The sequence below is a fragment of the Stegostoma tigrinum genome, chromosome 21 (genome assembly GCF_030684315.1).
Source record: "Stegostoma tigrinum isolate sSteTig4 chromosome 21, sSteTig4.hap1, whole genome shotgun sequence".
NCBI classification, from domain to species: domain Eukaryota; kingdom Metazoa; phylum Chordata; class Chondrichthyes; order Orectolobiformes; family Stegostomatidae; genus Stegostoma; species Stegostoma tigrinum.
The window spans coordinates 44935612-45079790 of record NC_081374.1 but is presented as its reverse complement, the minus strand read 5'-3'; the positions used below and the strand labels follow the sequence as shown (position 1 = coordinate 45079790).

The following is a 144179-nucleotide window of genomic DNA, read 5'->3' as shown; positions in this document are numbered from 1 at the left end:
GGTTCAATTGAATCATAATCAATATAAAGAATGCAGCAGTATTCTTTAGAAAGAAATCAGGAGAGCAAAGAGGGGATATGAGATAGCTTTGGCAGGTAAGGTTAAGGATGATCCAAAGAAAATCTACGGGTACATGATGAGTGAGAGGGCAACTACAGAGAGAAAGTAGGGCCCCTTAAAGATGAGGGAGGTCATCTTTGTGCTGAACCCAGGCATTACTAAATGAATAGTTTGTCCCTTTTTCTTAAGAAATGGACGCTGGAGAACACAGGGAAATAAATTTAAAATTAAAAAAAAACGTTCACATTACAGAAGAGGAAGTTATTGGTGGTCTTAGTGAAAAAAAAGGTGGATAAATCTCCAGAACCTGATCTCGTGTATCGCAGAACACTGTGGTAAGTTAGGGACGAAATTGTGATATCACTTGCTGAAATGTTTTCGTCAGGTTTAACTACAGGTGAGGTGTCTGATAACTGGAGCATGGTTAACATTGTAGCTTTGCTTGAGAAGCGTTGTGAGGAGAAACTGTCACATCTCAATGATGGTATTCTGACAATGCAGCTCTCTCCGAGCATTGCTCTAGGCTGTCAGCCTTGATAATGTACTCTAACCCTGTAGTAGGATTGTGATGCAGAAAAACAAACACAAACAGCTGAGTTACATCTGACAGGAATTGGGTGGGAGCTGATGGTCCTGTAGTATTGTCGCACAACGACTAGGCCTGAGATTTAAGTCATGATCTGTAGCAAACCAAAACAAGCGTGGATGCTGGAAATCAGAAACAAAAACTGAAATTGCTGGAAAATCTCAGCAGGTCTGGCAGCATCGGTGGAGAGAAATCAGGGTTAACATTTCGGATCCAGGGATCCTTCCTCAGGACTGGCAGTCTTCAGAGTGAAAGGAATTTTCGAACAGATTTCATTATATCCTCCTTTTTCATGCCTCATTCCCTTTTCTCTCCAGATGGAAAAGCCTGGAATTGATGTGGCTTCTGCCAAAAAGTATCTCCTCACTTTATATAGCAACATGGAAACAAAAGAAAAAGTGAATTTTTATGACTCTTGGGCTCAGGACTATGAGCAGTTAGGACCTGTCACTCTCTCGCTTTACTACCCACAGAACTGTATTTATCATTTCACATCAAATGTTAATGAGAAGATTTAGTTTGATTGTAGGTGAATTGTCACCCAAAGCAAATCTTTCTCCATTACATGGCATTTTCTTTTATTCCTTCATGGGACCAATTGTGGCTATTTTTGTGGAGTCATCACCCAGAGCAACCAGATAAATTTGCCCTCCATCATGTTGTAATTTTGCCTGAATTCATTTTACTTCAGTGGCAAAGTGGAAAGTTACGCTTTGCTGGAAGGCACCTGGACTATTTTCTCCAGATTATTTGATGAAATAATGAGTTTCCCATCTCAATGGTGATGGTGATTATTATACTGATGTAGCAGACGCTATTCTATAACCAGGAAAGAAAGATGTTAAAAACATCAAGAAAACATTCTCTTTCTGCTTTTGAATTGCACTTTCCACATTTGCTTTTGCACTCACGAAGCGTAACGCCATCATTTTATTTTGATGCTGCCCAGTGCAATGAGTAATCTTCCCCTCACTATCTACAATGTACAGTCAGTGATGTTACGAAAATGATTGCTCAATCCAAAACATCTCATGGGAATTTTTGTTTCAGATAATTGTCAGAGTTGGGCCAAACAACAGGATATTCTCCAGCTGTTGATTCAGTGAGTGAGATGTGAGACTGTTTATCTGCGCTGTTACAATAGATGCTTCTCCCAGTCGAACACCTGCTTCAGAGTAAAGTCCCAGTCACCCTGTCCTTCAAGATGCAGACAAGACAGACCGTCTTCAGTGGGCAGAGTGTATAACTGAAATCTCTTTCTACTCTTAGCACATGAGTGTGATGGAATACCAGGCTCCCAGGTTCGGTGTGGAGACTCTGGACTCTGTATACCTCGGAGATCGGGACAGTGCTCTGGTCCTGGATGTTCCTTGTGGGACGGGGCTAGTGACTGAAGGGGTAAGAGATGCTGCAAGTATAAGTGAATACCACAGAGATAAATGGAAAAAAAAACAGTTCAAACTGCTTTCACAATTCATCACTCTGTGCAACAGTGAAAAGTTTCCAGAATGTCTATGCTTCTTTTAGTGAACAGTGTTTCCGTTATTAGAAACCTCGCTGACGTGTTTCTATTTTAACTCTTTTGTCAATGATGGCTTGGGAGCTGTGAAATGTGAGCTGAAAATGACCTTTAAAATGTGAGAATAGCTTGGAAAAAAGGGGTAAATAAGGCCAGGCCTAGAATTTAATGGTTGGTTGATTCCTGATCAAAAGACTCCAAAGATTACTTGACATCAGAGCATTTTTCCTGCTCAGAAAGGTTGTCAACATGATTAAAGACCCAATAATGACCTCCTGCAACTTCTTCCATCAGGCAGAAGATACAGAAGCCTGATCACATGCATCAGCAGGTTCAGGAACAGCTTCTTCCTGGCAATTATCAGACTCTTTAGCCTGAAATGGCACTGACCTTGCTAACGTTAATCTCGCCTAATGCACGCCTTGTGCAATGTAACCTGTATGCCTCTGTCTAACTTTTTCTTCACAACCTTTGATCTGTACATCATTGCTTAATATGATCTGACTGCTCGTAAACAAAGCTTTTCATTGTACTTTGGTACACATGAGAATCAATCAATAAATCTATATTATTACTCACCTCTGCAGCAGGCAGGACTTCAACCTGGTCCTCCTAGTTCAGACGTAGTAACACTACCACTGTGTCACAAGTGTTCCTACTGCCAAAAGGGGAAAGCGTTATGTTTAAGCAGATGGCAGATGTGTGGCCAATACACAAATTGGTATCAGCAAGTCTAGGAGAGAACGTAATGGTCAAACAGAGGAAGGGGCTGGAGAGTTTGAACTCGTTTTTGAATTGTGTTTCTGGGAGGGTAAGTTTGGCTGTTGACTGCTGTAGCATGAAGTTTTGGAAGTACCCTGCCCGAACTCCCATTCTCAGCCATTGGAAGCCCAAAGAATAGAAACCATGTTCTCTGTATTGCTGAAATTTCTTCAGAGTCAACCGAAAAGGTAGTAATAATGTGTGCTTTCAGGAAATCAAACAAGAAACAATCACATATATGTGTGGAACAACAATGTGAAAACTGTTTAAGTAATCTGGCTCGTTCTGTTATTTTCTTCCATTTATCCATTATTTGTTTGTCTGTGAACTGTTTGCCTGAATGCGGTGGAAAACAAAGATTATTGGCTTTACATCATAGATATGAATTAGATTCCTTTGTTGTTCAATTTTACTCTGCTAATGTTACTGTATTGTTAATATAAGTTAAGACTTTTGTTCAAGCTACAAATCTGATAAGAATAAATTATTCACAAAATTTGATTAGTAATTCAAAAAGTCTGGTTAGGAACTATTGAGATTAATTTTGAGGAATTTTGAAGGATTTAATTTTACTGCATTGGGAAAACATAGGGCTATCCAAGTCAATATTGTAACATTATTGCCGCTGTGGGCAGAGGATGAGAAACTGACAAATGGTTGAAGATACTGACAACTTCTCCTCAAACATGTTAAAATATTCCAACAAAGGTCACAGTTTATTTCAGGACAAAATATCATTTGATCGGAGTTCTGTTTGGTGATTCTCCTGGCAATGGGTCAGGCTGAAGTAAGCTTTCCAAATTTACGCAAGTCAAAGAAATTTTTGTAACTCAGCCAAAATAAACCTGCAAAGTGTTAGCCACTCCTATGGGATATTTGTATTGGAATTAATTTGGCCCATCCCTTAGGCATTGACCACTAACACGATGGGGAGAATTTTCTGGTTTTGACCATAGGTACATCCTATCTGGAGACTGGTTAGCTCAGTGGGATGGTTAACTGGTTTCTGATACAGAGAACCACTAACAGAATGTGTCTAATCCCTGTATTGGCTGAGGCTACCATGAAGGACTGTTCTCCTCAACCTCTCCTCTTACCTGAGGCACACGACCCTCAACTTTAATCACCATTAGTCATCTCTCTATAATGAGAGAGTGGCACTATGATGAAGTTACCCCTCGTTTACTGCCCATCACCACGAGGGACAGAACAGATCAGAAAATCACTGAACCTAACACGATCAATGTACACCAGAAACTTAACTGACCTCACCACATTAATACAATGGCTACAAGGGCAAGTCAGAGGCTTTGAATCTTGCAACGAGTCACTCACCACCTGACTCCCCAAAACTTACCCACAATCTACAAGGTGCAAGTCAGAAATGTCATGGAATACTCCCAACTTGTCTAGATGAGCTCAGCTTCAACAACACTTAGAAAGCTTTCACCCTCCAGGTTAAAACAGCCAACTTGATTGGCACTACACCTAAAGGCATCCACTCTCTCTACCAGTATGTGCCATCTACGAGATGAACTTCAGAAATTCACCAAAAGATCCTTAGGCAACACCTTCCAAACCCACTACCACTTACAGCATGAAGGACAAAGGCAGCAGATACATGGAACACCACCTTTTGCAAGTTCTCCCCAAACTATTCACCATTCTGATTTGGAAATATACTGCTGTTACTTCACTGTTGCTGGGTCAAAATCCTAGTATTCCCTCCCTAAGGGCATTGTGGGTCATACCTACAGCAGATGGACTGCTGTAGTTCAAGTAGGCAGCAAACTGCCTCCTTCTTAATGGCAACTAGAAATCGGCAATGAATGCTGGCTAGCCAGCAATGCCAACTTCCCACCTGTAAATCAGAAATAAAGAGTATTTTCTTTATCTTTGTCATTTAAGAATATCAAATCAGCAAAGATAGCCATAAAGCAGAGTCATAGAAGAAATATTTTGTGATCCAAGTAGGGATCAGGATGGTATTTTGGATCTGGTCTTGTTAACGAGGCAGGCCTCATAAATGATCACCACATGAAATACATGAAAGAGAACAGATCATTAGGCCAGTTAGCTTGAAACCCGTCATCAGAAAATATTACAGTCTATTATAAAGGATGTAGCTGTACAGCGTTTAGAAATACTTACAATGATCAAGGAGAGTTGGCATGGTTTCATGAACAGAAATCATGCCTGACAAATTTATTAGAATTCTTTGGGAGAGTTAACAAACAGGATAGATAAAGGGGGAACCAGCAGATGTAATATATTTTGATTTGTAAAAAGCACTTGATAAAGTACCACATATTAGGATACTGAATGAGACAACAGCCCGCAGTGTTGGGAGCGTACATTAGTATGGAGAGAGGATTGCTGAACTAATAGAAAACAGACAGTTGGGTTAAGGAAGGGCATTTTTAGGATGATAACCAACTTGAAATATACTGTTTGTTAACATAGAAAATAGGTGCACAAGTAAGCCATTCGGCCCTTTGAGCCTGTACTGTCATTCAATCCGATTATGACTGATCATGCAATCTCTGTATTCCATTCCCGCCCTATCCCCATTCTCCTTGATCCTTTTAGCCACAAGGGCCACGTCCAGCTCCCTCCTGAATATATCTAATTAACCACCCCAACAGATTCCTGTGGAAGAGAATTACACAGGTTCACAACTCTCTGAGTGAAGAAATTCATCCTCATCTCAGTCCTGAATGGCTTATCCCTTATACTTAAACTGTGCCCCTAGTTCTGGACTAACCCCAACATTGGGAACATTCTTCCTGAATCTAGCCTGTTCAGTCCCATCAGGATTTTATATATTTCTATGAGATCTTCCGTTCAATCTTCTAAATTCCAGCAAATACAAACCCACACAATCCAGTTTGTCCTCATATGTCAGCCCTGCCTTCTCAGGAATCAGTCTGTTGAACCTTTGCTGGACTCCCTCAATAGCAAGAATGTTCTTCCTGAGACTACGAGACCAAAATTGCACATAATACTCCTAAACTGCCACCATTCAGATAATAATCTACATTCCAGTTTTGTGGCCAAAGTAGATAACTTCACGTTTATCCACATTATTTTGCATTTGCAAAGTATGTGCCCACGCAGCCAGCCTGTTCAAGTCACCCTGCATCCTCCTCACAGCACACACTGCCGCCCAGCTTTAGTGTCATCATCCAATTTGGAGAGATGGCATTCAATTTCTTCATCCAAATTGTTAATGTATATTGTGAACAGCTGGGGTCCCAGCACAGAACCCTATGGTGCCCCACTCGTCACTGCCTGCCATTCTGAAGAGGACCCATTTATTCAAACTCTCTGCTTCCTGTCTGCCAACCTGTTCTCTATCCACATTAATACATTATCTCTGATACAATGAGCTTCAGGTTTCCTTACTAATCTCCTGTGTGGAACCTTATCATAAGTACTGATTCGCCCTTGTTCACTCTACTGATCACATCCTGAAAAAATTCCAGAAGATTTGTAAGCTTGGTTTCCCTTTAATGAATCCATGCTGATTAGGACCGATTCTGTCACCACTATCTAAAATGCTCAGTTATTACACCCTTAATGATTGACTGCAGCATTTTCCAACCATTGATGTCAGGCTAACAGGCCTATAATTCCCCATTTTCTCTCTCCCTCCTTTTTTTAAAGAGTGGAGTTACAATAGGCACTCTCTAGTCCATTGCAACCCTTCCAAATTTGATATGATGCTAGAAAATGATCAATAATGCATTAGCTATTTCTAGGATCACCTCTTTAAGTACTGTGGGATGCAGAGCATCGGGTTCTGGGGATTTAATCGGATTTTAATCCTTTCAATTTCCCCAACACCATTTCCTGACTAATAAGGATTTCCTTCAGTTCCTCCTTCATACTAGACCTCTGTCCCCTGGCATTTCCTGAAGATTATTTATATCCTGCCTAGCGAAGACAGATCCAAAGTATCTGTTCAACAGGCCTGCCATCTCCTTGTTATCCATTACGAATTCACCTGATTCTAACTGCAAGGGGCCTTCATTTGTTTCCACCAATCTTTTGCTCTTCACATATCTATAGAAGCTTCTGCAGTCAGTTTCTTATGTTTTCTGCAAGCTTACTTTCATATTCTATTTTCCCTTTCTGAATTAAACACTTTGTCCTCCTCTGCTGAATTTTAAATTTCTTCCAGTCGTCAAGTTTGCTGTTTTTTTCTGGCCAATTTATATGACCCCTCTTTGACTTTAACGCTGGCCCTGATTTCCCTTGTTAGCCATGGTTGGGCCATCTTCCCTGTTTTATTCTTACGCTAGGCAGGGATGTAAAATTCACATGTTCTTTAAATGTCTGCCATTGCCTATCAACTGCCAATCCTATAAATCTCCTTGGTCAATTTATCCCAACCAATGCATGCCTTATGTCTTCAAAGTTAGCTCTTTTTTAAGCGCAGGGCCATAGTTTCAGATTTAGTTGTGTCAGTTTCCTTCTTAATGAAAATTCTGCCATATTACAGTCACTCTTCCCCAAAGGATATCACACCTCAATGTTGCTATTTAATCCTCTCTCATTACACAATACCCCGTCTAGGATTACTTGCTGCCTAGTTGGTTCTTTGACGTATTAGTTGAGGAAACCATCCCTCATACATTCCAGTAAAATTCTCCTCCATTGCATGCTATCATTTTGGTTAGTCCAATCACTATGTAGATTGAAGTTACCCATTGCAACTGCTGCACCCTTACTAATTCCCTGTTTGATACAGTCTGCAACATCACAATTACTGTTTGGTGGTCTGTACACAAGTTTCATGAGCATCTTTTTCGCCTTTAGTGTTCTGCAACTCCACCCATGCTGACTCCACATTGTCTTCCTTTACTATTGTGCTAATCGCCTCCTTACTCAGCAATGTTACCCCATGTCCCTTTGCTTTCTGTCTGTCTTTCCTATTGAATAACCTTGGATAACCCACTGCCAGTACAACCAGGTATCTGTAGTTACCATGTGTTGTGTCAGTCTCTGATATAGACCTCTGGATTCAGCTATTTGCAACGTTTGCTGGCTGCCTTCTATCCCAAGGAAATTTTTGAATCCCAGCTTCTGCAGCTGAAGAAAAGAGATTTTTCCACATTATTTGTAATCCCGCCAATGGCTGATAGTCTACTCTAGTTGTCCCCTGGGGATTTTATGAAGCTTGATTGTGAGGAGCCACCCAATGTGAGGCTCCATGGTGTGATTCGGAGATGGATTTTTAATGATGGGATCTGTTCTGTCTACTTAAAGATGTGTAAGTTAGGTTTTGGTTCTGCTGTAACAGAAGTTTAAAATGAGTTTAATTTAAAATTACAGATGTTAAAGAGTACACTGCGAAAAGGATTCTGGGAGGAGTCTTCTCGGTCACTGCCCAGGAGCGAATCAAAGGAAGGCAAGCTTTAGTGATAATGTGAGGCTGGATGAACACAGCAGGCCAAGCAGCATCTCAGGAGCACAAAAGCTGACGTTTCGGGCCTAGACCCTTCATCAGAGAGGGGGATGGGGGGAGGGAACTGGAATAAATAGGGAGAGAGGGGGAGGCGGACCGAAGATGGAGAGCAAAGAAGATAGGTGGAGAGGGTGTAGGTGGGGAGGTAGGGAGGGGATAGGTCAGTCCAGGGAAGACGGACAGGTCAAGGAGGTGGGATGAGGTTAGTAGGTAGCTGGGGGTGCGGCTGGGGGTGGGAGGAAGGGATGGGTGAGAGGAAGAACCGGTTAGGGAGGCAGAGACAGGTTGGACTGGTTTTGGGATGCAGTGGGTGGGGGGGAAGAGCTGGGCTGGTTGTGTGGTGCAGTGGGGGGAGGGGATGAACTGGGCTGGTTTAGGGATGCAGTGGGGGAAGGGGAGATTTTGAAACTGGTGAAGTCCACATTGATACCATATGGCTGCAGGGTTCCCAGGCGGAATATGAGTTGCTGTTCCTGCAACCTTCGGGTGGCATCATTGTGGCAGTGCAGGAGGCCCATGATGGACATGTCATCAAGAGAATGGGAGGGGGAGTGGAAATGGTTTGCGACTGGGAGGTGCAGTTGTTTGTTGCGAACTGAGCGGAGGTGTTCTGCAAAGCGGTCCCCAAGCCTCCGCTTGGTTTCCCCAATGTAGAGAAAGCCGCACCGGGTACAGTGGATGCAGTATACCACATTGGCAGATGTGCAGGTGAACCTCTGCTTAATGTGGAATGTCATCTTGGGGCCTGGGATGGGGGTGAGGGAGGAGGTGTGGGGACAAGTGTAGCATTTCCTGCGGTTGCAGGGGAAGGTGCCGGGTGTGGTGGGGTTGGAGGGCAGTGTGGAGCGAACAAGGGAGTCACGGAGAGAGTGGTCTCTCCGGAAAGCAGACAGGGGTGGGGATGGAAAAATGTCTTGGGTGGTGGGGTCGGATTGTAAATGGCGGAAGTGTCGGAGGATAATGCGTTGTATCCGGAGGTTGGTAGGGTGGTGTGTGAGAACGAGGGGGATCCTCTTGGGGCGGTTGTGGCGGGGGCGGGGTGTGAGGAATGTGTCGCGGGAAATGCGGGAGACGCGGTCAAGGGCGTTCTCAATCACCGTGGGGGGGAAGTTGCGGTCCTTAAAGAACTTGGACATCTGGGATGTGCGGGAGTGGAATGTCTTATCGTGGGAGCAGATGCGGCGGAGGCGGAGGAATTGGGAATAGGGGATGGAGTTTTTGCAGGAGGGTGGGTGGGAGGAGGTGTATTCTAGGTAGCTGTGGGAGTCGGTGGGCTTGAAATGGACATCAGTTACAAGCTGGTTGCCTGAGATGGAGACTGAGAGGTCCAGGAAGGTGAGGGATGTGCTGGAGATGGCCCAGGTGAACTGAAGGTTGGGGTGGAAGGTGTTGGTGAAGTGGATGAACTGTTCGAGCTCCTCTGGGGAGCAAGAGGCGGCGCCGATACAGTCATCAATGTACCGGAGGAAGAGGTGGGGTTTGGGGCCTGTGTAGGTGCGGAAGATGGACTGTTCCACGTAACCTACAAAGAGGCAGGCATAGCTGGGGCCCATGCGGGTGCCCATGGCCACCCCCTTAGTCTGTAGGAAGTGGGAGGAGTCAAAAGAGAAGTTGTTGAGTGTGAGGACGAGTTCCGCTAGGCGGATGAGAGTGTCGGTGGAGGGGGCCTGGTCGGGCCTGCGGGACAGGAAGAAGCGGAGGGCCTTGAGGCCATCTCCATGCGGAATGCAGGTGTACAGGGACTGGACGTCCATGGTGAATATGAGGTGTTGGGGGCCAGGGAATTGGAAGTCCTGGAGGAGGTGGAGGGCGTGGGTGGTGTCACGGACATAGGTGGGGAGTTCCTGGACCAAAGGGGAGAAAATGGAGTCCAGATAGGTGGAGATGAGTTCGGTGGGGCAGGAGCAGGCTGAGACGATGGGTCGACCAGGGCAGGCAGGTTTGTGGATTTTGGGAAGGAGATAGAAACGGGCCGTGCGGGGTTGGGGAACAATGAGGTTGGAGGCTGTGGGTGGGAGGTCCCCTGAGGTGATGAGGTCATGAATGGTGTTGGAGATGATGGTTTGGTGCTCGGGTGTGGGGTCATGATCGAGGAGGCGGTAGGAGGTGGTGTCGGAGAGTTGGCGTCTGGCCTCGGCGATGTAGAGGTCAGTACGCCATACTACCACTTGCGCCACCCTTGTCTGCGGGTTTGATGGTGAGGTTGGGGTTGGAGCGGAAGGAGCGGAGGGCTGCCCGTTCTGCGGGGGAGAGGTTGGAGTGGGTGAGAGGAGTGGAGAGGTTGAGGCGGTTAATGTCTCGACGGCAGTTGGAGATGAAGAGGTCGAGGGAGGGTAGGAGGCCTGGGGGTGGTGTCCAGGAGGAGGACTTGTGTTGGAAGCGGGTGAAGGGGTCAGTGGAAGGAGGGTTGGGTTCCCGGTTGAAGAAGTAGGCGTGGAGGCGAAGACGGCGGAAAAACTGCTCTGTGTCCGACCGTGACTGGTATTCGTTGATGTGTGGTTGTAGGGGGACAAAGGTGAGCCCCTTGCTCAGGACTGACCGTTAGTCCTCAGTCAGTGGGAGGTCTGGGGGGATGGTGAAGATTCGGCAGGGCTCAGGGTGGCTGTCTCCTCTGGGGTTGCAGGCTGTGGAGGTTGTGGGCGGAGCGATGATGCCGTCGGCCGTGGGCGGGGTTCCGTCGGCGTCGGCCGTGGGCGGGGTTCCGTCGGCGTCGGCCGTGGGCGGGGTTCCGTCGGCGTCGGCCGTGGGCGGGGTTCCGTCGGCGTCGGCGGGGTTCCGTCGGCGTCGGCCGTGGGCGGGGTTCCGTCGGCGTCGGCCGTGGGCGGGGTTCCGTCGGCGTCGGCCGTGGGCGGGGTTCCGTCAGCGGTGGGAGGATCGGGGTGGGCGGCAGCAGCTGAGGTGAGGGTGGTGTGTGGGCTGTAGTACCTGGACGTGGAGGTGGTGACTGCAGCAGCGGTTCCGGAAGTTCTGTGGCCGGCGGAGGCCGATGTGACGTCATCGGTGGGGTCTCCGGCCGTGTCCTCATGGTCAATGGCGGCGGGTGCATGGTGGGGGAGGGGCAGGGACAGAGTCGGGATTTGGGAGGCGCAGGAATCCTCTGGTGGGTGGCAGGGGCCAGTGAGTTTGTTGTACTTGCGATTTTTGGTGTCCAGTAAAGCTGAGTGGAACTGGGTGTTCAGTCTGTGGATCCTGCGGAGGATGAAAAACAGCAGAGGTCCTTTGCAGGTCTGGGAGAGGGAGGCTCTGAGCTGGGGCAGGCTGGATTGCAGTGCCTGGAGGTGCCGGCGCATGGCTGCAAGTGTCTGTTTCAGGACTCGCAGGGAGAACCGCTTCTGAAGGGTCTGAATATTCTGGGTGTAGAGGTGGTCACGGTTGGGGCCAAATTGGGAAGGCTGAAATGTGGACTGTAGTCCCTTGGGGATGATCTGGTTCCGTAGGCAGGTGCTGAGAAAGGTGATGTGGCTGTGGTACCTGGTTTGCTTCAGGACATGGTCGAGCAGTTTCAAGGCCGAAGAGATTACAAGAGAGTTGCAATGGGAGAGAGATTCCCTGAGGTTGGTCCGGAGGGAGGAGGGTAACTTCTTCAGGTTAGGCATCCCTGGAAGAGGCTTCGCAGTGAGGTTAAAATAGTATCAGAGATAATGGGAACTGCAGATGCTGGAGATTCCAAGATAATAAAATGTGAGGCTGGATGAACACAGCAGGCCAAGCAGCATCTCAGGAGCACAAAAGCTGACGTTTCGGGCCTAGACCCTTCATCAGAGAGGGGGATGGGGGGAGGGAACTGGAATAAATAGGGAGAGAGGGGGAGGCGGACCGAAGATGGAGAGCAAAGAAGATAGGTGGAGAGGGTGTAGGTGGGGAGGTAGGGAGGGGATAGGTCAGTCCAGGGAAGACGGACAGGTCAAGGAGGTGGGATGAGGTTAGTAGGTAGCTGGGGGTGCGGCTGGGGGTGGGAGGAAGGGATGGGTGAGAGGAAGAACCGGTTAGGGAGGCAGAGACAGGTTGGACTGGTTTTGGGATGCAGTGGGTGGGGGGGAAGAGCTGGGCTGGTTGTGTGGTGCAGTGGGGGGAGGGGATGAACTGGGCTGGTTTAGGGATGCAGTGGGGGAAGGGGAGATTTTGAAACTGGTGAAGTCCACATTGATACCATATGGCTGCAGGGTTCCCAGGCGGAATATGAGTTGCTGTTCCTGCAACCTTCGGGTGGCATCATTGTGGCAGTGCAGGAGGCCCATGATGGACATGTCATCAAGAGAATGGGAGGGGGAGTGGAAATGGTTTGCGACTGGGAGGTGCAGTTGTTTGTTGCGAACTGAGCGGAGGTGTTCTGCAAAGCGGTCCCCAAGCCTCCGCTTGGTTTCCCCAATGTAGAGAAAGCCGCACCGGGTACAGTGGATGCAGTATACCACATTGGCAGATGTGCAGGTGAACCTCTGCTTAATGTGGAATGTCATCTTGGGGCCTGGGATGGGGGTGAGGGAGGAGGTGTGGGGACAAGTGTAGCATTTCCTGCGGTTGCAGGGGAAGGTGCCGGGTGTGGTGGGGTTGGAGGGCAGTGTGGAGCGAACAAGGGAGTCACGGAGAGAGTGGTCTCTCCGGAAAGCAGACAGGGGTGGGGATGGAAAAATGTCTTGGGTGGTGGGGTCGGATTGTAAATGGCGGAAGTGTCGGAGGATAATGCGTTGTATCCGGAGGTTGGTAGGGTGGTGTGTGAGAACGAGGGGGATCCTCTTGGGGCGGTTGTGGCGGGGGCGGGGTGTGAGGGATGTGTCGCGGGAAATGCGGGAGATGCGGTCAAGGGCGTTCTCAATCACCGTGGGGGGGAAGTTGCGGTCCTTAAAGAACTTGGACATCTGGGATGTGCGGGAGTGGAATGTCTTATCGTGGGAGCAGATGCGGCGGAGGCGGAGGAATTGGGAATAGGGGATGGAGTTTTTGCAGGAGGGTGGGTGGGAGGAGGTGTATTCTAGGTAGCTGTGGGAGTCGGTGGGCTTGAAATGGACATCAGTTACAAGCTGGTTGCCTGAGATGGAGACTGAGAGGTCCAGGAAGGTGAGGGATGTGCTGGAGATGGCCCAGGTGAACTGAAGGTTGGGGTGGAAGGTGTTGGTGAAGTGGATGAACTGTTCGAGCTCCTCTGGGGAGCAAGAGGCGGCGCCGATACAGTCATCAATGTACCGGAGGAAGAGGTGGGGTTTGGGGCCTGTGTAGGTGCGGAAGATGGACTGTTCCACGTAACCTACAAAGAGGCAGGCATAGCTGGGGCCCATGCGGGTGCCCATGGCCACCCCCTTAGTCTGTAGGAAGTGGGAGGAGTCAAAAGAGAAGTTGTTGAGTGTGAGGACGAGTTCCGCTAGGCGGATGAGAGTGTCGGTGGAGGGGGCCTGGTCGGGCCTGCGGGACAGGAAGAAGCGGAGGGCCTTGAGGCCATCTCCATGCGGAATGCAGGTGTACAGGGACTGGACGTCCATGGTGAATATGAGGTGTTGGGGGCCAGGGAATTGGAAGTCCTGGAGGAGGTGGAGGGCGTGGGTGGTGTCACGGACATAGGTGGGGAGTTCCTGGACCAAAGGGGAGAAAATGGAGTCCAGATAGGTGGAGATGAGTTTGGTGGGGCAGGAGCAGGCTGAGACGATTGGTCGACCAGGGCAGGCAGGTTTGTGGATTTTGGGAAGGAGATAGAAACGGGCTGTGCGGGGTTGGGGAACAATGAGGTTGGAGGCTGTGGGTGGGAGGTCCCCTGAGGTGATGAGGTCATGAATGGTGTTGGAGATGATGGTTTGGTGCTCGGGTGTGGGGTCATGATCGAGGAGGCGGTAGGAGGTGGTGTCGGAGAGTTGGCGTCTGGCCTCGGCGATGTAGAGGTCAGTACGCCATACTACCACTGCGCCACCCTTGTCTGCGGGTTTGATGGTGAGGTTGGGGTTGGAGCGGAGGGCTGCCCGTTCTGCGGGGGAGAGGTTGGAGTGGGTGAGAGGGGTGGAGAGGTTGAGGCGGTTAATGTCTCGACGGCAGTTGGAGATGAAGAGGTCGAGGGAGGGTAGGAGGCCTGGGGGTGGTGTCCAGGAGGAGGACTTGTGTTGGAAGCGGGTGAAGGGGTCAGTGGAAGGAGGGTTGGGTTCCCGGTTGAAGAAGTAGGCATGCAGGCGAAGACGGCGGAAAAACTGCTCTATGTCCGACCGTGACTGGTATTCGTTGATGTGTGGTTGTAGGGGGACAAAGCTTTAGTGAAGTGGCTATTTTGTGAAGGGCAGCTTTGTGGTAGAAGTGCTGCTGGAGGTTTCGGTGTAGGGTTAAGTGAATCCCGGACTTTCGTGAGGAAGGCAAGCAGCAGCGAGGTAAGGCAGTTGGAGGAGGTACAAAGCTGCCTGTGTGGTGACAGTAAAGGAGAAATCAAATAAAGTTTAACCATGAAGTCACAGACAGCAGGTAACTGAGTGGCGGGTGACTGTTGAATACCTTTTCTTCCCTCTTAATTTCTCTGCTTTGCTGCTGTTGTTAACGTCAGGTTTAAGTCATGGCAGGAGATCCCAGAGCTGTGTCGTGCTCCTCGTGAGTGATGTGGGAATTCAGGGACCATTCCGATGTCCCTGACTCCGTCACGTACAGGAAGTGTGTCCAGCTGCAGCTCCTGCCTGACCGCTTGACAGCTCCAGATCTGCGGCTACAATCACTTCGAAGCATTCCTGAGGCTGAGGGAATCGTGGGTAGCGCGATCACTGAGTTGATCACACCGCGGATAAAAATTACTCAGGAAGTTAGGGAATAGGTGACCGACAGACAGAGGAAGAGAAGGAAGGTGGTTCAGGTGCAAATCATGTGTACCGTTTTGGATACTGTTGTGGGAGATGGCTCACGAGGGGAAGATGGCATCAGCTGGATTCAGGGCACTGTGACTGGCTTTGCTGCACAGGGGGCGAATGGGTAAAGAATGGCAGAGCTATAGAGGCAGGGAATTCAATTGTAAGGGGAATAGATAGGCATTTCTGCAGATGCAAGTGAGAGTCCAGGATGATATGTTACCTTCGTGGTGAAAGGGTCAAGGATGCCTCAGAGCGGCTGCAGGACATTCTGGGGAAGTTGGAGGGTGAACAGCCAGCTGGCATGGTGCAGACAGGCACCAGTGATAATGGTAAAAAATGGAATGTGGTCCTACAAGCTGAATTTAGGGAGTTAGGAGTTGAACTAAAAAGTAGGACCTCAAAGGTAGTAATCTCAGGATTGCTGCCAGTGCCATGTGCGAGTCAGAACAGGAATGGCAGGAATGTTAAAATGAATATATGGGTTGAAGGATGGTACAAGAGGGAGGGTTTCAAATTCCTGGGACATAGGAACTGGTTCTGGGGGAAATGGGACCAGTACAAACTGAACAGTCTGAACCTGGGCAGCACTGGAACCAATGTCATAGGAACAATCTTTGCTATTTTTTGGGAGGGTTTTAAACAATATGGCAGGGGGATGGGAATCAGTGCAGGGAGTCAGAGGGAAGTAAAGTGCAGACAGAAATAAAGGACAGTAAGGGGAAGAGTGGAAGTGAAAGACAGAGAAACCAAAAACAAAAATCAAAATGGGCCAAATTTCACAACAATTCTAAAAGGGCAATGAATATCAAAAAATGAGCCTGAAGGCTCTGGGTCTCAATGCAAGAAGCATTCGTAATAAGATGGATGTATTAACTGCATAAAGAGTTAATGATGGATATGGTATAGTTGGGATCAAGCAGACTTGGCTGCAGGGTGACCAATGATCGGAACTCAACATCCAAGGTTATTCAATAGGAAAGACAGACAGAAAGCAAAGGGACATGGGGTAACATTGCTGAGTAAGGAGGCGATTAGCACAATAGTAAAGGAAGACAATGTGGAGTCAGCGTGGGTGGAGTTGCAGAACACTAAAGGCGAAAAAGATGCTCATGAAACTTGTGTACAGACCACCAAACAGTAATTGTGATGTTGCAGACTGTATCAAACAGGGAATTAGTAAGGGTGCAGCAGTTGCAATGGGTAACTTCAATCTACATAGTGATTGGACTAACCAAAATGATAGCATGCAATGGAGGAGAATTTTACTGGAATGTATGAGGGATGGTTTCCTCAACTAATATGTCAAAGAACCAACTAGGCAGCAAGTAATCCTAGACTGGGTATTGTGTAATGAGAGAGGATTAAATAGCAACATTGAGGTGTGATATCCTTTGGGGAAGAGTGACTGTAAATGGCAGAATTTTCATTAAGAAGGAAACTGACACAACTAAATCTGAAACTATGGCCCTGCGCTTAAAAAAAAGCTAACTTTGAAGACATAAGGCATGCATTGGTTGGGATAAATTGACCAAGGAGATTTATAGGATTGGCAGTTGATAGGCAATGGCAGACATTTAAAGAACATGTGGATGAACTTCAACAATTTTACATCCCTGCCAAGCGTAAGAATAAAACAGGGAAGATGGCCCAACCATGGCTAACAAGGGAAATCAGGGCCAGCGTTAAAGTCAAAGAGGGGTCATATAAATTGGCCAGAAAAAAATAGCAAACTTGACGACTGGAAGAAATTTAAAATTCAGCAGAGGAGGACAAAGTGTTTAATTCAGAAAGGGAAAATAGAATATGAAAGTAAGCTTGCAGAAAACATAAAAAACTGACTGCAGAAGCTTCTATAGATATGTGAAGAGCAAAAGATTGGTGGAAACAAATGAAGGCCCCTTGCAGTTAGAATCAGGTGAATTCGTAATGGATAACAAGGAGATGGCAGACCTGTTGAACAGATACTTTGGATCTGTCTTCGCTAGGCAGGATATAAATAATCTTCAGGAAATGCTAGGGGACAGAGGTCTAGTATGAAGGAGGAACTGAAGGAAATCCTTATTAGTCAGGAAATGGTGTTGGGGAAATTGAAAGGATTAAAATCCGATAAATCCCCAGAACCCGATGCTCTGCATCCCACAGTACTTAAAGAGGTGATCCTAGAAATAGCTAATGCATTATTGATCATTTTCTAGCATCATATCAAATTTGGAAGGGTTGCAATGGACTAGAGAGTGCCTATTGTAACTCCACTCTTTAAAAAAAGGAGGGAGAGAGAAAATGGGGAATTATAGGCCTGTTAGCCTGACATCAATGGTTGGAAAATGCTGGAGTCAATCATTAAGGGTGTAATAACTGAGCATTTTAGATAGTGGTGACAGAATCGGTCCTAATCAGCATGGATTCATTAAAGGGAAACCAAGCTTTACAAATTTCTGGAATTTTTTGAGGATGTGATCAGTAGAGTGAACAAGGGCGAATCAGTACATGTTATGTATGTGGACTTTCAAAAGACTTATGATAAGGTTCCACACAAGAGATTAGTAAGGAAACCTGAAGCTCATTGTATCAGAGATAATGTATTAATGTGGATAGAGAACAGGTTGGCAGACAGGAAGCAGAGAGTTTGAATAAATGGGTCCTCTTCAGAATGGCAGGCAGTGACGAGTGGGGCACCATAGGGTTCTGTGCTGGGACCCCAGCTGTTCACAATATACATTAACAATTTGGATGAAGAAATTGAATGCCATCTCTCCAAATTGGATGATGACACTAAAGCTAGCCGGCAGTGTGTGCTGTGAGGAGTATGCAGGGTGACTCGAACAGGCTGGCTGAGTGGGCACATACTTCGCAAATGCAAAATAATGTGGATAAACGTGAAGTTATCTACTTTGGCCACAAAACTGGAATGTAGATTATTATCTGAATGGTGGCAGTTTAGGAGTATTATGTGCAATTTTGGTCTCGTAGTCTCAGGAAGAACATTCTTGCTATTGAGGGAGTCCAGCAAAGGTTCAACAGACTGATTCCTGAGAAGGCAGGGCTGACATATGAGGACAAACTGGATTGTGTGGGTTTGTATTTGCTGGAATTTAGAAGATTGAACGGAAGATCTCATAGAAATATATAAAATCCTGATGGGACTGAACAGGCTAGATTCAGGAAGAATGTTCCCAATGTTGGGGTTAGTCCAGAACTAGGGGCACAGTTTAAGTATAAGGGATAAGCCATTCAGGACTGAGATGAGGATGAATTTCTTCACTCAGAGAGTTGTGAACCTGTGTAATTCTCTTCCACAGGAATCTGTTGGGGTGGTTAATTAGATATATTCAGGAGGGAGCTGGACGTGGCCCTTGTGGCTAAAAGGATCAAGGAGAATGGGGATAGGGCGGGAATGGAATACAGAGATTGCATGATCAGTCATAATCGGATTGAATGACAGTACAGGCTCAAAGGGCCGAATGGCTTACTTGTGCACCTATTTTCTATGTTAACAAACAGTATATTTCAAGTTGGTTATCATCCTAAAAATGCCCTTCCTTAACCCAACTGTCTGTTTTCTATTAGTTCAGCAATCCTCTCTCCATACTAATGTACGCTCCCAACACTGCGGGCTGTTGTCTCATTCAGTATCCTAATATGTGGTACTTTATCAAGTGCTTTTTACAAATCAAAATATATTACATCTGCTGGTTCCCCCTTTATCTATCCTGTTTGTTAACTCTCCCAAAGAATTCTAATAAATTTGTCAGGCATGATTTCTGTTCATGAAACCATGCCAACTCTCCTTGATCATTGTAAGTATTTCTAAACGCTGTACAGCTACATCCTTTATAATAGACTGTAATATTTTCTGATGACGGGTTTCAAGCTAACTGGCCTAATGATCTGTTCTCTTTCATGTATTTCATGTGGTGATCATTTATGAGGCCTGCCTCGTTAACAAGACCAGATCCAAAATACCATCCTGATCCCTACTTGGATCACAAAATATTTCTTCTATGACTCTGCTTTATGGCTATCTTTGCTGATTTGATATTCTTAAATGACAAAGATAAAGAAAATACTCTTTATTTCTTATTCACAGGTGGGAAGTTGGCATTGCTGGCTAGCCAGCATTCATTGCCGATTTCTAGTTGCCATTAAGAAGGAGGCAGTTTGCTGCCTACTTGAACTACAGCAGTCCATCTGCTGTAGGTATGACCCACAATGCCCTTAGGGAGGGAATTCTAGGATTTTGACCCAGCAACAGTGAAGTAACAGCAGTATATTTCCAAATCAGAATGGTGAATAGTTTGGGGAGAACTTGCAAAAGGTGGTGTTCCATGTATCTGCTGCCTTTGTCCTTCATGCTGTAAGTGGTAGTGGGTTTGGAAGGTGTTGCCTAAGGATCTTTTGGTGAATTTCTGAAGTTCATCTCGTAGATGGCACATACTGGTAGAGAGAGTGGATGCCTGTAGGTGTAGTGCCAATCAAGTTGGCTGTTTTAACCTGGAGGGTGAAAGCCTTCTAAGTGTTGTTGAAGCTGAGCTCATCTAGACAAGTTGGGAGTATTCCATGACATTTCTGACTTGCACCTTGTAGATTGTGGGTAATTTTTGGGGAGTCAGGTGGTGAGTGACTCGTTGCAAGATTCAAAGCCTCTGACTTGCCCTTGTAGCCATTGTATTAATGTGGTGAGGTCAGTTAAGTTTCTGGTGTACATTGATCGTGTTATGTTCAGTGATTTTCTGATCTGTTCTGTCCCTCGTGGTGATGGGCAGTAAACGAGGGGTAACTTCATCATAGTGCCACTCTCTCATTATAGAGAGATGACTAATGGTGATTAAAGTTGAGGGTCGTGTGCCTCAGGTAAGAGGAGAGGTTGAGGAGAACAGTCCTTCATGGTAGCCTCAGCCAATACAGGGATTAGACACATTCTGTTAGTGGTTCTCTGTATCAGAAACCAGTTAACCATCCCACTGAGCTAACCAGTCTCCAGATAGGATGTACCTATGGTCAAAACCAGAAAATTCTCCCCGTCGTGTTAGTGGTCAATGCCTAAGGGATGGGCCAAATTAATTCCAATACAAATGTCCCATAGGATTGGCTAACACTTTGCAGGTTTATTTTGGCTGAGTTACAAAAATTTCTTTGACTTGTGTAAATTTGGAAAGCTTACTTCAGCCTGACCCATTGCCAGGAGAATCACCAAACAGAACTCCGATCAAATGATATTTTGTCCTGAAATAAACTGTGACCTTTGTTGGAATATTTTAACATGTTTGAGGAGAAGTTGTCAGTATCTTCAGCCATTTGTCAGTTTCTCATCCTCTGCCCACAGCGGCAATAATGTTACAATATTGACATGGATAGCCCTATGTTTTCCCAATGCAGTAAAATTAAATCCTTCAAAGTTCCTCAAAATTAATCTCAATAGTTCCTAACCAGACTTTTTGAATTACTAATCAAATTTTGTGAATAATTTATTCTTATCAGATTTGTAGCTTGAACAAAAGTCTTAACTTATATTAACAATACAGTAACATTAGCAGAGTAAAATTGAACAACAAAGGAATCTAATTCATATCTATGATGTAAAGCCAATAATCTTTGTTTTCCACCGCATTCAGGCAAACAGTTCATAGACAAACAAATAATGGATAAATGGAAGAAAATAACAGAACGAGCCAGATTACTTAAACAGTTTTCACATTGTTGTTCCACACATATATGTGATTGTTTCTTGTTTGATTTCCTGAAAGCACACATTATTACTACCTTTTCGGTTGACTCTGAAGAAATTTCAGCAAAACAGAGAACATGGTTTCTATTCTTTGGGCTTCCAATGGCTGAGAATGGGAGTTCGGGCAGGGTACTTCCAAAACTTCATGCTACAGTGGTCAACAGCCAAACTTACCCTCCCAGAAACACAATTCAAAAACAAGTTCAAACTCTCCAGCCCCTTCCTCTGTTTGACCATTACGCTCTCTCCTAGACTTGCTGATACCAATTTGTGTATTGGCCACACATCTGCCATCTGCTTAAACATAACGCTTTCCCCTTTTGGCAGTAGGAACACTTGTGACACAGTGGTAGTGTTACTACGTCTGAACTAGGAGGACCAGGTTGAAGTCCTGCCTGCTGCAGAGGTGAGTAATAATATAGATTTATTGATTGATTCTCATGTGTACCAAAGTACAATGAAAAGCTTTGTTTACGAGCAGTCAGATCATATTAAGCAATGATGTACAGATCAAAGGTTGTGAAGAAAAAGTTAGACAGAGGCATACAGGTTACATTGCATAAGGCGTGCATTAGGCGAGATTAACGTTAGCAAGGTCAGTGCCATTTCAGGCTAAAGAGTCTGATAATTGCCAGGAAGAAGCTGTTCCTGAACCTGCTGATGCATGTGATCAGGCTTCTGTATCTTCTGCCTAATGGAAGAAGTTGCAGGAGGTCATTATTGGGTCTTTAATCATGTTGACAACCTTTCTGAGCAGGAAAAATGCTCTGATGTCAAGTAATCTTTGGAGTCTTTTGATCAGGAATCAACCAACCATTAAATTCTAGGCCTGGCCTTATTTACCCCTTTTTTCCAAGCTATTCTCACATTTTAAAGGTCATTTTCAGCTCACATTTCACAGCTCCCAAGCCATCATTGACAAAAGAGTTAAAATCGAAACACGTCAGCGAGGTTTCTAATAACGGAAACACTGTTCACTAAAAAAAGCATAGACATTCTGGAAACTTTTCACTGTTGCACAGAGTGATGAATTGTGAAAGCAGTTTGAACTGTTTTTTAGAACATAGAACACAGAACATAGAACAGTACAGCACAGAACAGGCCCTTCAGCCCACAATGTTGTTCCGACCATTGATCCTCATGTATGCACCCTCAAATTTCTGTGACCATATACATGTCCAGCAGTCTCTTAAATGACCCCAATGACCTTGCTTCCACAACTGCTGCTGGCAACGCATTCCATGCTCTCACAACTCTCTGCGTAAAGAACCTGCCCCTAACATCCCCTCTATACTTTCCACCAACCAGCTTAAAACTATGACCCCTCGTGCTAGCCATTTCTGCCCTGGGAAATAGTCTCTGGCTATCAACTCTATCTATGCCTCTCATTATCTTGTATACCTCAATTAGGTCCCCTCTCCTCCTCCTTTTCTCCAATGAAAAGAGACCGAGCTCAGTCAACCTCTCTTCATAAGATAAGCCCTCCAGTCCAGGCAGCATCCTGGTAAACCTCCTCTGAACCCTCTCCAAAGCATCCACATCTTTCCGATAATAGGGCGCCCATTTATCTCTGTGGTATTCACTTATACTTGCAGCATCTCTTACCCCTTCAGTCACTAGCCCCGTCCCACAAGGAACTTCCAGGACCAGAGCACTGTCCCGATCTCCGAGGTATACAGAGTCCAGAGTCTCCACACCGAACCTGGGAGCTTGGTATTCCATCACACTCATGTGCTAAGAGTAGAAAGAGATTTCAGTTATACACTCTGCCCACTGAAGACAGTCTGTCTTGTCTGCATGTTGAAGCACAGGCTGATTGGGACTTTACTCTGAAGCAGGTGTTCGACTGGGAGAAGCATCTATTGTAACAGCGCAGATAAACAGTCTCACATCTCACTCACTGAATCAACAGCTGGAGAATATCCTGTTGTTTGGCCCAACTCTGACAATTATCTGAAACAAAAATTCCCATGAGATGTTTTGGATTGAGCAATCATTTTCGTAACATCACTGACTGTACATTGTAGATAGTGAGGGGAAGATTACTCATTGCACTGGGCAGCATCAAAATAAAATGATGGCGTTACGCTTTGTGAGTGCAAAAGCAAATGTGGAAAGTGCAATTCAAAAGCAGAAAGAGAATGTTTTCTTGATGTTTTTAACATCTTTCTTTCCTGGTTATAGAATAGCGTCTGCTACATCAGTATAATAATCACCATCACCATTGAGATGGGAAACTCATTATTTCATCAAATAATCTGGAGAAAATAGTCCAGGTGCCTTCCAGCAAAGCGTAACTTTCCACTTTGCCACTGAAGTAAAATGAATTCAGGCAAAATTACAACATGATGGAGGGCAAATTTATCTGGTTGCTCTGGGTGATGACTCCACAAAAATAGCCACAATTGGTCCCATGAAGGAATAAAAGAAAATGCCATGTAATGGAGAAAGATTTGCTTTGGGTGACAATTCACCTACAATCAAACTAAATCTTCTCATTAACATTTGATATGAAATGATAAATACAGTTCTGTGGGTAGTAAAGCGAGAGAGTGACAGGTCCTAACTGCTCATAGTCCTGAGCCCAAGAGTCATAAAAATTCACTTTTTCTTTTGTTTCCATGTTGCTATATAAAGTGAGGAGATACTTTTTGGCAGAAGCCACATCAATTCCAGGCTTTTCCATCTGGAGAGAAAAGGGAATGAGGCATGAAAAAGGAGGATATAATGAAATCTGTTCGAAAATTCCTTTCACTCTGAAGACTGCCAGTCCTGAGGAAGGATCCCTGGATCCGAAATGTTAACCCTGATTTCTCTCCACCGATGCTGCCAGACCTGCTGAGATTTTCCAGCAATTTCAGTTTTTGTTTCTGATTTCCAGCATCCACGCTTGTTTTGGTTTGCTACAGATCATGACTTAAATCTCAGGCCTAGTCGTTGTGCGACAATACTACAGGACCATCACCTCCCACCCAATTCCTGTCAGATGTAACTCAGCTGTTTGTGTTTGTTTTTCTGCATCACAATCCTACTACAGGGTTAGAGTACATTATCAAGGCTGACAGCCTAGAGCAATGCTCGGAGAGAGCTGCATTGTCAGAATACCATCATTGAGATGTGACAGTTTCTCCTCACAACGCTTCTCAAGCAAAGCTACAATGTTAACCATGCTCCAGTTATCAGACACCTCACCTGTAGTTAAACCTGACGAAAACATTTCAGCAAGTGATATCACAATTTCGTCCCTAACTTACCACAGTGTTCTGCGATACACGAGATCAGGTTCTGGAGATTTATCCACCTTTTTTTTCACTAAGACCACCATAACTTCCTCTTCTGTAATGTGAACTTTTTTTTTTAATTTTAAATTTATTTCCCTGTGTTCTCCAGCGTCCATTTCTTAAGAAAAAGGGACAAAATATTCATTTAGTAATGCCTGGGTTCAGCACAAAGATGACCTCCTTCATCTTTAAGGGGCCCTACTTTCTCTCTGTAGTTGCCCTCTCACTCATCATGTACCCGTAGATTTTCTTTGGATCATCCTTAACCTTACCTGCCAAAGCTATCTCATATCCCCTCTTTGCTCTCCTGATTTCTTTCTAAAGAATACTGCTGCATTCTTTATATTGATTATGATTCAATTGAACCAAGTTGTCTACAGCTAAAATAAGATTTTCTTTTAATCTTGACTAGAATCTCAATATCTTTGTTCATTCTTTGTTCTTTAATCTTACCAGCCTTACCCTTCACTCTAACAGGAACACAATGTCTCTGAACTCTCGTCATCACACTCTTGCAATCCTCCAACTTTTACCTGCATCCTTTTACCCGCGAACAGTTTTCTCCAATCAATGACAATGTTGCTGGAAAAGCTCAGCAGGTCTAGCAGCATCTGTGAAGTTAAAAACAGAGTTAATGTTTCGGGTCCAGTGATCCTTCATGAGGACTGATTCTGAGGAAGGGTGACCGGACCTGAAAATTTAACTCTGTTTCTTCCTTCACAGAAGCTGCCAGACCTACTGACCTTTTCCAGAAACTTTTTTTCTGTTCCTGAGTTCTAGCATCCGCAGTTCCTTTGCTTTTTACCCCAATCAACGTTTGAAAGTTCTTGTATTATTAAAATTTTCCTACCTCCAATTAAAATCTTTAACTTCTTTGGAAGGCTCGTCTTTTTCCATAACCACCTTGAGCCCAATAGAATTATGACCACTAGACCCAAAGTGTTTCCCCACTTTTACTTCAGTCACCTGCTCTGCCCTAATGCCTGAAAGAAGGTCAAAATTTGCTTTTTCTCCAGTCAGAGCATCCACATATTGACAAAGGAAATTTTCTTGAATGCATTTGATAAATTCTTTCTTCATCAGAAAAAAATCTGATGAAGGGTCTAGGCCCGATATGCCAGCTTTTGTGCTCCTACGATGCTGCTGGGCCTGCTGTGTTCATCCAGCTCCACACTTTGTTATCTTTTTCCATAACCATCTTGAGCCCAATGGAATTATGACAACTAGACCCACTTTTACTTCAGTCACTTGCTCTGCCTTAATGCCAAAAAGGTCAAATTTTGCTTCTCTAGTAGGAGCATCCGCATATTGATAAAGATAATTTGTTTGAATGCATTTGTCAAATTCTTCACCATCCAAACCTTTAATGGTATGGTAGCCCCAGTCAAAGTTTGGAAAATTAAAATCCCCCATTATTACAGCCTTATTATGTTTACATATATCTGAGTGCCCCCTTACAGTTGTTTCTCAATTTCTCTCTGACAATTGGGAAGCCTGTAGTACCATCCCGTCAAGGTGATCTCTCCTTTCTTAGTGCTAATTTCTGCCCATATATTTTCACTGGATTTTTTTTTAAAGAAATATTTTCTCTGGATGTATTCTTTAATCAAAAATGCAACTTCCCTCCTTTCTTGCTTGCTTTTCTATCCTTTCTATAGCATCTAAAACCCAGAGCACTGAGCTGCCAGTCCTATCCATCTCATAGCCAAATTTCTGTTGTAGCTATGAAGTCCCAATCCCATGTTCCTAAACATGCCTTGATTTCACCAGCCCTACCAGTAAGGACCCTTGCATTGAAATAAATGCAATTTAGTTCTGCAGATTTACTGCACACTCTGACTCTCTCTTGCCTTTCTTTCATAATTGACTTACTATCTTCCTCATCAATCATTCTGTTTCCACGGCTACTTAGAATTCCTCCACCACACGCCTCCAGCTGAGATGCACACATCAGATCCTGCATGTAAAATGTCCTGGCAGCAACATGATAATGAAAGGTGTTTGTGCATTTCAGAGTGCAGCATTGAAATGCAGAATCGTATTGTAAGCAGATGGGAGATGTTCCAAGATGGGGCGGTGCAGCTCTGTAACATTGAAGAGAATAGTACAACATACTATACAAGATTAGAGTGAAGGACACTGATAATATTGCAGTAATATCGATGAGAATCCCTCTCAGTAATTTTCAGCAGAATAATTATCCAAACCGACTTTTAAATCTTTCAACAAAACTGAAGAACATACTATTTATAAATATGTCTCAGCAATGTCCCCAGAATTAAACAGACTGATCTTGATATCAACAAAAGCTCAAAGTTGAAATAAATTCCACAGCAAACTCACTTTAATTACAAAGCTGGTTAAGTTGTAGACAGTCGTCTGGTTCCCGTTATGACAATTTTATGAGTGTTAAAGCCACTGAAAGTGGATGGACTGCGAGTTCTCTGTAACTCACATTGAGCACTTTTTCAGTTGAACTGTCAGAGGAGCAGGAAGTTTTGTCGAGTTATAACTTTGAAGCCTGATTGGTCCTATTTCATGGTGAGCTCTGATTCAGAACTGCTTCTACAGTAGCAGTCTCCTGGAATTTGATCTATTTCTCTCCAGGGCTGGGAGGGAGTTGGGGGAAATGTTGGGTCTGAGGCAGTTTTGGAATGTTATAATATCCTTCACACCTGTTTTGCAGCTCTGCGCATGTATTGAGTGAACTGCCAATGTGGTATACTGTATCCATTGTACCCGGTGTGGCTTCCTCTACATTTGGGAAACCAAGCGGAGGCTTGAGGACCGCTTTGCAGAACACCTCCGCTCGGTTCGTAATAAACAACTGCACCTCCTAGTCGCGAACCGTTTTAACTCCCCGTCCCATTCTTTAGATGACATGTCCATCATAGGCCTCCTGCAGTGTCACAATGATGCCACCCGAAGGTTGCAGGAACAGCAACTCATATTCCGCTTGGGAACCCTGCAGCCCAATGGTATCAATGTGGACTTCACCAGCTTCAAAATCTCCCCTTCCTCCACCGCATCCCAAAACCAGCCCAGTTCGTCCCCTCCCCCCACTGCATCCCAGCCTGTCTCTGCCTCCCTAACCTGTTCTTCCTCTCACCCATCCCTTCCTCCCACCTCAAGCCGCGCCTCCATTTCCTAACTACTAACCTCATCCCACCTCCTTGACCTGTCCGTCTTCCCTGGACTGACCTAACCCCTCCCTACCTCCCCACCTATACTCTCCTCTCCACCTATCTTCTTTACTCTCCATCTTCGGTCTGCCTCTCCCTCTCTCCCTATTTATTCCAGAACCCTCACCCCATCCGCCTCTCTGATGAAGGGTCTAGGCCCGAAACGTCAGCTTTTGTGCTCCTGAAATGCTGCTTGGCCTGCTGTGTTCATCCAGCCTCACATTTTATTATCTTGGATTCTCCAGGATCTGCAGTTCCCATTATCTCTGGATCCATCATTGAGCTGTTTGTGAAGGGTAGATAGTAGAATGTTGCATTCGTTACTTGGGACGGTACCTGGTGCTGTCATGTTGGCAGTTGATCCGATCATTTGGTGATCCTTGGCTTTAGAGGATGGTTGAAATTCTTTTGTTCTGATTCCTTTTCATACTGGGTGGATGGTAATACCCAGCATGACAGAGTGCTTTTTTTTTGGCTTTGATTGCCTGCAGCTTTGGGATATTTTAACGGCTGCTCTCTCGCTCTGACCTTCACAGCAAATTAGTCCAAACTAGTACATAGGTCATTGATGTACAGGCATCAAGGGTTTAAACCCAATTTTGTATATTTCTGCGAGGATACAACACAAACATGTCTGCAGGAGATGGCTTCCTGTTGAGAATGGGGTCAGTAGTCAGTATCTCATTATCCTGCCGTTTTAGTTTTTCTGTTTGACATTTCCCTGACTGTACAAGTGTGATATTCCACGGGTTCACACAGTTCTCTGCCAGACGTTCACTGAATCTACATTTGCAGTCAGCTTTTCGCTCTGCCATGTCCTCATTTAAAAATGCATGTATTGCAATAGAAAGCTTCATGTGTACATTACGACTTTCGGGTTCCAATATTTCATCATGATACAAACATATTGTGCACCACCTTCAAAATCATATTCTTTGTGGACCGAGGGCAAATTATCCGGAAGTACGAGCTGTTCTAATATCCTGAGCCTGCTGCACTGCGAGCTGATTGTGCAGTGTAACTGTATTCTTGAGAATTGCTTGTCTTACCAATGCTTGTAACACATGGAGCTCTCTGGTCTGTTCATCTCTCTTGCAGGTGGTTTATTTGCTTCACAATGAGAGCTGAGGAGAGTGATCACAGGCGTAACCTGCTGACTTCAATCCAAGAGCTGGTAACCAAAGGGCTGTGGGAGAAGGTTGTCGAACGATACGTGGAGAAGTGGCAGAAGAGTATGCTGATGGTGTAGTGGCTGTTTACAGGAAGCAATAATGATTAATGTTGGTTATCATCAATCCCTGGATATTCTGGGAGCATCACATTTGAAAAACATTAACTGAATGTATTGAATGTGAAAACGAATCAGCCCAAACTCTCCAAATACAAATAAACCAGTGAGTGACCTTCACTTGTCTCTTTGCTCTTCAGATTTATTTGAAAACACAAGAGTTTGGAGCCTCGCTCCTTTTTCAGGTGTTAGTGACAGAGGTAGTGTCAGACTCAGAATGTATAAGTAAAAGATCAAACGGTCACGTAACTGATGAGAATGTATTAAACAATCCTAAGATGCTGTTAAATCTTTAATCAGTCAGAAGGTTTTAATTGATTAATATATGTATGTAAATCCCTGAACTCCTTACAACTCATTGCCCTGAGAAAACTAAAAGTTTTATCAGTGTAAAGAAGCAATGGCATATTAGGTCAGACAAAGCATGTTAGGTGTGAGGCAATGTTTAGAATCTGGTTGTATTTTGGTTTGGAGTCAGACTGATTTAATTCTAAAATAGTAATTTAAAAAACGCCACATTGACTGAATGTCTGTAAATTGTGTGGCTTGTCTGGACATGCCTAATGTGCTCTCTCCAGAGGCAAGCTGACCTCTTCTTTCCGAGGGCTGAAGGGCAGGTGAAGGACTTCCACAGTCTCCTGAATGTGTACTGTTGAGGCACTTGTGTGCTCCCTCCTCCATCTATGCCTCCTCGCACTGCCCTCTCTCCATCTGAAGATGAGGCACCTGGATCGGTGTCAAATCTCCAACCAGTTGTGCTCTGTGTTTAGTCTTGGAAACTAACTTGTGAGGCGATGCAGTGCTGGCTCTATGTGTCAGTCCAAAAGACTGTTAGGCTGCTGGGCCTGGTTCTCCCATGGCAGCTGCTAACTTGTCGACGAAGGCAGATGTTTGCATAACATTTCATCATTGAGAGCCAGTGCATCCCATATGCCTGTCTGACAGTGCCATACCTCCCTTTAGAATTGCACGAAGACCCTGATTTACTAAGACCACAGAGTCCTGTCCTGCTGAGGGCTAAGCAGATGCCTGGTCTCTGCCAGTACTTTGACCACCAGTGGTCTGGGTGTTCCTGCATTGCACAGCCTCCAATCCCACACTGTGCCCACCAGCATTTCCCTGTTGGAGCTGGTCGGCTGTGTGGGAGGCAGTCTTGCTGAAAGTCCCTGTGGGCCCTGGACACTGTTGCCCGCGCGGGTACAGGATGTATCTTCTGGAGGAGACAGGCAGCTCTCTGCTCAGGTACCGGGGCAATAGGGTGCGCCTGTAAGACGCAATAGGCTGAAGCTGTGGCAGCCAATGGTTACAGTGCTACCCGATACAGGACACAGAGCAGCTGGTTAATGCCAGCATCTCAGTGCACCCTTCCACCCAGATGTCATTGCTCTGCCCCGTGTGGGATGTGTTTCCATGTAACGAAGGAATGGGGTGAATGAGTAGGATGCAATTTAGTCCTGAAGTATGTGTAGGCGAGATGTTGAGATGGTCTTTGTGGGGGGGATGCAAGGTTAGTGCTGGGTTTGGGGGAGGTGTTGGAACGACTTAAAGCAAATGAGGGATGGTATTGCATAGAACAGAAGGGAGGTGCTGGGTATCAGAGCATCAGCTTTGGAGGTGGGGCTGCAGTGGCAGGGTGAGGTGGAAGACAGAAGAATACGACACATGCCCTTTTTAAGCAGGGAATGTCATGCACTGCAGCCCAGTCTCCACAGTCTGGCGACGGCACTGATCCGAGCGGCAAACTCTGTCCAGGCTAACATGAGGTGGTGTCTCAGTCTCCTTTCTGATCTTCATTTTCTTGCTTTATCTCCATAGCTCTTGGTTCCCTGATTGATTAAAGATCTATCAATTTCAGCCTTCAATTCCATAGATTCACTGCCCTCTGAGAGAAGAAATTCCTCCTCATCTCTGATTTAAATGGGCAATCTCTTGTTCTGAATACCAGGGAAAACAAAACAGCAGCATACCAGAACTTCAACAGAGTCAAGGGGTAGAGGTGAGTGATGTGGCCATCAATGAGAATGTGCTAGTGAAGCTGAAATGTCTGAAGGTTGATAAGTCACCCAAACCAAATGGACTACATCCCAGGATTCTGAAGAAGATCTCTAAGGAGACTGTAGAGACATTGGTGGTAATCCTCCAGCAATCACTGAAGTCAGGGAGGATCCTGGTGAACTGGAAGAAAGCTATTTTAGCACTCCTGCCCAAAAAGTGAGCAAGGTAGATGACGTGAATCTATAGCCTGGTTCACCTGACCTCAATCATGTTAAGATTTTAGAGTCTGTTACAAAGGATGAGATTGCGGATTACTTGGTAGTGCATGGTAAAGTAGGGCTTAGTCAGCATGGTTTCATCAAGGGGAGGTCATGCTTGATAAAGCTGTGAGAATTCGTTGAGGTACCAAGCAAGCTCGACAAAGGAAAGCCAATGCGTGTCATCAATTTGGACTTCCAGAAGGCCTTCAACCAGGTGCTGCACACCAGGCTGCTAAATAAGATGAGAGCCCTGATGTTAGGGGCGAGGTATTGGCATGGATAGTGGGTTGGCTGACTGGCAGAAAACAGAGAATAGGGATAAAGAGTTTTTTCTCCCAGGGTCGCAGGCACTAACCATTGCTGTTCTGCAGGGATTCCTTGTAGAGACCACAACTATTCATATTGTATATTAACCATCTGAACAAAAGAACTGAGGTAATTGTGGCTAAGTTTGCAGACGACACAAAGATAGGTGAAGGGGCTTGATAGTGGGTAGTGTAGTGGAACCAGGAGGCAGCAGAAAGGCCTGTCTAAGCTTGGAGAGTGGACGAAGAAACGGCTGCTGGAGTATAATGTGGAAAAGTGTGAGATTACGCACTTTAGCATGAAGAATAAAGGCTAAGGCTTAGAATTCTGAAGTACAAGGGAACATGAGAGTCCTAATTTAGGATTCTCTTCAGGTAAACATGCAGGTACAGTTGGCAATTAGGAAGGCAAACACAAGGACAGCATTCTTTCAAGAGGGCTAGAATACAAAACCAGGAATGTACTGCTGAGGCTATATATGGTTCTGATCAGATCACATTTGGAATACTGTGTACATTTTTGGGTTCCATATCTAAGGAATGATGTGCTGGGGTTGGAGGTGGTACAGAGGATGTTTACAAGAATGAAACCAGGGATGAAGGGCTTGTTATATGAGGAGCGGTTAATGCTCTGGCTTTATGCTTGATGGGGTTTTGAGGGATGGATGATTCATTGAAACTCATAGAATACTGAGAAGCCTGGATAGAGTGGACATGGGAAGATGTTTCCACCAGTAGGAGAGAAGAGGACCCAAAGGCACAGCTTCAGAGTGAGGAGATGACCCTTCATAAGTGAGGTCAGAAGGAGTTTCTTCAGCCACAGGGTTGTGGCTCTGTGGAACTTACTGTCACAGAAGTCTGTGGAGCTAAGTCATTGAATGTCCTTAAGACAGAGATAGATAAATTCTTGATTGGTAAGACTTGATGAGCTGAATGGCCTAATTCTGCTCCATTGTCTCATGGTCTTATTATGCCCACTGGTTCGAGTGTGTTCCCCAAGAGGAAACAACCTTTCCACATCTTCCCTCTGAAGTCCCCTAAAAACCTTGAATGTTTCAACAAGATCACCTCTCAATTTTCTAAATTCCAACGAGTAAAAGCTGAACGTACTTGATCTCTCCTAACAAGAAAACCCATTTATATTGAATGAACCTTCTCTGGGCTGCCCCAAATGCCAGTGTACCTTTCCTTAGATAAGGAGATCAAAACTGTTTCCAGTGTTTCAGCAGTGGTCTAACTAGTGCCTTGTACAATTTCAGCAAGACATCCCTATTTTTATAATAAAGGTCATCCATTTGCCTTGTCTATACCTGCTGAACACGATGGTTATCTTTTAGTAATACATGTGCAAGAATCATGTTTGCTGCAGCCTTTCACATTCAAATAATATTCAGCTCCTCTATTCTTCCTCAAAAATTGCATAAACTCATATATATTCCCACTTTATATTCTGTCTGGCAAGTTTTGGCTCACTCCCTTAACCTGCCCTAATTCCTCCACAAATTCTTTGTGTCATCCTCACTACTTGTCTTCTCAACCATTTGTGGCCTGACGTAGCAATACGAATCCACTGCATTTCTTACTGTTTAGAATTGAACCAATCAGAAATATTGCCGGCAATGCTGCAGTGTTAGTTTTGTCTCATAAATCCTACTATTAATTAGTAGACTATTTTGATTAAAGTTAAAGAATCTGAATGAACAGCAGTCTCCATTAATTTTCACTCTCAGTTGAATTTGATTCTGAGTGTTTGGTTCCTGTCACCCACTGCATGACCGTGGATATCTTCAGTGTGCAGTGGCAATGGAGATGAAACAGGTGCCATGCCAATAAAATGTGCTATTTTAAATTCAACATCCAGCCCACCATTTGAGGCTGATTGGCAATTCAAGATCTAAACCCAGCTGGAGATTCTAAAAGGTAGAACTAGGAGTCCACTTGAAGTCCACATTGATACCATTGGGCTGCAGTGTTCCCAAGCGGAATATGAGGTGCTGTTCCTGCAACCAGCCCAATGGTGTCAATATGGACTTCACAAGCTTCAAAATCTCCTCTCCCTCTACCACATCCCAAAACCAGCCCAGCTTGACTCCACCTCCCTAACCTGTCCTTCCTCCCACCTATCCCTTCTTCCCACCTTAAGTCCCACTCCCATCTCCTAGCCCCTTGACCTGTCTGTCCTCCCTGGACTGACTTAACCTTTCCCTAATTCCCCACCTACACTCACCTTTACTGGCTTCATCCCCACCTCTTTGACCTGTCTGTCTCTTTTCCATTATCTTTTCCTCTACCCATCTTCTATCCGCCTCCTCCTCTCTCCCTATTTATTTGAGAACCTCCTTCCCCTCCCTGCACCCCGCTGCCCCCCCATTTCTGAAGAAGGGTCTAGGCCCGAAAAGTCAGCTTTCCTGCTCCTCTGAGGCTGCTTAGCTTGCTGTGTTCATCCAGCTCAACACTTTGTTATCTCTGTTTTAGCTATGGGCCTGGTTCTTCCAACTCGGTGTCCAGTATGGACGGCCTGTATTACATCAGAGTACCTCAGCAAAATTTCACTCTCTAAGCCTGGCAGCAATTGCATCGACGTGGCTAACATAGAACATAGAACAGTACAGCACAGAACAGGCCCTTCAGCCCACAATGTTGTGCCGACCATTGATCCTCATGTATGCACCCTCAAATTTCTGTGACCATATACATGTCCAGCAGTCTCTTAAATGACCCCAATGACCTTGCTTCCACAACTGCTGCTGGCAACGCATTCCATGCTCTCACAACTCTCTGCGTAAAGAACCTGCCTCTGACATCCCCTCTATACTTTCCACCAACCAGCTTAAAACTATGAGCCCTCGTGCTAGCCATTTCTGCCCTGGGAAATAGTCTCTGGCTATCAACTCTATCTATGCCTCTCATTATCTTGTATACCTCAATTAGGTCCCCTCTCCTCCTCCTTTTCTCCAATGAAAAGAGACCGAGCTCAGTCAACCTCTCTTCATAAGATAAGCCCTCCAGTCCAGGCAGCATCCTGGTAAACCTCCTCTGAACCCTCTCCAAAGCATCCACATCTTTCCTATAATAGGGCGCCCAGAACTGGACGCAGTATTCCAAGTGCGGTCTAACCAAAGTTTTATAGAGCTGCAACAAGATCTCACGACTCTTAAACTCAATCCCCCTGTTAATGAAAGCCAAAACGCCATATGCTTTCTTAACAACCCTGTCCACTTGGGTGGCCATTTTAAGGGATCTATGTATCTGCACACCAAGATCCCTCTGTTCCTCCACGCTGCCAAGAATCCTATCCTTAATCCTGTACTCAGCTTTCAAATTCGACCTTCCAAAATGCATCACCTCGCATTTATCCAGGTTGAACTCCATCTGCCACCTCTCAGCCCATCTCTGCATCCTGTCAATGTCCCGCTGCAGCCTACAACAACCCTCTACACTGTCAACGACAACTCCGACCTTTGTGTCGTCTGCAAACTTGCTGACCCATCCTTCAATCCCCTCATCCAAGTCATTAATAAAAATTACAAACAGTAGAGGCCCAAGGACAGAGCCCTGTGGAACCCCACTCACCACTGACTTCCAGGCAGAATATTTTCCTTCTACTACCACTCGCTGTCTTCTGTTGGCCAGCCAATTCTGTATCCAAGCAGCTAAGTTCCCCTGTATCCCATTCCTCCTGACCTTCTGAATGAGCCTACCATGGGGAACCTTATCAAATGCCTTACTGAAGTCCATATACACCACATCCACAGCTCGACCCTCATCAACTTTTCTAGTCACATCCTCAAAAAACTCGATAAGGTTTGTAAGGCATGACCTACCCCTCACAAAGCCGTGTTGACTGTATTTGATCAAGCCATGCTCTTCCAGATGGTCATAAATCTTATCCCTCAGAATCCTTTCTAACACCTTGCAGACGACAGACATGAGACTTACTGGTCTATAATTGCTGGGGATTTCCCTATTTCCTTTCTTGAAGAGAGGAATTACATTTGCCTCTCTCCAGTCCTCAGGTACGACTCCAGTGGAGAGCGAGGATGCAAAGATCTTCGAAAGTGGCGAAGCAATTGCATTTCTCGCTTCCCAAAGCAGCCGAGGACAAATCTGGTCCGGGCCTGGCGACTTGTCAATCTTAATGTTTGACAAAATTTTCAGCACATCAGCTTCCTCTATCTCTATCCATTCCAGCATGCACACCTGCTCTTCAAAGGTTTCATTCACTACAAAGTTCGTTTCTTTCGTAAAGACAGAAGCAAAAAACTCATTTAGGGCTTCCCCTACCTCCTCAGACTCCACACACAAGTTCCCTATGCTATCCCTGATCGGCCCTACTCTTTCTGTGACCATTCTCTTATTCCTCACGTAAGTGTAAAATGCCTTTGTGTTTTCCCGGATTCCTTCTGCCAAGCCTTTCTCGTGCCCCTTCCTGGCTCTCCTCAGACCATTTTTGAGCTCCTTCCTTGCCTGCATGTAACCCTCTCTCGCTGAACTTGACCCTAGCTTCCTCCACCTTATGTAAGCTACTTTCTTCCTTTTCACAAGAAGCTCCACCGCTCTCGTCATCCAAGGTTCCTTTATCTTACCCCTTCTTGCCTGTCTCAGAGGGACATATTTACTCATCACTCCCAACAACTGTTCCTTAAACAGTCTCCACATGTCTATAGTTCCCTTACCATGGAACAACTGCTCCCAGTCCATGCTTCCTAACTCATGTCTAATCGCATCATAGTTTCCTCTTCCCCAATTAAATATCCTCCCATTTTGCCTCATCCTCTCCTTCTCCATAGCTATGTAGAATGTGAGGCAGTTATGGTCACTATCACCAAAATGCTCTCCCACCACAAGATCTGATACCTGCCCCGGCTCGTTTCCGAGCACCAAGTCTAGAATGGCCTCTCCCCTCGTCAGCCTGTCAACGTACTGCGTTAGGAAACCCTCCTGGACACACCTTACAAAAACAGCTCCATTCAAATCTTCTGCTCGAAGGAGGTTCCAATCAATATTAGGAAAGTTAAAGTCACCCATTACAACAACCCTACTGCGTCCACACTTTTCCAAAATCTGCCGACCTATGCTTTCTTCAATCTCCCTGCTGCTATTGGGGGGCCTGTAGTAAACCCCTAACGAGGTGACTACTCCCTTGCTGTTCCTAATTTCCACCCATACTGACTCAGTAGGCAGATCTTCCTCGACAATGGAAGCTTCTGTAGCTGTGATCCCCTCTCTGATTAGTAGTGCTACACCCCCTCCTCTTTTTCCCCCCTCCCTATTCTTTTTAAATGTTCTAAACCCTGGAACATCCAGCAACCATTCCTGCCCATGAGAAACCCATGTCTCTGTTATGGCCACAACATCATAGCACCAGGTACTGATCCATGCTCTAAGTTCATCACTTTTATTCCTGATACTCCTTGCATTAAAGCAAACACACTTTAACCGATCCCTTGGTTCCTTCCCAGGAAAATCCTTCCCACTAGCTGGTCTACCTCTTGCTACTGCCTCACCTGCATCAACGCTCACCTCTGGTATACAGCTCAGGTTCCCACCCCCCTGCCATACTTCCTTCATATCCATCTCTCATTCAGAGGACGAGGCAATGCTCAACACAGAGGTTGAAACCACAGGTTTAAGCAATATTTCCAAATGTTCCAAGGAGCAGGGTATGTTTTACTCTGCACCATTTGGGAAGTCTCTTCTTTCATATGGCCTGCATCCTTATGCAGGACCATCACTAATCCCCAATCTTTTTCTGTCACTTGTCCTGACCTCATGTCTCCCCCATGTGAGGTATTTTCCATGATTCTGACACCGAACTTCATTCCCAATGTCAACTGTCTCTCTTGCTTGGCGGAGTCTAGAGTCACCCTGCTCCCAGGTCCAGGAAGATCAGACCTGGTGCGCAGTCTTCTATTCATTAGCAACTCTGTCAATACTTTCCTTGCAGTTCCATGCAGGGCAGTCCAATAATCAAACAGGAACCAGGTCAGTTAGGTATCCCACCAGGTTGTAGGCTGTTTCTTCAAGCCCACCTTTATAATTTGGAACTGCTCTTTCTGACAGGCCATTGAATAATGAGTTGTATGGAGCTGTCTTTATAAGCCAAACCCCATTTGACTAAGAAATAACTATATTTTCTGCTGATAAATGATATCTGTGACCATTTTCAAGGCTGACCCTTTTTTAGGAATTGATGCAAAGGTGCCAGGATGGATGCAAGGATACGTATGGACTTTTCATAATAATTTGCCTGTCCAAGAAATGACTGAAGTTCCTAGACAGGAGTGGGAGGTGGGGCACTTTTCATTGCCCTCAATTCACCTTTGAATGGTTATAACCTGGTCTTGTCAACTCTGTAGCCCAAGTAGGTAATTTGGGGAACCTGGAACACAAATGTGTTCCCTTCTTAGGCACACACCTGTCTTGGAAAATGCCTTAGAAATATATTTAAGTTCTGTAAGTGACTTTTACAAGTTTTTCCTGTTATTTAGGTAAATGGCGACCTGAGGTAAAACTTACAAAAGGCGCTTCATCATTAGCTGAAAAATTGAGCAGGCTAATGATACCCGAAATGGCAGACTCACATTTTGGTACAAGCCCTTATGGGTATTAATTGTAGTATGCTTCTGGGAATTCTAGTCAAAACACAACTGCAAGTAAGCGTGGCTCATGTCCAGCTTCTTGAAGGTCAGCCCCCACTGCCAGCATTGTGTATAAATGCATTATCTGAGGAACTGGGCATTTATCCAGCTATTAAAAGCAGTTTAGCATTTGTTTAAAGGCAAATTGAACAACTGAGCTTCAAAATTGGAATGACTCGTGCTGCCCATTCCACAAATTGTACTGGTTTGATGATTCCTTTACTTTTCAGCCTCCTGATTTCTGCCTTTTTTTTATTCTTTATTCATTCATGGGATGAGGGAGCCGCTAGCTGGGCAGCATTTATTGCCCATTCCTAATTGTCCAGAGGACAGTTCAGAGTCAACAATGTTGCCATGGGTCTGGAATCACATGTAGGCCAGACCAGGTCAGGATGGCAGTTTCCTTCCCTAATGGATATTAGTGAACCAGATGGGTTTTCCCCAACAATCAACAATGGACAATAGATTCACAGTCATCATTAGATTCTTAATTCCAGATATTTATTGAATTCAAATTCCACCATCAGCCGTGGTGGAATTAGAACTCAGGTCCCCAGAATGTTATTTGGGTTTCTGGATTAACAGTCCAGCAATAATACCTCTAGGCCATCATCCCTAATGTGCCTAATGTCCCACGTGCCAGTTGGCATAGGGAAAAGAAAGTTAGGGAAGTAAACACGTGGCTAAGGGATTTGTGTGGGAAAGAGAGATTCCATTTCCTGGGGCATTGGCATCAGTTTTGGAACCGGGGGGATCTGTACCGTTGGGACGGTCTCCACCTGAAACGATCTGGAACCAGTGTTCTAGTGAAAAGGATAAATAGAGTGGTCAGGAGGACTTTAAACTAGTGAGCCGGGGGGAAGGGAAAGTGAAAGAGACGGGGAGTATGGAGTTAAATGGAAAGATAAGCAACAGGATAGCACGTGTACAGGCGGGCTTAAGCTCGAGGCAGACTAGGAATACAGCAAAAGGATAGCTGAAGATATCTTAGGATTTCCAATCTCTCTAATAATGATAAGAAAGTTAGCATTAAGGCACTTTATCTAAATGTTCGTAGTATTCGCAACAAAGTAGCTGAATTAACAGCACAAATCCTCTTGAATGATTATGATGTGGTCGGCATCACAGAGACATGGTTGCAGGGAGCTCAGGACTGGCAGTTAAACATCCAAGGATTCACAACATATCGAAAAAAAGGGAGGTGGGCAGAGGGGGCGGGGTTGCCTTGTTAATTAAGAATGAAATTAAATCTACGGCACTGAATGACATAGGGTCAGAGGATGTGGAGTCTGTGCAGGTGGAGTTGAGGAACGACAAAGGCAAAAAAACTATAATGGGAGTTAAGTACAGACCTCCTAACAGTGATCAGGACCAGGGGCACAAGATGCACCGGGAAATAGATAGGGCATGACAGAAAGGCAAGGTCACGGTGATCATGGGGGACTTCAATATGCAGGTGGACTGGGTGAATAATGTTGCCGGTGAATCCAGAGAAAGGGAATTCATGGAATGCTCACAGGATGGCTTTTTGGAACAGCTTGTGATGGAGCCCACAAGGGAGCAGGCTATTCTGGACTTAGTGCTATGTAATGAGCCTGACTTTATAAAAGACCTTAAAGTAAGGGAACACTTAGGAGGTAGCGATCATAATATGGTAGAGTTCAGTCTGCAGTTTGAAAGAGAGAAGGCAAAATCGGATGTAATGGTGTTACAGTTAAATAAAGGTAATTACAGGAGCATGAGAGAGGAATTGACGAAAATCGACTGGAAGTAGAGCCTAACGGGGAAGACAGTAGAGCAACAATGGCAGGAGTTTCTGGGTGTGATTGAGGACATAGTACAGAGGTTCATCCCAAAGAAAAGAAAGATTATCCAGGGTGGGATTCGACAGCCGTGGCTGACAAAGGAAATCAGGAAATGTATCAAAGAAAAAGAGACAGCCTATAAAGTGGCCAAGAGCACTGGGAAATCAAAAGATTGGGAAGGCTACAAAAAGAAACAGAGGATAACAAAGAGAGAAATAAGGACGGAGAGGATCAAATATGAAGGTAGGCTAGCTAGTAATATTAGAAATGATAGTAAAAGCTTCTTTCAATACATAAGAAACAAACGAGAGGCAAATGTAGACATTGGGCCACTCCAAATTGATGCTGGAAGGCTAGTGATGGGAGATAAGGAAATAGCTGAAGAATTTAATAAGTACTTTGCGTCAGTCTTCACAGTGGAAGATATGAGTAGTATGCAAACAATTAGGGAGAGTCAGGGGGCAGAGATGACTATGGTAGGCATTACAAAACAGGAAGTGCTAGAAAAGCTAAAAGATCTGAAAATTGATTAATATCCTGGCCCAGATGGGCTACATCCTAGAGTTCTGTGGGAGGTGGCTGAGGAAATAACGGAGGCATTGGTTGTGATCTTTCAAAAGTCACTGGAGTCTGGGAAAGTCCCAGATGATTGGAAAATTGCTGTTGTAACCCCCTTGTTTAAAAAAGGATCAAGGCAAAAGATGGAAAATTATAGGCCGATTAGCCTAACCTCAGTAGTTAGTAAAATTCTTGAATCCATTGTCAAGGATGAGATTTCTAAATTCCTGGAAGTGCAGGGTTGGATTAGAACAAGTCAGCAAGGATTTAGTAAGGGGAGGTCGTGCCTGACAAACCTATTAGAATTCTTTGAAGAGGTAACAAGTATGTTAGACCAGGAAAACCCAGTAAATGTTATCTATCTAGACTTCCAAAAGGCCTTTGATACGGTGCCTCACGGGAGGCTGCTGAGCAAGGTGAGGGCCCATGGTGTTTGAGGTGAGCTACTGGCTTGGATTGAGGTTTGGCTGTCTGACAGAAGGCAGAGAATTGGGATAAAAGACTCTTTTTCGGAATGGCAACCAGTGACGAGTGGTGTCCCGCAGGGTTCAGTGTTGGGGCCGCAGCTGTTCACCTTGTCAATTAATGATCTGGATGAAGGGACTGGGGGCATTCTGGTGAAGTTTGCGAATGATACGAAGATAGGTGGGCAGGCAGTACTGAGGAGGTGGGGAAGCTGCAGAAAGATTTAGACAGTTTAGGAGAGTGGTCCAGGAAATGGCTGATGAAATTCAATATGAGTAAATGTGAGGCTTTGCACGTTGGAAAAAAGAATACAGGCATGGAATACTTTCTAAATGGTGAGAAAATCCATAAAGCAGAAGCACAAAGGGATCTGGGAGTGTTGGTCCAGGATTGTCTAAAAGTTAACTTGCAGGTAGAGTCCGTGATTAAGAAAGCGAATGTAATGTTGTCGTTAATCTCAAGAGGGTTGGAATATAAAAGCAGTGATGTGTTTCTGAGGCTTTATAAAGCTCTCATTAGGCCCCATTTAGAATACTGTGTCCAATTTTGGGCCCCACACCTCAGGAAGGACATACTAGCCCGAGATCGTGTCCAGTGGAGATTCACACGGATGATCCCTGGAATGGGAGGTTTAATGCATGATGAACGGCTAAGGATCCTGGGATTGTACTCATTAGAGTTTAGAAGGTTGTGGGGAGATCTAATAGAAACTTCCAAGATAATGTATGGTTTAGAAGGGGTGGACGCTAGGAAGTTGTTTCTGTTAGGCGGGGAGACTAGGACCCGTGGGCACAGCCTTAAAATTAGAGGGCATGAATTTAAAACTGAAATGAGATGACATTTCTTCAGCCAGAGAGTGGTGGGTTTGTGGAATTCATTGCCATGGAGTGCAGTGGAGGCCGTGACGTTGGATGCCTTCAAGGCAGAGATTGACAAATTCTTGATCTCACAAGGAATCAAGGGCTACAGGGAGAGTGCAGGGAAGTGGAGTTGAAATGCCCATCAGCCATGATTTAAATGACGGAGTGTACTTGATGGGCTGAATGGCCTTACTTCCACTCCTATCTCTTAAGGTCTTATGGTTCCCCCCACAGGGCATATGGTGCTCTTGCAGAAGCGTCAAATTGCTTCCTGGTCAACTGGGCAGTGGCCTTGGCTCCTTTGATAATTGCCAGACCTTCCGAAAAATGTCCCAGTGTTTATTTAGGACTTCACTCAGGCAGCCATTCTCTAATTGAAAAATGTTGAGCCAATCATAGTGAATCTTTCTCAACCAATTTCACCCTATCAAGCTTAGGCCTGAACCTTTTACTGAAATCAGTGGTAAGTAGAGAAGCTGCTCTTTATATGAGACTGAAACCGAAATTGTTCCCTTAATCTGTAAAGGATCTGCGGTATAGGTCCTCACTCTAGCTGAGGTGTGTGCAAAGTTAAACGCTGGAGTTCGGAATGAATTTTCTTGAAAACTGGTTTTGCGATCACTGACACTTTTGTGCTGGTATCGACCTGTATTAAAACCAGATGACAATTTAACTGGATGTTTAACTTGATTGGTTTCAAACCTGATGCAGGTGGACTTTCCAGGGAATGAATTCTCCTGGATACCTTCCAGGATACCAGCCTATGAGCTATCTTACTCAATTTAGGTCTAGTGGGACTCCTTTGCAATCTCAAGTCTGATTACCAACAACAACTTGCCGGCCTGTGTCCTTACGGAAGTCTGAATTGTTTGGCTGAGGCTTGGCTTTGTTTTGAGGTTTTATTGTGGGCCAACTTGGAATCCCAATGATCAGTATATGTCCTGAGTGAGGTTCTACAACTCCCTGCACTCAAGCAGTGTTCCCCATGCTCAGCCGGACTGGGGAGGGTGTCCACTTCCATCAGCACACCCTGCAAATCATAAGGTCCACTTGCTGCATTTTCCAATGATAAAGCCAGCCATAGCACCTGTTTTGGGGCATCCAATCGGGCTTCAGCTAGTCAGCATTTTTGCGTAGTAACATCATTAATGCCACATTTCAGATGGTTTCTAAGCATCTCAGTAAGGGTTAAACCAAAGTCACAAGCTTCTGCCAGTTATCTGACCTAGTCAAACTTCTGGACACAGATTCTCCTGGTTCTTAAATTGCTACGCGAAAGCGATAGTATCTCGGAATTAGAGGTGGCTTGGGGTTGCAACATTTCTTAATTATGTTCATCAATTCTTGAAAGGTTTTAGTATCTTGTGCCTCAGGGAAAGTTAGGCTCCGAGTGAGAAAAATCTGCAGCTCTACATGCTGCCAGGAGAATTACTCGCTGCTTGTCATCTGTCACAATGTTGTTTTCCCAGAAAAAGTAATACATTCTTTCCACAGATAACAAAGTGTGGAGCAGGATGAACACAGCAGGCCAAGCAGCATCTTAGCAGCACAAAAGCTGACGTTTCGGGCCTAGACCCTTCATCACGCTCTGATGAAGGGTCTAGGCCCGAAAAGTCAGCCTATGATGAAGGGTCTAGGCCCGAAAAGTCAGCCTATGTGCTCCTAAGATGCTGCTTGGCCTGCTGTGTTCATCCAGCTCCACATTTTGTTTTCTTGGATTCTCCAGCATCTGCAGTTCCCATCATGTCTGATCACATTCTTTCCACAGATTGGGCCCAGACCTCGCCTGCAGGATTGAACAAGTCAAGCTTCCCAAACAAATGCGTGATGTAAGAAATGCTTACTCGGACTCGAAGGAATCTATTTTTAAGCAAGTTCATGCTTTATTCTCCTCGCCACCAAAATACCTCCACAGAAGCTGGTATCCAGTCACCAGGCCACCTTTTATTTACAAATGAACAGTCCTTGACTTGTGTACTCCTTCATTCAGATTCATAGAATCCTGGAAGCTCAACAGTGTGGGAGCAGGCCATTCAGCCTACTGAGTCCACACCAACCCTCCGAACTGCAAATTAACAAGGATTCAAGAATCTCATCTTCAACGATGTCCAGCTGCCTAACCTTGTTATAATCACTACAGTTGTCAACTTGTTGTTGTAGTGGCCCATGATCTTAAGTTGACAAAATGGCCACTTGGGGCTCTTTTAGCCAACACAAGGTGACAAAAAGAGTTTGACAGTTACTTATGTTCAAAACTAGACTTGAGTAGTCTCCATATAGATATACTGGATAAGATGAGATTCTCCATCAGAAGAAACATTAGGGACATTAATCAGATTTCCGTGAACAGGCAGTTCTAAATGTATAAGCATTTTAATAAGGGTATTTTTGAAAGGTCTAGTTTGGTCACAGTCCCAGGCTTGTTACTTAGTAACAGGTAGAAGGAAAAGTCTGATCCTACAGCAATGTACCTATCCAGATGCTTTTTAAATGTTGTAATTGTACCAATCTCCATCACTTCCTCTGGAAGCTCAGTCCGTACATGCACCACCCTCTGTGTGAAAAAGTTACCTCTTAGGTCCTTTTTAAGTCTTTCCCATCTTACCTTAAACCTCTGCCGTCTAGTTTTGGACTGCTCTACCCTGGAGAAAAGACCTTGACTAATCACCCTATCTATGCCTCTCATGATTTAGAAATGAACCTTTGGTTTAAAATTCATTTATAGCATGCAAATAGCAGAGGTCGTAAACTGCAGTTGCAAGTTAGAAGGAGCATTGTTTGATCTGTCAGGGTGAAATGAGAGAATGGTTGTTCTCAATTTGTCAGCTGTGTCCCAGAATTGTAATAATTTTGTATTGGAGTTGATCTTAAAGACTTTATAATAATTGGTTGAGATTAATATCCTTCCTAATCTACCATATTCAAGTTAGTACAGAAATTGGAAGAGTCCTTAGTGAAAAGCAAATATTTAGGTTATTGGTAAGACCATAAGACATAGGAGTGGAAGTAAGACATTCGGCCCATCAAGTCCACTCCGCCATTTAAATCATGGCTGATGGGCATTTCAACTCCACTTCCCTGCACTCTCCCTGTAGCCCTTGATTCCTTGTGAGATCAAGAATTTGTCGATCTCTGCCTTGAAGGTAAATAACGCAGTGCAGCTGGCAAATGCCTGGGAAGGAATAAAACTGTCAGAAGCGTTGTAAGATCCCAAAGGCAAATGATGGAGGTATCTGGTAGGACCTAGGGCTATCCACAGCGTTGTCCATCATTGATTGCATGTTTACTGGATTGGATGGATAGTTTAGAGAGATGTGGCTAACAATGACATCAATATTGCATGTAATTATTGTAACGTGAAAAGTATGGAAATATTGTGAAGTGTTAGGGAACTCAGAGCATCATTGACCTCTGTTCTCAGCTGTAATTAAAAGGGCAACGGTGCCCCACATGAAAGCCAGATTCGGAGTGGCCTCAGGTCCCTCCCACTTGTGACAATAGAGGTCTGAATAAAAATTGCTTGTACTACAGAACACAGAACTGAAGACTCCTCTTTGATATCTCTCTCTACAGCAATTGGTGCTACAAGCAAAGTGCTGCACCAGTCCATTACTGGCTATATAGGTCCTAATTGAGTGAGTATGCTTAATATTACCACCCTTTAGGTAGAAGCTAAACCCTGCTGGCAATCACGGCTGTATGTTGTAGTACAAAAAGAACTCGGTGAGAAAAAAGAAGCCCACATCAGGGAGGGCGGAGCCTCATAACAGGACAGATAAGGCCCAAGGAGCATCCGCACCAGTGAGATGTTGAGCCCCACCACAGGACAGATAAGGCAGAAAACCTAAGGGATGCATAAGACCCTGGCAGCCGGAAGGGATCCAGAAGAGATTGTGTTGAAGGATAAAGGGAGAATAAGATGGGTCCCAGAGAGGTTGTTTTTATAAAGTGAGCTAGTTTGCAATCAAAAACTGATCATGAAGATGATCAGGAAGGGGTATGATCCAAATACCCCAAAATCAGAGCAGAAAGCTTAGTGAAAGAGGCAAGACAAAGATACATATGAGAAGGTGGCTGTATTTCTGACAGCCCTCATAAGAAATATGACCAGAGAGAAATGGGTAAAATGAGGGTGTTGGCTTTCAGACATGAGAGGTCTAAAGCCAAAAGGTCAGATAGTGGCCACAGGTGGGGAGGTGCCTAGTGAGCCACTCTACTCAGAGGGCACGATGACAATGATGATGACTGGAACAGGTTAGATGACAAAACATATGCATATGGACATGGGGACAATAATGATTGGGATGATCCAACACCCTCTGAATTAGAAAGACCTGTGCCTATGGCTCATTTGTGGGCTGTAGTTAAAATTTGGAGAGCGGGGGCATCTACAAAAAAGGAAAGAAGTTAATTTAGAACCTTTTGTGAGTTGTAGGAGGAAACCAATACAGAGAGAATGTAGAAACTCCATACAAAAAGTCACCCAAGGTGGGAAATTGAACCTGGATCTCTGGTGCTATGAGGCAAATGTGTTAGCCACTGAGCCACAATGCCACCCAAGAGTATGTCACTAAGTTCAAGATATTCTGATTTGTACATGGGTTTATTGATTGCAGTGCTTATGAGGTTCAAGTCAATTGGATGTTGTGTCTGAATATTGCACAGAGCCAGGTTCAAAGATGCAGGGTTAGTTGTGTGCCATAGATGACCAAGCCGAGTGTAACAGTTTGAGAATTCAGTGCTTAAAAACGGTATCATACTGAAACCTGAGTTTTTGATGGGCTATATAAATAAAGACGTCGAGTACAAAACTGATGAGGTTTTGCTGAACCTAGAATTAACAGTTTGACCCTGTTATGGGTTCCAGTTCTGAGCACCAGAAGATGTCATAGCTTTGTAGGGAGCTCAGAAGAGATTTAGCTAAACTGCTCCATAAATGAGGAATTAGAGAAGCTGTAATGGATGTGATGGTCTCAATTTTCCAAAATTTGCTTCATTCTGGAAAGCTGCCATAGGTCTGGAAAGTAGCAACTTAAAAAAAAAATCTTAGGATGTGGGTGTCTCTAGTTGGATGAACATCCATTGCCCATCTCTAATTGATCAGAAGGCAGCTAAGAGTTAATTACGTTCCTATGGATGTGGAGTCATGTGTATGCCAGGCCAAATAAGAAAAGCAAATGTCCTTTCCTAAACGAAATTTGAGTTGAATTCTTAGAACAGTCAAAAGGCTTACATAGTAGCTACTAAACCTAGATTTGTACTCCAGAATTTTATTGAATTAGTTTAATTTTATTGAATTAGCCTTCGGCTCCGAACTATTCGTCCAGGGGCATCACCATCACACCACCATCTCCCACAACTCCTTTACATAAGAATGCAGGGAGGCAGAAGATAGGAAACTATAGCAAGACTGCTGCAGGGCAGGCTTTAGAACTGATCATTAAGGAGCTTATAACAGGGCACTTGGAAAGATTCGAGGGAATCAGGAAGAGTCAGCTTGATTTAATCAAAATAAATCATGATTAATAATTTTTTTGATGTTCTTTGAAGGAGTAACATGGGCAATGGCTAAAAGGGAGCCCATTGATGATGTTCTGTACCTGGATTCTGAGAAGGCATTTGAAACAGCCCCACATCAGAAGTTATCATGCAAAGTGGGAACTTACTGTTTACGGGGTAACATACTAGAAAGAATGGCAGAAAACAGAGAGTATGCATAAATAGGTCTTTCTCTAACTGGCTGGTTGTGACAAGTGGGGTCCTGGCCCCTCAGCTCTTTATCGTTTATATCATAGATGAGAGGAGTGAAGGTAGAGTAACTAAACTTGCAGATGCCATAAAGGTAGGTAACAAAGTACATAGTGAAGAAGTCATGAGTAGACTGGAGATCAAATTAGATGAGATGAGTGAGAGGGCATCAGTCTGGCAAACAGAGTATAATGTGGGAAAATGTGTTAGTGTTCACCTTGGTGGGAAGAATAAAAAGGCAGGTTATTAGTTGAATGGAGAATGACTGCAGAAATCTGAAGTACAGAGAGATTTGGATAATATGTTAGTATGCTGATACAGCAAGTAATTAAGAAGGCTAATGGGATGCTTTCCTTAATTACAGGGAATCGATGAGACCACATTTCAAATGCTGTGTGCCGTTTTGATCTTTTTCTTTAAGAAAAGACATAAATTTGTTGCAGGTTCCCCTTCAAGCCACTGAATTGGTATGTTATAGATTCAAGCTGTCCCCATACCCTGCTATTCCAGAGATATAGGGCTAGACTTCTGTGGAGTTTGGAAGATGTGATGAATATGTCTTCCTTATAGCACAGAAAGAGTGGTGATGTTTCTCAAGGTCTAGTATTATTATGTCATTATGAATACGTGTCTAAATTTCAAAAACTAAAATTACCTCAGCAAGGAGTTCTGAGTTCACAGATTGAGTGACCATTTAAACAGTTATTATAGGATCATTTTTCCTGGATGTGGGGCCCAGACAGAACTTTATTTTTATAAGAGTTTGCAAGTTCAGGAAATTAAAATTCAGGCGATTTAAATGATGGATTGTTTTTACCATCTGTATAAGTGACAGCAGCATTAGATTGTTAGAAGTTTTCTTTTCATCTCATATAGCTCCAGTGGTCAGATCATGGAGGATACTGGATGATTGGTTTTGGAGGTGTTATTGAGGTTATGAGGAGCCATAGGGTTGCTGAGGTACCCGTTTCAATGTGAAAGGGCAATGAGTGAAATAAGTGGGTATGATAATGGGAGGAATAAATTGTCAATTGGGCGGCCATTGGCTGGGTGGGAAATATGAGTGGGTGAGAGAGGTGAGCACTTGTGCACCAAACAGATTCTAAACAAATTTGTCACGTGCTATATGGGCCTTCTACCTTGGCATTTGCCTGCTCCTGTGGCCACCTAGTGTCTACTTCCAGGACTGGGAAGCCTACTTGCACAGAGCAAAAACTAGGTCAAAAGGAGCCTTTTAAACCAAGGTTGGCCTTTAGAGTCAGAAAGTTTCTGTATTGGAGATACCCACCTCAGTGATGAAAATTCATATCTTGCTGTTGCTGTTTTGTTGTTTCAGTGGAGGACTGAAGGAATGTGCCAATTTCAGAGATGCTGTCATTGAGATAAGACACAAAGCAGACATGCTCCCTGCTCTCTTGGGCACAACTAAAACTTGCATTGGCATTATTTGAAGAAAAATAACACAGAAAATTCTTCTAATTTTATCCTTCAACCTACTCCTGTCAATATCACGTTGCTGGGAACTTGACAAGTGAAAATTGCAAAATTCCTTCATTGTTTCCATGTTGTATACCTCTATGATTCTATCATCCTATGGTTGCCAAAGCACTGTAAAATCCTGAGATAGTAAATGATATGGTATAAATATTGTATTTCCTTGAAAGTAATTGCTCCAATATGAGATAACAATCAGAAATTAACAAGCATGAAGCTTTGATCTTGCAGCCATATATCTGTTGACCTTGCAGCATTTGATACAACAGAATGGCCTTCTTGGCCGATTCAGAGGGTACTTAACAGTCACTGACATTGCTGTGGGTCTGGAGTCACACGTAGGCTAGGCCAGACAAGGTGAAGACAGCAGATTTCACTCTCTATGATAAATTCATGTCATAATTCTTTCACTCTCATTTGATCAAAACCCTGGAATTGTCTCCACACAGCACTGTAGGTATCTCTACACCAGCAGTTGAAGAGGGTTGAGTGCCAGCTCTCGAGCTTCCTCTCCAACATCTCCATGTATCATGATCCTAACATTGAACATCAAGCTTTTCTGTCCACGCCAGTCAATAGCCCTATCTCATCTAGGGATCTTCCCCCTACAGCCTCTCAGTTCATAGTTCTCCAAATCCAAACAGAATGCTTCCACCTTCTTCCCACAAATAAAACTGGCATAGTTTCTGCCTATTGCTGCCCCATGGAACATAGCTCTTTCTACTTCAGCTCAACTTTTTTCTCCCCTTGTCCAGTTCCTTCACGCACTCCTTCCTGAAAAATAGGCCCAAACTACCCCCATTCTCCATCACCTCCTCTGCTGGGTCAAGCTTGTCGTTACTTTTAAAAACTTCTCCTTTGTTTCTTCTCACTTTCTTCAAATCAGAGGTGTAGCCGTGAGTACCAGGAATGTAGTTATACCTGTCTTATTTTGGCACATAGAACATTCCTTGCTCCAGTCCAACCCAGACCCCCACCATTGATCTTTCTTTGGTACATTGATGACATCATTGACACTGCTTCTGCCTCTCATCTGGGACCACTTCTCCTCTATTCCCACACCACCTTACCATGCAGTTGCAGAAGGCTCAACACTTGCCCATTTACTTCCTCCTTCCACACACACCTCCCAGGTAAAGCAGCAGTGAGTCTAACAGCCCCTCCCAAAAACACTTTGGAATCAGTGTGCAACATTACATTGTACACTATATGAGGGCTCATACTAATGGGGAAAAGCTTCGATTAAAACAGTGCATTTCGCAATCTCAGAATATCCCAAAACACTCTGCAGCTAACGAAATACACAGCAAGCACTCTCAAACAACAAACGACTGAATAAGCAGATTCAATTATGCTAGTGAGAGATAAATATTGGCCATGACATGTGCCGAGATGTGATCAAAGAAAGGAAAAAACTCACGAAAATTTTTCAAAATCCCAGGTACAAACCTGATTGATTAGCAAGAGCAAGAAAAGGAAGAATACAGTCAAACTTCAGTCTGAGTCCCATTTGCAAATGCTGGATCATTAATCAGAGAAATCAAGTTGATCTGGAGAAGGTCCAGACCCGAAATTTCAGCTTTCCTGCTCCTCTGACGCTGTTTGGCCTGCTGTGTTCATCCAGCTCTACAGCTTGTTATCTTTTAATCAAGTTGATCATTAGTTTTAGTATGGAAGGGCAAAATGTGTTGGCACAGCTTGGAAGGCCAAAGGACCCGTTACTGTGCTGTATTGTTCTTTGGTCATGATAAATTAGTGTTATTAATAGCACAAGTTTTTATGTGTTAAATCCTTTGTGTCATGTTTATCTTAAACAAGATTGCACGTATCCCCTTGCGTGTCTTGTGCAACACTGGCATGATATCTTAGCGTAATACTTTTGGCATTAGGACTTGTTTTCCTTGGAAATAACTTCTTGTGATATACCAGGTTTACCTCTGAATGAACAAAATTAACAATTTTGTAGTGTAGTTCTTTACTGCTGTCAAGTCATCTCTGGATAATGATCTTCTGCAATTTGTTTGTTGCTCATTTGTAACAATTCAAAATACTGTAACAGTTCAAACTTGAGAATATCTTCTACTTCAAGGGCATCAATATGTGAAATAAGAGGAACAACTTTGTTTGAATTTTGTAATCCACCCAGTGTGACTAACAACTGTCTTACATCTCACTTCAATGTCACATCCTTGGAGAACAGAGTTGATTGTGTCAGACGTGGTTTGTCCCAGCACAGTAGGTGTGGAGTGAAACTCATGAACAGCGACTACGCCTGTGCAGATTGATTTTCCTGCCAAAACTGAACTGTTGGCATCTAGACAAAAAAATTTCAGGAAGCTAACATGTATTGGTGCATTGGCACCACTGTGTGATTCCATTAATGCATGGAATTGATGATCCAATATACACTGTGAGACAGTGTCTTATTGGCTGCCCGATGCAACACCACTTGATGAGGTACATGTCTTTCAGGTTACAGAGTGACAATATATTGGCACCGGCTCCTATATGGACTTTAGCTTTTAGTGCGTTTCCCGCTGATTTTCAGGATGTTTAATATTAATAATAGTAAATGTTACTCATCACCTTGTACTGTTGACATGGTGTGTGAGGCTAACAACATGGAAGGCTTGGTCATCACCTGAAAATTGCCTTTCGCTTGGTTAACTCTGAACCTCAGCAGTGTGTTTGTGTTTGTTTATCTTCTTAATAATTTCTGTGCTACTGTTGTAGTAGTATTGTAACACATTGTTGGTCACCTGTGTTTTTGTCTTCACACATGCATAGCCAATGTTCCTTGATGCAACAAGCTTACCAGAAATCAACAAAAGCTGGACAGCTTTTGGAAAGGTGCAACAGCCTGTAACTGTTACAGATTTTGTTGTTTGGTGCACTCTGCTGGCGTTATCAAGAGTATCGGTAGTACTTAAAGCTTGTAATTGTCGTCCTGCATCTGTGGCTTCACACTTGCATTCACTTCAAGTAGTGTGTCAATAGTGTGGCCCTTTCACTAAAGGTTTAGTTGATGTTGAGGCAATAACCAATTCAGTGATCCTCTTTCTGGTTCCTCTTTGGTTTTAAGTTCCTCTTTGGAAAGCCACATTTATTTTTTTGTTGTTATATCTTCTAGCAAATTGTTCAATAGACACTTGGATGGATGTATGACATGAGCTGGAGTCTGTTTTTCCTGAAGTTAATTCTTATCTTGATTTAGTCATCAAGAGCCATCCAGATCTTTCTGCTAGTTATGGAAAGACCAGATGGCAAACAAGATCTTAGTGCCCATTTCTTGGGATCAGCTATTTCTTGATGTGTAAAATATAAATGGGTCTGTTGTTGGCACAGTTGGCATTCAGTAAAGGTGGCATTTGTTGCCCAGTCCTTAAGTATGTGCAGGCCTTCCATTTTTCTTTGTATTTGGCATTTTTAAGACATAGAGCACAGTGCAGTGTTTGTTTATTTATTTTACTGATTTTGATTCTCCTTCATTTTATTTTCCAGTTTTTTTGGCTCTGTTTCATTTAGTTTTCCTTGCTGTTGCTTCTTTACTGGCCCCGTTCTCTCTAAGAATGTTGTTTAACAGGCTTGTAGTTTAAGAATCACAAGTGTACAGCTGTAGGTTTCTGCTATCAGTGGGGCTTGCACCATACAGGGAGTCATGACTTCATGTGGGCTTCACTTTACTTTTCTACTAATTTGAAGAAAGCAAGTGTGGAATCAAGCAAGGTCTAGACTGAGGGAAACTTTTTTATATGTAGAAAATACTGTTTATTTCTTGTATTTCACAGGCCTTAGATTATTATAAAATGGAAATTAGTTCTGCCTTCTGGTCAGTCAATACTTTGTCGAGAGGTATCCCTTGCTGTTTCTACTCACAGAAATTAATCCTGCTGATTATCCAAATTCTTTGATGTCCAGGCATGATGTCCAGTTGGTCTTCAACTAGTTTTCCTAATATCTGTCACTATATTCTTGAAATCTTTCCTTCATAGACCGCCACCATTGCTAACTATGATGTGGGTCTTGTGTCTAGCAGGATATTGTACCTGATGTAATAATGTGCATGTTATTTCTCGTAACATAAGAAACCAGGAATGGAAAATGTGGTTTTGAAGAATCCTACAGATGTTATTAAAAGTAATTATTCAATTATTGCATCAATGTCTCAATTAACATTGAGCTATTAGTTACAAAGCATGCTTCCAGAGGTTGTGTCATATTTCAAGTGATTCCAAATAAGATGGTGTCTGAATTTGTACCCTCAGGTCACACGCTGTGATACAGTGATAATAGCATAAGCATGTCCCTTATGGATATACTGATATAATGAGCATGAGACATAACACTACACCAGTTCTGGGACAGGGAGAAGGTGCACCAATGGGATGAGAAAGATTCCATTGGGACTGGAATGGGTCCTGTGTCCTTGCAGAATGGGAAATAAAGAGGCAGCAAAAAATTCAAATGGCATTAGATTATGCCATGTAAGATGATCTCATTTTGGGGTGGTCCAAAATGTATGTTTATGTCTATATTCAACATGTAGGTCTATAGCTACAGGCCCCACCATTTGTGTACTGGAGCAGCCTAATGTAGCCTTGGAGTGATGTCACACAGTTGTACATCACTGAATGTAAATACCACAATGTAGGTAGATTTACAACAGGCTCGAAGGAACACACTATAATACACAACAGACATGAAGTTTCTGAGACTTTTTGACTTTGAGAGTACATGGACATGAAGATTTGTAAAAGATAGATTAGTCATTACTAAACATAACTAGAAGTCAGAGTCTGAATTAAGAATAAACAAAACTTGCTGGAGAAATTCAGCAGGTCTAGCAGCATTTATGGAGACGGAACAGAGTGAAAATTTTGAGTCTAGTGACTCTTCTTCAAAACTGGTATAAGATTAAATTGTATACAGTTTGATTGTATTGTGGGTAAAGTGTTGGAAAGGATTATAAGAGATAGGATTTATAATCATCTAGAAAGGAATAATTTGATTAGGGATAGTCAACACGGTTTTGTGAAGGGTAGGTCGTGCCTCACAAACCTTATTGAGTACTTTGAGAAGGTGACCAGACAAGTGGATGAGGGTAAAGTGGTTGATGTGGTGTATATGGATTTCAGTAAAGCATTTGGTAAGGTTCCCCATGGTAGGCTATTGCAGAAAATACAGAGTCATGGGATTGGGAGTGATTTAGCGGTTTGGGTCAGAAATTGGCTAGCTGTAAGAAGACAGCGGGTGGTGGTTGATGGGAAATGTTCATCCTGAAGTTCAGTTACTAGTGGTGTACTGCAAGGATCTGTTTTGGGGCCACTGCCGTTTGTCATTTTTATAAATGACTTGGATGAAGGCGTAGAAGGGTGGGTTAGTAAATTTGCAGATGACACTAAAGTCGGTGGAGATGTGGATAGTGTGGAAGGATGTTGCAGGTTACAGATGGACATAGATAAGCTGCAGAGCTGGGCTGAGAGGTGGCAAATGGAGTTTAATGTGGAAAAGCATGAGGCGATTCACTTTGGAAGGAGTAACAGGAATACAGAGTACTGGGCTAATGGTAAGATTCTTGGTAGTGTGGATGAGCAGAGAGATCTTGGTGTCCATGTGCATAGATCCCTGAAAGTTGCCACCCAGGTTGATAGGGTTGTTAGGAAGGCGTACGGTGTGTTAGGTTTTATTGGTAGGGGGATTGAGTTTCGGAGCCGTGAGGTCATGTTGCAGCTGTACAAATCTCTGATGTGGCCACACTTGGGAGTATTACGCACAGTTCTGGTTGCCAAATTATAGGAAGGATGTGGAAGCATTGGAAAGTGTGCAGAGGAGATTTACCAGGATGTTGCCTGGTATGGAGGGAAGGTCTTACGAGGAAAGGCTGAGGGGCTTGAGGCTGTTTTCGTCAGAGAGAAGAAGGTTAAATGGTGACTTAATAGAGACATAAAAGATGATCAGAGGGTTAGATAGGGTGGACAGTGAGAGCCTTTTTTCTCAGACGGTGATGGCTAGCATGAAGGACATGGTTTTAAATTGAGGGGTGATAAATATAGGGCAGATATCAGAGGTAGGTTCTTTACTCAGAGAATAGTAAGGGAGTGAAATGCCCTGCCTGCAACAGTAGTAGACTCACCAACTTTAAGGGCATTTAAATGGTCATTGGATAAACATATGGATGATACGGAATAGTGTAGGTTAGATGGGCTTCAGATTGGTTTCACAGATCAGCGCAACATCGAGGGATGAAGGGCCTTTACTGCACTGTAAAGTACTATGTTCTATGTTCTATTATAGATAGCATTTGAAGATAAAGCTGAAGCTAGTCCTTGACTTTACCATCTCTTCAATCATTTTGTCTCCAAAGCAAAACTAGTCATGTAGCATAAAAACACTTGACCAAAGAGTGACCAAAGTGGTGATCAAGGAACAGAAATTGGTCATTCTGTGGATACTGTCGTAGAGTCACAGTCATACAGCCCAGAAAAGGCCCTTCAGCCCATTGAGTCTGTAGCAACAATAACTACTATTAAGGGCACATTAATCCCAATTTCCTACACTTGTCCCATATCCTTGAATGTTAAGCTATTTTAAGGGCTCATTCAAATACTTTTTAAAGGTTGTAAGGTTTCCAGCATCCACTACCTTCTCAACCAGATTCCCATCACCCTGAGTGAAAAAGTTTTTCTCAAATCCCCTCTGAATCTCCTGCCCCTTACCCTCAAGCTTTGTCCCCTCATAATTGACCCCTCAACCAAGGGGAACAGCTGCTTTCTCATCACTGAGTCCATACCCTTCGTAAGCTTATACACCTAAATGATGTCCCCCCTCAGCCTACTCTGCTTTAAAGAAAAAAAGATCCATTATTGACGGAGTTGAATAAAAAGGCATTTGTAGAAGCTGAAGAGAGCATGGACCAGTTAGCTGAACGTCCTTTTTGTGTCCAATGAGTACATCATGTTACTTTCCAGTATAGAAAAGATCTAAATCTGGGGTGAAATTTCATGCAAACTGTGGAGTACCAGCGTCAGTAGGAAATCTGATGGCATCCCCACTGGCCTCAACTCTGGGAGCCCTACTGGAATAAGTCTTCAAACTGACAGGAGCACCCTGCCCCACTATGGTTCCTGCCTCCCCAGTGACATTTAAATGAATCTAACTCTTCCTCCCACCTTCTGGCATCAGAATGAGAACTTTAAATGGTCAAGCACAATTCTTGCCACCCTGTAATTGATCATGATGTGGAGATGCCAGTGTTGGACTGGGGTGTCCACTTCACCTGACAAAGAAGCAGTGCTCCAAAAGCTTGTGATTGCAATTTAACCCGTTGGACTATCACCCGGTGTCATGTGACTTCTGGCTTTGTAATTAATCGGAGGGAAGTAGGAGTAGCAGTATCTTAACCCCCACAATCACACCTCGTACACAATTCCCATACCCCCACCTCGACTCCCGCCTGGGAGTATTCAATTCTGTCTCCAGTAGGTGTTCTGTGCAGAGTTAGACGATCTTTCTTGGGGCTGTAGGGGTGGCACGTAACTGACATCAGTGGGTTGAGATCTGTAACGAACAGGAACCTCTACCCCCTCAAGAAGAGGAGGGGGAGCAGAAAAATAGGCAGCAACTCACAGGAGGTGTCAAGATGCAAAGGGTACAGAACTAAGGAATGTGTTAATGCAGGACAAGCGATAGAGGGAGAGGGCCAGCATATCTTGTATTGTGATTCTGGATCCATATATCAATAATGCTTATATATAGCAAAATATATTGATTTGCTCAATAGCTGAGAGTTAAATTATAACAGTAAATGCTGTTTACTATAGTTAATTATTGACACTCCAAGTTCAGAGTTCAGGAAATGAGATAAAGGAAGGATAGCTTAAGTCATCTTAGGATTTGCAATATCTCTAATATTGATAAGAAAGTTATCACTAAGGCACTTTATCTAAATGCTCGTAGTATTTGCAACAAAGTAGATGAATTAACAGCACAAATCCTCTTGAATGATTATGGTTGGTAGGCATCACAGAGACATGGTTGCAGGGAGTTCAGGACTGGCAGTTAAACATCCAAGGATTCACAATTTATCGAAAAAACAGGGAGGTGGGCAGAGGGGGCGGGGTTGCCTTGTTAGTTAAGATTGAAATTAAATCTACGGCACTGAATGACATAGGATCAGAGGATGTGGAGTCTATGTGGATGGAGTTGAGGAACCACAAAGGCAAAAAAACTATAATGGGAGTTATGTATAGACCTCCTAACAGTGATCAGGACCAGGGGCGCAAGGTGCACCGGGAAATAGATAGGGCATGTCAGAAAGGCAAGGTCACGGTGATCATGGGGGACTTCAATATGCAGGTGGACTGGGTGAATAATGTTGCCGGTGGATCCAAAGAAAAGGAATTCATGGAATGTTTCAGTATGGCTTTTTGGAACAGCTTGTGATGGAGCCCACAAGGGAGCAGGCTATTCTGGACTCAGTGCTAATGTAATGAGCCTGACTTTATAAAAGACCATAAAGTAAGGGAACACTTACAGTTACATTACAGTTAAATAAAGGTAATTACAGGGGCATGAGAGAGGAATTGATGAAAATCGACTGGAAGCAGAGCCTCGCAGGAAAGACAGTAGAGCAACAATGGCAGAGGTTTCTGGGTGTAATTGAGGACACAGTACTGAGGTTCATCCTAAAAAAAAAGATTATCCGGGGTGGGATTAGACAGCCATGGCTGACAAAGGAAGTCAGGAAATGTATCAAAGAAAAAGAGACAGCCTATAAAGTGGCCAAGAGCACTGGGAAATCAGAAGATTTGGAAGGCTACAAAAACAAACAGAGGATAACAAAGAGAGAAATAAGGAAGGAGAGGATCAAATATGAAGGTAGGCTAGCTAGTAATATTAGAAATGATAGTAAAAGCTTCTTTCAATGCATAAGAAACAAATGAGAGGCAAATGTAGACATTGGGCCACTCCAAATTGATGCTGGAAGGCTAGTGATGGGAGATAAGGAAATAGCTGAAGAGCTTAATAAATACTTTGTGTCAGTCTTCGCAGTGGAAGACATGAGTAGTATGCCAACAATTAGGGAGAGTCTTGAGGCAGAGTTGAGTACGGTAGGCATTACAAAAGAGAAAGTGCTAGAAAAGCTAAAAGGTCTGAAAATTGATTAATATCCTGGCCCAGATGGGCTACATCCTAGAGTTCTGTGGGAGGTGGCTGAGGAAATAGCGGAGGCATTGGTTGTGATCTTTCAAAAGTCACTGGAGTCTGGGAAAGTCCCAGATGATTGGAAAATTGCTGTTGTAACCCCCTTGTTTAAAAAAGGATCAAGACAAAAGATGGAAAATTATAGGCCAATTAGCCTAACCTCGGTTGTTGGTAAAATTCTAGAATCCATTGTTAAGGATGAGATTTCTAAATTCTTGGAAGTGCAGGGTCAGAACAAGTCAGCATGGATTTAGTAAGGGGAAGTCACGTCTGACAAATCTGTTAGAATTCTTTGAAGAGGTAACAAGTATGTTAGACCGGGGAAACACAGTGGATGCTATCTATCTAGACTTCCAAAAGGCCTTTGATAAGGTGCCTCACGGGGGGCTGTTGAGCAAGGTGAGGGCCCATGATGTGCGAGGTGAGCTACTGGCTTGGATTGAGGATGGCTGCCTGACAGAAGGCAGAGAGTTGGGATAAAAGGTTCTTTTTCGGAATGGCAACCGGAGATGAGTGGTGTCCCGCAGGGTTCAGTGTTGGGGCCGCAGCTGTTCACTTTATATATTAATGATGTGGATGAATGGACTGGGGGCATTCTGGTGAAGTTTGCTGATGGTATGAAGATAGGTGGGCAGGCAGGTAGTACTGAGGAGGTGGGGAGGCTGCAGAAATATTTGGACAGTTTAGGAGAGTGGTCCAGGAAATGGCTGATGAAATTCAACGTGAGCAAATGCAAGGTTTTGTACTTTGGAAAGAAGAATACAGGCATGGACTATTTTCTAAATGGTGAGAAAATTCATAAAACAGAAGTACAAAGGGATCTGGGAGTGTTGGTCCAGGATTCTCTAAAAGTTAACTTGCAGGTAGAGTCCATGATTAAGAAAGCGAATGTAATGTCGTTTATCTCAAGCAGGTTGGAATATAAAAGCAGCGATGTGCTTTTGAGACTTTATAAAGCTCTAGTTAGGCCCCATTTAGAATACTGTGTCCAATTTTGGGCCCCACACCTCAGGAAGGACATACTGGCGCTGGAGCGCGTCCAGCGGAGATTCACACGGATGATCCCTGGAATGGTAGATTTAACGTACGATGAACGGCTGAGGTTCCTGGGATTTTATTCATTAGAGTTTAGAAGGTTGTGAGGAGATCTAACAGAAACTTACAAGATAATGTATGGCTTAGAAGGGGTGGACGCTGGGAAGTTGTTTCCGTTAGGCGGGGAGACTAGGACCCATGGGCACAGCCGTAAAATTAGAGGGGGTAAATTTAAAACTGAAATGAGGAGACATTTCTTCAGCCAGAGAGTGGTGGGCCTGTGGAATTCATTGCCACGGAGCGCAGTGGAGGCCGGGACGTTAAATGTCTTCAAGGCAGAGATCAATAAATTCTTGATCTCACAAGGAATCAAGGGCTACGGGGAGAGTGCGGGGAAGTGGAGTTGAAATGCCCATCAGATTTAAATGACGGAGTGGACTTGATGGGCTGAATGGCCTTACTTCCACTCTTATGTCTTATGGTCTTATGGTCTTATAATTTGGAACTAGTTAAAAATCACTGGTAAAGCCAATGGTTCATTTATAAATAGTTCTGATGGGAGATAAGGTGATTTGTGACTCAATCTGTTAGGTGTAGTACAAAGGTTTTCTTTGAGCTGTGCTATGTGAGAGGCCAAGAACCAAGGCGTGGAAACGAGCTTTCTGTGTCTCTTTGTCTTTGTTGCAATTTGCACTTGCTCGCAAACAACCAATACCTGTTACTAAGTCCCTTCACTGTCTCGGACTTCCATGGATGGTCAGAATGTTTTGACAAATTACTCTTTTTGGCAATTTTGTTCTTTTGTTCCCAAACACATTTTTCAGAAGAACATGGGTTTTGTTTTATGAACTTGAGTTGATATAGTTTGTTTTCAAATATTTTCTTCAAACAACTTACAATTCTTTGAAGAGTATAACTCCCACTTTGAATTTATTTGGAAATGTCTACTCCTCGGACAACCGTGGCTGAGTTCACAGTGTGGGATTATGTGGTATTTGTCATCATGCTGCTTATTTCTGCATCAATTGGAGTCTATCATGCAATTAAAGCTAGAGGCCAGCAATCGAACAGCCAGTTTTTGCTTGGAGACAGACAACTGAGGGCATTGCCTGTGGCTATGTCCCTTACTGCCAGCTTTATGTCTGCAGTGACAGTGATTGGAACACCGGCAGAGGTTTACCGTTTTGGGGCCATGTTCTTGATTTTCTGCATTAGCTATGCCATAGTGACCATCGTCAGTGCTGAATTCTTCCTGCCTGTATTCTACAGACTCAACATCACCAGCACTTATGAGGTAAGAACAAAAAAAATGTAATTGGTAAATCTTAAAGTACAAACTATGCTTAACCACTATCCAATATTAGACAAGCAGAAGTTTACTTTAATTGTATTTGGAGAAGACTGAAGTAACTGTCTTTGATCCTCACCACGAACTCTATTTCCTAGCCACCAACTTCATTCCTTTCACTGTTAATTTCTCAGTTGGAACAAGATCATTTAAAGTGTTGGAATCCTATTTAACTCTGAAATGATGTCCAAACCCACAATCCTCTATTCTCAAGAAGACCAATGTAACATTATTCATCAGGTCATCTGAAACTTTCATTCACGCCTAGCCTTCACTCTCTCTATACTTGATTAATCTAGTGGGCTCTGTGACAGACTCCTAAATCGCATCCTTCATAAATCTGACATCATCCAAAACTCACCTTAATTCATACTAAGGTCAGGTCAACCGTCATCCCCAAGGTCACTGATCTACATTAGCTTCTGATATTGTTACTCCGCAAAATTAACAAGTTTTCAAAATTATTTTCAAATCCTTCCGTGACATCACTTCTCTATTTCTTTAACTCCTCCAAAAATAACATCAACTACAATTACTGCATCTCTTCAGCCGTGGCTTTTTGTACACTGTGACCTTTCGGGACAACTATCAATGGCATACAAAAAAAACATGCTAGAGAAATGCAGGTCTGACAGTGTCCATGCAGTGAGAAGCAGAGATAATGTTTTGTCGAATATGACTCTTCAGAACACAGAAGGGCCAAAGATGAATTATATCAGGCTAGGACTTTTTTTCTCTCTCCACAGATTCTGCCGACGTGCTGAGTTTCCTAAGAGTTTTTCGTTTTTATTTCAGATCTCCAGAGCTGCAGTACTTAGCTTTTATTCAATTTGTAGTGGCAGTGCTTCCAGCTATCAAGTCCCAGGTTTTGCAATTGCGTCTGTAAACCTCGTCAATGCTTTCTCTCCTTCTTTGTCAGTCTTCCAGACATTTGGTAGCATGTTCTAATGTTTATAGGACTTTAACTGGGAACTTGGGTTAAGGTTAGGGCATGTAACCACAAGGCTCATGCAAACTGTTAACATTTGTTGTCTAGAAATGATGTACATTAACATGGTAGACAAAAGCTTTCTGTTGCCTTTTCCCATGACTTAGCTCCTTACGAAAATGATCTGAGATCTAAATTTAATATTATTGCATTTAACCCCATCGTCTGCAAAATGACTTTAAATTTGCGTTCAATCCTTGTCTTCAGAGGAACATGTAGAATCGTGTTAGCATAGATGTGAGGGACACCATAGGGCAGGGTAGGAAGTATTAAGGTTGTATTTTGGATGACATTGCAAGGAAAGTCATGAGGCTTCAGTAAGAGAAACCATTCATAAAACGATCATGTTCCTCTGAAGCACCTGAGTATATCCTATAACATGATAGGTAAATAAGTATGTACAGGATTGTTTTTATGCGAAAAGGAGTGTTTATATTGCGCCATCCAGGACCTCAGTATATTCCAAAGTGCTTTGCAGCCAGTGTCATAATCTTTGAAGTGTAGTCACTATTATTTTGTTATTGCAGCCAACTTCTTCATTGTGTGTTCCCACAAACACCACTGGCGTACAAGATCAGAAAGTTACAAAAGATTGAATTGAGAAGATAAAGAGGAACTATTTCCTTTGTCGGGGAGTTCAGAACAAAGCTCCAGGGACCTGGGTTCAAATCCACCCTTGGGTGACTGCCTATGTGGAGTTTGCACATTCTCCCCGTGCCCGCGTAGATTTCCTCCAGGTGCTCCGGTTTCCTCCCACAGTCCAAAAATGTGCAGGTTAGGTGGATTGGCCATGTTAAATTGCCCGTAGCATTCAGGGGTGTGTAGGTTATAGGGGAATGGGTCTGGGTGGGATATATCAAGGGGCAGTGTGGACTTGTTGGGCCGAAGGGCCTGTTTCCACACTGTAGGGAATCTAATCTAAAAATCTAAAAAAAAGCATCATAACCTTACAATTAACAACAAGCTAATCAGCAATCATGTCAGCTATGGGGGAGATCAGGGATTTCTGCTGAGAGGAAAATAACAATATAACCGTGTTTCCACGATATGCACTTTGTAGTCATAGAGATGCCACACAAATACAACCCAACTCCAAGAGCAGTAAAACTATCAGAGCCAGTGTCTCACAATCATTAATCCTCTCCCTGTCTTACCTCCCTATTGACAACAGTGTGTAATAAAAGCAAAGATCAAACCTGCTGAAATTAGACAAGTTGAAACTGATCACTGTTATGAAATTGATCAATCTTTACTTAAAATTGAGATAAAAACCTGAACCACTCAGAGTAAAGAAAGAAATTTATCAGTTAGTGCTTTCAACAGAAGGGTACACCAATTAAATAAATGTTGACACCAGATATTTATGTATATAGGTGAACAATGGTTGCTTAGATGAGTAACGGCAGAGTTCCTGGAACTTGTTTAACTGCATTCCAGTAAGTATCATGTTCTTCATTGGCACAGGGATAAAGTGGTGTGGGAGTTGAAGGTGAGCAAGTTAATGAATCTGAAATCCAATCGGTTAAATTCTCTGGTCACAGAATTCATTCACTCACAGTGTGCCATTAAGAGCAAGAATTTTACCCAAATATAAAACATAGACAAGTCTTTCTGAAGCCAATTTGTTGAGTTTCATGAATGGTTTCTCTTACTGAAGCCTAGTGACTTTCCTTGCAATGTCATCCAAAATACAACCTTAATACTTCCTACCCTGCCCTATGGTGTCCCTCACATCTATGCTAACACGATTCTACTATCTGCCGAAACTGGAAGAACAAACGACTGTCAAGATAGATCAACATCACTGGCACTGAAAGAATCTTCAAATGGCCGTTGAGCTGTCAGTCTGGAGTTGATTTGCGCGATTTGCCACATTTACCCTGGATGTGGCAGGTTAGGCGAACTTGGAACCTGTTTAGCAGACAGGTACGTAGAGTTCCTGGAGGACAGAAGGGCATGGTCTTTTTTCTCAGAGCCAGCAGAAGAGGCCATTCCACCAGATACTGTTAGTCTGGATTGAGGTTGCCATTCTGTCAACGCAACCTCAGCTGTCTGAAGGAATGCCCAGCGGTGAAGGAAAAAGATCAACTACTTTCTCTGCTCAACCAGGCTAAGGACCACCATCTCCTCTGTTATGCCACACTCACTCCATCTCTGCTGCTGTATTTGATTTGATTTGGTTCAATTTATTGTAGTCACATGTATTTAGGTACAGTGAAAAGCATGTTTTGCAAGTGTGTGGCATCCGTCAGTCTCGAGAGACCATGGTTCTGCACCTGGAGAGTTTTGATTCAGCCGCGGGCGGTAGCGCAGCGTCTGTTGTGGCTGTACAGTCCCACACGGGAGTGACAGTCTCGGTTTCAGCGACTGCATTTGAGGACACTCTCCTCCCGTGTTGCCGTGTTGCTTTCTTTCCGTCGAGCACGCATTTCCTCAGCGGCAAGCCTCAGTTTCTTCTCTCCTCGCTCCAGCCCTCTGCGTAGATCCCATTTCCAGTGTGAGCGCTCTTTTGTGACGTCTTCCCATCTCTCGACGTCCAGGTCCATTGACTTCATGTCCCTTTTGCAGACATCCTTGAAACGAAGATGAGGCCATCCTCGTGCTCTCTTGCCGATGGCCAATTCCCTGCACAGTACATCTTTCGGGATCCTCCTGTCCGGCATACGATGTACATGACCCAACCAGCGGAGGCGGTGTTGTTGGAGTAATGTGAAGAGGCTGTGTACCTGGGCACAGGTGAGGACTTCAGTGTTGATGACTCGGTCGGTACACTTGATGTCCAGAATATGTCTCAGGCTGCAAAGGTGTTCAACATTTGCAAGTAGTACAGGCATACCATATCAAACAAGGGCATAGTGATCAAACCACTTCATTTTCAATGACCCACTTCACCTCCAACAACAGCACACACAAACAAATCAACAAACATCAATAGGATTCCCAATGTTAGGACTGATTGCAGAAGCAGTAATGCAAAGGTTAGAACGGACAGCGCTCCTCACCTTCCAACCCAAAATTTGGGTCCGATATGTAGATGACATGTCCATGATTATCAAACGCACAAAAGTAAAAGAAACCCAACAACACATAAACAACATCCTCACTGGGATAAAATTCACAAAAGAAGAACACAATGACTGACTACCCTTCCTGGACATAATGGTAGAATGCAAAAACAATGAAGACCACCAGAGTAGCCTATATAGAAAGACCACACATACAGACCAGATACTCAATTACACTGGCAACCATCCCAACACCCACAAACACAGCTGCATTAGGACACCATTTAAATGAGCCACGACACATTGCAGCTAGCTGGAACTATGCAGAACAGAACAGGAGCGCCTATACTGAGCCTTCAAAAGGAATGGATACCTGAAAAGCAGAATCCACTGTTACGTCTGAGGCAAATCATAACAGGAAGGCACAACATGACCAGACTCTCTAATCACCTTACCATACATCAAGGACATTTCAGAGATGACCACAAGACTACTCAGACCCCTGGAAATCAGAGCAGCCCACAAACCAACAACCACCCTGTGATAGCTACAGACGAACGTAAAGGATCTCATACCCCAAACCAGCAAAACTGATGTAATATACAAAATACCATGCAAGGACTGTGAGAAATACTACATAGGCCAAACCGAAAGAAAATTGACAGTCTGGTCACTGACTAGCCACCAAGAGACACGACCAATTCTCACTGGTCTCACTACGCACAGACAAAGAAGGACATGAGTTCGACTGGGACAACACATCGAAAATCGCACAAGCCAAATAGAGATGTGCCAGAGAATTCTTGGAGGCCTGGTATTCTAACCAGAACTCCATCAACAAACACATTGAATTAGACCCTGTGTACAAACCACTGAAAAACAGAACCAGAAGTGGTATCAAACACCCCAACAACTGAAGCATATAAATAACTAGTGGGACAGAACATCAACACTTTACCGGAGGCACACTGATGATTTGACCAAGCAGGGTGATGAAACATTTGCAACTAAATCGACTGCCCCGGCGAGCGTTTCTATAACATCAGACAACAGGATCCTTTAAAGATCAATGAGGTTATCTGTGTGTAGAACCACAGAAGATGGGAGAGATAATAAATGAAGATTTTGTGTCAGTTTTACCATGGAGAAAGACATGAAGGTTAGGGAACTCAGGAAAATAAATATTGATATTTGGAAGAGGAGATATTGGAGGTGTTAAAAAATATTAATGTGGATATATCTCTGGGACGTGATCAAGTGTAACCCAGGACATTCTGGGAAGTTAGGGAAGAAACGGTGGGGCCCCGAGCCTGGGAACTATAGATCAATGAGCCTGATGTCACTGGTGGGAACATAGTTGGAGGGGATTCTGAGAGATAGGATTTATATGCATTTGGAGAAGCAAGGATTGATTAAAGGTAGTCAGCATGGCTTTGTGTGTGGGAATTCATGTCTCACAAACTTGATTGAGCTTTTTGAGTATATTACCAAAGAGCTAGATGAGGGCAGAACTGTGGATACTGTCTACATGGGCATTAGCAAAATCTTTGAAAAGGTTCCGCAAGGTAGACTGATTAGTAAAGGTTGATCCCATGGATTCAATGAGAAATTGCTAATTTGGTACAAAATTGGCTTTACGGTAGAATCGAAAGGGTGGTGGTGGAGCTGAAAAAAAAAAAAAATGCTAGAGATTGCAGCATCAGTGGAAAGAGAGCAACATTTCAAGTCTGGATCACTCTTCATCAGAATGCTGTTTTTTGGACTGGAGGCCTATGACCAGCAGTGTTCTGCAGGGACCAGTGCTGGGTCCACTGTTGTTTATCATTTATATGAATGATTTGGATCAGAACTAAGGAGACATAGCTAGTAAGTTCGCAGACACACCAAAATTGATGGCACTGTTGACAGGGAAGAAGGTTGTCTAAGATTACAAAAGGATTTGGATCAATTTTTGCCACTGGACTGACAAGTGGCAAACGGAGTTTAATTTGGACATATGTGATTTTGATAAAAGAAACAATGACAGGACCTATACAGTTAATGATAGGTCCTTGTTAATCAGTGTTGTTAAACAGATAGACTAGGGGGTTCAGATATTTAGCTCCTTGGAAGTTGCATCATGAGTAGATAGGGTAGTTAATAAGGCTTTAATGAAGATGTAGCTTGGGTTGCAGTTGAAGTTGTTGGTTGGTTCGCCAAGCTGACTGGTTTTTATGCAAACATTTCATCTCCCTTCTAGGTGACATCGACAGCACTGACAACGTCACCTAGAGGAGAGACAAAATGTTTGCATGAAAACCAGTCAGTTCAGCGAACCAGCCAACAATTCCAGTCAATAAGGCATTTAGCACACTTGTCTTCATTACCCACACCATTGAATATAGGAGTTCTGGTTGCCCTTCCATGGGAAAGATATTATTAAATTGGAGAGGATACAGAAAAGATTTACAAGGATGCTACTGGGACTGGAGGGTTTGAGTTATGAAAATAGGCTGGATAGGCTGGGACTTTGCTCACTGGAGTGTAGGACATTGAGAGTTGACCTTATAGAGGTTTATAAAATCATGAATTGCATAGATAAAGCAAAAAGCAAAGACCTTTTCCCTAGGATGGGAGAGTTCAAAACTAGGGGGCATATTTTTAAGGTGAAAGGAGAAAAATTTTAAAGGGACTTGCATGGGTAACTTTTTCACGTAGAGAATGTAGAATGAATTGCTAGAGGAAGTGACAGATGCAGCTAGCGTTGCAAGATTTTAAAGATATTTAGACAGGCACATGAATAGGAAAGGATTAGAGGGATATGGGCCAAACACAGGCAAATAGAACTAGTTCAGTTTGGGAACATGGTTGTCATGGAAGAGTTGCACTCTATTGTAGCTAAGGCTGGGGTGAGATGGTGAGGTGTAGGGTGGTGGGGCAAAGTGGAAGAAGTCAAGAGAAGACAGGGATGTTGTGAACATTCTGGTAGGTTCGGAGCCAGTGAGCCCTCAGATTGTGCAAGCGCCCACGAGTTGCATTCTAGTCCAGCCAATGAGCTAGATGCCCGTCCCTGTGCATGAAGTGCCTTTGCTGCAAAATTACACTGAAAGTTGCCAGTCCATCCTGAGGTGCATCTTTAAAGTGCAGGAGAGTCCTGCAAGTGGATTGGAGTGGTGTCATGAGAATCCTGACAGACTAGCAGATCCCAGTTTCAGTAGATAGTTCAGCATGTGCAAAGGAAAGTGCCAGGTGTCCTGATTGTGGTTAAGCAACAATCGCTCATTCCCGCCAGGAATTGCCCATACCCTCTCTGACTTTCAGATCGGGAATTTTTGGTATCTAGTTTAATCAAGACAGGTGGTAAGATAACAAGGTGTACAGCTGGATGAACACAGCAGGCTAGGCAGCATAAAAGGACCAGGAAAGAAAGGCCTGAAGAAGGATCCAGACCTGAAAATTCAGGTTTCCTGCTCCTCTAATGCTGCCTGGCCTGCTGTGTTCATCCAGCTCCACACTGTGTTATCTCAGACTCCAGCATCGGCAGTTCCTAATATCTCTGAGGTGGTAAGATAAGATGTTTTTAACATGCACAGATCTATCAATCTTATACTTGAACACATCCAACTAGTAAGGCTCAGCAGCTCTCTGAGGGATAGAATAACAAAGATTTACCATCTCTTGAGTGAAGAAATTCCACCACATCTCAGTTTTCTATCCATGGACTCTGTTTGCACGGCTCACTGCCATTGAAAGGCGGCCAATGTGATCAAAGACGTATCACACCCTGGCAATGATCTCCTACAACTCCTTCCATCAGGTAGAAGATACAGAAGCCTGAACACGCGCACCAGCAGGTTCAGGAAAAGCTTCTTTTCAGCTGTTATCAGACTGATGAACGGACTCTAGCCTCAAAAACTGTAACCTGCAATGTAACCTGTAAGCCATTTCTGAAGAAAGGTCTAGGCCCGAAACGTCAGCTTTTCTGCTCCTCTTGATGCTGCTTGGCCTGCTGTGTACATCTAGCTCTACACTTTATTATCTCTGCCTCTAAGTTTTTTTGAGCTGTACATCCTTTGCTGGCTGTGGTCAGCCTGTGCTGCTCATAAACAAAGCTTTTCACTGTATTTCGTTACATGTGACAATAAATCAATCAACTAATTTTAAATGGGCTCCCTTTCCAGTCCATGACTCTCTCTCAGCCAGTGAAAACACTGGTCCTGCAAATTTCCTGTTAATCGTGTAAGAATTTTATATGTGTGATTCTGATTGCCTTACATCTATTCCCATGGGGCATCCCTCCATCCCAGGAATAAATTTGGTAAGCCTTTGTTGCTCTCCCTCCACAACAAGTGTATCTTTCCACCAGTAAAATTGCACACGTACTCCACAAGTGTGATCTCACCAAGGCTATATATAATTACAGGAACTGCTCTTATACACAAATCCTCTAGTAATAAAACCTAAATGCTATTTGGCTTCTAAATTGCTTGCAGTATCCACTCCTTAACTATAACCAATCCATTATAATACCTCACCCATTCTCGTATTTAATCTATTACTAACCCTAAATCTGAAATATACTCAATCAATTCATGCACTCAATCTATTATTGTATTCAAGCTGTTACTTGGCCCGATCCATTATTAGTGATGTATTAATTTGACCATTTCTGCCTGTAAGAACAGAAGATACAATTCCTCCCCTTCATTCTTCTCACAGCCTGAGGCAACTAAATTCTCCCTCCAAATGAAACAGTTATTTCTTTCTGTTATTATTTTGCAATCACTGGCATCTATCCATTGTCCCTTGATATTCAATGGCATTGCCATCACTGAATCCAATCAACATCTTGTGGTACCCATTAACCAGAGACTGATAGAGACCAGCTATTAATATATAAAAAATGTATGTTGTAGCTCCAAGAGAAGTTCAAAGGTTAGGAATATTGTCATGAGTAATGCATCTCTTTACTCCTCAAAGCCTGCCCACTGTTTAGAAGGTTTAAGTCAGGAGTGTGATTGAATACTCCCCACTTGCCTGGATGAGTGCAGCCCTTACAACACTCAAGCTTGACACCATCCAGGACAAAGCAGCCCACTCAATTGACACCACATCACAAGCATCTACCCCCTCCAGCCCCAACACTCACTAACAGCAGTGTGTACTTCCAAAAGATACATTGCAGAAATTCACCAAGGCTCCTTTGGCAGCATCTTCCAGATAATGACCACTACCGTCTAAAAGGACAAGAAAGAATCCACTTGAAAATATATCTGCATTCCTTCCCTGTAGTAGGTCAATTTCTGGAATTCTGTCCCTACCTACAACACAAAGACTGCAATGGTTTAAGAGGCCAGCTGACCAGCACCTTTTCAAGGGCAACTAGGAATGGTCAATAAATGCAAACCCAGCTAATGACTCTCGCCTCCCGTCAGTGAATTTTCAAAAATGAAGGGCATAACAAAGGATAAACAGAAAGGAACTTTTCGCTTTACTGGAGGGGTCAAAAACCAGGAGGTGTAGATTTAATATAAGGGGCAGGTTGTATAGTGGAGATTTTCAGAAAAGTATTTTCATCTAGATGGCAGTGGGTAACTGCAACTCACTGCCTGAAACGATGGTAGAAATTGGTACCATCACAACATTTAATAAGCATTTAGATAAATACAATAGAAGCCTTAGCAGCTTATAAATATATAGTCCAAGTGCTGGGAGATGTGATAAGGGTAGATGGGTACTTGATGACCAGTGTGGACATGATAGTTGAAACAGTCTTTCTATGCTGTAATATTCAATGGCTCAGCAACGCATTTAATATTCCCAAACCATTACTATACCCACTTAGTGTACCTAATCTGTTACTGTATCATTCTGTAACTATTACTAAAATTCAACTATACACAATTCATTATGATGGTCAATTCATTACTGTACCCCATCTATTACCCTAACAATCCATATTTTTGCCTATCTATTATTATTCCTGACTCTCAACTCTACTCAATCCAATACCATACTCAGTTCACTACTGTTCTTATTTCAAACTGCACCTACTCTCCAATGGCGGGTACACAATCCATTGCTGCACTCAGTCTATTACAGTACCCAATCCATCACAGTTCTCCTGTACCTAATTGTCAGCTGCACACAATCCATTATTGCACTTGTTTCATTACATTACCCAGACAATTACTGTTTCTGTTTGATTCTTGTATCTAATCTTCAACTATTCATAACCCGTTACTGTGTTTGATCTAATACAGTACCCAGTCCATTACAGTTCCCAGTCATTGGCTCAATTGGTTATTCTGCAACAACTTTTTTTCATTTTGTACACTTTTGATGAATTAGACAAAAGACTCAATTTTCCAAGATCTATTGAGAAATATTTCTCAAAAATTAACAAATGCGAAATAAATTTTACAAGTTTTGGCACTTAAGACAAAGCCACAAATTGATTGCATTTAATGTCTTGACCCATACTTTTATAGATTTATCTTTGTCCATTGAATATTACAGAGCTGTCATTGTTTATTGGAGAATCTGTTCTTATCTCTCCAAAAATGACTACATTTAAAAATTATCTATTGGCTGCAATGTGCTTTGACACATCCTGAGATTATGCAAAGTTCTATAACAATCAAATTTCTTCTTTTTAATCCTGTGAGTACAGACAGTCAAATAGGAAATCACTGTATTGTAGATTGAAGTAGACCTCGGTCTAAGTGGTTAATTAAGACATTGAAATGAGAGCATATTGTTCAAATTAGTTATAATTGATTCATTAATGTTTAAACCATGATTAATTCACAATTGCAGTTAGAGAAATGAATCAAACAGTATCAGGAGTGACTTTCCAGGCTATACATGAACTTCAGCTCCTGCCACTCAAATCTCCTTCAATGAACTGTTTTTTTCCCTTTCATTTTTCGAGGTCAGAATCTATCCTGACTGGTACTAATGGCCTTTAAACTTTCTTCAAATTAGATTATCATGGATCAGTCATCATACAATTACTTGAAACCTTCTCCCAAAAGCATAATTCTTAAAACTCTTTAACTCGCAACGATCTCTCTTTCACACTGATACACAAGATGAATTATGGAGAAAGAATGCTTCATTTTTGAAAAACATGCACAGATACACAGACTGTTTCAGTAGGGATTGGTCTGGTCGGGAAGTGACATGGTACACTGAAATGTCAATTCAACACCTACAACATGTGCCAGCTACCCATACAGCAACCACTGCACATTTATTCAACAAAATAGCTATGTTGGAAACTAGTTTGGAGGGAGGCTATTCCTCATTCCCAGTCACGTGGGGTCTGCTGTTGGTAGCGGTTTTCGGTATGGTCAATGATGGACATGGTTGACATACAGTCCAGGGATTTGGCCAAGGTCAGTCAGCCACTCGGGTTGGGCACAGTCAGGTGATAACTCCAGCAGTGAGAGAGATCATGTATCATCAATCAACAGCTGCAAAATCAGTGAGCAGAAGTCTCTTCTGTCATGTCTAGGAGCTACTACTCAAGGTCAGTCAGAGGTCAGGGTAAATGCATTCAAGTTGATCTGTGAGGAGGGTGTAAATAGGTGCTGTAGGGTCAAAGGGAAGCACATTTCCAAACTGGGCGGGTATTCAAAGCTGGAGAGAGAGCAGAAGCCTGTGTTGAGGTAGGGAAAGGATGGCAATAGTTGGAGGGGTTAAATTAAGTTAGAAGGGAGGTGTACTGAACAGCACTGGAGGGCATGACAGAGCAGAGGAGGGTGGTATTATCTGTAGTGACCACCACTGTGGCCTCCACAGGTACAGCCAACAGAACCACAATAGGGCGTTGGTAAGTTGTACTGTTAGAGCTCAAGTGGCAAGGGGTGATGTTGGAAGTAGAGTTCAATGGGTGGCAGAAATAGGCTGTCAAACTACTACAAGGTAAAACAGGACATGGGTGCCTGGCAACCAGGCAGAGACTGATGGTGTTGTTGTTAGTGGGAACTCTGTTCCATCCTATCATTTGCAGTCCACTAAATGCTAATTGAAACTCAAAATGGAGCTGGACAATGGCCAGGGTGGGAAAAGACAGTGCCAGTTTGATCGGTGAAAGCTCAGGGTTTATGTCGACTGGACATGGTGACTTTGCAGAGGCGAATACATGAAGCATGTGCTTCTACACTGCAGTTACATTTAATTGGCAATCATTTCAACATCTATTTGCAATTCACCGTTAAATTGATTCGGATTAAAATATTGGTCAAAAGGAATTTGCATCATGCCATTGCTGCTTTCAAACTAAACACTGGCATCTCAATGACACACAAGTTAGCAACAAGCACTTAAAAAGTGGTGAATGCTGGCCAAAAGCAACCTGTACCTTGTGAAATTTGAAAGGGTGCTGTGGGAGGCAGAGACAATCATTTTATCATCTGTCATGTAAATATGATGGTCCATTCGATTGAATGCAATAATGTTTCATGGTTGATAGGATGGGAAGATGTCAGAATGTGCCTGGCATTCTCTTTTTGGTGGAATGCATTGGTCACTCAACCAGTGCAGCACCAACCTGAGGCCGAATGAATGATAGAGGCATGTCCATTGATATCAGGGCACAGCCTGTCTCGCTGTATGGAAGAGTGTGCTCAGCCTCATTCGTAGGGTGCTCCACCACTGACTCTTCTCAGAGGTAAGTACCGGTTTACTCCTTATATTCACAATCTCAGTCATGTCTGTCAAGAGTTCTGCACACAGCCACTGGTGAGATGCTGAAGTTGCCTTTCTGAGGAGGTGAAGGCAGACACACGAGGACCAGGGCTGACAGCAAACCCAGGAACAGCAACATGCCCCATGGAGGATGAGGAGCACCCAGCTCAGGGAGACGTTGCTGCTGTAGGATCCTCAAGGTGCTTGGGGTCAGAAAGTGGCCCAGTGTTGTTCACCCCGACTCTGTTTCTGGGAATGAGTGAGTTTCAGTGTCACGTGGGTTCCGTGTGTCCAACGACACTGTGATGGGACTGAGCCAGATGCTGGAGTAGGACCTGCAGGTGGCATAGGCCATATTCTCCTAGAGACTGTGAAGGGGATAGTTGCTTTGAATATCTGTGCAACTGGCTCCCATCGGCGAGCGATAGTGAGCTAAGTGGGATCTCTCAGCTATGCACCAATAAATACATCAGGACAGTGACCGCTAACATCAGTATCAGTTCATTTCAGTCTACCATGATGAAATTAGTTCTGCAGCCTGGAAGCAGGGTTCAGAGACATAGCTGCTTTCACCCGGGTACAGAGTGCCATCAACTTCACACATGCGGCACTGAGAGGGCAGTAAGGTAATAGGGCAGATACGAAGCTGCTCACACTTCGACCAGGGCCATAGTGCAGCAGACAATGGGGCTGCTGTAGGTTTGGCTCTGCTGGACAGACTGGTCTGGGAGTCAATACTGTATCACCCAGACTGAGTTTGTCACATTTTCTGAATATGGTGTGCCTTGCACAATTAAGGAGGCAACAAGACAATATGAGAGATGCTGAGGAAATGACAATGCGGGAGCAGTCTTCCGAGGAGGAGGGAAAGGAGGCAGTGGAGGAGGAGAAGGAGGTAGAAGGCTGAGCTAGACAGAAGTGACACCAGCTGACTGATACTCAGTCCCAGTCGATGTGAGCTAGTTGCAGCAGACCATCTGAAATGTGACAAGAATTATTGGTCAAATTGTCAGTATTTAGTTCATGTTGGGTTCATTCAGTTTCACTTGCTGTAAATAAAAGCTGCCTATATCTGATGTTCTCCAATGGACAATGACAAGTGGGCACGGGGGACTGAGAAGCAGTGTTTAGTTTTGATAGGATGGAACTAAGGATAAGTTAACTATGCAGTCTAGTGGTTAAACAATGACCAAAGGGAGAGAATGGGATTGCATGTGCTACAGAGTCTCTACCATGCCAACTATGTACCATGAGCAATGTAGCCTTATGGCTGCATTTCCATTATATTGCCAGTGAGGGGGCAATGCCAGATTGTCAACGCTTGTCTGGTCTTTTTGAGATGATGCGGGTGCCAGAAACGCTGGTCTTTCAGCAGATATCTGGTTGTTCTGTGAATGGTGGGTGGGAGGGTGGGAATAGAATCAGGTGAGGGAGTGCCTTAGGGGTGGGCTAGGTCATTAATGAGGTGAGTTTAATAAAATATGGCAAGAGGTCTCAATTTCACAGCAACCATCTGTGAAATTCGACAAAACTTACATTTGCCCAAAAAAACATAAGGTTTAGTGTAGTGTAAAGGAATTTTAAAAGGAGAAGAGAGATTTAAACTACTTTTGAATGACTTTTAAATACAGCTAGCAGGTTTCAGTTTTCTGGTTTGGCTATGTGTATTTCTTTGGTATTTTGGGGGACTTCAGAATGAGGTCAAAATAATCCCACGGAAATGAAAATATAGAAAATCAATCATAAAATATCAACAGCCTGTTTATTTGATAACTTTTATAAGAGATCAGCAAAAAGCAGAGGATATGAAACAGATTTCACTGGACAACTGGAACACACTTAACACCAACCCAGTTGAAGGAAATCTGCTGAGACAAACTGTAGGTCAGCACCTGGTCAATTATTTTCTTTTGCTGTCAGCTTCAGCTCAGGTCTAAGATGGTGCCTGTTGCATTATTTCACAAATCTCAGAAAGATACTATACCTTTAAGATAGCTTAAGACATCATGCATGTAACACTTTAATACGATATGTTTTGTTCATTTAGTCTTTGAGCAGTTCACTAAATCACTTCATCAGCTAATCAATAATTTATATAATGGTAATCGAGGTTAGCAGATAACTTAGAATGTATACGTAATTCTGAGGTGTCATATCAGTTATGCAGTTATTTGTTAATAAACTTCCAAATATCTGAATATGAACCTAACTCTCTGTGATATAATTGCATGTACTAACATTTAGAAAACCACAAGAAGCACATCAGTAATGACATTGTCCACAGCAAAAAAAACATCATGGCCCTCAACTGTTCCGCAGGGACTTTCTTTCAAGTCTGGGGGCATGGGGTCTGTTTCAGGATTTTGCAAAGAAGGGCTCACAGATTTACAGAGCTGTTGAATGATTCCAACTCAGCTAGTATAAAAGTTTTATTTATGTATATAGATGAACAATGGTCACTTAGAGGAGGAACTGGGGAGTTCCTAGAACTTGTTCAATTGAATTCCAGTAAGTATCACATCCTGCAATGAGGCTGGGATAAATAGATGCGGAAGTTGAGGGGAAGGAAATTTTGAAAGTGAACTCTAACCAGCTCAATTCCCTGGTCATGGAATTAATTCTGAAATAATGTGCGCATCAACTTTACCGAAACATAAAACAGACATTCATTCTGAAGCCAATTCATGGCTAGTACTTGAATTTATATCACGTGTACTGTTTGTAGTAAAACAACTGACAAGATAATTCAAAGAAACTGTACGAGGCCAAATTTGATGTCAAGCCACAGAATTATCTATTAGAACAGGTGACCAAATGATTCGATCAAAGTAATAGTTTTTGAGGTTGACTGGAAGGAAAGATGAGACACAGAGAGGTGTAGAGTGGGAATTCCAGTGGTTAGGGCCTAGGCAGCTGAAGACATGGTCACTAATACTGGAGCAACCAAAATTGGGGTTGCTCAAGTGGCTGGAATTGGAGAAATACAGACATCTTATATGCTTGCAACATGGAGGAGTTCAAGGCAATAGAGAGATATGAAGCCATCGAAGTATCAGAAAACAAGAATTTCAAACATCATCACTGCCAGATCAGGAACCAATAAGGTAGATCAGTGAGCAGTAGGACAATGGGTGAATGGGTGACAGTTTGGATACAGGTAACAAACAAGTGTATAAAATCATGGATGGAAGTTGAGAGGTGACAGACCTTTAGAACAGTATTGTAATTGTCCAGCCCAGAACTAAGATCTGTGATGATAAAGTTGAGCTGAGCAGATGGCATTGTAGAAATGAAACTACATGGTATTGATAATGGAGAGAAAATACCAGTTCAACTTCAAGCACTTTCCAGGAAAAAGAATGGAATTGTTGGTGAGGGAAAAGAACTTATTTGGAAAAAGTGCTGAAATCTACTGCATGTCATTTCTAATTGAGCTTAACACCCAAAAAGAATCAAGCTAATGTCCAAAGATGAGATATGACTAGAAAAAGCTATTTATGTGATTGAAATGATCTGTGAATGTAGGCTCTAATCTGAAGTGAATGAAGGATGTGGATCCATAAAGTGCAGCTTAGTTGGATTGGCCATGCTAAATTGCCTTGTAATATCCAGGAATGTGCAGGCTAGCAGGATTAGCCATGATAAATACAGGCATGTGTGGGTCTGGGTGAAATGCTCTTCAGAGGGTACAGTCTTGATGGGCTGAAAGGCCCTTATCCACACCATCGGGATTCTTTAATCCAATGTGTAAAAGAATTCTGAAAAGAGGAGAAAGATTTAAACTGTTTTTACTGTCTTTTAAGTTCTGCTAATAGGCTTTGGATTTTTCTGTGTGTATTTGATTTTGTTTGTGAATGTGGCCAAAATAATAATTTGGAAATAAAGACATAGAAAGTTGAGCATAACATACCAGGTCTCTGTCAAGTCAACTGCAGTGCAGCTCAGGTCTAAGGTAGTGTTTGTTGTATCATTCATTCAATCTCAGAAAGGCACTATACCTTTAAGACATGGTGCATGTGATGGTCTCGTATAAGAGGTCTCCTTCTTGCTCTCTGTTCATTCAATCACTCAGCAGTGAAGCAGTCAGCTTAGTTGGTTCATCAGCTCATCATCGATTTGTACAATATGATAGTAATCTAAGTAAGCATACAACTTGGACTGCATGTGAAATTCTGATACGTCATAGTGTAGGTAGTTATTTATTAGTAAAGGTCCAGAAACATGACTCAATATGAACCCACTCTGTGGTATACCTTACATGCGCTAACATACAGAAAACCACAAGATGCCCATTGGTAATGACACTACCCATAGCAGAGAAAATCACCACAACCTGTCTGCTGGGACTTTCTTTGGATCCAGGCATGATGTCTATTTCAGGATTTTCCAAAGAAGGGTTTACAGATTTACACAGCTGGTCATTGTTTCCCAGCTCAACTAGTATATAAATATTTTATTTCCCTTTCCCCTACATAACAATCTGACATGGTCACCCAATAAAACCACAATTGTCAAAGAGGGTATCCATCCAGGCAATAGTTTTCTGCTTCCTGGCCTCCATGATTAAGTTTCCTTCCCCACTGAATTGAGGTTCTTTACTTGCTGACAGAATGTGTATGGTTGTGCGGGTGAGTACAGTGCTTGGTGTGAGATAAGTGTAAATCCGTCGCACCATCGTCAGTCAGTCCCCACTTTCTCCATTAGGCTGGCAAATTATAAAGCCAGGAGTAAGCTCACCCATTAGTGAGTAGGTGGAAGGGAAGATTCTTCAGTAACATGGATCAGGACTTTGTTGTATTTGACAGAAGAGGGAAATCTCCTCTAGACCCTGTTCTCTCTTATACAGCAAGAACACATAAGAGTTAAAGAAGAATCTACTAAATTGCTTTAACTTTCCTGGATTACAAGCTGAACCATTGTTAACATAAGTTACTTTACACTGTTTTTTCTCTGCAGTATTTGAATATGAGGTTCAACAAACTAGCTCGGTACATTGGGACCATTTTCTACATTACTCAAACAGTGAGTATCAAATCTCCTACAGCAAATAAACTCCAATTACTCCAAAGATAGTTGAGTTTTAAGTCGTCCGTTGGTGAGGGGAATATCAACCATGGCTCCAAAGCTATCCGTCTTATTCTAAAAGCCTGTGGGTATTGTCTAGCTTTATTCACAAGGACCAATCAGATGTTGAAGATACGAGGAGAAAGATAAGTTGTATTACTGTCTTCTGCGGAGGAGCTTAAGAGAAAAAATGGTAGCTTAAACTATTCATATTTCATTCAGTCCCCAACCTTCAGCACTGAGCCTGATGAACAAGCCAGAGTGACCTCACTGATTTCATCACTGGGTCGTTATTAATTTAATATCAGACATGGTTCTGCTTGAGATTATTGACTAGTGATGTGGGATGTTTTTTAACAGGTGCTGTACACTGGGATTGTCATTTATGCTCCTGCATTAGCGTTGAATCAAGGTAAGTATGAGTTGACATTCCTTACACAACTATGTATCACAAATTTGCTGGGAAAGCTCAGCAGGTCTGGCAGCATCTGTGAAGGAAAAAACAGAGTTAACGTTTTGGGTCCAGTGACCCTTCCTCAGAACTTATGGTCACTGGACCAAAAACGTTAACTTTGCTTTTGTTCCTGATTTACAGCATCTACAGTTCTTTCAGTTTTTACATCTGTTAACCAATTACTGTACAGTCAAGTCCTAAATGTGGCTGCCCTGGGGAGAAACAGCTAATCTCCCTGTGATCTACCTTAATCAGTTTCTTTCTCTTATCAGGAGTGTGGTAGTTAGAGGAGCAAGGGGTTCTCATGGTGTATTGGCAGTATTCCTACTTCTGAGCCAAATGCCCAGGATTCAAGTCCCACTTGCTCCAAAGTACATCACAATATCTCTGAACAGATTGATTAAAAATAGGTGAGTTAGAGGGCGAAGGGTCTATGGTGGCGCAACAGTAGTAGACTTGCCAACTTTAAGGGCATTTAAATGGTCATTGGATAAACATATGGATAATAATGGAATAGTGTAGGTTAAGATGGACTTCAGATTGGTTTCACAGGTCAGCGCAATATCGAGGCCCGAAGGGCCTGTACCGCGCTGTAATGTTCTATGTTCTCCTTACCAGCATCTCCCATTCACTAATATTCGGCATCCTATTTTCCTGTGGGAGGATGCACCGTGTTAAGTGGATGCTGTAATCTCCAACTCCTGGTGTGCATCAGAAAGCAAAGACTTAGGATGGAAAATTCCAATATGCTGGTGGCCACATAATTTGACAAAATTGGCATAAATAATGCCAAATTATTTTGCATGTTAATCACATCTAATTGTTATAGCAAAATAATACTTCATTATAATTACACTAGCAATTGACATTCTTTCACACTTCCCAATGTAATAAAATTCTCTCCAGTGTGTTTTAATATCACACAATATTCACAAAACCTGATATACAGCCAAGAGGAATACCATCTTCACCATCTTCAATAATTTTTCTGTGCTTTAAGGGAGCAGTTAAATATTAATTACTAAGGGAACATTGATATTATGGATCAGAATGTCACTAAGGAGTTTAAGTTAAGATTCTGTAACATTTTCATTTCTGCTACTTTTGTTTCCTCTGTTATCAGAATTGTCAGACAGAATCTTCTGCTCCCAGAGGTGGTGAGCTTGGATATGGGAAGGCCAGTTCATTAAGCAGAGTGGTATTGTAACCATAACCTGCGCCTTCTTGTCTCCATCAGAAATTAACCCAACTGTGATTGTGACTGTCACTACATGGGGTGTATGATTGTTGCGAACCTGTGACAAGGCAGGGGTGTTTTTCTCGAATTAAATTAAGCATTTGATTATGGGACGGATGTCACTTTAGCAACTTGCAGCAAGAATCCACATCCCAGCCCTTGTTTCTCACTGCAGTATTTCTCTCTCTATCTCTCTGTATGACCCTCAATCCAAGGAATTCAATGACTGAGTGTCACCAGTTTGGGTGGATTGTTGTTGTACTCTATGTCTGTCCTCATGTTTCATCTCATCGAAAGCAACAAGGCAACCATTAATCCCCAGGAACCAAAGAACAACATATATCTGTTCCTCTTCTCTTTGATCTTTATGTCGTCCTCTTTCTCTCATGATTTCATGAATTTTTTAGCGCCTCTCCCTACAATTTCCCCTGTTTTTCTATCAGCTTCTATTAGCCTTTTGTTTTCCATATATCTCTTTATCACACTCCATACCATCTTTTTGCTTGCCTCTCTCAACATATTTGTGTTATTTTAACTTTCATTGTGCTTCAGACAACACTTTCCTCACCTCTCTCTATCATTCTGTCACCACTGATCTCTCTGTAACACTTTGTAATCAAAGGGCAGAGATAGGAAATCAACGTAGTTTTCCCTAGTGTTTACTGTGGAGAAGGATATGGAAGTTGAGAACTTGTGGAAATAAATCACGACAACTTGAAAAATGTCCATATTATAGATGAGGAGGTGCTGAATGTCTTCAAACACATAAAGGTGGATAAACTCCTGCGACTTGATCAGGTGTACCCTAGAAATGAGGGAAGAGGTTGTTGGGCCCCTTGTTGAGATATTCGCATCATCGATAGCCACAGATAGGTGCTGGAAGACTGGAGGTTGGCTAACGTGGTGCCACTGTTTAAGAAAGGTGGTAAGAAAAAGCTAGGGAACTATAGGCTGGTAAGCCTGATTTCAGTGGTGCGCAAGTTGTTGGAGGGAATCCTGAGAGACAGGATTTACATGGATTTGGAAAGGCAAGGGCTGATTCGGGATACTCAACTTGGCTTTGTGCGTGGGAAATTGTGTCTCACTAACTTGAGTTTTTTGAAGAAGTAATAAAAAGGATTGATGAGAGCAGAGTGGTGCACATCTTCTATATGGACTTCAGCAAGTCATTCGACAAGGTTCCTCAAGGTAGACTGGTTAGCAAGGTTAGATCATGTGGAATACAGGGAGAACTAGCCATTTGGATACAGAACTGACTTGAAGAAAGAAGACAGAAGGTGGTGGTGGAGGGCTGTTTTTCAGACTGGAGGCCTGTGACCAGTGGTGTACCACAAGGATTGGTGCTGAGTCCACTGCTTTTTATCTTTTATATAAATGATTTAGATGTGAGCATAGGATGTATGGTTAGTAAGTTTGCAGATGACAGTGAAATTGCAGGTGTAATGGACAGTGAAGAAGTACCTCAGAGTACAACAGGATCTTGATCAGGTAGGCCAATGGGCCTTTATTGTGCAGTGCATTGAGTATAGGAGTTGGGAGATTATGTTGTGGCTGCACAAGACATTGGTTCAGCCACTTTTGGAAAACTGTGTGCGGTTCTGTTTCTTTTTCACACAGAGGGTGGTGCATGAGTGGAATGAGCTGCCAGAGGAAGTGGTGGTACAATTACAACATTTGAAAGGCTTCTAGATGGATATATGAGTAAGAAAGGTTTTGAAGGATATGCTCCAAATGCTGGCAACTGGGAATAAACTAATTTGGGATAACTGATAGACATGGACAAGTTGGACTGAAAGGTCTGTTTCCATCCTGCGCAGCTCTAAGACTACGACTCTCAGTCCACTCACCTGCATTTATTTATTTTAATGTCCAAATTTTTCTCTCTCTGCCTCTGGCATAAGCACTTATTCATGCCTTCTTTAGGAACAATATTTAATTTATCAAGTTATTTGTACTTTTATAGGTTAAATTGTTCCTGTGTAAAAGAAAATTCATTTTTACACTAACTTGGAATAACATTTGCCTTTAACAGTAACTGGACTTGACCTCTGGGGCGTTCTGGTTGCAACTGGTCTTGTCTGCACCTTTTACTGTACTCTGGTAAGTTTAATCTGGTTTTATTTATATTTATATTTATATATGCTTGTGTGTGTTAGTGCATGTGTCTCGATACAAATCTGTAAACCAGGTGTGGGAAACAGATCCTGAAGCAGGTGAATCAGCACAGATGGATTCATGTAAGTGTGGTGTTACAGAGACTTTCAAATCTGCCATTATCCCCACCATACAAAACTTCTGACCCCGGCATCCTTGCAAACTACCATCCATGTCCAACTTTCTCTTCCTCTCTATAGTCCTTAAATGATTTGTTATCTCCAAATTGACTGTCCATTTTCCCCACAACTCTAAGTTTGAGCCCCTCCCCAATTTGTGTCCACCCTTGGCCTAAGACAACACTTCTCATCTTTCTTGCCCTGCCTACAGCCCTTGACACAATCGATCACACCATCCTCTTCTGATGTCTCTTCATGTTGCTCAGCTGTGTGGAACTCTGCTTACCTAGTCTCATCCTTTTCTACCTGATTAGATAAAATCAGAAGTCACACAACACCATGTATAGCCCAATGGGTTTATTTGAAATCACAAGCTTTTGAAATGCTGCTCCTTTGTCAGGTGATGTCCAGACTATAACCCCCTGTCGTGTAACTTCTGACATTGTTCACTTTCACATCATGGCTACAATTACATTGCTTCTTTCTCCCCCTCTTAAGTAGCTTCATGCACCATGGAACAGTGGTCTGTTAGCTTCTCCATCCTACAGCCTTCACTCTCATACATACAAGCTGAAGGAACTACCAATCTGTTAGAATTAGCAAAGGCTGAGACATGTTAAGTCCTCTTACCTAGCTCACTCACTGTTCCTGTTCCTGAACACTGACAAATATCAGACAATCCAATCCTAAGGGGTGTGACTGTCTCCCGGTACTAAGAGTCCAGGTAACATTAACACTTCCAGACATATCACAGGGTCTGCAGCTCTGCCTTCGTCTAATACAGCCTAAGCTTAAGCTGCTCACAGTTCAAACACTCACCATGTAAGTGTTGCTCTGGACCAAACTGGCATCCAGGAACTTCCACATGCTGCAACCACGACACATCAACTGTCCTGTCATCCATAATGTGTTCTAAGGAATTGCATAATAATTGAATCTAATGTTATATTTATTGAATTTTTATATATTTTATTAACCTTATTACCAAGAGCTGTATTATTTTAACCCTGAGGAATAGAATAACTCTTAATCACTCACTGGAGTAACCAGATTCTTCTCTTGTAGCACAGCAATAATTCCTGGAAGCTGAATACATTTAGACAAAAGCAAAATCAACAGTAATAATGGGAACTGCAGATGCTGGAGAATCCAAGATAGTAAAATGTGAGGCTGGATGAACACAGCAGGCCCAGCAGCATCTCAGGAGCACAAAAGCTGACGTTTCGGGCCTAGACCCTTCCCGAAACGTCAGCTTTTGTGCTCCTGAGATGCTGCTGGGCCTGCTGTGTTCATCCAGCCTCACATTTTATTATCTCAAAATCAACAGTACACCTCTTTCCCCTCCTTTGCTTACCTCCATGAAGACTTAGCTCCAGCTAATCATTTTCAATTCCTTCCATATCTTTGCAATCTCACCCAGACAATCACCTCTCTGAGATATATGCATTCCTCTGTTCCGGCTCCTTGCATATTCCCAAAATTAATCTCTCCCCCTTTGCCATGCCTTCTGGAATTTGCATCACACACACTTCCACCTCCCTACCATGCTGTCCTCCTTTAAGACACTCCTTAAAATCTACGCCTTTGACGAAGGTTTTGTGATCTACCTTCATATCTTCTTATGTGGCTTTGTGTCATGTTTTTTAACATAATGCCCAGGTGAATAACTTTTGCTTTTTAGATGTGGCATATATAATGTTTATTGCTTTTGTTCTGATTCCAAATAAAACAAATGTTGTGGTCACTACCTCTTGTATTTTTAGGGTGGTCTGAAAGCTGTGGTTTGGACTGACGTATTCCAAATGGGGATTATGATCTCTGGGTTTTTGGCAGTGATAATCCGAGGTGTTGTAATACAAGGAAGTTTTGAACGCATCTGGAATATTTCATATCACGGAGGAAGACTCAACTTCTGGGAGTAAGACTCTGACACTTAATCTTGGGGATATGCAAATAAGTTGACAATGTAATCAATGTAATCAAACTGGGGTTTGATTATTTTGAAATGAAGTTTTTACCTGCCTGAAAATAAGTTAACAAAAACAGAGTTGCTGGAAAAGTTCAGCATGTCTGGCAGCATTTGTGAAGGCAAAAAATAGAGTTAACGTTTCGGGTCCAGTGATCAGTTCTGAACTTTGTACCTAAGGGTCACCGGACCCGAAACATTAACTCTGTTTTTTCTTTCAGATACTGCCAGATCTGCTGAACTTTTCTAGCAACTTTGTTTTTCTTCCTGATTTACAGTATTCACAGTTCATTTGGTTTTTATTGAAAATAAGTTAGAATGGGCAGTGCCATTACTCAGACTTGTTCAGAAGTAACTTAGAGTCAGGTAGCCCTGTGAGGAAAACATTTACAATCCAGACATAACGTTATACACATCAGAAGCTGAATGTCTTTCCAATGAGCTGGAACTGGCAGTAAAAATGACAGAGAGGAAAAGGATCAAATGTTGACCCGTCCAAACCTCGCAAATTAGACAAAAAGACTTCAGGGTCAGAAACTAGGATTCAGGGTCATACAAGAATGTTAAGCATAGCAGATATAAAAATGTTTATGTGACATGTTTTAGACTCCAAATGGCCACACATTTAAGTGACGTCTTTTGCAGGAAGTTGCCCAGAACTCTTCATGAGCCTTATTGTGATGTTGCTGATCAAAAGGACATGGAGCTAATTTCCTCCCTGACCTTTCACCCCCAACAATGTACTCAGTCTGACTTTAACTGGACCTGGCTGGCGTTGAGATTGGATACCTACTTTACTTTGGCTGAGCACACAGTGAGATTACCATCACCTCAGGACCTGCTCTCTCACCAGGGTCAGTGTCGGGGGCTCAGGTATCGAGCTTGGACCACAGAACCAGTCACAAATGGGCAGAAATGGAACCAAGCTTAAACATGTGGATGTTGGAAGGGCACTCCTCAGAAATTGAGTATTACAACAAAACAAGGAGTAGGTGTGTACAAGCTAAGTTTCAGTTTTTTGTGACTCAGAGATTCCAGTGACCTAATGCTGCTTTTTACTTCTGCTTTTCTCTTTTCTTTCCTTTTGTTTTCCTTCACTTTTGGTTTTTCTGTTTCTTCTTCTCTGTGCTGGGTTGATCACCAGCTTGGACATAGCAGTGAGAGCGAGATGTAGGCGACATGGTGGATATGGTTTCTCCTGGCATTTCAGGGCCAACAGCAGCAGCAGCAGCAAAGATCCTCCAGTGATTGGGGATGGCACAGCCAATGACAGAGGCCTCTTCAAGATGGTGGCGGGACAAAGTGACATCTGCAGACTGGCCTGGCAGCAGAGCCAGGGACGCTTGGTTGTGGAGCGAGTTTGGGTTTGGTAGTGTCGGCAATGTGGGCCCAGCAGCGAAGAGATGGCGCCAAAAGTGGGGCAGCAACTCCTACATGATTGGGTCCGGTGCAGATAGTGGCAGTCATCTCCCTTGAGGCTAGGTTCTGGCCCGTATGAGGTCAGAAAATTGGATATTCTGAACTTTACTTCTTTATTTTTCTAATTTATTCCTGTGATCTATAATGCTGGGCTATTTATCTTTTCACTTTTTATTTCTTTTTGTTTCCAAAGAATTTGATCTTAAGTGCCTGTACCTAGGTACCTTTGTACCCAAGATGCTGCTATAATGCTGCAATTGTAAACCTTTCACCTTACTCATTTCAGTACATGTGACAATAAAGCTAATTCAATTGAATTCAATTCAATTCCAATTTTTGGTGACTCCCTGTTCTATAATTCCACAATGTAGGATCTCAAACTCAGTAAACTACTTCCCATTCTCATCAGATTCATGGAAAGGAGATGGTTGAGCAGAATTTTCACAGACTCGCATTAAATATTAAAGTGAATGAAAAAGTCAAAACCTGACATAAAGCAAAAGCAGAATACTGAAAATCTGAAATAGAAAAATTGAAGGAAGGCATTTGAGAAGACACCAAACTGATCTCTTCCTCTCTGGAATGTAGTTTCTCTCCTCTTGTCCAATAAGTAGGAGGTATGGTTAGTAAAATGCAGTTGACACCAAAATAAATGGTGTCATGGACAGTGAAAAAGATTATCCAACCTTTATCAGATGGGCCTTTGGGCCAAGGAATGGGAGACGGAGCTTAGTTTAGATAAAGGTAAGGTGTTACATTTGGTAAGGCAAATCAGGGCAGGACCTTTATAGTTAATCATCGGGCCCTGGGGAGTTTTGATGAACAAAGAGAGTTCCTTGAATGTGGAATCGCAGGTAGACAAGGTAGTGAAGAAGCTGTTTGGTATGCTTACCTTTATTGATCAGCGCATTGAGTACAGGAGTTGGGATGTCATATTGCAGCTGTACAAAACATTGGTGAGGCCATTTTAGGAATACTGCATTCATTTCTGGTGTCTTTGCCACAGGGAGGATGTTGTTCAACATCAATCATTTCAGAAAAGATTTACAAGGATGTTGCCAGGATTGAGAGGTTTCAACTAAAGGCCGGGGCTGAATAGGCTGGGACATTTTTTCCCTGGAATGTAGGAGGCTTATGAGGGGCACAGACAGGGCTAATAGTCAAGTTCTTTTTCCTAGAGTAAGGGACTCCAATACCAGAGGGTATAGGTTGAAGGTGAGAATGGTAGTATTTAAAATGGACTAGAGGGGCAACGTTATAACTCAAAGGGTGGTTCATGGATGGAGCAAGCTGCAGAGGAAGTGGTGGAGATGGCTACAATTGCAACATTTAAAAGAGATCTGAATGGGTATATGAATAGGAAGGGTTTAGAGGGATACGGGCCAAATGCTAGCAAATAGGACCAGGTCAGGTTGAGATGTCTGGTCAGCACAGACAAGTTGGACTGAACAGTCTGTTTCCACACTGTATGGCTCAATGACTTCCCTGATAACCTATTTGCATTTACGATGAAAGGTCACAGGCCTGAAAATTTGACTCTGTCCTTCTCTACAAAGCTTCTGTCAAACCTGCTGAGATTCTTGCAGGGTTTTTTTTTGTTTTGTTTAGTGACATCAAAGGTTCTTTAAACAAAGACTGATGCATGCATGGAATAGAATCACTGGTCTAAAGCCAGGAAGAGTTTTAGAAGACTTTTATTGCAACTAAATTAGATCTAACTTGTAAACAAAGTTCTTCGAAAATTGTTCAGGATAATTCCTAAGGATAGTACTTTATAAGGTTCAGCAATAGCAAGAAACATGAGAAAATCTCACGAGAAATCTGGGGAAGGCTTTGTCTACATCAGGAGGGGAGGGGATGGCCTGGTAGTATTATTGCTGGACTGCTAATCCAGAGATCCTGATAATGTTCTGGGGACCTGGGTTCAAATCCTGCCATGGTGGAATTTGAACTCAATAAATATCTGGAATTAAGAGTCAAATGATGACTGTGATTCCATTGTCGATTGTTGGAAAAACCCATCTGGCTCACTAATGTCCTTTAGGGAGGGAAACTGCCATCCTTACCTGGCCTGGCCTACATGTGACTCCACACCCACAGTAATGTGGTTGACTCTGAACTGCCCTCTAGGCAATTAGGGATGGGCAATAAATGTTGCCTAGCCAGTGATGTCCTCATCATATGAATGAATAAAGAAAAGAAAGGAGCAACAAGTTGCACTTTACATCAGAGATCTAACATCGAGGTGTGATCACCTATGAGGAGCAGCAAAGTATTTAGTTTTGAAGGTGGTTGTTTCTCATTATCACCTTCTTCAACAGCAAATCTTACCAAACATTGGATAGTAACTACACAACATGAGTACCTGACATGACAGTTAGACTAGGTATCTGCAACTTTAGCTCACGGCTTGTTCTTATGGACAGTGTCCTGGACAGTACCAACATCTCAGGACACATTCTATCAACAGCAGCCACATTTATACCCTTTGTGCATGAACACTTGCATCCAACACATGTCATCTTTTCTGTCACATCATGGCAAATGTCTAATCCACTGTGTTGAAATGTTGCACTTTGGCTTGCATTTTTTAATTCATTAGCAGGATGAGGGCATCGCTGGCTAGGCAACATTTATTGCCCATCCCTAATTGCCTAGAGGGCAGTTCAGAGTCAACCACATTACTGTGGGTCTCAACTGACAATGAAGTGATTTTTTACTTACATTTCTGAGATAGCCATTGGCATAAATATCATTTTGCCAAAACGTAATTCTGGATGATCTACTTCTGTTTGATTAGAAGATACTAAGGTTCCCCATGGTAGGCTCATTCAGAAGGTCAGGAGGAATGGGATACAGGGGAACTTAGCTGTCTGGATACAGAATTGGCTGGCCAACAGGAGGCAGCGAGTGGTAGTACAAGGAAAATATTCTGCCCGGAAGTCAGTGGTGAGTGGTGTTCCACAGGGCTCTGTCCTTGGGCCTCTACTGTTTGTAATTTTTATTAATGACTTGGATGAGGGGATTGAAGGATGGGTCAGCAAGTTTGCAGACGACACAAAGGTTGGAGGTGTCGTTGACAGTGTAGAGCGCTGTTGTAGGCTGCAGCGGGACATTGACAGGATGCTGAGATGGGCTGAGAGGTGGCAGATGGAGTTCAACCTGGATAAATGCAAGGTGATGCATTTTGGAAGTTCGAATTTGAAAGCTGAGTACAGGATTAAGGATAGGATTCTTAGCAGTGTGGAGGAACAGAGGGATCTTGGTGTGCAGATACATAGATCCCTTAGAATGGCCACCCAAGTGGACAGGGTTGTTAAGAAAGCATATGGTGTTTTGGCTTTCATTAACAGGGGGATTGAGTTTAAGAGTCATGAGATCTTGTTGCAGCTCTATAAAACTTTGGTTAGACCGCACTTGGAATACTGCGTCCAGTTCTGGTCGCCCTATTATAGGAAAGATGTGGATGCTTTGGAGAGGGTTCAGAGGAGGTTTACCAGGATGCTGCCTGGACTGGAGGGCTTATCTTATGAAGAGAGGTTGACTGAGCTCGGACTTTTTTCATTGGAGAAAAGGAGGAGGAGAGGGGACCTAATTGAGGTATACAAGATAATGAGAGGCATAGATAGAGTTGATAGCCAGAGACTATTTCCCAGGGCAGAAATGGCTAACACGAGGGGTCATAGTTTTAAGCTGGTTGGAGGAAAGTATAGAGGGGATGTCAGAGGTGGGTTCTTTACATAGAGAGTTGTGAGAGCATGGAATGCGTTGCCAGCAGCAGTTGTGGAAGCAAGGTCATTGGGGACATTTAAGAGACTGCTGGACATGCATATGGTCACAGAAATTTCAGGGTGCATACATGAGGATCAATGGTCGGCACAACATCGTGGGCTGAAGGGCCTGTTCTGTGCTGTACTGTTTGCATGTTCTATGTTCTATGTTCTATACTCTTGCGTTAATTAGACACAGCTTATTGCAAGTTAGCTACTGGTTGTACATTACATTGATAAGATAGACATGATCACGCTCCTTCAACATCCTAAGGTGTTCCATCAGCAAGTTCGGAGGATGTAATTTTTAGTGATGTTTACACTGTATTAACCCCTGCTGACCCATATTCATCACTAAGCTTTTATTTCTCATAATTAGTGTTATATGTTTATGTATTTAATTATATTTATCAAGTCCCCAGAAGTCTCTGACTTGAAAAATTCAGGTGATCTGAATGTTTCACTATTCTCCCGGCACATATTCTCTTAGGATTTGTAAGACAAGTGGTAGCGAGTTTTGAGAAGATTTGTAGCACAGGTTGAGGTTCTGGATGTGAGTTTGCTCGCTGAGCTGGAAGGTTAGTTTTCAGACGTTTCGCCACCATTCTAGGTAACATCATCAGTGAGCCTCTGACGAAGCGCTGGTGTTATGTCCCGCTTTCTATTTATCTGGTTAGGTTTCCTTGGGTTGGTGATGTCATTTCCTGTTCTTTTTCTCAGGGGATGGTAGATTGGCTCCAAATCAATGTGTTTGTTGATGGAGTTCCGGTTGGAATGCTATGCTTCTAGGAATTCTCGTGCGTGTCTCTGTTTGGCTTGTCCTAGGATGGATGTGTTGTCCCAATCAAAGTGGTGTCCTTCCTTATCTGTATGTAAGGATACGAGTGATAGTGGGTCATGTCGTTTTGTGGTTAGTTGATGTTCATGTATCCTGGTGGCTAGCTTCCTGCCAGTTTGTCCAATGTAGTGTTTGTCACAGTTCTTGCAAGGTATTTTGTAGATGACGTTCGTTTTATTTGTTGTCTGTATAGGGTCTTTTAAGTTCATTAGCTGCTGTTTTAGTGTGTTGGTGGGTTTGTGGGCTACCCTGATGCCAAGAGGTCCGAGTAGTCTGGCAGTCATTTCGGAAATGTCTTTGATGTAGGGGAGAGTGGTTATGGTTTCTGAGCCCGTTTTGTCTGTTTGTTTGGGTTTGTTGCTGAGAAATCGGCGGACTGTGTTCATAGGTACCCATTCTTTTAGAATACGCTGTATAGGTGATTTTCCTCTGCTCTGCGTAGTTCCTTTGTGCTGCAGTGTGTGGTGGCTCGTTGGAATAATGTTCTAATGCAGCTTCGTTTGTGGGTGTTGGGATGGTTGCTCCTGTAGTTCAGTATTTGGTCCGTATGTGTTGTTTTCCTGTAGACGCTGGTTTGAAGTTCCCCATTGGCTGTTCGCTCTACTGTGACATCTAGGAATGGCAGTTTGTTATTGTTTTCCTCCTCTTTTGTGAATGTTATGCCAGTAAAGGGTATTATTGATGGTCTTGAAGGTTTCCTCTAATTTGTTTTGTTTAGTGATGACAAAGGTGTCATCCACGTAGCAGACCCAAAGTTTGGGTTGGATGATTGGCAGAGCTGTTTGTTCGAGTCTCTGCATTACTGCCTCTGCTAAGAACCCTGATATCGGGGATCCCATGGGTGTACCGTTGGTTTGTCTGTAGGTTTTGTTATTGAAAGTGAAGTGGGTGGTGAGGCATAGGTCCACTAGCTTGATGATGTTGTCCTTGCTGATGAGGTTGGCGGTGTCTGGTGTATGTGTCTTTGGTTCTTCTAACAGTGTAGTCAGTGTTTCTTTGGCCAGGTTTAAATCTTAAAACCGAACAGACGACATTGAGAAAGCGAACGCACTGCTTGCAGATACCAACACTTACCAACAGGTGGCGATAGACCCGACCCCACAACGAGAGAACCGAATCACAGCCTTACTCAAAAAACTTCAAAAATCTGGAGAATTAAACAAGAGAGACTTCCAAAAAATGAAATCAGATGGATCCAACACGCCACGCTTCGACGGACTACCAAAAATTCACAAACCAGGAGCCCCCCTCAGGCCCATAGTGTCGCTACCTGGAACACCAGCCTACAGATTAGCCAAGGAACTACACCAAAGACTAAAACACCTAGTAGAAGACTCCCACCACTCCATTCGCTCCACCCAAGAATTCCTGAACACCATCAAAGACACCAAGATAGAAGAGGATGAAATAATGGTCTCATTGACGTAACAGCCCTGTTCACATCCATCAACATCAACCTGGCCAAAGAAACACTGACGACACTATTAGAAGAACCGAAGACACATACACCAGACACCGCCAACCTCATCAGCAAGGACAACATCATCAAGCTAGTGGACCTATGCCTCACCACCCACTTCACTTTCAATAACAAAACCTACAGACAAACCAACGGTACACCCGTGGGATCCCCGATATCAGGGTTCTTAGCAGAGGCAGTAATGCAGAGACTCGAACAAACAGCTCTGCCAATCATCCAAACTTTGGGTCCGCTACGTGGATGACACCTTTGTCATCTCTGAACAAAACAAATTAGAGGAAACCTTCAAGACCATCAATAATACCCTTTACTGGCATAACATTCACAAAAGAGGAGGAAAACAATAACAAACTGCCATTCCTAGATGTCACAGTCGAGCGAACAGCCAATGGGGAACTTCAAACCAGCGTCTACAGGAAAACAACACATACGGACCAAACACTGAACAACAGGAGCAACCATCCCAACACCCACAAACGAAGCTGCATTAGAACATTATTCCAACGAGCCACCACACACTGCAGCACAAAGGAACTACGCAGAGCAGAGGAAAATCACCTATACAGCGTATTCTAAAAGAATGGGTACCCAACTAACACAGTCCGCCGATTTCTCAGCAATAAACCCAAACAAACAGACAAAACGGGCTCAGAAACCATAACCACTCTCCCCTACATCAAAGACATTTCCGAAATGACTGCCAGACTACTCGGACCTCTTGGCATCAGGGTAGCCCACAAACCCACCAACACACTAAAACAGCAGCTAATGAACTTAAAAGACCCTATACAGACAACAAATAAAACTAACGTCATCTACAAAATACCTTGCAAGAACTGTGACAAACACTACATTGGACAAACTGGCAGGAAGCTAGCCACCAGGATACATGAACATCAACTAACCACAAAACGACATGACCCACTATCGCTCGTATCCTTACACACAGATAAGGAAGGACACCACTTTGATTGGGACAACACATCCATCCTAGGACAAGCCAAACAGAGACACGCACGGGAATTCCTAGAAGCGTGGCATTCCAACCGGAACTCCATCAACAAACACATTGACTTGGAGCCAATCTACCATCCCCTGAGAAAAAGAACAGGAAATGACATCACCAACACAGGAAACGACATCACCAACCCAAGGAAACCTAACCAGATAAATAGAAAGCGGGACATAACACCAGCGCTTCGTCAGAGGCTCACTGATGATGTTACCTAGAATGGTGGCGAAACGTCTGAAAACTAACCTTCCAGCTCAGCGAGCAAACTCACATCCAGACAAGTGGTTTTCTGGGTTGAAGAACGTTGAATTTGATTCTGTTCCTGACAAGCTGAGATCTATATATCCCTCACATTATCAAGTTTCCCACTGGATTTATACAATTGATCACTTGTGATGTCTCATGCTGGACAGTTAACGTATAAAATAACGTCCCTGTTGTTCGTCCATATGAACCGTTCAACCATATCAATGACATACCATCTCTGATCATCTGTGGATCCTTGGATGATGCATATCTGTTCTGTTCAGATTCCTGATCCACAACTTTTGTTCCTGTCCTAGACAGAACAGAATGGAGAGCAGAGTCTTCATTTTCCTGCCCATCAGCAACTGTCATGGGCCAGTACTGCACCATATTGGAGTGGATGGGATTTATAAGGAAGCAAAAGCATTCCAATTCTTCAGGAGCACTTAACTATCCCCACTTTATGCTTGACTCCCCCATTTAGGGGTACCACAGCAAGTTTGTGACATGTTCAAATCGGCGCTAGCTAATTAGTAAACTGCCACTAACAAGCTCATCAGGGAAATGATGCATTGCAAATATCTCATGTAAGACTTAGGTAAACACATCCACAGCCATGGTTATACAACTTCTTAAGTTTTATCCATTGTGACAGAGAATTAGTGACAGCTTTCCCTCAAAAACAAACAGGTCTGCGCACACATGGGCCCATGTCTGGTGGGGCTAAGGTGATCGTAAATGGTAATCAGTTGAAATATAATCTCACAAATGGAATCATTAATATAGTAAACAGTCGTGTTTGCTTGTCCAATGGCATCTGCCGTAATTCACTACTTGCATTACATTTTGTGAAAACTCAATGTCTAGACAGTTTGGCAAACTCTCATCAAATCAATACACAGATTTTTCTTGCAACTGTCTTGTTAAGTAATGTAAGGTCAACAAAAGTTTAAATAGTCCCATTTGGTTCTGATATGAAGCACCAATCGATTAACTTTGTGACTGAGAAATGACATTTGACAATGTCATTTTTTGTAAGATGTTTCCCAACTTGCTCTATTAGAGGATATAAAACCTTCCTGGGTATATAGAGACACAGAGCATCTTCCTTCAGTGTAATGTTGTACCCAGCTCCCTAATTCTTTAACTAATTGAGATATTCCTGATCAATGGGGATTCTTACCATCTGCTTATAGCCTCTTCCATCTTTTCAATAAGGCTGAGGTCAAGACAAGGGCAAACTACTCAATAGTGAGAATTTTTGATTGTGAAGCACGTCTAGGTTTTCTACTAATCAATGTCCACTAAACTAGCGAGTGTTTTGGAGAAATTCTTTAACTTTAAGTGCTGTATCTCCTGAAACACATAGTCACACTGTTGTCAGTATAAACTGTTTTTAACCATGGCTCATTTCCTGACAATGGAGTGATTTTTTACTTACATTTCTGAGATAACCATTGGCACAAATATCATCTTGCCAAAACGTGTTTCTGGATGACCTACTTCTGTTAATAAAACTTTAGGTACATCTTCTGTTACAGATTCTTTTACCTCGTTATCATCTTTCTCTGGGTAGCAATTGATTTCTTGCTTTTTTGGAAACTGTATCCCACATCTGCATGTTTTCTGAAAAAGGCTGATAAAGTGTTTACTTTTCATAGCTGAGAATTCTGTGCGTGGGAGGTTTTTTTGCTTCTCAGTGTTGATGAGGACATTGCATTGGGTAATGCCTGTCCTATTTATTGCACTGGTTTCTTGCATGCGTTGTTTGTAGTTTTCTACTATTAAGAATTGAATGGGGTCTGCTGATCTCCAATGCTGCTTCTGGACTTGTGCTTCACTCACCATCTGAATAGTTCAGTCTAGAGTTAGGTCTTCATTGGATTACAATAAATCTGAAAAATGCCAGTCAGCCATTCCTACAAAAAATCTGACTCATGAATTACAATAAGACCATAGACTACAAGACATAGGAGTGGAAGTAAGGCCGTTCGGCCCATCAAGTCCACTCTGCCATTTAAATCATGGCTGATGGGCATTTCAACTCCACTTCCCTGCACTCTCCCCGTAGCCCTTGATTCCTTGTGAGATCAAGAATTTGTTGATCTCTGCCTTGAAGCATTCCAACATCCCAGCCTCCACTGCGCTCCATGGCAATGAATTCCACAAGCCCACCACTCTCTGGCTGAAGAAATGTCGTCTCATTTCAGTTTTAAATTTACCCCCTCTAATTTTAAGGCTGTGCCCACGGGTCCTAGTCTCCCTGCCTAACAGATACAACTTCCTAGCGTCCACTCCTTCTAAGCCAAGCATTATCTTGTAACTTTCTATTAAATCTCCCCTCAACCTTCTAAACTCTAATGAGTACAATCCCAGGATCCTTAGCCGTTTATCATGCATTAAACCTACCATTCCAGGGATCAGTGACCCTGTGACCATAATAAGTGACCATGGTTGCATTTCTTCACTAATCTGCAGGAGTCATTAATTACATCAACTTTGGAACCTCTCGATGCTGAATTATTCTGTTATTTCTGGTTCTGTCAAGAATTTTATTAGTTCTGAGGTTGAAATAATTTTCCAAGGCTTTCAATATCTAATACTTCCTTTACCCTTTGGTGAGCAATAACCTCATTAGCTATGTGGCCAGTTGTGTATTGACGTATATTTATATGTTCAGCTGCTGATTTAGTATCAGTAAGTTTTGCACGGTCTAGAATGACAGATCACATCCAGAATGAGACGCAGGAGACAATGTGGAAATTTGGTGCAGAGGGGAATGAGGTTGTAGACGTTGGTGTTTTCACCAAGCTGGGAGGTTTGATAGCAGGCATTTCATTCCCTTACTAGGTGACTTCCTCAGTGCTGCGAAGCCTCATGTGAAGCACTGTTATCTTTTGCTAGTTTGAATTAAATGGTCCGGTTTTTGCTGCTTCGGAAGGTGCCTGTTCTGGCTGTGTGCTGTGTTTTTTGCTAGTTTTTATTTTGGCTTGTAATTTGTAAGTTTTTTTTAACAAGATAAGTTGAAGACCAGGACCAGGCGACCAGCACAAAACAGTGACATCACAGGTAAACCAAAAAATGTGTTAATTAGTGATAGCTACTAATTTGACTATCTATCACAGGTTACTTTCAGATTAAAGGTAAATAGGTTAAATATTTATAGACAACAAACTAAGAGACAAGAACAAAAGCTTGAAAAATCAAAATACAAATAGAGTAACTATAATAGATATGCTGGCCCAGGAGATGGGCTGTAACTGCATGATGTCAGAGCTGGTTGGACCACATTGTGGTTCATGGTGACCCCATCTATAACAAATGTTGGCTGCTTGAGGAAGTCTGGCTCATAATTAATAAGTTGGTGGCTGAGTTTCGACCTCTGTGACACATCAGGGAGGGGGAGAGTTACCTGAACACATTTCAGGAGGCAGTCACACCACTTAAATTAACTACCTCGAATTCAGTTAGGCACAGGAGGGTGTTACTATCAGGAGGTAGTACTGAAGAAACCTTGAGGTTGTCTAGCAGGTTTGACAGTCTTGCTCTCTATGTGGGAGGAGGGCTGCAGGAACAATGAGAAAACCAACCATAAAACTGTGGTGCGGAGAGCCACTCAAGAGGGGCTGTATTTGGGGATAGTTTAGTCAGGAGAATAGATACTGTTCTCTGTGGCCAGGATCCAGAATCCTGAAGGTTGTATTGCGTGCCAGGGTATATCTCATCTGGGCTGCACAGGACCTTGGAGTGGGAGGGGAAAGATCCAATTGTCATGGTCCACGAAGGTACCAACAATATAGGCAGAAAGAGAAAAGAAGTTCTGCTGAGGGAGTATGAAGCAGTGAGGGGCTAAATTACACAGCACTCCCAAAAAGGTAATAATCTTCGGATTACTACCTTAGCCATGAGCAAATCGATGCAGGGTCGACTGTGAGAGAAACAGGATCAATTATATGGGGCATTGGCACGTACTGGGGAAGGACGGAGCTGTTGCAATGGGATGGGCTCCACTTGAAACTTGCTGGGACCTGAGTCCTGGTGAATTGCATAACAGAGCTGTGGATAGGGCTTGAAACTAAATAGTATAGGGTTGGGTTCAGCTGCACAGAAATTTATAGAAAAAGGGCTACAGCTCAGAAGACATTACTAAAATATCCAAAACAGTCATCTGCAGAGAGTCTGTTAGGGGTCAGGAATCTAACTTCAGGCAAAGCAGGTGAGGGGACAACTATGAGAAGGTGTGGCAGTCAACACAGGGCTGGGAGTGTTGTACTTAAATGTACACAGAATACAAAGCAAAGGAAATGAGCTTGTAGCACAGATTGAAATTGGCTGGTATGATGTTGTGGGTATCACACAGACACAGTTGCAAGTGGGGTCAGGGCTGGGAGCTAAATATCCAAGTGTATACATCCTATCAAAAGGACAGGCAGATGGGCAGAGGGAGCGAAGTTGCCTTGTTAGTAAGAAATGAAATTACAGTGAAGAAGTGATATACAACAAGGAGGTGCAAAATCTGAATGGGTAAGAGTTGAGGAACCACAAAGGACAAAAGGTCCTGATAGCAGTTGTAAACAGGCCTCCTAGCTGTAGTCAGGATGTGGGGAAGAAAATAAATCAGGAGATAGAAAAGGAATTTAAGAAAGGCACTATAACAATAATTATGGGAGCTTCAATATGCAGACGGATTGGGAAAATCAGGTTGGAAGTAAATCCCAAGAAAAGGAAATCATGAAATGTCTACAAGATACATTTTAGAGCAACTTGTGGTAGAGTCCACTAGGGAACAGGCAACTCTGGACTGGGTGGTGAGTAATGAGGCTGATTTGATTCGGAAGCTTAAGGCGAAGGAACTTTAAGGGACAGTGACCCCAATATGATCAAATTCACCCTGCAGTTTGACTGGAAGAAGGTGGAATCATATGTGACGGAATAATAGTTGAATAAAAATAACCACAAAGGCATGAGGGAGGAGCTTCTTTCATAACTAACTGGAGTCAGGGAGAGTTTCAGAGGACTGGAAAATTGCTAAACTGCTTAAAAAGGGAGGGGGCAGAAAAAGGGAAACTATAGGCCAGGTAGCCTGACCTCAGTCGTTAGTACAGAGTCCACTACTAAAAATAAGATGGCGGAGTTCTTCAAAGTGCTTAGTAAAACAGGGTTGAGTCAACATGGCTTGTCAAGGGACATCATACCAGACAAATCTGTCCAAATTCTTCGAGGAGGTAATGTGAAAGTTCGACAAAGAAGAGCCAATGAATATGATCTGTTTGGATTTCCAGAAGACTTTTAACAAGGTGCCGCACAGGAGGCTACTGAATAAGATAAGAACTCTTGGTGTTGGGGGCAAGATACTAGTATGGATAGAGGATTGGCTAACTGGCTGAAGGCAGAGAGTGGGGAGAAGGGATCTTCTACAGGATGGTAGAGATTGTGAAGCTTTTAAAAACCAGCAGAGAATAACTAACAAAACCAAAGAGGAGGGTAAAGGTGAAATATGAGAATACGCAAGCTAGCCTTTGAAATTCCATTGGTGTCTGTGTGGGACCACAACTATTCACATTCTACACCAACGTTCAGGATGAAGAAACTGAGGCTGTTATTGGTATGTTTGTAGATGACACTTAGATCAGTGGAGGGGCAGGCAGTGTGGATGAAGCAGGGAGACTGCAGAAGAACTTGGACAGGCTAGGAGAGTGGGCAAAGAAATGGAAGAACAAATACAATTTGGGAAAGTGTGTGATTATGACACTGGTTGGAAGAATAGAGGCATAGACTATTCTCTAAGCCTTCAAAGGCTTTAGAAATCTGAAGCACAAAGGGCCTTTGAAGTCCTAGTTCAAGATTCTCTTGAGGATAGCATGCAGTTTCAGTTTCAGTAGGTAGGAAGGCAAATGCAATGTTAGCACTCATTTCAAGAGGGCTAGGAAACAAGAGCAGAAATGTACTATTGAAGCTGTATAAGTCTCTGGTCAGACCACATTTGGAATCTGTCTTGTGGTCCAATGTCTTATGATCTTATGGTCTTGGTATCTAATTTGGAAGCTATTCTATATCTTGGAAATTATTTTATCCAAGATGTCCAATCTTGTCATCTCGGCAAATAAGTCTTCTTATTGATATTAATTGTCATGCAATGTCTTCCTCATATAGTTATATATTTTGGTTGCTTAAAACATGTTGATTTCACAATCATACAAACTTCTGCTTTTGTTTTCATTTACTCATGGGACATGGGCATAGCTAGCTGGGTCAGCATTTATTGCCAACTCATATTGCCCTCAAGAAGGTGGTTGAGAGCTGCCTTCTTGAACTGCTGCACTTCATGTGCTGTAGGTGGACCCACATTGCTGTTAGGTAAGGAATTCCAGGATTTTGACCCAGCAACACTGAAAGAATAGTGGAATAGTGAGTGGCTTGGAGGGTGGCTTGCAGGTGGTGGTGCTCCCACGTAATGTTGCCCTTGTCCTTCCAGACTGAAGTGATCTTTGGTGAATTTCTGCAGTGCATCTTGTGGATGTTACTGAACATCAATGGTGGACAGTGTGGATGTTTCTGGATGTGGCGCCAATGAAGCGAGCTGCTTTGTACTGGATGAGGAGAGGTGAGGCCCAGTGGTACCATCGTGATTATCGAGAGCCCCACTATGAATTCTGGAATTTGAATTCATTTTTTTAAAATCTGGAATTAAGAGTCTAATGAACACCTTGTAATTGTTGCCAATTTGTAGTAAAACTCATCTGGTTCACTAATGGTCTTTAGGGAAAGAACCTGCCATTCTTATCTGTATGTGATTCCAGAGCCACAACAATTAAGTTGCTTCTTAACTATCTTCTGGACAATTAGGGATAGGCAATAAATGTTGGCCCAGCCAGCAATATCAACATCCCATGAGTGAACATTTTTTTTAAAAAATGCTTTGATTCTTGTCGAAGCTGCACTCATCCAGACAAAACGGGGAGCATTCTAGCACACTTCTGACTTGTGCCTTGTAGATGATGGGAGTCAAGGCATGAGTTGCTCGCTGCACTATTCTAAGCCATCTCTTGTAGCCACCGTATCTGTATGGTGAGGCCAGTTAAGTTTCTAGGATGTTGATAAGGAGGGAATCAATGATGTTATTGTGACTGAATGTCAGAAGGCGGTAGTTATATAATCTCTGATTGGAAATGATCAATGCCTAGTATTGTGTGATATGTGTGTTACTTACCACTTGTTAGTCCAAGTTTAGATAATGTCTAGGTCTTGTTGCATTTGAAAATGGACAGATTCATTGTCTAAGGAGTCACGAATGGTGCTGAATACATCGATGAACATCCCCACTTCTGACCTTTTGATGAAGGGAAGTCATTGATGAAGCAGCTGAAGATGTTTGGACCTAGACCCTATCCCGAGGAACTCCTGCACAGATTTCCTGGAGCTGAGATGATTGATCTCCAACAACCACGGCCATCTTCCTATGTACCGGGTATGACTCCAACCAGCAGAGTGTTTGCCCCCGATACTCAATGATTCCAGTTTTGCTCGCGCTCCTTGATGCCACAGTTGGTCGAATGCAATGCCTTGATGTCAAGGGCTGTCACTCTCACCTTACCTCTAGAATTCAGCTCTTTTGTCCATGTTTGAACCAGGGTTGTGATGAGGACAGGAGCTGAGTGACCCTGGCAGAACCCAAACTGGGCGTCACTGAGCAAGTTATTGCAGAGAAGATGCTACTTGATAGCACAGTTGATGACACCTTCCAAAACTTTCTTGATGATGGAGAGAAGACTAAAGGGGCAGTAATTTGTCAGGTTGGATTTGTCCTGCTTTTTGTGCATATCTGGGCAGTTTTCCACATTGTTGGGTGGATGCTGGATTTGTATCTGTCTGGAACAGCTTGGCTATGGGAACAGCAAGCTCTGGAGCACAAGTCTTCAGTACTATTGCCGTAATAGGGGAGGCAACGGCCTAATGGTATTATCACTGGACTGTTAATCCAGAGACCTGGGCAATGGTCTGGAGACCCAGGTTTGAATGCTGCCATGGCAGATGATAGAATTTGAATTCAATAAAAATCTGGAATTAAGAGTCTAATGATGACCATGAATGCATTGTCAATTGTCGGAAAAACCCATCTGGTTCACTATTACCCTTTAGGGAAGGAAACTGTTGTCATGTGACTCCAGACTCACAGCAATGTGGTTGACTCTTACTTCCCTCTGGCCAATTAGGGATAAGCAATAAATGCCAACCTAGCCAGCAATGCCCTCATCCCATGAACAAATGAAAAAAATAGGAGGAATACACCTTCACCAGCTCAGGGAGGTCAGAACGTGGTAATCAGCAGGAAGTTTCCTTTCCCATGTTTAAGCTGATGCCATGAAATTTCATTAAGTCTGGAGTCAATGATGAGGACTCAGAGTAATTCCTTCTCAACTGTATGCCACTGTCCTGCCATCTCTGCTAGGTCTGTCTTCCCATGGGAGAGGACATATTCAATGATGCTGATGGTGGTGTCTGGGAAATTTTCAGTAAGGTATGATTCTGTGAGTATGACTCTGTCAGGTTGTTGTTTGACTAGTCCATGAGATTACTTTTTGAATTTTGACACTAGACTCCAGACATTAGTATGGAAGACTTTGCAGTGTTGTTTATGCCATTGTCGTTTCCAGTGCCTAGGTTGATGACAGATGGTCCATCTGGTTTTATTCCTTTTTTAAAGACTTTATAGCAATTGATACAACTGAGTGATTTGCCAGGCCATTTCAGATACCCATTGAAAGTCAATCACATTGCTGTGGATCTGGAGCCATATCTTGGCCAGACCAGTTAAGGAATCATTGCGGATTCCAGTTGGCAAGGAGTTGTTCTGGGAGTCCTCAACATTGACTCTGGACTCCATGAAGTCTCATGTCATCAGGTTAAACATGGGCAAAGAAACCTCCTAACTAAATACCATCCTCCCTCAATTGATGAATCAGTACTCCATGCTGAATAATATTTGGAGGAAGACCCAAGAGACAATTGTAAACCAGGTGTATTTTTCTGACAATCAGAAGTGATCCCATGGTCATCATTAGATTCTTAATTCCAGATAGCTATTGAATTAAAATTCTACCATCTGCCAGGCAGGATTTGAACCCATATCCCCAGTATATTGGCTGAGTTTCTGAAGTAATAGTCCATTGATAATATCGCTTAGTCATTGCATCTCCACTGCTACTGTTCTTGAGTGTTTCATTCTGTTCTGTGTTTAAAACAGAAGGTTCCAGCCATTTTAGGGTAAAATTGAAAATGTCTACACCTTTTGCAGTTTTGCTGCATTAATCTCACAGTATGCAGTATTACTAATGATTCATGTTTGAATGATTGTTTTACTGAATAATTCTCTCTCCTGGGCAGAAATAGGGAACGGCAACTGAAATAAGTCACAAGTAGGAGTTGTACACAGATCCTCAAAGCGTTGCCTCACTGTGAGGCAAAGTATAAGTAGGGAAAGTAATGGAGGCATGTCAGAAGAGTGTTACAACTATAAGAGGTGATTCTATTTTGACAGCACAATTCAGATGGGCAAAAGTAATATGTAAGCCAAATTTGTAGACTTCATCAGGGATTGTTTCTCAGAGTGGTACATTATACAACGTGCCTGGGAACAGGTTATTTAAGACATAGTAATGTACAATGAAGCAGGATTAATAAGCAACCTTCAGGTTAAGGATTGTCCTGGGTGTAATGATTGCAGAATGGTCGAATTTTAAATTCACTTTGAGGGAGATCAACGTGGGTCTCAAACGACTGTCCTCAACTTTAACAGGGGCAATTTCTGTGTATGAAGAAACAGTTGGCTAAAGAGGTTGGGAAAGTTGTCTCAGGGGAAAATTGATGGATAAGCAGTGGGAGATATTTCAGAAGATAGTTCATAATACTCAGCAAAAATTATTCTGGTCAAAAAGAAAAGGATGAACCCTTCCTGGTTAACAAAGTTAACAAGGAGAGTATATAATCTAAAGCCAAGGCTTATAAAACAGTGAAAACTAGTAAGAGGCCAGAGGATTGGAAATTTTTCTTTTAGGAACTGGTAGCCAATGACTAGAAAAGCCAGTAAAGAGGGCAAAACTTGGTCATGAAAGTAAATTGGCAAAAAAACTGAAAAACAAACAGGCAATTGTTACAAGGGGTTCGGACTTTATAAGCAAAGAATACATATTATTACTGTAAAAGTAGTGGTGAGGCCACACCTGGGAAGCTGTGTACAGTTTTAGCCCTCGTATTTAAAAAGCGATGTACTGGCATTTGAAGTTATTCAAAAGAGGTTCACTTGCTGATTCATGGGAAGAAAGGTTTAACTTATCAAGAGTAGCTAAACTGTGTAAGCTTTCCTTCCTTCCTTCCTTCATTCATTCATTCATATACTAGATTTTGAGAGCGCTCTACTGACTTGAACCTATCTCAATAGTGGAAGATACACCACTGTAGAATTCAGAAGTGGCACTGTTCCAAGATATCAAGAAGGCTAATGCATTGCATCACTAGTTGCAACGACATTTGGTCAGATGTAATGTTTAGAACCTTTGGCAGCAGGTACAACTCCACCTGCACACATTTTGCTGTCACAAATAAATTAAGAAGAATGCATAAATAATACACAAACCATCACAAAATATATATAAATGAATAAAATCCAAATGAGTAAAATAATTTTCCTGATTAATTCCTAGTCAGGACAAAAGCAATTCACACCAGATTTTGTCAGTAACTGTAATGTAGCTTTTTACTGCAACTTAACTTTAACAATGCAGAGAGGAGAAAGGATTTCTAGTCTGATTATATCCTTCAAAATCTCTAGATATATACACATTGAATCAGGATTAATATGGACAAAAGAAAAATGGCTTACCACACACACTGTGGTTGGAAAATACATACAGTTAATACAAAATTCTGAAGTGTGAAAGGCCTGACCAAAAGGTGGAAAATTATTTTCTCAGTCCTTTGATTTTGCAATGAAGACATGATGTTGTCTGCAGGGTGATGATTATCTTTTTATAATTCTTTTAAAATTCTTTCTTTTAATCTGTTGAGGTTTTTCTGTCTTGCTCCCACACGAAGGGAGACAGCAAGGCAGAGATGGATACTTTCTGATTGTGGGTTTTGGACATTTCCTCTTCTGCTGCTCCTGGCACTTAACGCTTTATAACTCTGCAGCTCAGCCAGAAGGTTGTTGTCAGGCAGTATTTCATTAACTCGAAAGATTCTTGCTTTGGCTCAATATCGAATCTGCCCTCTTATGCTTCAAAAGTCAACATGGTATTGCATAGCTCAAAAATATGCAACATTTGATTTACAAGTTGCAAAACTCTTCTGGTTTTTCTTTTATATCAGTCCAACTCCTGCTTCAGTTTATAGTCCCAAAAAAGAAAATACAGTAGTCTGCAATATATGAACGTCCAACTTAAGAATGCTCGTACTTAAGGTTACAGTCTCATTCAGGATGCAATTTTAAAAATCCAACATATGAGCATTTCCTGTACTTGCAAATGGTTCCTTTATAATGTGCTGCATTGTGTTCCAATTTGTGTACAAATCAATTCATGAACAGACTTCAGGAAGGAACCCTGATGCAACCTGGAGACTACCTGTATACAATCTTTTACAGTCTAACATCAGTAATTATAACACGAACATGAATCCCATCAGATTCATCACCTAATACAACATTTCACACATAATTGATTTGATTTACAGTCTCTGTTATTAAATTGGCAAATACCGAAGGAATGTTGTATAAGATCACAGAAGAGAGGAAATTATCAGGTTTTTTTGTGAGATAACAAGGTGTAGAGCTGGATGAAGACAGCAGGACAAGCAGCATCAGAGAAGCAGGAAAGCTGACGTTCTGGGCCTAGACCCTTCTTCAGAAATGGGGGAGGGAAGGGCGTTCTGAAATAAATAGGGAGAGAGAGGGAGGCAGATAGAAGTTGGATAGAGGAGAAGATAGGTGGCGAGGAGACTGACAGGTCAAAGAGGCGGGGATGGAGTCAGTAAAGGTGTGTAGGTGGGGGAGTTAGGGAGGAGATAGGTCAGTCCAGGGAGGATGGACAGGTCAAGGGGGCGGGATGAGATTAGTAGGTAGGAGATGGGGATGGGGCTTGAGGTGGGAGGAGGTGATAGGTGGGAGGAAGGACAGGCGAGGGAGGCGGGGACAGGCTGGGCTGGTTTTGGGGAGGTTTTGAAGCTTGTGAAGTTTCCTTCTCCATTTCTGAAGAAGGCTCTAGGCCCAAAACATCAGCCTTCCTGCTCCTCTGATGCTGCCTGGCCTGCTGTGTTCATCCAGCTCTACACTTTGTTATCTCAGATTCTCCAGCATCTACAGTTCCTACTATCTCCAAAAGGCTTTTTTTTTGTGGTATGGTTGGCACAAGATCTTCCTGATCATATTCAAGTTATGTTACATTGTCAAGATCTATTGCAGAGATTTGAGCCCATACTCCAAGTCGATATTTTGATGCTGTGCACAGAGAGTGCTGAATTGTCAGGGATGCTGCCTTTTAAAGGAGACATTAAACTGATGCCCTGTCTGCCCTCTCAGGTGGCCGTAAATTATTCCATCACATCTTTCAAAAAGAGCGGTGGGGTTCACTTCAAGAGTATGTCATTAGTTATTTGGAACATTGTGAATTTTGAGAAGTGTTGTTTATTGGATGATAACGTACAAGCTATCTATATTTCCTGAATAGAACTGTCAGCTAGGGCCACAAATAAATGCCAAAATAGAGTCATAGATCTGTATAGCTGGGAAACAGATCCTTCAGTCCAGCTCATCCACACCGACCAGATATCCTAAATTAACCGAGTCCCATTTGCCAGCATTTGGCCCATATTCCTCTAAACCCTTCCTATTCACATATCCATCCAGATGCCTTTTATATGTTGTAATTGGATCAGCCTCCACCATTTCTACTGGCAGCCCATTCCATATACAATCAAAGGGATTGCCTTTTGAACGGGCAGCATTGCCTCAGCACTGTGCTGTACTGCCAGTTGAGAGAGCAAAATGGCAGTACTTTGCTTGTCTCTTAAGTCTCATTGTTAGTCCAGCAATAAATCTACAGCAAATTGAACAATTGGTCCTCACCACTGTTTGCTTGTCTATTTTCAGCTTTGATCCAAACCCATTAAGACGTCACACCTTCTGGACAATTGTGGTTGGTGGAAGTTTTATGTGGACAGCTATTTATGGCATCAATCAGTCTCAGGTTCAGCGGTACATCGCATGTAAAAACAAGTTTGAGGCTAAACTGTAAGTATAAGCTCTACAGTTGCCTGCATCTATTGCACTATGTGACATGGGGCTCAAGCATTTCAATGGTGTTTATGTTACAGGTGCTATAAATAAACCCACTTCATGTTGCCTCCAATCTCCAGGTATTCTTTGACCATGGCACCAGCTCCTCTCCACTTGTCCCAATCATTATCCTGTTTGTAATAGTGCAGAGGAAATCTCAGCCTAAGGTTTAATCTAATCAAACCACCAGAAGCTGTCAAATTCAGAAATAAATTGTAGTATCAATTAGAATTTGATAGAATCATAGAAACCCCACATGGAAGCCATTTGGCCCATCAAGTCTACACTGACATTCTGAAGAGCACCTTACCAGACCCTATTGCTGTAACTCTGCATTTCCCACGGCCAATCCTAGACTACACATCTTTGGACTGTGGGAGGAAGCTGGATCACCTGGAAGGAACCCGCACAGACACTGGGAGAGTTGGCAAACTCCAGACAGACTGTCACCCAAGGGTGGAATCAAACCCAGATATATGACATTATGAGCTAACCATGAAGCCAACATACTGCCCTTGTAATACTGTAGTAGCTGTACAAACACATATTGATCAGGGTTCACTGATTTGATATGATAGGCCTACACAACACACTTTAAAAGGATTATGGATTTTCTTCCATTAAAAGTGTGCAGAACTTTTCATTACTGCAATCACTGCAATATCTGTGTCTTTCATTCTTTCTGTGTTGAAGGCCCTTTAAAGCAGATTTTACCATTGTGCTGTGGTATCTGATCTGTTTTAGACAAGTCACAAGCTCTGAAAAATTGATATCTGTAGACTGGTTACAAATGGTCCACAGCTGAGACTCTATCTTCATCCCCCTCGAGGCTGCACTATCTTATTTAATTTTAATGTACAATGTTTGAATAAGTTCCGATCTTTTCACTTTCTGTCTCTTGAAGCTGCCACTCTCAGATTTTCTTTATTTCAGATCTCTCTACCTCAACATGGTTGGCCTATGGATAACAGCCTTCTGTGCGGTGTTTACTGGGCTCACTACTTATTCTATTTATCATGAATGTGACCCCCTGACTGAGAAGAAAATCAAGGCATCAGACCAGGTAAGCTGCCAGAGGTGAGGTCATCAAGTATCCTTACAGCTCAGGAGGGCATGCAACCCATTGGCTTCACGCCAGGTCTCTGCAGAACAATTCAGTCAGTCATATACCCCTGCTCCACAACCAAATATTCTGCAAGTTTATCTCCATCAAGCGCCTATCCAAGTATCCTGTAAAATCATTAACTATCTTGGCTTCCTCAGAAATAGTGAATTCCAGGTGATTACTACTCACTGCATTAAAAAGTTTGCCCCCATGCCTCTCGCCATTAAATCCGTGTCCATTAGTCTTGGTACCATCAACTCAAGGCACTAACTTTTCTGTGTCCAAATCATTAAACAATCATATTTACCTCTAGCAGATCTCCATTCATTCTCCAATTTTAGTCCAAGTAGAACAATTCCACTTCATCCTACTTAACCCTGTAACTAAACCCCCCTCTCTGGGAGAATTCTAGTGGATCTCCTGTGCACTTCTCAAATACTTTAACATCTTTCCTCAAATATGGAGACCAGAACTGGACATACTGCTTTAAATGCAGTCTGCCCCGAGCTATATTAAAGGTTCAAAATAATTGTTCCTGCATTTCAATTCAATACCTCTGTATATGAAGCTGGAGATCCCATCTGCTTTAATTAATAGTGTTTCAACATTTTCTGTCACCAGTAAAAAGAAATGCACATGAACGCCCCAGACCATGCTATCCATGTCCTCTCTGTAAAATTGTGTTACTAAGCAGGTGTACATTTTCCCTCTGTGTCCTTTCTGACAAAATGCATCACCTTACCCTTCTCTGTAATCACAGGCAGAAATAAAAGAATGGCTGGCAAATATGCTGCAAATTACTCATCTCCTATCTCCCCAAAGCCCACCCACCATCTACAAACCATGAGTCAACAGTGTGGTAGAACACTCCCCACTTGTCTGGATGAATGCAGCTCCAAAAACAAGAAGCTTGACACTGTCCAGGACAAACAGCCCTCCCAATTATTACCACACCCACAAGCATTCACTTCCTCCACCACTGACATTCAGTGGCAGCACACTGTGCCATCTGCAAGCTGCACTGCAGGCATTCATCAAAACTCCTCGGACAGTGTATTTCAAATCTATGGTCAACACAAACTTGAAGGACAAACACAACAGATACATGGAAACACCACCTGCAAATACCCCTCCAAGTCTCTCTTCATCACTGAAAAGTCAACCTACTTTGCATCCCCCTAATGCAATGACACCCTTCCTACAGTAATCAGAACTGCACACAGTACTCCAGCTTGGCCAAACCAAAATTTTGTACAGCTCTAATGTGACCCCTTTGTTCCTATAAACTATGCTACAACTGATGAAGAAAACCATCCCATATGCCTTCTGAGAGATAGTAGGAACTGCCTATGCTGGAGTTTGAGATAACAAGGTATAGAGCTGAATGAACACAGCAGGCCAGGACAGCATCAGAGGAGAGGGAAAGCTGACGTTTCGGGTCTGGACCCTTCTTCAGAAATTTCTGAAGAAGGGTCCAGACCCGAAACATCAGCTCTCCTGCTCCTCTGATGCTGCCTGGCCTGCTGTGTTCATCTATAAGCCTTCTTAACTGCCCTATTAACCTGTCTTGCCACCTTCAGGGATCTGTGGAAAAGCATTTGAAGATTTTTGTTTCTCTGAGCTTCATAGTGTCCTAGCATTCATTGAGCACTCCCTTGTTCTTATTCCTTCTTTCAAAGTGTATCCCTTAGTTTTTCCCTTATATCCCTTACATAGAGTTAAATTCCATCTGCCACTGATCTGGCCATATGACCAATCCATTTATTTCCTCCTGTAACCTAGTACCTTTCCCTTCTTTGCCATCCACCTAGCCAATTTTTGTGTCACCCACAAATTTACATGTCAGCCCCACAACATTCTCATCTACATTCTGACATTTTATTATTTGGAGTACCTAGTCTCTCTTGTACTTCTGTCAAGACCAGTCATAGCTCTAGTACTTTAATTGTCGTTGCCTTTGCAGCTCTGACAGAAAATTCCACTTCCAACCTACTTGTTAGTTCAATTAATCTAATTTTTGTGATCTTTTGCAAATTCAATGAAGACATCGCTTCCGCCTGTAGAAAAGTTTTAGCAGCTTCTAGTGTCCTCTTACTTTCTAAGGCAAATAAAAGCTTCGGTCCTTTTATCCTTTATTACTTATACCAAAACCAGATCCAATCTTATATTATGGTTGTTCCAAAAGACCCAACAAGCCCCAAAACTTTGACACCAGCAAATAGAATAGTGTGCTAGAAATCAAGTCCCACCATTCCAACAATTGCCAGAAATGTGAAGATTTTGATGAAATTACCATGAATCCAAATTTGCCTCTGTCTTACAGCTGCCCAGGATAAAAACAAGGGACCGGCTCCTGCAACAGCAATAAAAATAGTTATGCATTGTAACATTCTTAACTTTAATAAGAACAGGAAAACAACATAACTTTAATTTATCTATCTTCAACATTATCCCTTTTAAAACTCTCCTACATGCAGGCACACAAAGAAATCAAACAAACTAAACACAAATATTATCGATGGAGGAGAAAAGTAATGAGAAGATCACAGTTCTGTATTATCAATCGGAATCACAAACTGGATGAGTTGATGTCACAATCTTTTGATTCTTCAATGAGGCCTCAATATTATCTGCACATTGACGATTTAGGTTTAGAATTATTTTTCACCATCTCTGAAATTAATTTTCTGCTTTTTCAACAGACAGTTAGAGAGAGCAGCTTTGCAAAGAAAGGGGAGGGGAAAAGGTCATTGCAGTTCACTTCTAGAGGACTTCTTACTTCTCTTCGTTTCACTCCTTGCTGAAATTGCTAAACCCCACAGGACCAATCAGAGGCTTGTTGCTATGCTGAAATTTCCTGATCCAGAAGGAATGGTGCCAATTTCATGTGGGCTTTATGTGCCCACATAGCAACATTGTCTGGTCAGTTAGCTTCTCTTGACTTTATAAAGTTGCAAACAACTCCTTATACATTCTGCGTACTTAAAGCAGAGTCTACACACCACACTTTCATCCATAGCTCAACATAGAAAAAAATGTGGTCTCTTACAAATCTAAGACTCCAATTTTAGACAACCTTCCCAGTAAATCCTACCTGGAATTTAACCCTGCCAGTACCATCTCTGCTTTTACTGATATTTTATCAGCACCTCCTCAGTAAACACTCATACAATATACTCTAACTTTGTCCTGGGTCCCTAACTTCATATCATCCTCTTTGTTTCTAGTAACATCAAAACCACTCCTTACTACCCATTTACTATTTAAATGTCAATGAAAGATCCTTGAATTCTGTCCTTTATCAGCAATTCTATTGTTATTTTCTCTCTGCAGCTCTTACTTTCCTCTTCTCTTCCAAGCTTATTGTATTTGACCTGATTCATGCTTGAAGAACTCACCTTCAAACATCTTCCATTTTTTTTTCTTCATAGAGTCATACAACACAGGAATAGACCCTTTGATCCAATGAACCCATGCCAAACATTGTCCTAAACTACACTAGTCCCACCTGCCCGGTCTTGGCCCAAATCCCTCCAAGCCTTTCCTATTCATATACTTATCCAAATATCTTTTTAACGTACTTGTTATCTGCATCTGACACTTCCTCAGGAAGGTCATTCCACAAGCAAAACACCATCTGGGAAAATAATTGCCACTCATGTCTTTTTTAAATCTCCTCTCACCTTAAAAAATGTGTCCCCTAGTCTTGAAATCCCCCATCCTGGGAGAAAGACAACTTCCATAAACTCTATCCATACCTCTCATTATTTTATAAACTTCTATCAAGTCGCCTTCCATTTGAGTATCTTCCTGTCAAAGCAGACCCTGGCTTTGGTTCCTCTGCTTTTTGCCCTTGTTGGAATGTATCTCACCTGAATGTGAAACATCTCCTCTATAAAGACTAACCATTGCTCTATGACAGTTTTTCATGTCACAATTTAATTTGCTGTAATCCTGGTTAGATTCCTTCTCATCCAATTGAAGTTAGACCTCTTCCAATTGGGTCAGGTCTGTCCTATCCTCTATCTATCATCCTGTGTAGTTGGCAGAGGGAGATTAAGGGAAAAAAATCAAGCTTTCTTTTGGTGGAATAATTTTTGGTTGAGAATTTTAGTGGTCAGCCCTCTTGTGCCTCTTTTGTCCTAGTTGTGTACCAGTTGCTAAACTGGAAGTGGTCATTTTTATGTGTCTAGGGCTCTTAGCTGTACCTGCCATTAGGAAATGTGCACTCAGAAATTCTGGACCCTAACAGCAGTTTTAACATCCCACTCCAAATTCATCCACCACTCAGAAGAGAGTGTACCAAACACACTCTTCCCAATTAATCCACGACTTCCCTGGCCCTTTACAATATTGCTGGAGGGAAAACATACGCACTGTGGATCACTGCTAGCCTATTCCTGTTGTTATTATCCCAGATATAGTACTACAGCAAAGGTCAGATCTCAGAAAGAAAGTTAGCTTGACAGAACCATTTTTTATTTTAGTTGAAATTGTGGTCATTCACGGAAACATAGTCTGATGAGGCAGTAGAGTTTATTTAAAGACAGAAGAAGAAAGAAACAAAGCTCTGCTATTTAAAGAAATTTGAAAGTTCCTGGAACACACAGTAAAATGAACTCTCATCCCATTTACTGATAATATTTATTGCAGAATCTCAAATCCAGATAACATAGCCCACTACATCAAATCTTTAGGTTCAACTCAACTGATTCTCCCTAGTTCTGTTCTATGAGTTGTGAAGTTTTCTTATAAGAATACTTACAAAACTCAGAGTTTAGACTTTCTCAGTCTTTTAATAATGTGCAGATTTACAACCAAACACATCCGGTCTGGGAGTTTCACAAACTAAAGTTTTATACTGAAGTAACTGTTTTCCCTAAAATATTCCATTACTCCTTTCCCGGAGAGAAACTAAATTTTGTTCCACCCTCATTCTGTCTCCTCCAAACTGCCTGAATGCAATCAGTCTCTGAGTTTCCAAAGCTAAAACCAAACTTCATTTATTCTGAGTGAAAAGGATTCCATTGGCCTTCAATGTTTATACTCCCTGGCATAAACCAGCACAGTACAGAAATCTTCCATTCATACTCCAATGGTTCTTTACTCTAAGGCAAATACTGGAGTAAGTCACTGTTCTGAAAGGATTGTCAACCTGGAATTTTTTTGGAAAGCCCTTCCCCAAGTAACCCACCCGTATGCCACTATTTTGAAATCCAAGTGCTAGAAATGATATTTATATACATATATAGCTCTTATCACAGGAGCCGGACTAGGCCATTTGCTCTGACATTCAGTATGACTGTGGCGAATGATGCGACTCAATGCCCTTTGATCCATTTAACACTAAGAACCCTATCACACTCCTTCTTAAAACAAATGTTTTGGCCTCAAACACATTTTATGACAGAGAATTTCATGGGTTCACCACTCTCTGAGGAAGAAATCACCTGCAAACTTGTTCCATATCTGTCAGATGAAACTCTTAAGGCTCTAAATCATAAACAATCCCAGAAATATCTCTCAAGTACAAAATAGATAATATCCCCAAAGAAAGTGCTTCGGTGAGTACCATTTGGGATTACCCAGGATAACTTTGTAATTGTAGAGTACAATGTGCATCCATCCTAGTCTCGATGTACCATGTATTCCTAAGGAAACCCAATCCGTACTCATTCAGCAGACTCTTCTCTCCCTTCTGACTGGTCCAAACTGGAGTTACAGGTATAAAAGGTGACTCTGGAGGAGTCCCAGGTCATTTGCAGGTTTTACTGGATTTTGGCACTGACTCCTTCCTCTCCTTCCTCATTAGCTTCATTTTGGGGGATATGCTGGCCACCAATATCCACTCCAAAACCACTAACCACTGGCCCCACCCCTCAGTTAACACGACTATACATGCTCAAAAAACACTTCCCCTAAAGACTCAATTACGCTCTCTCAGTTTCTCAGCCTCCGGTCCTGATGATGTCAGGTTGGGGAGGGGGGGTGGGGGGAGGGTTGGGGAGCTTTGAAATGTCCACGTTATTTCTCAGCTGAGGATTCCCCATTATCATGGTTGACAGAGCCCTCAGCCACATCCGTCTTGTCTCCTGAACTTTGGCCCTCATCCTTTCTTTTCCTTCCGATATCAGTGATGGGGTTCCCCAGTTCTCACTGACCACTGCACCTGTATCCACATACAAAGTATTATTAACCATCATTTCCATCATCTCCAGCAGGATGTCACCACCAGACACATATTCCCCTCCCTTGTCAGCCTTCTGCAGAGATCATTCCCTCCAGGACACTTTGATTCACTCCTTTTCCACTCTCGACACCTCTACAGACCACCACGGCACCTTTCCATGCAATCGCATGAGATGTAGCATCTACTTATTCACTTTTTCCCTCCTCACTATTCATGGTCCCAGATTCACTTTCCAGGTAAAGCAATGATTTACTCTGCACTTCACTCAATCTAGTCTTCTGTATTTAATGCTCACAATGCAGTCTCCTCTACACTGGGGAGACAAAACACAGACTGAGCTTTACAGAACACATACATTTTGTTCTCAAAAATGACTCTGAGCTTCCTAAAGCCTGCCATGTCAATGAGCCACTGTGTTTCCTGGCCGACATCTCTCTCAGGGTTTTCTACAATGCTCCAGCAAAGCTCAGCGCAAGCTGGAGGAGTTGCATCTCATTTTCTGCTTGGGATCCTGCAGCCTCAGGACGCAATATTGAGTTCACTAATTTTAGGGCATGAGCACCTTCTCTATGCCCTTATCTCAATCCACACATAAGGTGGTAGTACAACTAACCCAATAGTCCTCATTAGCAGCTACTGATTTCCCCAGACTGATTGTTACCCATTACTTTGTCTGTCCAACGGCTATTCTCTCTCTCTGGGCTCCATCTCCACCTATCATTTACTCCTGACCCCTCTACTCTTCCCTTAACCCAAATTCAGGTTGTATACCAACCTTTTCCGAGCTACAGTCAGTTCTCCAGAAATGCCAGTTGAGCTGAGTTACTCCAGCATTTTTTGTCTTTATTGACTGAATTTTGCTTCAGTGACAGGATTCCCTTGGAATCTCACTTGAACAGACTGAGACAGATGATATTTTTCAGGAAGAATGGACAGCTCATTGAAACATCATGGAGTATAGCGTATAAAAGTTGGGATGGGCAGTATTTGTGAGCATTCTTGCTTGAGCAAACTGGGAAGGGTAATATTTGCCAACGATTTTGCTTGAATAGACTGCAATGAGCAATATTCCTCAGGAATTTGCCATACCATATGGGGTAGAAAAGGCTCTCGATAAGTGGGTCTTAGTGTGTTAAATCAGGTTTGTTATACTGTTGTGTTTTAGTTGCTCCCATACCTAGTGATGGATATTATGAGGGATTACCCTGGCGTTCCAGGACTCTTTGTGGCAGCCGCATACAGTGGGACTTTGAGGTACTGTACATCTGAATCCATTCAATAATCCTCAATGTTAATGTCCTTGTTCTTTCTAATTGAGATTTCTCTAATGCTGTTTCCTTCAGTGTTGAAGTCCTGTTTCTCTTTCATTTTTTTTTAGTACGGTTTCCTCTAGCATCAATGCTTTGGCTGCTGTCACAGTGGAGGATGTCATCAAACCATATACCAGTTTATCGGAGCAGAAACTTGCTTGGGTCACAAAGGGACTCAGTAAGTAGAATTTTATGGCTACAAATGTTCAGATACATGTAGAAACCACTTCCAGGTTGGAATTTCAGTCAAACTGGTAGTTGATCCAGTTCTCGACTGGAAAATGAAGGCCAATCTGTACTCGTAGCTCAGCATTTACACATCTGCTCATTCTTTACAAAGACCTCAAAACCATGTAACGGTTTTTATCTCTCAGACCTGCCCTCCATTTGTGAGCTGTAAATTCTGAAAATCAATGTGATCTTGTAACTGTTCATACCCGTTACCATACATCAGCTCTCGACAGTTTTGATGGTGCTTTTACGTGAAAGCAACATGAGCCTTGTTTTATTGGAGGTGGATTCAACATTAACACAAGGGGACCTATCATTGTTATTCACAATGGACCACTGGTGAATTCATTCAAAATTCCAAGAGTACACAGTCCTCACGAGGAGATCTTGTGGCTCAGTGGTAGTGTCCCTGCGTCTGAACCAGAAGACCTGGGATCACGTTACACCTGTTCCAGAGGTATGAAATGACATCTGCAAACAGGTTGTTTACAAAATATCTAGGGCAAAACTCAGTACTGCCAAGAACTCTTCAGATCACAGTAGAATATTGCATAATGCATCAAAGGAATTCAGTAAGCCAAGGAGACCCAGGGAAAAATGGAGTGTTGTACTACATAAGTTACACAGAATTACATATGACTAGTTACAATTTCCTATAAATCAACAGTTTTCTAGCTACCATCAATTCTGAGGAAGAGTCACTGGACCTGAGACATTAACACTGATATCTCTTCACAGGTGCAGCCAGCCCTTTTGAGCTTTTCCAGCAACTTCTGATTTTGTTTACAATTTCTTATGGACTCACTGTAGATGGCAGGATCCAAAGATATTTTCCTGTCCTGCTCAGTATGTGGCCCTACATATTATAACGAGTAGGCGGTGCTTTGATAAGGGGATGACATTTGTGTGTGGGTCTGACAGATAAATTCCCAGAATCAAATGAAAGCAAAGTACTGAGGATGTTGGAATTCTTAAATAAGTACAGAAGTGCTGGGAAAACTCAGCAGGTCAGGTATCTGTGGGGAAAGAAACAGCATAATCATTTCAGGTCCAATACGAATCTTCTTCAGAGCTGAAAAGATCCCACCGAATTCACCTCCACCTATCTGGACTCCATTTTCTCCCCTTTGGTCCAGGAACTCCCTACCTACATCAATGACACCACCCACGCCCTCTACCTCCTCCAGAACATCCAAATCCCTGGCCCCCAACACATCAGTTTCACTATGGACGTCCAGTCCCTATACACCTGTATTCCGCATGCAGATGGCGTCAAGGCCCACTGCTTCTTCCTGTCCCGCAGGCCCGACCAGTCCCCCTCCACCGACACCATCATCCGCCTAGCCAAACTCGTCCTCACCCTCAACAATTTCTCTTTTGATTCCTCCCACTTCCTACAGACAAAGGGGATGGCCATGGGCACCCGTATGGGCCCAAGCTATGCCTGCCTCTTTGTAGGTTATGTGGAACAGTCCCTCTTCCGCACCTACACAGGCCCCAAACCCCACCTCTTCCTCCATTACATTGATGACTGTATCAGTGCCGCCTCTTGCTCCCCAGAGGAGCTCGAACAGTTCATCCACTTCACCAACACCTTCCACTCCAACCTTCAGTTCACCTGGGCCATCTCCAGCACATCCCTCACCTTCCTGGACCTCTCAGTATCCATCTCAGGCAACCAGCTTGTAACTGCTGTCCATTTCAAGCCCACCAACTCCCACAGCTACCTAGAATACACCTCCTCCCACCCACACACCTGCAAAAATTCCATCCCCTATTCCCAATTCCTCCGCCTCCGCCACATCTGCTCCCACGATGAGGCATTCCACTCCCGCACATCCCAGATGTCCAAGTTCTTCAAGGACCGCAACGTTCCCCCCACAGTGGTCGAGAACGCCCTTGACCATGTCTCCCGCATTTCCCGCAACACATCCCTCACACCCCACCCCCGCCACAACCGCCCAAAGAGGATCCCCCTCGTTCTCACACACCACCCCACCAACCTCTGGATACAACGCAACATCCTCCGACACTTCCGCCATCTACAATCCGACCCCACCACCCAAGACATTTTTCCATCCCCACCCTTGTCTGCTTTCCGGAGAGACCACTCTCTCCGTGACTCCCTTGTTCGCTCCACACCGCCCTCCAACCACACCACACTTGGCACCTTCCCCTGGAACCGCAGGAAATGCTACACTTGCCCCCACACCTCCGCCCTCACCCCTATCCCAGGCCCCAATATGACTTTCCATATTAAGCAGAGGTTCACTTGCACATCTGCCAATGTAGTATACTGTATCCATTGTACCCGGTGTGGCTTCCTCTACATTGGGGAAACCAAGTGGAGGCTTGGGGACCGCTTTGCAGAACACCTCTGCTCGGTTCGCAATAAACAACTGCACCTCCCAGTCGCAAACCATTTCCACTCCCCCTCCCATTCTTTAGATGACATGTCCATCATGGGCCTCCTGCAGTGCCACAGATATGCCACCCGAAAGTTGCAGGAACAGCAACTCATATTCCGCTTGGGAACCCTGCAGCCCAATGGTATCAATGTAGACTTCACCAGCTTCAAAATCTCCTCTTCCCCCACCACATCCCAAAACCAGCCCAGCTCTTCCTCTCCACCCACTGCATCCCAAAACCAGTCCAGCCTGTCTCTGCCTCCCTAACCTGTTCTTCTTCTCACCCATCCCTTCCTCCCACCCCAAGCCGCACCTCCATCTCCTACCTACTAACCTCATCCCACCTCCTTGACCTGTCCGTCTTCCCTGGACTGACCTATCCCCTCCCTACCTCCCCACCAATACTCTCCTCTCCACCTGTCTTCTTTTCTCTCCATCTTCGGTCCGCCTCCCCCTCTCTCCCTATTTATTCCAGAACCCTCACCCCATCCCCCTCTCTGATGAAGGGTCTAGGCCGGAAACATCAGCTTTTGTGCTCCTGAGATGCTGCTTGGCCTGCTGTGTTCATCCAGCCTCACATTTTATCATCTAAGATCTGGAAAATTGTTGGGTTTATAATTAAAAAGAAGGTAGGTGGAGCAAGTGGAATAGATGCCGAGCACCCCACACAGCAAAAGACAAAGGGAGTGCTAATGGTGATAAAGGGGGCATATATATGTAAAACAGATGTAAATGATAGGTGTGAAAAGAAGATGGAGTGGGGAGTGTGGAGGAGGAGAGGGATTGTGATCAAACTGGACAGCAGAGATCATGCTCTAAAGTTGTTAGCTGTTGAACTCCTCGAGACTTCAAGGTGCCTGAAGGGAAGATGAGGTGTTATTCCTCCACCTCAAAAAACACATGATTCACTTGAAGACTGTAGGAGGCTAAGAATGGAAATGTTTGCATGGGAGCAGGATGGCTCATTGAAACGATAAGCAACTGGAAGGTTGGGGTCATTCTTATGGACAGAGCAGAGGAGTTACGCAGTGTTCACGCAGTCTGTGCTTTGTCTTGCCTATATAAAAGAGACTGCATTGTGAGCAGCAAATACAATAGATTAGATTGAAAGAAGTTCAGGTTAAATGGCGCTTCACCTGGATGAAGTGTTTGTGGCCTTGGAGAGGTGAGGAAGGAGGAGGTGAAAGGGCAAATGTTACATCTTCTGCAACTGCATGGGAAGATGCCATGGTGGACTGAGATTGTGTTAGGAGTGGACAGGTCATTGTGGAGGGAACAGTCTCTGCAGAATGGTCACAGCAGTTGGAAGGGGAAGATTTTCTTGGTGGTGCCATCTGTTGGATGTGGTGGAAATGGCAAACGTTGGTCCTTTTAATGAGGAGAGTAAGAGGGAGGGAGGGAACAGGTGACAGCAAAAGTACAGGAAATATGATCGACAAAGCTGAGAGCTCAGTCAACCAGGGTGGAGACAGTTTCCTTGACTGCGGTAAAAGGATAACATTTTGGATGCCCGTCCAATAGAAGGTGTAATCATCAGAACAGATGTGACAGAACGGAGAAGTTGGGAAAATGGAATTGTGTCGTTGCAGGAAGCAGAGTGTGAGGAAGTGTAGTCGAGGAAACTGTGAGATTTGGTGGGTTTATAATGCATATTGGTGGGCATCCTGTTCCCAGAAATGGAAACAGTGAAGTCAAGGAAAGAAGGGAAAACTCAAAGACAAACCAGGGGAGGTGAGGGAAAGATGTAAATTAGAAGCAGATCAATTCATTTTTTCAATTTTGGGTGACAGCAGGATATAGCACCAATGATGTAGTCACTGTATCGGATAAACAGTTGAGTGGGGGCCAAAGGCAGACTGAAATAATGAATGTTCTGCACACTCCATGAAAGAAAAAAGGTGGCAGTGAATGGATACTCTTCAGGTCTCTTTTCAAGGAAGAAGCAGAGGACATTCAGACCATCCTGATGGGCAATGAACAAGTAGACGAATTATACATCTAAGTTGAACAGGAGGCAGCTAATGGCAGGGAACTTAAAATTGTGGATGTAAAGCGTCAGAAGAATCACGAAGATAAGTGGAAACAGACTGAACAAAGGGAGTGAAATGCAGTCAAAAAAGGAAGAAATAAGCTCAGTGGGGCAAGAACAGGCTGAAACAAAGGTTGTGTTTGCACGTATGCTCACCGCTGATATAATGCATTCTTTCTTGCCCCTACCTCCAGTTATCCTCATGTCTCGCTGCCCCTCAAAACCTTTCCCAGATCACTTCTTGTTCTTTCAAAGTTTAGAGTAGCAGCTTCTCTAAATACCCTCAGTCACCAAAAGTCCAAGTTCAGTATACTGAATGTGCAGACCACCTAGCTGGCCTATCTACTCCATGCATGAGCAAAAATCTCCAAGTATGTATTGCAGCTAGAACTCCACATTGCTACCCAAATTAGGCTTTGCTGGCCAGGGAATCAACTTCAAATATGCACCTAATTAACTCATGTAGCTCCCAAAAGCTTGTTACCATTGACTAAGATTGGAAGAAACTAAACTAAATTAATTACAAAATGCTTGCGTAGCTCTTATAAACAAATTAAAGAGTTCAATTAACCAAATTTCTGAGTTGAGTACTCTGTCTTAGTTTTCTGTGAACTACCCTCCATCTGTGTTAACTCAAATTTCTTCTTTAACCAATCCAATTCTAAAATTTTGCCAGTAGAATGAAGACCACCCATATTTTGTAAATCACTGTGTTTGGCAATGAGTATGCTGCATTTAAAAGGGCTGTGCTCTTCTACATGAGTTACTTATTTGTTTCATAGGTTTAATGTATGGAGTCATCTGCATTGGAATGGCTGCATTGTCCTCTCTGATGGGAAGCGTACTACAGGTAGGATTCACCTAAACTAATAGATGTAACCAGACTTCTGCTGAATTTTACTCTTCATCAGCATGTCCAATGCTCAGGCCCATTAATGCAATTTTCTCTCATTTCAATCATCCACTGCTGGGATAACACATTTGGCTGAGGAATATATTCATTCAACACTCCAGTAATGCACATTTGTCACTCACCCTAACCATTCCTACTGGATGATGTGAGATTTCAACATCCCATGGTCAGATTGTCAAAGGTTGCCAGTTTAGCACTGCAGCTTTACCCTACTTGTAAGGGAATTTAGAAACATGCTGTCATGATCCCAGTACTGGACAAATCAGATTCCAGACTGAAATCTAGCTTGATAGATCATGTCATTTTTAAATTGTCATGGTGGAATTTACTGAAACACAAGTTGCAAAGCTGTCAATTTGGTTTTAACAATAAAATGCAAGCTTATTACATGAGAGAAATTAAGCTAAGATAGAACAAACCAAGCATAGAGCATAATTTGAAAGATTTTGAACACACATCAAAATTAAATCCAACCTATCCCAACACCACTTTGCAGCTTTCCAGAGAGAGATCTCAATCACATCTATAGATTTGACTTAGAGGTTACTTTCAATTTGTAGTAGTGACAGTCTCATTATCTCTTCCTAAATTATTCACACATTTAGCTTCAATTCATGTTTCTCACTAACTTCTGGTCTGAAATGTTCAAACTAAAATCCTTGCATTGAGGTAAGCCCTATTTCCTGACAGTTCTGAAATAACAAATTTCTTCAGGACAACCAGTTCTTACATCTGGCACCAGCCAAGTCTAAACTGCCTCCAAGATTTTCAATCTATGTGTTTCTTTTTCCCTAAGCAAAAACCATCTTTTGATTTTTCTAAACCGAAAGCAAGCTAATGCTTTTTTAATGTTTGCTTTCAGCATAACCACTGAACAGAGAGGGGAGTCACCACCACATCATGCACATATTATGGGCTGTAAAAGTAATAAACACAGAAGTTCAGGTTGGAACTTTCACCTGATAAGATTTATGTGTAATTTTGTTCTTTGAAAAAATTCCTAAATTTCACATCCTCACAAAATACACAGGTTCTCTTAATTTACACTTATTGGTCTACTTCAGACTTAAGTCACATGTAAAGAGAAATCTATTCAACATTTAGCATCAGACTGGATGATAGTATCGAGGAAATGATTTCACTAAAACAGCAACAGATAATATTAACTACAGAATAAAGCCTGAACATTTATCCCCATTATCTGAAGTTTGCAATTATACTGGGCTACTTTTTTTGTACCTTGTATTTACTTGCGATTTTTTGGGCAGGATATTCCCTTTGGACATCTGAACCCTGCTGTCAGGTTCAAATGGGGATCTGGAGTCCACTATATGGGAGATAATTGCTGCTTGTGATTTAGGAGCCAGAGGTTGGTTTGCCATCCATTGATGAATCCCTGTCAAGGCTTGAGGGCTAACACAAAGCCAATCATCTTGAAAGCAGTAGAATAACATGGCAGATATCGGAGAGAGGACACTTCAAAATGGTGGTACCCTCTCTGCAAATATTTCATGATTAAAATACGTAATGGCCTCTGCAGCCAGGCCACCATTGTGGTGGGATACCTGCTGCTGCAATCCAAGTAGACTGAGAGAGCTCTTAAGTCTACCTGGAGTGTTGGTCCCTGGTCTGCTGCTTGGAACTTGTTCCCATGCAGCTGAATAGGCCTTCACCACATGCAGTGACCTGGAGGCTGACGCTGGCACAGAATGAACTGGGAAATTGGCATGCTAGGAGCGACATGAAGCTATGTACCCACCTCCATACCTGCCCTCAGACACTGCTGAAAATCCTGCCTCTCAGTTTGTGCTAGGTTCAACCCCAATTTTTATAGGGTTACGTTGATCTGCACGTCTATTAAGAAGCATTTTCTGACTTAATGCTTTCAATAAATTAACATTCTGGACTAATACAGACAGTGCCTTCAAGATCAAGCAAGTTTAATAGAGAACTGGAAATGTCACTAAAATATTCCAATGTCAGAGCAGTAGCAGGACTTTACAGCATACAATTTACCTAAGGATCAAAGGTAGCTAGCTATTCTGGTGACAAAAGGTTAAAACCTATTTGAAACTGAGAGGCAGAGGAATTTAAAATAAATCTGGTGATCTTCAGTGGTGTCAGTGTTTGTCCTTTTAAAACAGACATTATACAAGTATAAGGGCCCTCCACTTTCTCCTCTATTTTCCAGGCTGCCCTCACTATATTTGGGATTGTTGGCGGTCCATTGCTTGGTTTGTTCCTGCTGGGCATGATAATGCCTTGTGCTAATTCAGTTGTAAGTACCTGAAGACATCAGAGGTTGATAAACGGGTGAAATGGGAAAAAATGGGGGAAGGAACTAGAACAAAGAGGTCTAAAGAGATTTTGGGGTCTGGGTACATCAATCATTAAAAATGAGAAAAGTGTACAAAAAAATCAAGAACGCTAAAAACTACAAGGCATATTTAAGGTGTTTGTAAAGATGTGTAGCTTGGGTTGTGGGTGTAGTTGTTGACTTGCTTACTGAGCTGGCCTGTTTTTGCTCGGATGTTTGGCAATGAGTTTCATCACCATAACAGCATCAGTGAGGCTTCCAATTAAGTGATTCTGGTGTAGGTCCTTGGCCAGTTTGTGCGAAGGTGTGCCTAGTAGGGAGATAATGGGTCTGAGGGGGATGTCTGTAGCACAAGAGTAGCCTAAGGCAAACATAGACACGCAAGGGAATTCCTAGATGCATGGTTCTCAACCCATAAGGAAAACACATAGAATTGGATCCCACATACAAACCCAGACAGAACAAAATTAGAAATGACACAACTGACCATAACAGACCAGACAGTATAAATTTCAAGTGGAGTAGAACAACATCGCTTCATCTGAGACCTCATTGATGATGTTACCTGGCATGGTGATGAGGCATCTGAATGAAAACAACCAGCTCGGTGAGCAAGTCAGCAACCTCAATACAAGGCATATGCCATGCTTCCACTTTAGAGCCTTGGTTTGATTGCACTCTCTCTAAAGGCATCAAGAGCATTGATGCTTAGTCTGCTTTTTTAAAAAAAAATGAATCAACCTATTCAGAGATTTTGTTACACTCCTTAGGCACAAGTGGGATTTGAACCTGGGTCCACCTGGCTCAGATGTAGGAACAATGTGACTGCACCACAACAGCCTTCAGACAGCTGTGTCTGCTTTATTTCTTTATATTTTCTCTTTCCATCCAGAAGTGCTAATGCACAACTGAGCAACTGCTCCACCACCAAAATCACTGTGACTGTTTTTTGTTTTTTTTTAAACATACTGACCTCCAGTAGCAAAACATCCTTTTTTAATTCACAAAGAGATCAATTAGTGATTACCCGTGGGCCTTGTAGGGGTTATCACATTCCCATGCTAATATGACACCTGCTTTTAGGAGTATTTGTCTGTAGAATTTTGCCCCATTCCTCTTTCCTGGACTATTGCGAAGGGCCTGTTCAATTTACAATCATAGAGTGACTGAAGAGGAAGAGGGTCTTGTATCTTAAACAAAGTGTAATTTTTTTGCATGATATTGATTAAGGTTTGTCTGTTGGGCTGCAATTAAATGTATGCTGGAAGTCTCATTTATTACTGCTCAAGGTCCTGCTCTTTGCAGACAAAAATAATTTAACAAAATAAGTAACAGTCATTCCCTGGTTCATTTCTCATCTCAACACCTCCACTAATCAGTGTCAACCTGCTTAAATTTAAACAAAGCTTGACAGTTAACTGTCAGCAATTATTAACTGGTGTATTCTCATGGCAACTTCTCTGCCAATCTGACGTCTAATGCCAGCAAATCAGCACTCTTCTCTCAAATTGTTGAAATGTGTTTTCCTGCTCACTTTATTATTTCTTACAAATTGTCATGATGAGTGAAAGAGAGAAAACTTCAACAAAATGTCTTTTCTAAGCAATACTCTAATGAGATAAACATTTGTGACTCAGGCTATGAGGAGACCTTTGCACCTTCACTTCGTGAGATCCTAAGACGTTCAATCTTATCCCGATCCAAACTTGTATGACATCTTTAAACTGGTTTGAATTTAATGCAGCGTTCAACATTATCCCTTTCAAAGCAATTACTTTGTACAAGAGTTAAAACATGTACTTTGGATCTCAAAGCTGTTATGATAGTTTCAATTTGTCTGGATGCAGACAGGAAGCTGCAGGCATAACACTCAAGTAATAAAGTGATTAGATTCAGTTTGTTTTACGGATTAACGTCTTTGAGATTCATTAACCCAAGGCTAAATTAGATAACCTCAAAAGCAGCTTGAGGTTCATGTGAAATTACCCCACATCAGTCAAAGAGAATGCAGACAGCATGCCAACTTGGCACTGCTTGCTCATTGCAATGTTAGTTCCATGTTGCCAGGACATATTGCAATGCATGCATTAGCTGAGTGGGCAATATTGTTATCTGTTAACACTTATTTAAAGCTAACCTGCACAATTTAAATCTAATCTCCACTGCACAAATCCCACCTGCACCTCTTAAACAGAAGCAACATTGTAACTGCTGGCAGTGACAAGATCTTTTGGATTGTGCAAGAAACAAAGCATTGGCAAAGAGAGCATGCAAGAAGCTTTTCTAGTGCTGCAAAGGAGATCTTCAAAGAGCAGGTAGAAAAATAGATTTTCCATCTCCAAATTAGAAACAAGGCATGCTCCAGATTAAAAAGAGAGAACAAGTGTTCAGTAGTAATAGTGTAGAAGGTAGAATGTAAAGTATACTTTTTTTTCTTTATTCACTTGCGGGACATTGGCATCAGAGGCAGGTTGGTATTTATATTGTCCATCTTCAGTTGCCCTTGAGAAGGTGGTGGTGAGCTGCTTCCTTGTACCACGACAGTCCTTTTCTTTCGGGACAGAATTCCAGGATTCTGACCCAGCTATTGTGAAGGAACAGCAATATATTTCCAAGTCAGGATGGTAAGCAGTTTGGAGGGGAACTTGCAGGAGGTGATGTTCCCATGTATCTGCTGCCCTTGTCCCTCTAGATGGAAGTTGTCATGGATTTGGAAGATGGTGTCCAGGCATTTTTGGTGATGCACTGCATCTTACAGATAGTATACATTGCTTATATCAAACATGAGTGGTGGAGGGAGTGGATACCTATAGATGTGGTGCCAATCAAGCTGGCTACCATGTCCAGCATAGTGTCAAGCTTCTTGAGTGTTGTTGGGGCTGAACTCATCCAGGCAAGTGGGACAGCCTTCGGGGAGTCAGGAAGTGAGTTACTCGCCGCAGTATTCCTAGCCTCTGACCTGCTCTTGTAGCCACTGTGTTTACATGGTGAGTCCAGTTCAGTTTCTAGTCAATGATAATTGCTAAGTGGGGGACTCAGTGATGGTAACATATTGAATATCAATGGGCTATGGTTAGATTGTTTTGTTTTAGAAATGGTCATAACCTGGTATTTGTGTGATGTGAATGCATTTGCGACTTGTCAGCCCAAGTCCAAATGGTGTCTAAATCTCATTGCATTTGAACATGGATTACATCAGTATCTGAGGAGTTGTGAATCGTGATTAATACTGTGCTGTCATCAGCGAACATCTCCACTTCCTATGATGGAGGGAAGGTCATTGATGAAGCAGCTGAAGATGGTTGGGCCTAGGATATAACCATGAGGAACTCCTACAGAGATGTTCTGGAGCTAAGATGACTGCCTTCTGACAACTACAGCCATCTTCTGATGTGCCAGGTATGATTCCAATCAGTAGAGAGCTTGCCCGTGGTTCCATGTTTGCTACAGCTCCTGATGTTACACTTTCTCAAATGCGGCCTCTCTGTCGCTTTTACCTCACCTCTTAAATTCACCTCTTTTGTCTATGTTTGAACCAGGGCAGTAATGAGGCCAGGAGCTGAGTGGTCATGAAACAAAGTAAACTGGGCATCAGTGAGCAGTTTGCTGCTAGATGTTAATGTTACCTTCCATCACTTTGCTGATGATTGAGAATAAGCTGATAGTGAGATGAAGTAAGGGTGTTAATTGGCCAGGATAGATTGGATTTTTCCTGTTTTTTATGTACAGGACATGGCTGGGCAATATTCCACATTGGTAGATTAGCGAGGGGTGCAGCAAATGCTGGAGCATGAATCTTCAGTACTTTTGTGGAATGCTGTTCGGTCCCATTGCCTTTGCAGTATCCAATGCCTCCAACTGTTTCTTGATATCAAGTGGAGTGAATCTAATTGGCTGAAAACTGGCATTTGTGATACTGAGGACCAATGGAGGAGTCTGAGATGGATCATCCACTCGGAACTTCTGGCTGAAGATTGCTGCAACTGCGTGAGCCTTGTCTTTTACACTGATGTGCCGGTCTCTTCCATGATTAAGAATGGGGAAGTTGGCAGAGACCCCATCTCCAGTGATTTGTTTAATTGTCCACCACTATTCACGACTAGATTGGCAGGACTGCAGAACTTAGATCTGATACATTGTTTCTGGGATCGCTTAGCTCTCTCTATCACTTGCTGCTTCTGTTGTTTGGCATGCAAGTAGTCTTATTTGTTAGCTTCACCAGGCTAACAGCTCATTTTTAGGCATGGCTACTGCTGCTTCTGGCATACCCTCTGTGCTCTCCATTGAACCATTGATGACAATAATAGTTGAGTGGGGGATAAACCAGGTCAAATAATACTTGTGATCACTTATGTGGGATAAAACCCTAAGATCACAAGTCTTGTCTCAAGGGCAACATGAGAGTGAGTGCTATTCTCAAGGTGGAACCTGATGGCTGAATTTGTTATTATTTTACAATGCTGGTATTAAACATAATCACTGACCTGATGACTGTCTATCTGCTCGCAGGGTGCACTGTCTGGCCTTGCCATCAGTTTCCTACTAACAATGTGGATGGGAATCGGTGGGCAAGTTTATCAGCCACTACCTGATCAAACCCGACCGTTACCCCTCAGCACAGCGGGATGTTTCTTCAACATCACTGACACTCCAGAACCAGTGACAGGAAGCCCCTGGACAACAATAAACCAAGATACAGAGGTGACTTCCAGGTAAAGTGAGAAGGAATGCAAGCTTGAACAAAGTGTTTATGAGTATTCATGTTCCTTAAGCGGAATAGTCTGGTTCTGATGTAGGAGTTATATAATTTCATTAAATTACCTTTACAATATTTTCATTCTGTCTCCTTATGTTAGATATTCCCTTTTCTCTTTATTAAGGTCACATATCTCTCAGTTATTCCTAAAGTAACAACTGGATAAGTTATGCAAAATGGAGACACTGGATACTGCAAAGGCTACGGGCCCTGACAACATTCTGGCAATAGTACTGAAGACTTGTGCTCCAGAACTTGCTGCTCCCTTAGCCAAGTTGTTCCAGTACAGTTACAACACTGGCATCTACCTGACAATGTGGAAAGCTGCCCAGATATGTCCTGTACATAAAAAGCAGGACAAATCCAAGTCGGCCAATTACCGCCCCGTCAGTCTCCTCTTGATCATCAGTAAAGTGATGGAAGGTGTCAGTAACAGTGCTATCAAGCAGCACCTGCTCAGCAGTAACCTGCTCAGTGACGCCCAGTTTGGGTTCCGCCAGGACCACTCAGCTCCTGATCTCATTACAGCCTTGGTTCAAACATGGACAAAAGAGCTGAATTCCAGAGGTGAGGTGAGAGTGACAGGCCTTGATATCAAGGCTGCATTCGACCAAGTGTGGCAATTAATGGGTATCGGGGGCTAGCCATCCAGTGATTGGACTCAGACCTGACACATAGGAAGATAGTCATGATTGTTGGAAGTCAATGATCTCAGCTCCAGGACATCTCTGCAGGAATTCCTCAGGGTAGCGTCCCAGGACCAACCATCTTCAGCTGCTTCATCAATGACCTTCCCTCCATCATAAGGTCACAGGTGGGGATGTTCACCAAGGATTGTGCAATGCTCAGCGCCATTCATGACTCCTCAGACACTGAAGCAGGCCATGTTCACATGCAGCAAGGTCTGGACAATATCCAGACTTGGGCTGACAAGTGGCAAATGACATTTGTGCCACACAAATGCCAGGCCATGGCCATCAACAATAAGAGACAATCTAACCACTGCCCCTTGACATTCAATGGTGTTACCATCACTGAATCCCCCACTATCAACATCCTGGAGGTTACCATTGACCAGAAACTCAACCAGACTTACCACATTAAGAATGGCAACAAGAGCAGGCCAGAAGCTGGAATACTGCGGTGTGTAACTCATTTCCTGACTCGTCAAAGCCTGTCCACCATCTACAAGGCACAAGTCAGGAGTGTGATGGAATACTCCCCACTTGCCTGGATAACTGCAGCCCCAATGACATTCAATAAGCTTGACATCATCCAGGACAAAGCAGTCGCTTGATTGACACCAAATCCATAAGCATCCGCTCCCTCCACCACCGACACTCAGTAGCAGCAGTGTGTACTATCTACAAGATGCACTGCAGAAATTCACCAAAGATCCTTAGGCAACACCTTCCAAACCCATAACCACTTCCATCTAGAAGGACAAGGCCAGCAGATATATGGGAACACCACCACCTCCAAGTTCTCTCCAAGTCACTCACCATCCTGAGTTGGAAATATATTGCTGTTCCTTCACTGTCACTGGGTCAAAATCCTGGAATTCCCTCCCTAATAGTATTGTGCACTGCAGGAGGAATGAAGTGACTCAAGAGACAGCTCACCACCACCTTCTTAAGGGCAACTAGGGATGGGCAAGAAATGATGGCCAGCCAGTGATGCCCACATCCCATGAAATGAATAGAAAAAGAATCACCAAATCTTGCCTGTACATTTGGCACCTGGTACACAGGGAATTGTCAATAAGTTTTCTTACGTCCTTATGCTCCTGGAGCAGTTCACCAATACAACAGAACTGTTAGGACATTTGTTGGACCCTTTCACCACTGTACCTGCGTAAGTACCATCTACCTTCACCTGTGTGATCGAACAGTACAATCTCTCAAATATCAGGTGGAGATTGTTTTATTTTCATATCACAGACAGGCTCTCATGACTGGGGCCACTTCACTTACTCAGGAGGAGGGACAGGGTGCCAGAGAGATTGGGAATGCTGGTGAATGGTACCCACTGATATAGAGGTCCCCCATTATCAAACAGTAGAGGTGAGGGCAAGGAAAGGTATAAAATTAATGAGGAAAAATATCACCAACTTTTGACTCAGGCTTGGAGCTCTATGGTGGGCCCCAGCTTTACCGCACGGTGTCACTAACTCAGTTTAGCAGCCACTGTCCTCGGTCAAAGCACCAATTCTGTTGCTGCTTTATCTTTTCTGTGCAGGAAGGGAGCTTTAGGTCCCAGCCCAATTTCAGGTCCTTTGCACAATCTTAATAGTGTTAATTGGAGGACAAAGAGTAGGGAAGGTGTCTCAGTAACGATTCTGAGGAACTCCTGCAGAGATGTTCTGGAACTGAAATGACTGACCTCCAACAACCAGAACCATCTTCCTTCACACCAGGTAAGTTTTCTCTCAATTCCCATTGATACTCATTTTGCCCAGGGTCCTTGATACCATACTCAGTCAAATGCAGTCCTGGAGTTAAGGGCAGTCACTTTCACCTCACCTTTGGTGTTTGTAAACAGGTTAGGAGCTGAGTGCTTGATGGAACCTAAATTGAACATGAGCGAGCAAGTTATTGCTAAATAAGAGCAAGTGCTACTTCCTAACACTGTTGATGACACCTTCCACCACCCTACTAAAGAATAGACTGATGATGCAGCATGTGGCCAGGTTGGGTTTATCCTGTTTTTTGTGCGCAGGAAATACCTTGAAAACGCGCTATCAACAATCCTCTTGGCCTCATGGATGAACTGTAATCTTCCAGCTGCCAAATCAAGTTCTCCAGACAGATGGACCTCCTGCACATGTAGTCATCCAGACCGCCAGAAGCATCCGGGATTTCTGGTGCAGGAAGAGCAAATCAAGGGCCTAAGCTTCCAATACATATCCTACCTAAACAGACTACGGACCCATGCCTCTAACTAACTTTTACTCTGACTAGACTAGAGAAATATTATTCTTGTTTACATTATGAGGGATAGGACTTATGACTATTTGGAAAAGCATAGCATGATTAAAGGGAGTCAGCATGGCTTTGTGAGGGGCAGGTCATGCTTTACAAATCTTATTGAGTTCTTTGAGGAAGTCACGAGACAGGTTGACGAGGGTCAAGCAGTGGATGCAGTGTACATAGACTTCAGCAAGGCATTTGATAAGGTTCCCCACGGCAGGCTCATTCATAAAGTCAGGAGGTATGGGATACAGGGTGATTTGGCTGTCTGGATTCAGAATTGGTTGGCCGACAGGAAGCAGAGAGTGGTTGTAGATGGTAAGTATTCTGCCTGGAGGTCAGTGCTGAGTGGTGTCCCGCAGGGCTCTGTTCTTGGGCCTCTGCTCTTTGTAGTTTTTATAAATGACTTGGTTGAGGGGGGTGTTAGTATGTTTGCTGATGACACAAAGGTTGGAGGTGCTGTTGATAGTATCGTAGGCTATTGCAGGCTTCAGCGAGACATTGACAGAATGCAGAGCTGGGCTGAGAAATGGCAGATGGAGTTCAACCTGGATAAATGTGAAGTGATGCATTTTGGAAGGTTGAACTTAAATGCTGAATATAGGATTAAAGGCAGGATTCTCGGCAGTGTGGAGGAACAGCGGGATCTTGGTGTTCAAGTGCATAGCTCCCTCAAAGTTGCCACCCAGGTGGATAAGGTTGTTAAGAAAGCATACGGTGTTTTGGCTTTCATTAACGGGGGATCAAGTTTAAGAGCTGTGAGGTTATGCTGCAGCTCTACAAAACCCTGGTGAGACCACACTTGGAATATTGTGTCCAGTTCTGGTCGCCCTATTATAGGAAAGATGTGGAGGCTTTGGAGAGGGTGCAAACGACGTTTACCAGGATGCTGCCTGGACTGGAGGGCTTGTCTTATGAGGAGAGGTTGACTGAGCTCGGACTTTTCTCTCTGGAGAGAAGGAGGAAGAGAGGTGACCTGATCGAGGTGTACAAGGTAATGAGAAGCATGGATAGAGTCGATAGCCAGAAACTTTTCCCCAGGGCAGGATTGACTGCCACCAGGGGTCATAGTTTTAAGGTGTTAGGAGGAAGGTATAGAGGAGACGTCAGAGGGAGGTTCTTCACCCAGAGAGTTGTGAGCGCATGGAATAGTTTACCAGTGGTAGTCGTGGAAGCGGAGTCATTAGTGACATTTAAGCGACTGTTGGGCATGCACATGGACAGCAGTGAATTGAGGGGAATGTAGGTTAGGTTATTTTATTTTTGGATTAAGATTATTCCACGGCACAACATCGTGGGCCGAAGGGCCTGTACTGTGCTGTACTTTTCTATGTTCTATGTTCAAAACAAGCAGAACCCCTCTGTCAAATAAATTTATTCTTGAAGTTCTGAATTATGAATTATCTCTTCATGTTTTAAGCTGTACTTATGGATATTGAGTTAAGACCTATCATAACAGACAAGACAGAAATACTCATCAATGACCTACTTGGTCTTCTGAGACATTACACTCCATTTTTGTTGAAGCAGTTCCTCCACTGATCATATCTGCTTCTGGAACATCTCTGCTTTAGCTGTCACCTTTATCCTAACCGCCACTGCTCCAGAGACCCACACAGGTTTGCCATCAGAGATAATGGGAACTGCAGATGCTGGAGAATCTCAGATAACAAAGTGTGGAGCTGGATGAACACAGCAGGCCAGGCATATCTGCTTCTGGTTTGTCAGATTACCAGCTCTTGCTGACTCCCTGTCCCAGGGTCCTCACCTTGTTCGCTCCTCTGATAACACTGACTACCTGTTTTGGGGTCCTCATCTCTCTCACCCCTCTTCTGCAAAGCAGCAATATTAGAAAGTTGAGTGCTATTAGTGTCAATATCAGGACAATCTCTTGAACTTTTATTATTCATGTATGGGATGGGAGCGTTCCTGGTTAGGCCAGAATTTATTACCAATACCCATGTTCTTGATCAGTTGGCGGTGAGTCACTTTCCCAAATTACTGTGGTCCATGTGGTTCCATTTGGTCACATATGTGCTTCTGATCATATATCAACACCTCACAACATCAACATATTGTTAATTCTTAACCTCATGCAAAATCAGCTCTCTCACCTGCTGCTGAATCACACTAGACTCCTTTATTCCAATAGAATTCGGGCTAGTCTCCTACATTTTACCCTCTGTTCACCTGAAGTCATCCAAAACCCTGTTGCCTGTTTCTCAACTGACGTCACCTCCCATTTACTTATCATCCCCCTGCTCACTGACCTGCACTAGCTCCCTGTCAGACAAACGGAAATTTAAAATTCTCTTACTTATTTATAACTCTCTCTGTGGCCTCGCACTTCTTTGACTGTGTAATTTTATCCAGCCTTGCAATACACTGCACCAAATTTAGCCTTTTGAGCATTCCTGATTTAAAAACAATCCACGATTGGTGGCTGTGCCATTAATTGCTTAGGCTTAAAGGTCTGAAATTTCTTCCTTACAATTCACCCAATAATTATATAAGTATAACTTGATGCGAAATCATGATGGAAGAACACCCGTATTGATATTAGGACAGGAATTCCATGATTGTGACCCAGAGAAACTGAAAGAACAGCTGTATAGTTCCAAGTCAAGATGGAGTGTAGTTTAAAGGGCAACCCACAGGTGATAGTGCTCCCATTCATCTGCTGCCATTGTCTTTCTAACTTTAAGAAATCAACAATTTAGCAAGGAGCCTTGGCAGGTTGCTGAAATGTGCACATGGTACAACAGCCACTGTGTCATTGGCAAGGCAGTGAACATTGAAGATTGTGGATGGGGTGCAAATCAAGCAAACTGCCTTTTCTTGGATCATGCTCAGATGCCTGAACGTTTCTGAACCTGCAAGTCAAGTGAGGGTATTACATTACATTCCTGACCTGTGTCTTATAGATAGCAGACAGGATCTGTAGAGTCTGCAAGTAAACTATTATATCTAAACTGGTAGTATCATAAGCTCCGCCTTCAGAACACAAGATTTCACTTTATCAGTAACATTGTCAGTTTACAAAAAAGTTATTTCTTCTGAGGCTACCAATTGAGTCATGAGCAGTGTTACAGGGTGAAAATATCTGCACCTAACCTATGTGTGGACAGCATGAAGGTAAGTTTCTATACCACCAGGTTGGCTGGGATTTAAACCCAACTTTCAAGCAACAGCAAATAGACCAATTACTCTCCTCATTCTTACCAAGTACCCCTTTACTAGCACAGTCTATTCAGTACATTTCACAGCATAACACAATGTGGTCTTTATCATATGTCAACAACAACCTTAAAATGTGTTCTCTTTTTCAATTTCAGGCCAGTAATTGCAGACACTTTGTATTCAATCTCGTATCTTTACTTGAGCCCAATAGGAACTATGCTTGTTTTGATCCTTGGTCTCATTATCAGTTTGCTCACAGGTTAGTGCTTCTTCTTGAGTTTGTCAAAATTTATTAGGCAAGGCAGGTGATAGCATTGTTTTTAAGAAACATAAACAAAACATTGTTATCAATTTCTGTGCAATAAAAATGAATCCCATTGGAGCCAAATAATGTTCTCTGACACAACACTGTCCAAAAATAGCTGCCGTCCATCATAAATAGGAATGAGTTCGGATCCATACCTTGCTGCAGATCCCTATAGGAATGAGTTAGGGAAGCAAACTTAGCAGCATATCACCATGGCAATGTGTTGGGGAATCTATACTTTGCAGCTGATTGATAATGGTAATGAATTTGGGGTCTATCCTCTGGACTACATCACTGCAGAAATACATTTTGGAGATCCACTGGGAATGAGTTAGGGGAATCAAACTTTGCACCTGATCCCTATGAGAACATGTGTGGGGATCCACACTTTGCAGCAGATCCCTACGGAAGTGAATTAGGGAACCAAACTGAGGCTGGGGCATCTCACAAATCTGAAATAAACCTTTGCTATTGATGTCAGTAACCACTGAATACAACCCCACATTTAGTGGCAACTGATATCAAGGGCAAATGTTTATTTCAGATCTGCGAGCTTTTGATCTCTGGGCTGAACTCAGGCCTCCTGGTAGGAACATTACCATTGCACCACAAGAGCCTTTTAAAGCCTACTGCGCCTGATATTCCCAGGCAATTTCCCATCTAGGAACTAACCAGACCTGAACTTGCTTAGCATCCAAGATCAGTCATTTTGATATCAGTATGGCCAGAGGCTCTGTTTGGCCTCCATTAGTGATGGTGACTGTGATCAGCTGTTTGCTCTGAGGAGAAGCAATCCAGAAGTCATGTAGTCCTTCTCCAATCTCAGTCAGTTTTCAGAGTGGTTTTTTTTGATGTCTGTGGTTGATGTGCACTGAATCTGCTACTGATTCCCACAGGAGGGATGAAGAACACAGTGGACAAGAAGCTCCTGGTCACATACAGCGATATGCTATGCTTCAGTTACCTTGCCAACAAATGTATTCGCTCAGAGGTACTTTAAACAAAACAGTTTAAACTGTTTTGCACTTTCACGGATGTTTTAAATCAAATTAGAAATTCTCTCATGTTTAGTGTCACTGGTTTACCTTAATTGTGCTCTTGCTCTTTTGCCAGTCATAACACAGAATAGTCAGACGTGGTATTCAAGGAAGGACTGGGAATGGGGCATAACAGATAGGTTGAATACTGTAAATGATCATACTAACACAGAGTGAATTACTAATTACTTTATAATATTCTGCATAGCAAACAATAACAAAATATTGCACACTTTCGCTGGTGGTGTGTTAAATACAATTTTTAAGCAAAATTCTCCAGTCAGTTTTGTGTTTAAAAAGATCTTCATTTTTGAAGATTGATATCCTCAACAAATCTCCCAGCTGTACAAGTTTCAGTTTGTCCCTTCTCAGCTGAACAGGAAGCCAGTAAATCTCTGTGCCTGAGTATTGAAGTGCACAATAACGGATACTGGGTTTTCAAATTGACAAGGTTCAGAATTCTGCGAGTGGCTTCAAAGCAATTCCAGTGCTAGTTCTCCTGAGTGTTTCATCAGCAAAAATAACTAAGCAAAGTTGGTGTCTTCCACCAGCAAATCAAACCTCGAGTGGGGTAGCCACTTCCCATCAACAATCAGCCCCAGGCCAGAGATCTGCTGCCTCATGCTGAGAGATTAGATTAGATTCCCTGCAGTGTGGAAACAGGCCCTTTGACCCAACAAGTCCACACCACCCCTTGGAGCACCCCATCCCCTATAACCCACACACCCTGAATACTACGGGCAATTTAGTGTGGCCAATCCACCTAGCCTGCACATCTTTGAACTGTGGGAGGAAGCCGGAGCACCTGGAGGAAACCCACGCAGACACGGGGAGAATGTACAAACTCCATACAGACAGTTACCTGAGGCTGGAACTGAACCTGGGTCCCTGGTGCTGTGAGGCTGCAGTGCTAACTAACCACTGAGCCACCGTGCCGCCCAAGATACTCAAGGATATTTAGAGAACAGTCACAATTCTGGAAAAACTTGGCTTTTCTGCCTAGAAATAGAAACATAACATAGAATTTATGAGCAGGAGGCGGCCATTCAGCCTCAAGCCTGCTCCGCCATTCTTCACAATCATGGCTGATTGTCCAACTCAATCGCTTCATCCCACTTTATCCCCATAATCTTTGATTCCATCCCAAGTGCTATATCTTGTCACCTCTTGAAAATATTCATGTTTTGGTATCAACTGTAAGACCATAAGACCATAACACATAGGGACAAAAATTAGACCATTCAGCCCATTGAGTCTGCTCTGTCATTCTATCATGGCTAAGTTTTTCAACCCCATTCTCCCACTTTCTCCCTGTAACCCTTGATCCCCTTGATATTCAAGAACCTATTTATCTCAGTCTCAAATGTACTGAATGACCTGGCCTCCACAGACTTTTGTGGCAGTGAATTCCATAGATTCACCTCTGGCTCTGGCTGAAGAAGTTTCTCCTTACCTCTGTTCTAAAGGGCCTTCCCATTACTCTACAGCTGTGCCTTTCATCTTAGTTTCTCCTACCAATGGAAACATTTCCCACCATCCACTCAGTCCAGGGCATTTGGTATTTTGTAAGTTTCAATTAGATCACCCCTCAACCTTCTAAACTCCATTGAGTATAGATCCAGAGTCATCAAATGTTCCTCATATGTTAAGCTTTTCATTCCTGGGATAATTCTCATGAACCTCTTCTGAACATGCTTCAGGGCCAGTACATCTTTCCTGAGATATGGGGCCCAAAACTGCACACAATACTCCAAATGTGGCCTGACCAGAGCCTTATAGAGCCTCAGAAGTATATCCCTGCTTTTATATTCAAGTCCTCTCAAAGTAAATGCCAAAGTTGCATTTGCTTTCCTAACTACTGACTCAACTTACAAGTTTACCTTGAGAGAATCCTGCACTAGAACCCTCAAGTCTCTTTACACTTCTGACTTCTGAATTTTCTCCCCACTTAGAAAATAGTCCATATCTCTATTTTTCTTACCGAAGTGCATGACCTCACACTTTCTCATGTTGTAGTCCATCTGCCACTTCTTTGCTCACTCTCCTAACCTGTCCAAATCCTTCTGCAGCCTCCTTGCATCCTCAATACTACCTGTCCCTCTGCCTATCTTGTACTGTCTGTAAACTTAGCCTGAATGCCCTCATCTAGATCATTAATGTATATAGTGAAAAGTTGTAGCCCCAACGCTGGCCCTTGTGGAACACCGTTTGTCACCAACTGCCATCCAGAGAAAGATTCTTTTAACCCAATTCTCTGCTTTCTGCCAGACAGCCAATTTTCTGTGGTAATGAATTCCACAGGATCACCGCTCTTTGGGTGAAGAAATATCTCCCCATCTCTGTCCTAAATCATCTAACGCAAATCCTCACACTGTGACCCCTGATTCTTGACACACCCACCATTGAGAACATCCTCCCTACATCTACCCTGTCCAAACTTGTTAGAATTTTATAAGTCTGTATGAGATCCCATACCCTTCATTCGTCTGAACTCCAGCGAAAACAATCCCAAAATCGCTCCTCATACGTCAGACCTGCCGTTCCCCGAGCCAGCCTGGTAAACTTTCACTGGACCCCCTCGAAAGCAGGAGCATCCTTCCTCAGAAGAGGAGACCTAAACTACATACAACATTCCAGGAGTAAAATGAAATGTTGGGTGAGATTGTTGACACAAAATACCTGGAATGTAAAACAGTAGGACCAGTGGGAAATTGTTTGGGTTAGTAGACTATCTGACTTGTTACAAGTACAGAGGCCAATGGATCTTCCTTACTTAAATTTATCACGTGATCTGACATGTTGATATGTTTCCTGGATGGGATAAAGTCTCTGGTGTTCTGCAATCCAAAAGGATTTTCACAAGAACTTCACTGAAAAAAAGAGTTGTGTTGACATCACAGTTGATCAGTTGAGAGGAGAATTTAAGGATGTTACTACCTGTATATATTCACAGGTCAGATTCCCATACACAAAACTAGACGGCGCATTTGCTTCTGAAAGACTATGAATTGAAAATGTGTGTGCTGTATTGACTCTTGATATTGTCCTTTCTGTACCCACAGAATACGATTGCTAATGAGGAGCTGGAAGGAATAGCTGACACAGGAAAGGTCAACCCCACATTCAGTGACCAGGAGCTCAATAATTCTGAGAAGCAGAATCATATTGTATCTGCAACACATTTATAGTTGGCATGTGGGCTTCCTCTGACAAAAGGGCAGTGAACAATTTATCAGGCTTTGGTGATGTCTAACATGTCTGCATAAAATTGCTCTGTCCATTACTCCGAAGATCATTGGCCTATATATAATTCAGACCTCTTCCCTCCCCTTCCAGTACTACTTTTACCAAAATGCAGTGTAAACGGACTTATTTTTTTCATTGCACTTCCAGTCAAATCAAACTAGCAGAAACTGCTCTACAAACTTCTTCCAGATATTAGCTTTAAACATTCTAATGTCAGTGAGAACTCAGGAGGTCTGGCAGCATCTATGGAGAGAAAGCAGAGTTAATATTTCAGGTCTAGTGACTCCTCTTACCTGACCTGAAACATTAACTCTGCTTTGCCTTTATAAATGATGCCAGACCAGCTGTGTTTTCCCAGCAATTTCTGTTTTTGTTTCTGACTTCTAGCATCCACTTTTTTTATTTGAATGTCTCTGTTTCAGTAGTAAAGATATTTATGAGGCAACATGACAGACATTCAGGCTACAGTTTTGTCAGCAATTGGCTATTAGAATAGATTCCCTACAGTGTGGGAACAGGCCCTTCGGCCCAACATGTCCACACCACCCCTTGAAGTATCCCACACAGACCCATCTCCCTATAATCCACACACCACTGAACACTATGGGCAATTTTGCACGGCCAATCCATCTAGCCTGCACATCTTTGGACAGTGGGAGGAAACCAGAGCACCCAGAGGAAACCCATACAGACACAGGGAGAATGTGCAAACTCTGCACAGACAGTTGCCCGAGGCTGGAATTGAATCTGGGTCCCTGGCGCTGTGAGGCTGCAGTGCTAACCACTGAGCCACCGTGCCGCCCCTGAGTATCTGACTAAAAATTTTGCTTAAGCTTACATACTGGCTAATCAGTGCAATCCAAGAGAACTTTAAACTAATTAAGCATTTACATCTAAGCACTTCTAAAATGCCTATTAGTAGTTATTAGCCTATTAATGTTCTTGGAGTTTGAAAAAATCTTAATTTTAGACTATTCTCCATGTCTATAAACGTAATTAATTTGATCAGGGGTCATAAGAAATAGGAACAGCACTAAGTCATTCAACCTCTCGGGTCTACTTCACCATTCACTAGGATCATGGCTGATCTAACATTCCTCAGGTCCACCTTCCTGCCCAATTTCCACAAGTCTTGATTCTCCTACTGATCAAGAATCTGTCTATCTGTCTCAACCTGAAATGCACGAGAAGTCTGCGCCCACAACTCTTTGAGGCAAGGAATTCCAAAGACCACAGCCATCTCAAGAGAGCTGTCTGCTCACTTACTTAAGCTATGGAATGTGATCAAAAGTCAGTGGATGGGGTCATTTTGCAGCACGATGCTTTCTTAAATGTACACAAAAGATCTGAGAAATTATGATTTATATTGGATGTAATATCTGCAGGAAATTCTTCAATCTCTTCCATTTATTGCCAGATTTCTGACGAATTCTATATTAAAACTGTGACTGCACTTCAAAAGATTTTAATTGACTGCAAAACATGTTGACACCTCCAGTGGCTGTAAAAATTACTGTCTAAATGCAAATCTTCTGTTATCAAAAAATCCAGAACAATATAAAGGAAATTCTGGGAAAATGATTTGTTTTTTAAATTGATACATTACTTGGGTCAGTGTCAATGTCTACTCCCATAAACAACCCTCATTCTTGTTCTCCACGTGGCTGTGACAAGATCACAAAGTCAAACTGAGAACTTGTGACTGGATTCCAAATTACTGGTGTATGAATTGCAGTCACATGCCATACCTGTTTGGAGTGGAGGGATTGATCATAGACTGCTGTTAACAAATCAGAGAAGGTTTCACATTCTGAGGTGAATTTAATCAGACTTGGTACAACTTTGTGCAGCTTCTAGCTCTTTGTCCAGCTATTGCCAGCAGTACATTAGCTTCATGGGAGCAACTGCTGAGAATGTTTCCCTGTGTGACAAATTAAGGCCCATGCTGCTCCCATCTAAATCCAACGTGCTCCTCACCCACCCTGCTCCCACCCACACCCACCCTGCTCTCTCACCCATTTTCACCCTGCTCTCCATCCAGACCTATGCTGCTCCAATCCAGACCCACCCTGCTCCCACCTGGACCCAATCTGCTCACCACCCAGACCAACCTGCTCCAATCCAGACCCACCCTGTTCACCACACAGACCCAACCTGCTCCAATCCAAACCCACCTAACTCCCATCCAGTCCCATTGTGCTTCCACTCAGTCCCATGCTGCACCCACCCAGACCCACTCTGCTCCTACCCAGTCCCATTGTCCCAATCAGTCCCATGCTGCTCCAATCCAGTCCCACCCTGCTCCCACCCAGACCTATCCTGCTCCCAACCACCCCAACCTGCTCCAATCCAGACCCACCTTACTCCCACTTTGTAATAATAACATTTCTCACAATCACTGGCATGCTGCATGTTTGCTTCTTTGTCTCAGCTGTGCAATTAGGTCTGTGAAGTGTCTTGAGATGTTTTGTTAAAGGTGATATATATAAAACATTGCTGTTTTAAGCTCTCAATTTATGAGAAAAACCCACACTCAATTTATGAGAAAAACCCACACCCACACATTGTGCTCCCACTCAGTCCCATGCTGCACCCACCCAGACCCACTCTGCTCCCACCTAGTCCCATCCTGCTCCCAACCACCCCAAGCCTGCTCCAGTTCAGACCCACCCTGCTCCCACCCAGACCCACACTGCTTCCACCCAGACACACAATGATCTCCATCCATCACTAGTTATTCAGTGATCACCTGGTCACTGGTGCTGACAGACCATCCTTCACTGGTGGTTCACTGATCACCCATCACTAGTTATTCATGAATCATCCATTGCAGATTTACTGATCAACAGGTCACCGAATACTCTCCGATCATGCATCACTGATCATCCACTCACTTAATTCTCACTCATCATCTTTCACCAGTTACTCACCAATCACTTGTAACTGGCTATTCAGTGATCACCCTTCACTGGTTACTCACCAACTCTTTCTATTTTAGGATTCCTTTTTCTTTTATCATTAGCAGACTGGTGAAATAGGGTCTCCTTGAACAGCCCCAAATCTGTTCTGCTTGTGGGTTTTTCTCATAAATTGAGAGCTTAAAACAGCAATGTTTTATATATATCACCTTTAACAAAACATCTCAAGACACTTCACAGACCTAATTGCACAGCTGAGACAAAGAAGCAAACATGCAGCATGCCAGTGATTGTGAGAAATGTTATTATTACCAATGGAATATTTCACTGGCAGGTTTATTTGTAAACTGGAAAACATGTGACTAATTACAAGTTCTCTTGTGATTATGTGACTAGGTTAAAAGGTTGTCCAATGATATTTATCCTCTGAAGTCTGCATAGTGCTGCTTGATATGCAGGTGTGTGTTGCTGACACACACTCCACTGACAGCAACTTTCAAGTTCCGTGTGCAATGGCAAACCTCCTCAAATTGGGCTAAATTGTTTTCTGATCTGTGCCTAAGACAGTCTCACAGGGGAAACTGAATTGATTTGTTTGGCAACTCAGAACTATAGACAGCAGGCTACTGTGCAGACTGCCACTACTCAAACTATATATGTTTGTTTAGATCGTATCTGCTGTCTCACACTGCATCCGGCATACTCCTAGTGCATAATGTAATCTGTGCCAAATGAGTAGATCACTCAGACTTTAAAAATTCACTTTATATATTCCATATCATGATTATACCAATATCATAAAAATGACTTTTAGATTCCAGATGAACTGCTTGACAGTTGTCTACATCTCCAGGTAACTGGAATTCAGAACATACATTCAACTCAGCTGGTATTTCCTAGTGGCACAAACTATTTCTCTGCCAAAGTTTTGCATCTAATTCTTTTAACCACTTCCAATATCCAGGTAAATTGAGCTAAGACACAAATTTATCTTGCCCGATGTAAGCACAGCTTGAACAAATCTGAGTCAGCACCTCGCAACACAGTCTTGTTGACTTTCAATAAACTATCCACTACCACATACAACTGGACTCCCATGTGCACCCACAGCCCCACTGCACTGTTAAGTATACACGCGACCAGATTCAATAGGCACCCTTTATGATGGCAAACCCTCAACTATCTGATTTACCAATAAGCTGAATATTGGACTTAAATAACCCTGTGTGGACTCACAATCTATCTCATTCTTATTACTTGGTTCATAAAAATGGACTTTACTTTTGCCCCAAAGTCATACCTGCCCATTTCTGGATATATGTTGAAGATGTATTTACCTAGACCAAAACATCTTGCCTCAACAAAGTCTTGGTATGCAAATGTCTTTCAAAACAGGTATTTGGATTAGTGACAGAAATATAGATTAATGAGTCTGACATAAAGAACATGTCATAGATGTAGTTGCTTGCAGACAGAAATGAGGAACAGGAGGAAGTAGAATCAGTATCAGTGGATGTTCAATTAATAAGAGGCAGGAAACACTGTTGACAGTCAATTTTTAGCCTCCTAATCATAACCATATTGTTGGTATGGTACCTGTTATGACGATGAGACATGAAGATCATAAGTTTTTTGTGAAAAACACACTCTCTTATTTAATTTTAAAATGGACTTTGATGAAAACATAATTTCCAATGACCACATGATACAATGAGACCACAATTTCTGAAAAGTTCGAAACAGCAATTATCGGGACATCCTTCTGGAAGCTCACACCTTACACTATATCGACTCTGCAGTCAACAAATATAAAAATACAGTAGATGATATGACTCTTATAGCAGCACGGTGGCTTGGTGGTTAGCACTGCTGCCTCACAGTGACAGGGACCCGGTTCAACTCCAGCCTTGGGCTACTGTCTGCGTGGAGTTTGCATATTCTCCCCCAGCCTGTATGGGTTTCCTCCGGGTGCTCCGGTTTCCTCCCATACTTTAAAGATATGCTGCTTAAGTGGATTGACCATGCTAAATTGTCAGGGATGTGAAGGCTAGATGGGTTAGCCATGATAAATGGGGACAGGATGGGGCATGGGACTGTCTTCAGAGGGTCAGCGCAGACTCATTGGGCTAAATGGCCTCTTTTTGAGCTGTAGGGATTCAATGATTCCTCACCATGAACTGGTTTTAAAAAGAATTATTGAAACTCAAATATCCTGTTAGGACACTAATGGTCTATCATTAATCTCATACAATGAATAATGGTTTCTGATCCTCATTATTCTTATGGAGGCATGTATGTCCTTACATGAAGAGTGGATTTTAGACAGGGGTTAAAAAAACTGAAAAATTAATAGTGATCTCCTAATGGGCCTGTTGCATTACTGGAATTCCTCTTACCTTTGAAAACATTTAATTATACATTTTCGAAGACTTACCACAATCTATCAAGGATCTACTGTACTCTTAACATAAAGTCTACTTTTTAATCATCCAGGTGAACTGAATCAGTACGATAAAAAACAGAGAGCCAGACTCCAGGCAAATAGCTGAGTCTGTCTCAAGTGCAAGTAAACCTATTCAAAACCAAGCTCAGAAAGCAACTTGATATTCTACTGAAAAGTGGGCAAGATCTCAACACTTGGACTTCATATTGCTGCATCGTTCTCGACTTTGAAAGGAACTCTGTTACTCCTGCATCCCTCAGATTTGAATGTATGAGTAAACCATAATCCTGATTTTAAAAGAGTTTATTACAAGTTACTTTAAAATTAACCTTCACAGAGTTTTGAGCAACCATGCCACTCCATCTATTTCAATTAAAACACCTCTCCTTATGGACAGCAGGGGCAAAACAATAAAATAATTCAATTTGCTTCACTCCCTTGTCCGGAACATATTAAGCTACAAATCAAAGTTAATACAGTCTTAAGTCCAGAATGTCAATATCAAATTTATATAAAGCCAGTTACATAGGCATGAAAAGTGAACTGATTCAGATTGATTGGGAAATTAGATGTAATGATATGTCAGTAAACAAGCAATCATGGAAGTTCAAAGGAATGTTGTAAAACTTTCAGTAAATGTACGCTCTACTCACTTGGTGGCATAGAACTTG

General features: G+C 42.9%; 1 protein-coding gene across 4 annotated transcripts; it reads left to right on the top strand.

Moving 5' to 3' along the window:
- Window positions 1–59676: 59676 nt before the first annotated feature.
- Window positions 59677–139917, top strand: LOC125462632 (sodium-coupled monocarboxylate transporter 1). Of its 4 annotated transcripts, XM_048552853.2 has the most exons (15): window positions 59677–60343; window positions 78020–78085; window positions 78488–78539; window positions 81851–81918; window positions 83855–84009; window positions 105964–106104; window positions 107083–107212; window positions 114610–114698; window positions 114823–114932; window positions 120205–120272; window positions 122527–122613; window positions 127162–127364; window positions 133713–133816; window positions 134761–134855; window positions 137964–139917. In XM_048552853.2, exons 1-15 carry the CDS (start codon window positions 59990–59992, stop codon window positions 138087–138089), a joined length of 1848 nt encoding a protein of 615 aa, XP_048408810.1. In that variant the 5' UTR covers window positions 59677–59989; the 3' UTR covers window positions 138090–139917. The 4 variants fall into 4 exon arrangements, with proteins under 4 accessions (XP_048408810.1, XP_048408811.1, XP_048408813.1 ...); XM_048552854.2 differs by lacking the exon at window positions 122527–122613; XM_048552856.2 differs by lacking the exons at window positions 122527–122613; window positions 127162–127364 and having other exon boundaries at window positions 137964–138086.
- The last annotated feature ends 4262 nt before the right edge of the window (window positions 139918–144179 follow it).

Excerpts from the sequence above, each read along its gene's own strand:
- LOC125462632 (XM_048552853.2), top strand. The coding sequence starts at position 59,990 with ATGTCTACTCCTCGGACAACCGTGGCTGAGTTCACAGTGTGGGATTAT. Across the intron at positions 78,086-78,487 it reads TTTTCTACATTACTCAAACA|GTGCTGTACACTGGGATTGT; the intron begins GTGAGTATCAAA and ends GTTTTTTAACAG. Across the intron at positions 114,933-120,204 it reads TTGGGTCACAAAGGGACTCA|GTTTAATGTATGGAGTCATC; the intron begins GTAAGTAGAATT and ends TTTGTTTCATAG.